Source organism: Numenius arquata, chromosome 8 (genome assembly GCF_964106895.1).
Source record: "Numenius arquata chromosome 8, bNumArq3.hap1.1, whole genome shotgun sequence".
Classification (NCBI taxonomy): Eukaryota; Metazoa; Chordata; class Aves; order Charadriiformes; family Scolopacidae; genus Numenius; species Numenius arquata.
This window is the reverse complement of record NC_133583.1, coordinates 49171012-49315190: the sequence shown is the minus strand read 5'-3', so window position 1 is coordinate 49315190 and position 144179 is coordinate 49171012. Positions and strand designations below refer to the sequence as shown.

Sequence of the window (144179 nt, the reverse complement as noted above, 5' to 3'; positions counted from 1 at the left end):
TTAGAAAACTTTCATACTATTTATACTTATTTTAGATGTTCTGCTGTGTGTTTTCTTGCTATATGCTACTTAGGTTTTGCTCCCATTTGGACAATGTGCTTCTGTGTACTTGCAAAATTGTGCCTGGGTTATTTTAAAAAATGAATAAATGTATACAATTTTCCAGTTGTCTGACATAATTTATACATGATTGTGTGCTAAACAGTTTTATTCTTGTTTATGTATATGCCACTATAATAATACCTGACAGTTCACTGTACTCAAAGAGACAAAGATCTCTTCTAGAAACACGAACCATGCCTAAAGTATTTCTTAATTGACTTTAAAGACATTTTAAGGCGTCTGTCCTAAACAAATCCAGTAATGCTGGGTAAACTCAGCCACAAAACCTACACTTATAAGAACTCATGTTTTTATTTCTGTGTTAAAGCACACGTGTGCACACATGCACATAGGAATCGAGATTTGTTGGAAATGTACATTGGATCATATCCATAAAAGGTACAACCTTCAAGCGCTCTCTTGGAGCACAGCACTCTCAGAAGTCAAGTCACTGAAGCCCCCGGGAGTGGACATTCAGCACATGCTTGAGAGAGCTGTGTAAGACTGAAGGGCTGTGGGAGAGATCACATCTCATGGGAAGGTGTGAACCTCTGCCTGCAGCTGCCATGTTGACAAGAATATAAGGAGGACCTACATAACTTCTCTTCCATCATGCAGTGGACCCCATGGTGCTAAGAGAGGAAAGAACTAGAACTCCTCTAACTAGCCTCTAATTTTCCTGTTTTATTGCCCAGCTAAGAATATGATTAAAAAGCAACATACTTCAATGTGTAAATTTTAACTAGTCTCTATGTGCTGAATTAAACACATATAGACTAACCAGGTTTCTGAAAAGACTGGAGATTCCAGGTGTGTTTCTTAGCACTGGCATATATAATGCAGCAACTGTTACCATCTAATTTTGGGCCAGAGTCTGGTACTCATGGCACAGAGATTTGTTTCCTTTACAAACTGGGATGTTTTGTCAGCCAGTGCAATGAGGGGAAGGAAAAAGAGAATTTCTGTGATAAGACTAAAACTAAGTAAAGAGAAGAAATGCCATTCACATGCTCAGCTTTGAGGGTCCTTCAAATTTGATATGCTGCCAAGGGGCTTGTTAATAATTTGTGTGTTATTTTTCAGACATACTCTCTGAATATACTGTAATGTTCCCTTCAGAACCATTATAGCGTAAGCTGTGAATGCATACTAATAGCGTGATGTAATATGGATTCATTTGATCTTTTTTCCATGCAGGACAGTTAGTTTTGTATATTACTCTTGAAGTACATTCATACTTAATAGTAGTGGCATGGGATTTGAATGCAAATTTATTTGGTTATTTGTCATAGAACCAGATACTCAGGTAAAGAAATAGTTTAATTATTGAATTACCCCCCCTAGACCTTTTCAAACCCGTATAGAATAGCCAGCCTATCCCCCTGAAGGTTTTGTTCCTGTGACTTTACATTTGGATCTTAATAGTTTGCACCAGATCACCCAGTAATCCTTGTCAACTAGTCTCAGTGATCTTTTCTTTTTATTACCCACTTCTCCCTTAATGACTGAGTCTTCTGCAAACCTTTGGGTTTTCTTCCAAATTGTTGATAAAAACGTTAACTAGAGTATGCCCAGGAAGCTATCCCAGCAGAATACCTATTCTGTGATCATTCCTCATTTAAACTCACATTTTGAAATGTCAGTTAACCAGTTTTTGATTCATTTAATGTGCGACATGTCAATTTTGTATTATCATGGTTTTTTAACTCAAATGTCATGAATACCACATCAAATGTCATATAGGATCAAAGTATATCAACAGTGTTGTGTTTTGCTTGTAGTCACAATTGGAAAAAAGCCAGCAAATGTGTTTGACAGTATCTATTTCCCATATTGCACTCAGATTGGCATTTACCATATTTCTCCTCTTTAATTAGTTAGTAATTGAGTCCCCTGTCAGCCATTCCATTACTTTGCTCCAGATCAATTTCAGACTGACAGGACTGTAATTATCTAGGTCATTAAGTTTATCCTTCTTAAATATTAACACAACATAAGTTTTCTTCCAGCTTTCTGGAACTTTCCCAATTGTTCCAAGACCTAGCAAAAAGCAGTTATAACAATAGAGATTCCTCTGTCAGCTCATTAACAGCTCTTGGATACAAATTATCTGAAGTTTCCTATGCAAATATTTCTTACTTCAGTAACTTCCGTTTAATGTTTTTCTTGGGGTTTTTTAGTTGCCTGGTAGTTCATCATCCTCATAGAACATCACCAATTGTCTGTCATTTCCTTAAATACCGAACACAAATACTTATTGAACACATCTTTCTTGTCTTCATTACTCTTAACAAATCTTCTGCTTCAATTTGATAAAGAACTGGTACCATTGTCAGGATTCCTAACATATTTGAAAAATATTGTCTTTAATTCTCTGCCCATAAATTTCTCCTTACAACTTGGCTACACTTATTGGAGGAATTATTTACGTAATCCCTTACTTCTACTCTATATTCAGTGTTATCAACGTTCTTTCTTCGTTTCATTGATTTACAATTACTTAGAGGCTTTCATTAACCCTTTGAGCTAGATATTTTTTTAAACACATAGAGCTTGCTTTCCTAATTTTGCAGCTATTAAATAAAATATTTGTATTTTCCAATTATTGATCACTTCTCTCTCCTAGCTGATTCTCCTTTACAATAATTTTCAGTTTGGCAAAAAGACTGCAGCATCCAAATTACTATTTGAGCTTCATTCTCTTTATGCCCATAAAGAGCAATCAAGCTATCATCATAGCCACTAATATTTAGTTCTCTTATCAAGTCCTCTGATCTCTTTTCATTATTTGTGAGAAGGTATCTCTCATAAAATTCTCATTTTTGGAGAGTTTCCCTTTTTGGTTTAAGAAATGTTCATATATAACGTTCAAAAATTCTGCAGAGGTTTTAGTTCCAGCATCATGAAACTTTAAGCATATGTCAGGCAGACTGAAATCTCAGATGATAGTGCAGCTTTTTTGCTCCTACACATTAGAGAAGGTGCAAAGGCATCCAGTCATCCTGCTCTCTTCTATGATTTCGTGATTTGCAGACAGCAGCTACTATCACATCTAGTGTTTTATCTGTTAGAGTATTGATCCATTGCATTCAAGATCATTTGCTTCTGAGTTGCCAGTGTTCTGAAAAGAGACTGTCTTTTTACAATAGACTTCCGCTCTTCTTCCCCTTCTCTCTACTTGATCTTTCCAAAATAGGTTATAACCGTTGATTTTAACGTTCCAATTATGCAGTTCTTCCCATCTAGTGTCAGTAACACCAGCTATACTGAATTTATAAATAGTTAATTCTGATTCCTTTTTTACCCAGACTCTTTAGTATTGGTTTATAGAAAATCTACTACTTTTACATCCTTGATTAATTTTGTTTTCCCATCTTGATTTCATGTTGTATGAGGACTCATTTGGGTTTTTGTTTGGTTGGGTTTGGTGGTGTTTTTTTCATCAATTCTCCTTTTGGCATTCATTTTCAGCCTTTTGCTTAGCAGGCTGTCTGCCTGCCTTTCTACTGAACAGGAGACCACCCAAATTGTGCCATCCTTTCACTTGCATCAAAAGACAGATGCTCCATCTTCAGAATCTTTTTTCCTGTCTTCCTTCATTTCCCAGCCATCCTAGAGGATCATGCAGGCATTCTACTCCTTCAGCAACATTCTGGGCTCCCTGAACTTGTCTAAGACAAAACTAAGATTTTCTTTGAAAATCACTTCTGCCTCTGGAGGATTCTGAAATTGGGGTAGGGGTGAGTGGGAAATAGGGGGAAGCCATCTGCTTTCACATGAAAATAGGCTGTTCTAATACATCTTCCAGGGTCCTTCCTTTTATCATTGCACAGAGAAAACAGAGTTCCATAGGTAGCCTAATCCCTGGGCTAGCAGCTCCCGTCTCCCCTCTGGATTGGCAGAATTCAGGAACTACAAAGTCTAAGTTGTGAGACATTATGTAAAGTGGGCAGAGGAATTGTCAAAAAATGAAACGGATTAAGAACTGGCTTGTTTTGTCAGAAAACTGATCAAAAACTGTATCTTTCTGTGGGAGATTTAAATGACAACCAACTAGCATTCTTCAGTGGAAAAAGCAAAACACTCTACCAGAGAATTTCTGATTAACTCTTCTCCTGTCCAGGGGAGAGCTATCTAAATTAATTGTCTTTGACAGGTGAGGTCTGTCCTTGTCTTGGCACAGGAGATAAGGTACTGGTTACGACACATCTGGGTAGACTTGCACAGCTTTTTAATTACAACAAAAGCACTTATCGCAAATGTCTTGTAAACTGAGTGTCAACAGTGTTTGGATTGCAGCTGCCTGGCCATGGGGTTTGATGACTTACCTGTTTAATAGATAGGATGAAATGTTATCCTGCATTCTGTGACCAGCTTTGCCTTCACTATTCTTATAGTGCCTACAGTGCATCAAGCACTATTGCTCAGGCTTTGAAATAAGGCTAATCAAATCCATTTGGTCTCACGTTGCCTTTTTTTTTGTCAGCACATTGGAAAAGATGTTCAGTTCATTGTTCTGATACACAACAAGTTGTATTGCTTCATCATCTTAGTGACTTGATTGATGAAAGACACTTGATGTTTGGTGATGTCAACTAGCAAAAAGTCTGATTGCTTCCTTGTCCTATGTGTTAGTTCTGCAGAACTAGGAAAAGAGCTATGCAAATGTGATCCCTGAAGATACCGTATAGAAACTGAAAATCCTCCAGCATCTAACTTTGCGGGGTATGTCCACATGGCACAGTAAAAGCCCATGCCATGCAGAGATACTCTTGCTGGCTCTGAATGAACAGAACATGTCTGCACACAAATGACATACCATTTGTTACATTTGTGCAAGGAAAAACAGGAAAAAATTTTGAAAGAGCACAGCCTTACAGCTCTTCTTAAATATCTGGTTTCTATGGCTTGTGCTGTGAACAACAGGTTGAGTTACTTGGAATTCTGAATAAATTTTGGTATTGTGTTGATTAATTCACACACACACACACAAAGTGACATGGTAAAAACCTCATACACTAAAACATCGTAGATCAAGTCACCGCCATGTACTTTTTTTTCTGAAAATATAGTGGGAGACTGAAGACTTTATACTTGCACAACCAGCTGAAAGCTGTATGCAGTAAGCAAACTTGAGATGATCAAGTGATTGTGGAGGGAACTACTACGAACACCATAATGATTTTATTTTTTGTTATTTCTTCATGCTATCTTGAAAAAGTCAGTTCTTTTCATCAGTACCTCAAAGATTCCTCCCAAAAAATGTAGGAAGCAGACTGACAAAGAGTTTCTGAAAGCAGTTTCAATTACATGAAAGGAAACAGTGGGAATTTAAGAAAAGGCAGTGAAAAGAGTGAATATTTAAGCTAAGGACATTGAGCCATAAAATCCCAGCGCTTTATGTGCTGTACTTCTCATTCGCATCAATGGGAGCACCTGCTTAAAGCTTAGTACAGGACTTGGGGTTTGTGCTTTGTATCCACAAATGGCTATAAAGCACAGGAAAAAAAAAGGCAAGTCTTTTTCTTGTGCCGAAGCCTTTGTTTTATCTTTCGTGATACTTGAAATGGCAACCAGCCTTACTGACAGTTCAAGTAAATGTCAGAATGCACTTTTTTTTCAGAAAAAGGAGGGCCAGGGAGTCAAACTACATCATTTTTCAAGGGCAGCTTTGCGATCCTTGGGAATTTTAAAATGTAGAAAGTACCATATTAATTTGAGTGCATCAGTAGTGAATGGGATAATTTAATAGCACCTTCCGCTCTCAAGTATTTCTTCCCTTGAATAGATTATGAGACAGTAAGGACTGAGGATACAAGCCTTGAATCATGAAAGCGTTTGTACACGCTGAAGAGGTATTACAATGAATTATAAGCACTGGTAATAGTTTAGGATCCAAAGGGCTGGCGACCTTTGGTTTTAAAAACATGCTTTAAATGTTATCATTCTACAGCAGCGTTTTCTCAACTCTTTATCTTCTAAATGCTTTTGGACACACAGACCATGGGATTAATTATATACTGCAAGCAACAATTCATGAATATTTAACACACTCATTTATACTTAATGAATAAATTTGCATTTTGACAGTGTTATTTAATGTGGTTTAAAGAAATACTGCTCATTACCTTTCAATTTTGTAGATTAGGAGAATGTAATTGGAATGATAAGGTAGGAGAAAGGCTGCGGTTGTTCGCACGGTTTGTTTCCCCACGTTTTTGACTGAAACAGCTCTGTTTGCTTTGTTTGGGGAAAGTTTCTGTCTGTCTGTTACTTCATCCTGGTCTGAGAGGCAAAGCTCAAACACCGGGCCCACATTCCCGCCCAAAGGCTGAGGTGTGAGGCAACCGCCTCAGCTCGGCCGGGCCAGCCAGCTAGCTTTGGGGCGGGACATTCCCCTCCTGACAGAGAGCTGGGCTTTCATTGGAAAAGAGGAGCGTCACTCTCCAAGAAAGGCAACGGATTGGCTGTCCGTCAGCTGCCTCTCATTGGCGGGAGCAGTTGGGAAGGGGGACACAGGTCGCTCAGGGGAGAGCAGGCAAGATGGAGGCAGTGGTGGCCGAGGTGCGCAAGAGCTCTGCCCCAGCTCAGGCAGCTGATGTGGGCTGAGTGGTGCCCAGGAGCTGCTATAATTGCGTTTATGGCCCACGGGGCAGCAGAGTTTGTTCTAGAGAGTTTTAGACAGCTGCATCCACCCCAGAGCTCCATGTCGACTGGCCGCAGGCCACCCAGTTCCCCTGGGAGAGCTTTTCTGGCCCGGGCACAGCTGGGAAGGATGGTGCCAGGGACATGGAACCCTTGTAAAACTTGTTTTTCAAACCTGTGTGCCAGAGCTCAGTGCTCAACATGTACCAGCAGCAGGAGCTCAAGGATTCCAGGTGGGTGCTGTCCAGGCCTGCCAGTGCCCACCAGTGGCCACCATTGCACACCACTGAGCTCTTGAAGACATCATACTTCACGCGATTTTGTGATTTTTCCTAAAGACCTGGTTCATACGTGAATACTGTTTGAAAATTTAAAAAAAAAATGTAGTTCATCTTGCAAAAAACCTCAGAACTGATCTGTGTACTTTTCAGCGGTTTGAAAGTGAGAAAGAGGTAAAAAAACCTCTTGGTATTCTTGTTTTTAAGTCCATCTCATGATTTGCAGAAAGGGGAAGCAGTGGGGAAGAGGAACAGTTCAGGGTTTTTTTCCTTTCAGCAGTACTGATATGAAAACTGTCCCGTTTAAATTTCTACAATGGTTTTTTTTCCCCTGTTGATTTTAATAGGACTAAGTACTCAACCTTTGTACTTGGGTGTCTTTGCTTTGTCTTTTAAGCATATATTTAAGCACCTCAAATGTTTCCTTAGGGCTAGAGATACTTCACAGATTTCATAGATAATACAAATGAAAAAGTCTAAAATAATCAGAAGTAAAAAGAAAATTGCCCAGGAATTGATGGTCTCAGATATTTCTGTACCTTGTCAGCAATGCGCACAACAAAATATCCTACAGGTTTCCTGTATTTAATACCAAGGGTTGATTTTATAAAACAGTTTTTAAAATTGCTTACAATTTGCTTCTTTAATGAAGTATATGCATTGTTTCCATTTGTCATTCTGAAGAGCCATATGGTGGCAGATACTAATCCACAATATGTTGCCATAGTACTCTCTGATCACCCTTGAAAACAACATAATTATCCAAATGGAGACTTGACCTTTCATTCAGTTTTAATGGACTGTTTTCTGAGCACATTTCTAATCAAAAAGAATTGCATGAAATGTTATTGTCAAAGTTGGCTGCATATATCTTGTCTGGGAAGGGCCAAAATCAGGCTATGCACCAACTGTCTGTTCAGCACCCAGAGTAATGATGTCTTGATTCTCACAGTGGGGCTCTGGAAATAACTCTGATGTTAACCAAAACAAAGATTTGAAATGTAAAAGCTGCGTTGATATCCTTCTCTTCTGGGCAATGATGCATAAGCAAAGCTGGCCTATCTTTGACATTCTCCTCATCCTGTGGGAATATTCTCCCACAATATTAATAGGGGTGGATGTACCAGACAAATCTTGGATCTGTGTTTTGGTATTCCTCTCCCTTAAATTTTGTAAGGCTTGAAATCTTAGGTACTGTTTCAACTGCAACTAAAAGGCCTGTGATTTTCACTCACATTTCAAAACCATGTGGGCCCCAGTGATGTTACATCATTGTACATCTCCATATCAAGAACTGTTTCAGTCTGTCAGTGACTTGATGTATTTCTGCTTTCAATATACCAAAAGAATCTAAGCTCCTGGTGGAATGAATGTGACAAATCTAGGTGGATTTCCTGCATGCAGTCTCCCTTTTACTTCATATAAAACTCAAAAGATTTGTCAGGGACAAAAGAAGGTGTGTGCAGGCACCAAGGTCAGGTGTTTCCCAGAGAAGGCATGCAACCATTTTGTGTGTCTGCAGTTAGTGCTGATGGGCTGTGTCCCAGGCTTGGACATGCAGATGCTGCAAAGGACAGCTGCAAAAGCTGCCCGTTCCTCCTAATTGGGAAGAGGTTCTTTAGTGCTTCGGAAGAGAGTTAGAGAGGTTTTAGCCCTGGTTACAGATTTTTGTTCCTGTTTTGGTCACAAAAATGGTCGATAATGTTGATAATGTGTAAACCAAAAAAACTAACATTCATTCTTCTAGGTAAATTTTTTGGCACATTTATTACCCTTTTGATCTGATATTTGATAATCTCCCTGTTTTTTCCCCTCAAAACACTTTTTTCTGTCTGGAATGCAGATCTGGGCTTAGCATACTGCCTTAACTGTTCTATGGGTAGCAGTAAATCCTAAACTTTCTGAGAATGGCAGGATTGAGACCTTAGTATATTTCCCAAGATATTTGTTGCTGAAAACATGAGTTGCTTGCCTCCACTTTGATAAGGCATGAAAGCAATAGAAGTCCTATCTTTAAAACTTTTCCCACAGGGAAATCTTGAATTTGTGAATATGGTGACTGATTATATGCATCACAAAACAAAAATGCATAATTGAGCAGCAGCAACTGTCTGAAAATAATCTACTATTTCAAACAGTTGAAGGCCTCAGTGTGACAAGTCACCAAGTATTTAAACTTTCTTCTTCTGACCAGTGTACATAATAACTAGATAAAAGTTATTAGCTATGAAGACATGAGAGAAACAGTTTAATTCCTCCTATGCTACACCTTTGAGTGTGCCTAGAGTCATGTTTCATAGCAGCATTACCAGTATGGGCACTACAGGCACTGGAATAGATGGCATCAGGCCCCAGTATGAATTGCTGAATATACTTTTTTTTCCCCCAATGTTAAAGGTATAAAACTTCTGGAAACAAAAAAGATGTTTCAGGGTAGATTAAGCTTGTCTTCATACTTTGGTGATCCAAATCTACTTGCATAATTTAACTCAATAATATTTTGCCTGAAAATGCATGTGAACTGGGAGATGAACAAGCAAGAAGTCTATAACTTTTCCTGAATTTTATTCCAGATTTATCCATTCTTATTGAACAAGTTTGCAAATTGTGTTCAGATACTTGAGAAATTAATACGTGTTTGCTTTGGATTTTCTAAAGCAGTAGTACCAACATCCAAGTTACACAAAGATTAGTATATTCATAACTTGTAATGTATAAAAAATAGTTACCATCAAACTTGTTGGCTATGGGAATCAAGCCTGGGGGCAATATTTGATTGAACTCAGAGTCAGCTGTTTTCTTCTGTGGGCAAAGCAAGGAAACTTTTCTGAGACACAGAAGTCGCTCTCATTTGTATCTTGTGCCAAGGATCTTTAAGCCCCATGGAAATCTTCCTCTCTAGAGCATTCTTCCTTCCGCTACTGTATTTCCTCCTAACAAGATATTGCTCTCATGCTATTAATGTTAATGAGAGTACTAAAATCTCTTAATACGAAAATGTTTGAATTAATAAGGGCATTGCCATTGCTGTCCAGGATCAGCCTGATTCCATATGCAGAGATTTCTATGGACAGTTTTACAAATGCCTTTATTAGGCCTGGGCAAGGGTCCTCTGGAATCCCGACGCTTTCAGGGAATGGCACAAATACTGTAGTCAGGCTGTTTAGAAAGATAACACAGTAAAAATTTTACCAGTAAATTTTGTATATTATCTGAACCTAAAAATGTTGACACCTGAACAGAGCAAGTGCTGATACACTCATTTATAATGAATTAACTAGACTTGCCTGGGCTTTTGAAGGTTATGTGACTGCGTTTATTGATCTCATCTCACTGATATCAATAAAAGCTGAAGTTTCTTGTTACCCCATAAGGCCATTCAGGCCATTGTCTTCCAGATTCATTTGAAGCTGTTGACTTTGATCTAGAAAGCTAGATAATCTGAGTAAATCCTTAGAAGAAACTCTGTCTGGTATGGTGTCTGTACTTAATTGCCAGTGAAGGGACATAAGCCATAGCCCTATTACTAGTTCTGGGAGTAATGAAGTCTGGTTAGCAATGGGTTTGTCCTTAATAGTCTGCATTTCTCCATTGATTTAGCTCCAGATTCCCCCATGTCCCTTAAAAATCCTCATACTCTGTGACATCTCTATGTCCTCTTGTTTTTTTCTACATTACCCTTATCCCTTTCATGTGTCCTCAGATGCACTTTCTACTGCAGTAACTTCTGAAGTTAAGGTGGCTTCAGAGCTCCTGCCCATATTCTCTACCAACCTGCACGCTGCCTGGTGATCAAAAGAAAACATACTTTGGCTGGTTTAAAGTTACATGTGAACTTCTAGTCCAGTTAATAATTGTGTCCTGACTCACCTGTTTGCTGCTTCATCCCAGCGTCTGGGCAAACTGAACAACAGAGAGGAAATTGAAACTGCTCCTGCCTTTCCTTCATTCAAAGTGCTAGTAGGGGCTGTCTCCTATTAGCTGGCTGCTGAGCTTCATGAAATTCATGCCTATATTTGAGACCTTTGTTTTTCTGTGAAATTAATTTTAAATTATCCAGTGAAATCCAAAGTTACTAGGTGCAGACAGACAGACTTGCAAACAAGCGGAGTGTCTGTGATCACATAAGCTTCGATTGCTTTGGGACATTAGGGTTAAACAAAAATAAGTGGGAAGACGGAGGCAGGTGTCCATTCCTCTGGAGATCTTTGTTAACTTTCAGGACCAGTTGCGATGCGGATTGTTTGTTTCCCCTTTGACCACAGAGATAGGTGGGCTGAGAGGAGGCAGCAAGAGAATTTTGGGGAAACTGTTGGAGGATTGTATAACATTTTGCTTTAGATGTCTTGCTGCTATTTGATCATATGGCAACTGTTAGTCATTTATTTTTAAGAGATTATCTAGGTGCCTGGAGAGCTGGAGATGCCTAATTTTTGAAGTATTAGTACTAAAACAATAAATCAGAGGTAAGAATAGAAGTAAGGCGCGCAGGGAGATGGTGTGTAATAGAAAACTGTGGGAAGAGAACAGAGGTCTGGACTGCCGGCTGATCTGGAGGACAGGAAAGAAAAGAGCAGCCTGACCTTTCTGTGCTGCCCTTATAAGAGGTCAAGGGAGTGAAACAATAATGGCAGCCTTCAGTCTCGAAAAGGGCAGCAGGAAGAGAAGGGCAGCAGCAGAACTCAGCTACTGCTGTATATTCAATTAACATTTGCTGCCCACAATCCCATAATTTTTCACTGAGTGGGAGCCAGGATAAAAGCCATCCTATTTAGTGTCCATTTCACAAAGTGAAATCTAATTAGTAAAATGTTTAAAAGTTAATGAAGAATACACGATGTCAGAAAATATGTTCTAATGAAGTGCAGTCCCCTCATATGAGCACTTGTGCTGTCATAAACTCATATTACGTAAGTAATATCTCAGTGTCGATGCTAATAAAATACCGTAAGTAAGGGGCCAGGAGGAGCACCATGCAAAATGTCTAGCCATCTCTTTAGAGGTTCAACTTTAATGTTAATGAAGACTCCCTGTAGACACATGCATGAAAGGATCTTATTAATTTCTGGGGTTTGTCTGCCATTCATATCTGTTACTGCAGAACGTCAGACAATAAACCTGTGAAGATGTTTTATCCAGGCACGCAGGATGTAAGCACTGTTTTACTTTTGGACTGTTGCTTTAACATAGATGCAGTCAGCTTGATATACTTTCCTAAGAAATTCCCAGAAAAAAGAAACTCTGAGAATTGTCTGATGAGCTCCAGATATCACTGGAGTTCCTGAGGGGTCCAGCTGACAGAGCATTTATTTGGCAGTTAAATACTTGATGCTTGAATACAGAAGTTGGAGTATTACATTTTGTGTGCTATAATATCTCCAGATGAAAATCTCTGATATGAGACTAAAATTCAATATTACATAATATAGTATTTTACCTCTACACAGTGAAATTTCAGCACATTCATCTCTAGAGGAGTTTCCAGGGAATATTATGCATCTGTGGGAGATGCATCAGGAAGGAAACGGGTATTGAAAGTCTTTGAGTTTGCACATGGAGACTGAATCAAAAATTATCAAGCCAAGAGGCTGACACAGGGTTCATTGGTTGCATTTTCGAGCTTTTAAACTTATAAGATTTTTTTAAATTAAAAAAAAAAAAGTTTCTTGAATATAAAAAAGAAAAAAATCTTTGAATCAGACAAAGGCAAACCTGTTAAAAAAAAAAAGTATTGGGTGCAATCGCACTGCAGAGAACAAGGCCAGATTGTGTGTGGGAGTACATCAGCATTGCTCCATTGAAGCCAAACGGAGGATCTGGCCCTGAATATTGAGTCCTACAGGGATCTTAGGTAATTTCTTCTTGAGGCTCTGTACTGCTGGTCGATTGCACCTTAATAGAATCTAAATATTATCATTTCAAATGTGTACTCTTTTTACAACAAATATTCATGAAAATTAATTTCAAGCTCTTGTTATGTCAAGATCTAAATACAAGTAATATCCAATTAGGACACAAGAGAAGAATAGTGCAAAGCTTTTTCTCATTATAGAGTTATCAGAAACGCTCTAAAAAACTCCAGTAGGAGAGACATTCTCTGCTATTTTGATCTATGAGTAATTATATAAAATAGAAGGTTTTTTAGATGGAGCTGCATAATGATAGTTGTGTGACTTGAAGAGAAAGGAACGTAAGGTTGTAGTTGGAAAAATGTTATTTCTCTTGAAGAAAAAAATGTGAAAAAGATCAACCTCCACAAAGGAGCTATACATGATTAGAAGAAAATATATAAAAGTGATCCCTAAAGAGTGGAAAGTAGTAGTGGAAAGAGTCTCTTCTAAGAGATGGCTGAAAGGTAGGAAAAAATCAGCTACGAGGCTTCTCTAGAAGAGTTATTTATAGCATAGAAAAATGAATATACTAGAGACTGGCTGTGTAGTATGTATTCAGGCTCAGATAAATATTCACATTTAACAGCCTTTCCAAGAGTAGGTCCTGTTAAGGTTTTAACACTAACCTGGTGTTCACCTGTATCCACTATCACTGTTATCTTATTTCATACTCCATGAACTAGGTTGTGGGTTTTTTTAAATTGGCAGCTGTGGTTAGAGTGAAAATCCTGGTGGATGAATTAAGAATACTTCATACTTCAAATACAGTTGAGTGGATTTGTGAATAGGAGAAAATCTTATTACTGATTTTGATTTAAATTTCACAATGTTTTACACTAAGTAGTGCATCAGAATCAGGCCATTTGCTGTGAGGTGGAGCCCAGGAAGGGTTCAGTGAGAATACTACATTAGGGTGTTTACATTCCCACCGGTCCTTCACTCCAGTGCAAGTTCCTGTATCTTAGTGAGCATTTCCATAGCAGTATTTTGCCAAAACAACTAGCAGTGGTATTGGACCAGCAGCAAGCAGGGGGATAGGGGGTGTTGTGGAAACTTAAACCAGCACTGAATTACCCCGTATTGCTCTCAGCTGAGTTAAATAGGAGCAGAATTAAGTCATTCGGTCTTGTATTGCTGTAGATGCTCCTTCATATTTGAACACCTAGGGATTTTTAATCTGTCTTTACATGCCTAAGTGCAGTAATGCTAGATCTGTGATATTAGATGGAAAACCATTTTGAAAGCTTTCAGAAATCATTAAACAGTTAAAAGATGAGAGACCCTTTTTTGGGGGAGTAGGATCTGGAGAAGTATGCTGTGTGTGAGTAATGCAATTGTCTGTGCCCCCTGCCTAGGGTTACACTGGATTTGATAAGAAATAACATTTCAGAACCCCTTTTTAGTTTTAAAGATTATGTCAGGGTTTTTTTTTTTTGAGGTTGGGGTGGTTTGGGGTTTTTCTGAGTCCTCATGATACAGTTTACAAAGATTGATAGAATACTACTTATAAACATTTGATGTTTACAGCATTTCTTCTGCTGTACCAAGAAACTCAGTGGAGTTCATGTGGTCTTTTCCCCTTGGCTGGTCAAGTATTTTGAACGGTTTTATCATTTGGGCGCAATATGAAGTTAGGAAAGGAGAAACTGGCTGAATGTGGCCCCTTTTAATTATTGAAACCAGCTCCCTCCTGCAAATCAAGTTAGTATCTTTTGTTATTACGTTTGTTGTTAATATATTATTAACACTTTTTCCTGTGGCTTGTTCATGGACTTTTTAACATTTGAGTGGTGTGAATGGGTGCCCAAATCACATGGTATTGTCCCTGTTCCTTGAGTGGATGCCCATAATGCTTTTAATCAGAAAGTGAGCCTTGGTAGGGGCTGATAGGGGGTTTCTTGCCTTAAAAAAGGAGACACAGCTGTATAAAGGGGAAGGGCAGCTGGAGATACACCGGCAAAAGCTACAAACAGAAGAGCTTTTAGGGGAGCACAATATTCTGTTTGTATCCCTGAATATTAGATACGAAATAGCAAACACTGCCTACCTACCCTCATTGTGAGCTATATAGTAGTTGTACTTATATTTATCTTGAATTGCTCTCTCTTCAGACCCCCTCCAACCTCCTCTTAGCCCTGTGTCTTACAGAAAATGTCATAGGTGGATATATAAGCTTTTCTGACATAATATGTATTTGTGTGTGAACAAGACTACATTTGTATGTACATAGAAATGCTCATCATAAGAGAAAAGCAAAAAGCCATTTTACCTTATCCTCTGTCTCTGAGGCAGGATAAGCACACTAGGAACAGCCATGACAAGTATATTTCTAAAATCTTTTAACAATGGGCAATTCATTCATAAGGGCAGATTCTCATTTGGTGTAAACTATGTACTTCATTCATTAATCTTGCTATGCTGATTTTCACTGAGAATCATCTCTATAATTTTCAGAGTATCATCCTATATGTTTCTTGCCCAGAGTGCTGTCTCTCAGGACGGTCAGATATGATGACAATGGATATGGTATAAATAGACAGAGACAGATCTCTGCAGGGATCATTTCAAAAGAGCCAGATGGCAACCCCCACATTTATTTTTTTTCCCAGCTTCACAAATATGCTTTGCAGTAGGGCTGTGCCTTTTCATTCCAAATAAACTCAAACAAAAACCCATATATCTTTTCTGCGTCCATTTCGATTCCTCCGAGAGACATCTGTGGGCCCAATTACACAAAGTCCAAGCATCATTTTTACAGACTTACCATCCAGGAAATGCAATGACATAAACAGATTGCTTATAATTGTGGGTTTTTAATTGGCTTCCTGAAACATTAAAATAAGCCAGTGAGAAGCAGAGTTACTGATACTAGGCCCCACGCATACCACTGCTTTGCATGAATAGGCCTCTGATTAATTCTGAGATCCCTTAAAACACATCTTAGTCACCCTAAAAATGTAAACAAGATTTCTGTATTCAAATTAACATCCACATCACTCATTTAGTAGTACTTTGCCTCCTACTTTCCTCTTTATATGCTTTCAACTTCTTTGCCAATTTTTCTATTCTATCTTGGTGGCACTCATAAGTTCATACCTTCTCCTTGATGCTTCTTGTGCACAGGAAACAGTAGCTTATAAATAAATAAATAAAGTCAGTTTCTTTTCCCTTACTATGTCTATCAACTGAAAACACTTCTGTTTTCACCTCTAGTGGAGGTAACACTATGCTATTCAGAATATGTGTACTTTTGGCACTAAGGAACATCAGTTGAGTCAAGAGACTCATTAACTGAGATATAACCACCCTCTATAAAATTCTTGATTCTGGATGTCTAAACTTCATACCAGACACAGGACCATACATGTGCCTTTTCTGCTTTTGCCAAGTTTTTATTAATTATCATTAAGAAACACAGTACAGTTAGATCAAACATTTTTAAGATAAGTCTTTACTGGTTTGTTTATAATTTTTTACATAATAAGAATTGCAATTTATGGTGCTATAATGCAGCAGGGAGGAACTTCCTGATCCCAGATTCCCACTGAAGCACAGCTCCTGGTTAGTTCAGAAGATGGAGGAGATAGATAAACCCAGATGCCTTTCACTTGCCCTGCCCTGAGGGTTATTTACATTGACACTAAGGTGGGGCTACACAGCTATTTTTCAGAATGGAGTTTAAGGGTTACTCTCACCCCGTCTCGGCTGTGGAAGCTGCCTCTCCCCTATCCGTAAAGTATTTTGAAAGCTGTAATCCCATTTGGGATGTTTGTTTCTCCCTCCTGCTTGCTGTGAGTTCATTTCCCCTTTAATGAGGAGCCATGCAGGCAGCCAGAGATGCTAAATGCAGGAAGATGATGGAGAAATCTACATTTTGCCAAGAAGGCTTAACACTGGCAGGTTCAGTCTCAGACCCTCCCTTCCTTAGGCTCAGATTGAACACAGCTAAAGGGGGACAACCTGAGCTGGGTAGCAAATACAGGCCTTAGAGTTATCTTTGAGTTAACTCTGTCAGGTGATCACAACTATCTAATCTTTCAATGTGTGATACTGGCCTGAATGTGGTATGCAGTACCATACAAAACAAAGGAAAATCCTCCCTTCCCACCCCCCAACTGTTGTCTGAGTGAGGTGGCAAGTGATTTGGGTATTTTTTGGTGCATTTTTATTTCTGCTTGGGGAACGGTGAGGGCCATTTTTGATCCAAGTCTGTCTTATATTTGGGAACAGTAAAATAAAGGAAGCAATAAACCTCTGTAAATACGATTTTCTGGAGTACAGTGGCAACAGTACTGATTAGTGATAAGTGCGCTATTGTTCCTCAATATCTCTATGAAGTGGAGGCACAAGCATTTTACTCCCTGGTGATCACTCACTTGAGGATAACTTGTGCTAGGAATTTATGCGCAGCTGTATACTGCCCTATTTCCTGGTATTTCTGGTAAATCAAACTGGCACCTTCAGCATGTTTGCCTTTGTACTTCGAATGGATTGTCATTTCAGAGATGACAAATCCTTTATACAAATTTGAAGAATAACAAACTCTGTGTGGCTTTTATATTCAAATTTGTTTACAGAATGATATTTGCAAATAACTATTTAAGTCACCCTCTTTTTTTTTTTTAATCTTATGATGCAGTCAGTAGTTTGTTCTGTGCTTGGAGGTATATTTCTTTCATTATGTTCATTATTCATGATGGTTCTGTAGTTATTCCTATGCTATGGGAATCTGCTGCATTCATTAAATATCTTTTCATAAAATTGATGGACTATGGCTGGCACAAGTTTATCTATAACATTTTCAAAGAGAATATATCATGTACCCAGCTTGTAAGATAAGCTTATGAGTTTTACAAAGTATGCAGATTTATTATGCATTTCCTGTTTGCATTGCTCTGTCACCTCCATTACGGGAGGGAGCACATGCCTCCAAACCAAGCCTAGATGCCTAAAGGCTCTTGAAGCTAGTACTTGATTCTGTTATACTTCTGAACAAGATGCTGACATGCAGCAAGCTCTCTTTAGGATTTCATCTCCTGTGTGACCTCGCTCATAGTTTTGGAAAAATACAAAATTTTCATTTCTTGTAGTCATTGCATTCTAACCTAATTTCTTCTGCTAGTTCTTACACGGGAAACCTCTTAGTTTCCTGTACCAAATGTTTGTGATGCAGTTGGTGTTACATACCCATATATCCATGGAGAAACTGTTTATGGTTGAAAGGTACATAAACACTACAACATACAGAAAAAATACAAATGATTTTGATAATCCTAGGGTTTCAGTTTTACATACACATATAGTGAAATATTGTTGTTGCTATGATGGTCTAAGAATATGGATAAGGCAAGGTTTTCAAGAAAAAGTCATATACTTTATTACAACAGCTATTATAATTGTTGAGAGGAAAAAAACCTCTCACCTTGCACACCCAAAGCTGGTCTGTTTGTCCTTACTATAGTTGCTTGTATAGTAAAAGATATCCCCTCTCCCTAATGTGTCAAATTTACACTTTTTCATAAAAGCTGACTTTCCTTTTGTGTTCAGCAAGTTAAAATTTTCTCATAGCCACCAGCTTTTTTTTTGTGGAAAGTTTGACTGTTGTTATAGTGGACAACACAACTAAAACATGGTGGCTTCTGCACTCATCACTGTAAAAAAGTAAATCACAGATGGTGGGAAGTGCTGTGATCATCTGATTACATTAATGCGGTAATACATTAGCTTAATGTAGTGAAGGTCAGGAAGTTTACATCTCAGTGGCACAAAACTGAAATCTGCAAAATGTAATATAAACCAGCAACTAGTATCATAATTGATTGTCATTAAGAAATTAATTTAGCCAAAGAGAACTATTTCAAAGCAGTAGTGAAGATCAGAAAACTATAGATCTGTATGCAATTTTATAACCACCTTGTCTCAAGGTATGTTTTATTTGTCAAGTGCTGCTCTTCCTGGAGACACAGTTACAATAGCTTTTACTTATGCGTGTTGGTCACAGAAGTCTATCCATGAAGAAATCAGAAATAAAGCATTAGAGCAAACGACTGAACACTGATGGTTAGTAATTTGGTGTTTTGTATGAATACTTATTCCATTCAGCTTATTTTGTAGGTCAGGCTAATATTTCCTAGATGAATGTATGCATAAATTAAGGAAATGGTGGCAAAAGAATGCTACTTAGGTTGGCAGGTATGGTACTGGAGATTTATAACCACTACGGGAGTGTGGGTTTTCTGTCTGTTTGCCTAAAGCCTATTGCTGTTGTGATCATACTTATTTTCCAAGCCTGGAGGAATTACAGTGTCTAGAAATACGCTCTGGATTCTGTGAGCACACAAATTTACCTGACATTTCAGAAATGCTAGAATTTGTTAGGTGGTTCTTTGTTGGATATGAATTGGCTTTGCTAACTTGTTCACTAACAGATATAAGAACATAGAAAGCAAAGAACAGGGTTTAATTAATTTGCTTTGCACTGATCCGCTAATGCACTGGAAGACATGACAGAAGCAGAGAGCCTGGCAACCTCAGTACGTTCATGGGTTGGTACTGAGGCAATAATGACAAAAGCATGCTTGGAAAAACATTTCTTAATCCAAAGGACATTTTCTCTCAAAGAGCTTGGAGTACTGAAAATCTGAAAACAAGAAAATTCTCTTTAATAGGTCTTGCCTTCACCTTTGATTCTTATTCTGCTTAGCACCCTTGGTCCAAATAGATACCTCCTGCCTTTCTTCTTCAAACTAGTTCTGGTTACTAGTTGCAATAAAATGGCTTTCACCTTTCAGACAGCTCCTCAAGCTAAGCGTTCGGGTGGACAAACTGCAGCTTTCAGAGCAAACCACTAGAGAATTTTGTTTCTTTCCGGAGTGCATTCAAGGCTTTACTACTAGGAAACTGTACTTCAGTGAGAACGAGACATATACAGTCAAGATCCCACAATGATTCTCAAGGTTGTAGTGGGTTACGTGGTTTCTATCTCCTGGCACAGTACAGGTGGTTTAGTCCTAAATGGAGCTTGTAATGCAACAAGCCAATGACAAAACATTTGCCTTTAACTTTCAGTACAGAGCTATCATCTTTCAAAATGGACAAGTCAGAAATGCTGATCTCAGTGACAGAGTACTACTGAGGGTTTTTTGCAGTTAGCAATGCTTCTACTAAATTTCATTACTCTGCTTTAGTGACCCAGCAATCAAGAGAACTTTAATTCTGTCCACTGTAATCTGAAACGTGGTGTGGCTGTCAGCAAGCCTACGAGATTGCTTAGTTTACAACAGGTGGAGAATTTTACAATGTAAACACTGTGCAGTGATTTCCCGGGTTTTACAACTACATCATATGTGTATCCATGTCCAGTTATCTGCTGCTGTTAATTTCTGAACCAATCTTAAGATGAACTTCCATCTCATTGGTCTTGGCTTTTTTTGTTATTTTAGCAAGCGAAATAGCAGCATGTAAAAACTAGTGGTTAGAAACATTCCAGAAGTACAACATAGTTATGTAGTCTAACAGTTTCCAGAATATTTTGGAATAATATGTACCTGTTTTTCTTTCCTTTTCTTGCCTTTATTCCAAAGGATTCTGTATTACTGGATATTTAGTACAAGGGACATGGTTTAGTGGTGGTTTGGGCAGTGTTAGGTTAATGGTTGGACTTGATGATCTTAAAGGTCCCTTCCAACCTAGACAATTCTATGATTCTGTACATTACTTTTTCTGGTGTAATGCTGCTTGGAAAGATCTGCAAGCAGTATAAATTAGATGGGATTATGCAAACGTCATGCAGTATGACAGGGTTTGCTAGAATGGAAGAACACAGACAGTAGATCTCAAATTTATAACAAGGTGGTTTGTTTTCTTTTTTTTAATTAGGCCATTGGGCAGAATAAAAAGGGTGTGACTTTTTTTTTTCCTCGATGCAAATGTATCTCTCTGATCTTCCTTATTCTCTTATCTTTAGATGAGCTAGTTTTAATAGGAGCCCTTAGAGTGCTTTGTTATTTTCTGAGCCTGCAATATTTTCACATCTGTCATCCGAGAAATCGTCTTTCTTTTCTTATAACAGACTTTCTAACATAGCCAGAGCATTTATCTTCCTGGCCTGTTAAACTGCTTTTTCAGATCTATTCTGTTTGTCCAGTAACCGAAAGAACTCGGTCTGTCACATTTCCCAGTAACTCTCCTACAGACTGAAACACATCCTGCCTCAGAACACTCCACTCATAATCCAGTGTGCAGACATTACCACCTGCTTCCCTATTTCATCACTCACTGACAATTACATGACTCATGCATGCAAATTAGGGATGAACAATTCTCATGAAATTTAAGTTTACCCCAACTTTCTAAACATTTTCTGATATTTGCAGATGTACTTTAAGTTTGCGAGTCTTTGGGAGGCATGATTTGTTTTTTCTTTTAAACAACATCTTGATGCTAACTATGAAGATGCCAGTCCAGTTCTAAAGCACAGAATTCCAAAAGCTAAGCAAGTAATGTCCGTGTCTTAAAAATAATACAGCCTAGTTGCACTCTCAAGGTACATAGCAGTACATAAAGAGTTACCTTTTACTGTCTGCAAAAAACCGGACAATCATTAAAAATATGGGAGCTGATTATTCATATTTATTTCCCACGAGTAGTCAGACTTCAGGGGTTTACAGATTATTCCTGTTGGGAATTTGATGCCATAGTCTGGTGTCAGGGAATGTTTAACTTCTTATGGACCAGACCTGAGAGTGTCTGTCACACAGTCAGCACTGTTTGAGCTGGTTTTTCCCACTTATCTTACCGAGTAGTTAATGGCAAGAATGCTGTGGTTATTGCACTTAGACCACTTAAAGCATTTCTTCACTATGCACCATGGTCTTCACAGATACATCTTTGGATGCATTTTTAGCCATGTTGACAGATGTATCTTACATTGTAGAGTTTCTGTCTTACAACTTAGAAGCACCTACGCAGATGTACATAAAGCAGCGTAGATCCAAACCATCTCATCCCCTCAGTATCACAGCAGGGATTCTTAGCTTGGTCACAGGGCCACTTATTCAACACTATTCTGCTTCCAGATCCAGCTATATGGTGCTGCTACCAGCCTTGGATTGCCACTAATATGGAGACCTGTCCTGTATTTTGCTGCACAAAACTGAAATGTCCCAACACAGTAAGCAGAATTTCTGCAATTTTTTGTGAAAAGAAAATTTTTCTTTGAGAGGAACCTCTCAGGAAAACAGGGCAAATCCTTGGTTAGGACGCTGTAATACTCTGCTAATGTATTTTATTTAAAAGGTTACTGTAGAAAGAAGACACTTTTAGACAGTCTACCACATAATAAAACCATATTTGAAGCAGGCAGATGGAGCTAAATGAACCAGGAAGACCTACAGCTCATTTAAAAAGGTCTGATGTAGCATGAGAATAAAACAAAAAAAAAGAAAAAAAAAAAAATAAAAGGGAAGCTTTTTAGGATAATCATTATCCTGAGTGTCTGTCCCTAGTGTATTGATTATCTGAATGGCAGTTTTTAGAATTCAAGAAATCAGTTCTATCACCACATTCAAGAAGATTCAAAATTAACCAGTCTGGCTTTACCTTTCTGTGTAGTATCTATGTTTTTTTAATAGTGACTTCCTGTACTATTTGAAAGATTACCATGCTGCAAAAAGCGCACATATTGTAAGAACTTTCGGAAAGTATAAGAGCAAGGGCTTTCTCTCTGAAGGAGAATGAGCACAGGGGCACCCAGATGAATATGTACAGCTTGTAGAGAAAAAGCACAAACTCCTCTCAGCAATTTCAGAGGAACAAGGAAGTTAACAAGAAAGAGAAATTTGATATAAACAGACTGTCTTACTCATACAAATGCTGAATACCAGCAATTAAAACATTTAAAAGATGGCACTGCATCTTAATGCTTCTTCAAAGACAGTCTCTATTCTTCTCCAGTCTTGTGTAATAAGTTTCACCTCTGGGGAGCTGAGAAGTTTGAAGAGCAGTCTTCGAAATACTGCTGCTCCTTCTGCAATGAATCATTCCTTCCAGAGATAGTTAACTAATACCATCTATTTGCCATAAACCAAATGATAACCTAAACTTGATAATAGTAGCAATGCACTTTTCTGTAGCATCATTTCAAAGCAGAGAACCTGAAGATATGCTTATTTATTACTTGGCGAACAAATATATTCTCAGCAGATGACAACTGAGGATAACTTCCTGCCTTAATGGCAGTTTTTCATGGTATGGTTTTTCCAGTTTCCTTCGCACTCACCTTCTTGGATTTTTCTGTTTGTTACTAGTTTCTGATGCGTGCATTAACACTAATTAAACAAACTGTGCTTTTAAAGCTGCATTCTTAGTCATGCTTGTGTTGAATGTGTGAGAACACTACCTTTCCAGCCAGGGACACCACTGATACATTGCAGTCTAAAGAGAAGTCTAATAATTTAGACCCTAGTGAAATACTTGCACATCGAAACACGTAACTATAATTTGCATGCTGATGTAATACACTGCTAGTGTAGGTATGGTCTAAAACCTCTACAGCAGTGTCTTGGGCAAAGATGAGGGAAACGAGGAGGAAGTATATGTGGGAAGAGAACATCATTTATATATAATATCATGACATTTTGTCTGGCAGCCATGCTTAAGGAGTGATGGTATAAGTGTCACTAACTTCAGGGTATGCTTTAAAGTAAGAAGAGTGTCTTTTTCAGGGGAATTATTATACTGTATTTTCACACTATAGCACCCACAAGTCACATATTTTAAGAATTAATAAACAGTCTGCATTTCAGAAGTAATGGAGTTCTGACTCTGTACAAGTAATACAACATTATGTTTACCTTAGAACTCCTCAGTGGTCTTCTCTGCTTCTGTCTCTGTAACATGCTTCGCCGTAGCCTGTATGTTCCCCACTCCTAAGCTTCAAAAGCCTGTTTCTTCTAGACTGATAGGCCTCCTGCTCTCACAGTGATCCGGGGACTTATTTTCAGGAACTGACACTTTCTGAGGAAAGTATGCAGGGAATATGTATACTAATGAGTTAGTTCCATAGAGTAGCCAAAGTATGTAACAAAAAAGTACCACAGTGCAGGGTGAATATTTGATACACATTATGAATAGCTCATTTTCATTTCATGTTGCTCTTAAACAGAAGCCTTTTTAAGCCAGTAGGTCAAATTTCAACATCATCTCTTTCATTCTCAAAATTAATTCCCATGCCCGGAAACTGATAGCCATAGATCAAAGTCACTTTTCTGTACTCATGTTCATATACTGGCCTTGGGCCTAAAGGACCTGTTGAATAATTTAGAGCAAACAGGAACATTTTTATGTCCCCTTATACCAGTTTTCCAGCTGCTTTGAACAGCCACAGCTGCATAAAGCAGCCAAAGCCAGTCCCAGGACCTGAACCAAATACACACAGATTGCTAGTTGTGCTGTTTAAGCCAAGAATAAACCTATTTTTGTACATATTTATTTCTGTGGTGTAAGCAAGCTTAGAGCAAAGCCCTTGATGAGAATTTTGCTAGTGCATAACTTTTTGGTTGTTTTGATTCCTGGTCTTATGAAGCCATTCTTAAGGCACTGTGTTTTGTGTCTTCCAAGACTATCTCTCAATTAGTTGATCCTCTTTTCATTTCCTTTTAAGGGAAAGTCTTCGTTTCTTTCTAACCGTCTGCACCAAATGATAAGATATGGGCCCTGAGGCCCTTTCTTTAGTTGCACTCACTGCCATCCAAATTTAGATACATACTTAAGTTTTGAGCTCTTTCATGGGAACTTATGGCTGAGAGCTGCCATGTATTTAATCAATTCCTTATGAAACACTGAATGAAGTAGAAAGCTGATGAACACAGATTGATTATTAGTCAGGCTTGAGACGTATGTTTTAGGAACACTGCCATGATTTGGTGTGGAACGTTTAACTTTCCACAATGCTTAATGCAGAGTCACCAGTTAAATCATTGACCTGGGCAAGGTTGACACAGGCATCCTCTGAATTTCTGTCAGATTGCTAGTTATGTGGACAAGCAACACATCCTGTACCGTTTACTAACACTTGCATGGACTTTCTACTCTTAGTCGTTGACTCTAACTGAAATTTTAAAAATTATATACTGCTGTAATCAAATATTACACTCCCATAAAAGACAATTCTTGTCTTTATTCAACGGTCTTCCTTGTTTCGTCTGTACCACACTTTTCTTTTTTCCATTCACTTATACCCTCACTGGGATGCGTACAGCAGAAAATTAAGCAAATCAAATAAATTATATCTGAATCCCAATGTGGGAATTTTGTAAGCTGCCTAATGGGTCTGGCACCTACTCTGTCTTGATGGGAGACAACTAACATTTAACATTTCCATTCATGGAGAGTAGCTACTTAGACTGCTTAGAGGCTACCTTAAATTTTTGCATGCTATTTATTTTTCATTTATGTGTGTTCTTAAATGTCTTCCTCTGTCTGTTTGTTGGCTGATAAATCTAACTGTTATAGTCTTAGTGTAGACATCATTTATACCTAGAAAAGCATATCTGAAAATACATTACCTTTAAATAGCGGGATCCATCACATCTGAGCTCCCATGTCTGATAGCCAAAAAGCTCCATTTCATTTCATAAGAAAAATTGCTTCTGTCAAGGTAAACAGAATGCATTATCCCCCTTTAATAACCATTTTTAAGCATGCTTCTGTATTACTTTTTTCACAGCTGTATTGCAATAAGCCTTAGAGTAATTGCCAGTTCTTCTGTCTAATAGGTTCATTATTCTTTTGCTATAATTGCAGCCATTAAACGTCCAATTGTTAAATTTCCACTCCTACATTTACTTAGTGTTACATTTTATAATGGGGTATGTCATTACAGCACCCCAGTGGCTACAGCTGTTGTGCAAAGTCTTTCTAAAAGTCAATGAGATCTATTTGAGATATGTCTGTATTCTTGATTTTTCACAGATTCTCTTCACTGCACTGTGTGTCGTCTTTTTTTAGCTTTTTCAAAGATAGCTGCATTTATGTACCCTTTACTGAAAGTTTAAGAACCTGACCTATTCAAGAAGACATAAAGGTGTGACTTTAATATTCCTAAAGTACCATTTCTTCACTTTTAGGAAATGATTCATATATAACAAGGTGATGGAGCAAAGATTAACTAAGGGAAATTAACACTTATGGCTTAATAGCTTTTCAAGAGTGCTGATTTATCTTTTGTCATGTTAAATTTGTTGGGCTTTTTCTTTGTTGTAAAAGGAGCCTAGCTCCTAGTGTTAGCTACAGTCATGGTAATAAAAAGATCTATTTAATGCCCCTTGCTTCATTATTTGACATTTTTAGATAAGTCAATAGGCACGCTAAGGTTTACTTCTTATTTGTGTGAGAGGGACTTGTTGATTTGAAATGTTACATTTGGACCCAATATGTAAGCTTTATTAAAAATAAGTAAAAGTTTTTACAATTATCACTCTGTCTATAATCATTAGTTCTTTCTTTTTTCTTTTCCTCTTTCTTCCATAAGACACTCATGATCTATGTTGTTTGTGTGCGGTATCTGGTCTCAATAAGTCTTTATATATGACTGAAAAATGTATTTGAGACACCTGTGCTAACACTTGGATTAGTTTATATAGCTGACAAGCATGGAGGAAATGTTTTAGAAATTGTTGGTACCAACAATTGTCAGACCAAATCAATTTCCTGGGAAAGTTGGTACCCTATGCCCAATAACCCTGTTTGTGAGGTTATCCAGCCTCTTTTCAGGATATAACTTCATGTCACTTTAAAACTCTCATAGGCAGTATGTCATTTTTACTACTTAGATTTCACACTCCTCCATAAGGGGTTGATTAAAACTGCATTTGAAATGTATACCACATAAGGTTTTTTTATATACCACATTTTTATTCTTAACCTCATTATCAAGCTATAATTTTTTCCAGTAATTAACCTAAAATCGCAGGATTTCCTATCAGTATATGCAGTATTTCATATCTTCTACCTCATACATTATAACAAAAATAATATGGTATGGTGATAAAGTTATTTGATTTACAGAAGATAGAGATTTTTGTTTAAGTACTTTTAAAGAGAAACATTTTTCTCATCCAAGTTCCTTCCCATATTGTAGAACATATACTGAGGATAGAAAGAAAAGAGGTCACCAAAAAAAAAAAAAATTGGTTTTTTCCGTACAGAGGTAGACTTTCCACAGAGGAAGGCAAAGAAAAACCCTCATGATCCCTACTTCTGGATTGCAGTTCAAACCTACATCATTATCAAAGTAGAAAGTTGTTACCGCATCATGTCTGTGTACATGACATTTATCTGCTTGTTATAATCATGTTTTCCGTAGTGAAGTACTGGGTAATTAATTCTTTCACTGTCTGGCACTAGATTACAGTTATACTAGATATGCCAAGGTGTTGAAGATGCCATTCAGATGTTCTGTTCTCTTGTGGGGGAGTTCTTTTTGAGCAAAGTAGATGTAGAAAATTTCTACTGTAAATGTCAGTTTTGCAGCTACAGAACAGGCTTCGCTTTCCAGGATCCCTTGATTGTAAAAATCAAGGAGATACAAAAACAGAGAGAAAAAAATCCACCAGCTAGTAAACTGGAAGGTAAAAAATATTTTATAATGTGATTAGTATTAATGTAAGAAAATAGATAGCAGAAAATACTTATTAAATTAATTTTACCCTGTTTTCAGGTCTTTGGAACATTGGGTAGAAGAAAAATGTAACATACTCTTTATTCACAATCCAAGCTAAAACAGAGTTTCACAGACAGCAGATTATCAGATTGTGAATTTCAGATTATTCAACCAGATGTACGATTCACATATAAACCATAAGTCATTCTACAAGCCATATAACCTTCGTTGATAAATACAGCTTGTATTTCACACAGGCTAGAAATAATTCCCATTTACATTTTTCATTACATTAGTTACAAGTATCATTATCTTCTGTCTTATACCCACAAACTATGATGGCTGCAACAGCACTCTTGTGCAGAAATCATCTGTTTAGTAGTTTGATTGATTCTTTCAGTGATCTTTCAATGTTTGAACCAATGCCCATCAGCATTAACTGAGAAACTTGTATCTATGACTGGTTGGAGAATTATTTAGTTTCAAAGATACAGTGAAGGTATAAAATTGCTATATTTTATTTCACAGTATGAATTGCTAAAATAGGTTTTAGCATATTTTCCCCTTGATACAGGTAGCTGATATTAGTTAATGCTTAATGAGAAGCTTATTAAGGTGGAAGGATGTTGGGAACAAGGTAGCTGACAAAGTTGTTTGATAGGGGTAGATTGCAAGGAAGCATTTTGAGTTTGGAGCAATGAAAATTTGCCAAACAGAAAATTTGGGTAAAATACTAATTTGGAGACTCATATAAAAGGAAGATCCAGGAAATTGTGTCTGGAGAGATGAAGAACAGTAGTATCTGATTTAGCTGCACGACCAGCCAAAGCTGCTAAGCAAGATAGGCTGAAAATGCTACGTGGTCATACAAAGACCGTGGGTTACTCCATTGGGCTTTATCACAGCCAGTGGTGAGAAAAAGAAGACAGTGAAATGCATACAACATAATTTTTGAGCAGAAATCTGAACATTTCATATGCTGTTAAATTAAAGAGACAATGGTTTCAGAAGTGCTTTTACAAAATCTTTGTGAGTTATATTTACCATGTAAATTTTCTGTAAACTGGATGAGTAATCTTCCAGTGCAGATTTCTGGAAAAGGCTGATTAAATCACAAATGCTCCTGAAGGGTCATTACCAAGTCCAGTGGACAAGGAGTTCAGCTATGATTCTGGGTGTCTGGAGAGGTTTCTAGAAATAGTGGCTACATCAAAAGAGTGTATCTGGGAACTCTGAGAGCAATGCCTTCACTCTGCTTGGACTCCAGAGGTTGATGAAGTAACTAAATAAAGCCCATGAGAGTGTTTTAAGTTACATTAGTGACCAAAACCAGCTAAGAAAAAGGAGACATTTTTTCTCCTTTTTCTGAGCATAAGGTTTCATAAAATGGATACAGGTTAAATAACAGAAGGTACAGAAGGCCTTCATTGTTGTGTTCATTAATTGTGCAATATTAACTACAGTCACCTGATCAATGTCTTCGGATTTTTTTACAAATGTCGTCCATTCTGGAAAACCCAGCCTTTGAATATTGGCTTATCAAAAGCTGGAGCAAAGCAGAAGAAGAAACAAACTGAGAATATGATTCCTGATCGAGAAAGCTGGGTGCAGCCATATCTGACTCAAAGGTCAAAATCTGAGGCTTCTTTCCATAAATCTGCCCATGCTCTTTGGTCTTCTCCTGACACCTATAAGAAGTAGTAGATAGGCTTATGAGTTTGGGGAATTGGTTTGTAGCACAATCTGGAAAGTATGGCAAGGCTTTTGCACTGTTTTTTCACACATGAATTAATAAGTTCCTGTTGTTTAAGGCTCAAGTTGTACACCTCATAGGTCAAATTTCACTGGAAGAGCAGGGTCATTCACAAGCTAAATGTGAAGGCAAAATGCTACCTAAAGTGAGGGCCAGAGTGCTGTGTCTTTAGGGTTTGAGTCCCAGATGGGGATTTGGGGTATTACTATCTTTAAAATGTGTTAGAAAAGATGTCTAGGATAGGTAGGCTCTATTCTGGACAAGCTCTGTGAAAACATGAAGGCTTCTGTCTGCGGAAGAGTCTTCTCCTTGACTTTGTGGATGAGGTAAACAATGCATATTTTTCTACCAGCTAGTGCTGAAGTCAGTGATGAAAGGCAGAGATGAGACCACTTTCATATGGGCACATGAAGATACATACAGCAGTGTTCTGGGAACATGCTTCTATGACACTGATGGTTGCCCAACACCATTTTTAAGGCTTTAAGAGCCAAAGAACCCTGAAAAGGCTGTGTTTTAGCATGCTGCTGGGGAGCAGGAGAGGAATGCCTGTGTACATAGGCATTATGTTAGTTGAATGGTAAAGCTGTATAACAAGTTTACTTGTTAATAGAAATTAATACCGACCTCAGGGGCCGGTACTGGGACTGGTGCTGTTTAACATGTTTGTTGGTGACTTGGACAGTGGGATTGAGTGCACCCTCAGCAAGTTTGCCAATGACACCAAGCTGTGGTGCAGTTGAGATGACGGAGGGAAGGGATGCCATCCAGAGGGACCTGGACAGCCTTGAGAAGTGGGCTTGTGCGAACTTTATGAAGTTCAACAAGGCCAAGTGCAAGGCCAAGTGGGTCATGGCAATCCCAATCTCTGCCCCAAACACAGGTTGGGCAGAGAATGGTTTGAGAGCAGCCCTGAGGAGAAGGACTTGGGGGTATTGGTTGATGAGAAACTCAACATGAACTGGCAATGTGCTCTGGCAGCCCAGAAAGCCAACTGCATCCTGGGCCACATCAAAAGAAGCATGGCCAGCAGGTCGAGGGAGGTGATTCTCCACCTCTACTCTGCTTTGGTGAGACCCACCTGGAGTACTGTGTCCAGCTCTGGGGCCCTCAACTTTAGAAGGACATGGAGCTGTTGGAGCGAGTCCAGAGGAGGGCCACAAAGATGATCAGAGGGTGGAGCACCTCTCCTGTGAAGACAGGCTGAGGGAATTGTTCATCCTGGAGAAGAGAAGGCTCTGGGGAGACCTTATAGTAGCCTTGCAGTACCTGAAGGGGGCCTACAGGGAAGATGGGGAGGGACTCTTCATCAGGGAGTGTAGCAATAGGACAAGGGGTAACAGTTTTAAGCTGGAAGGTGGGGGATTTAGATTAGATATTAAGAAGAAATTTTTCACTATGAGGGTGGTGAGACACTGGAACAGGTTGCTCAGGGAAGTTGTGAATGCCCCATCCCTGGAAGTGTTCAAGACCAGGCTGGATGGAGCTTTGAGCAACCTGATCTAGTGGGAGGTGTCCTGCCCATCACAGGGGTGTTGGAACTCGAAGATCTTTAAGGTCCCTTCCAACTCCAACCATTCCATGATTCTAAGTTGTACTTGTGAATACAACTGAACTGAGTATCTGTGAAACTTAATATGACCTTTCTTCTTTTTCTTCTGCATGAATTCCATGAACTACATTCCAGCTGTAAAATCGTTAGTAATGGAGACAGAAAAGACAGAAGAAATTTAGATTAACTTTCAGTTCCCGAATTATGCCTTTTGTTCACATTGTATTCATTGCAAATGAGGCCAATCCTTGTGACTCCTAGACTGTTAGTTGAAAAAAAAATATCTCCTGCAACTTGGGAGTTGAATGACTCTGACATGGTATCATTGGTGTAGACTGTGTAACCCACAGTGCATCTGCTCATGTTTGTATTGAAGTCTTCTCAAAGTCAATATTAGAGCGACTTTTTCTGACTTTGACTGTGCTTTCACTCCTGCTATTGTATCCTTTTCTTTTCTCCCAACAGTACACCAACATATCAGCTTGAGCTTGAAATAATAATAACATTTTATATAGTTTATGACACAGCCTTAACCTTCTTTAATAGCAGTTTTATGTATTCAATATTCTGCTCCTCTAGTTGGCTTGCAGTCTTTCAGAAGCACTGGTCACTAAATAAAATAAAGTTCGTATTTATTGCTATGTGTCATCTAAAAGCAATCACTCAAACCCAGAATTATAAGATCTTCCACAGATGAAAATGTTTTCGTGATGGAAGTTGGCAAGGCCAATCTGTTATCATGAGACATGGAGAAGAAAGGCCAGTGTTCTTGACTGTTTGGTGAATGCACTTATTTTCTTTTTGCAATTTTCATTATGGCAAATTGTTTGACCTAGCAGAGAGGCATCTTCTCAAGGCTGGGATCATATTGTTTTGCTAGTATAATTCCATCACAGTCAACAATGGATATAAATGGAAAAATGAGGCAGAAAGGTACAACAGTATAAGATGGTATATTTTCAGATCAGTAATCAGTGTCTATTTAAAATAAAATAGAAATATATGAAATGAGGTGCTTTGACTCCATTTTATTAAGGTGAAGGGAAGTTTTATTACTAGTGTTATGATCAAATGAAGGAAAATAGGGGTAGTGAGAGCGATACACAGAGGAATAAAAGCAAGCAGCTAAAAATCTGTTATATTAACCTAACAGTTCTTGACATTCTGTAAAGTCATTGAGATGTGATTTTTCATCCAAAGCTAAAAAGTTTCTGTGATAGTATTAGTCAAATAACAAAAGCAAAATGAAAGTCCTGTATATTGTATATAACTCCATTGCAGGAGACACATATGTCTGATTTTTCTTTATCACAATGTAAAAAAAAATAAAAATGCAAATTTTCTAATCTAAATTCTAGTGAATAAATAGCAAAAATAGCAAAAATTACTTGCAGAATAGTAACTTCTACAAACAGAAGCAGTGCTTTTTCCATTACCTGCCAAATCACTACAGTGGCATTTAACTGAGTGTACATATTCTTACTTTCTTTTTAAAATGGATTTATTTCTCTTTTGTTAGATTTCTAATGTAATGAAAATATCATGCCTAGGGTCATTCTCTCCTGAGTTTGTATAAGTTAGGAAAGATTATTTTGCAGTATAAACTAGTATGTGAAGAATCATCAGCCCTTAATTTATACTTATGCAACCCAGTACTCACATGTGGTTACACTGGGCCAAATACTGAAGAAGGAAAACAGACACAGGTTGATCTTATGAACTTTTAAAGACATGAGCTGCTTGCTCACGTCTGTACTTCCACAGAAGTTAAATTGAATTATTATGCAAATAAGACTACATGTGTACATGCTGTCAGGCTCGAGTTAATAAATGGCCTTACTCCTCTGTTATTTTCATGAACTATACAAAAAAGATGCTTATGTAGACACTTCTTCAAAAATATAAATAAGGTTTTCTATGAGATGAGAAAAATAACACTATTTAATCTGGCTTTCTGTGAACCAAACTGCAAATACAGTGTTTCACTTTCTGAATTTATGAACTGTTTTAATTACATTATGAATTTATCTCCATAGAGATGTTGACATGCATTGAAACCATGTTTATTAGTCATTTGGATATGTACTGTTCTATTTTTTGGTGGGGCCTGATTCTAATTTACATGAAGTCTTGAACACCTGTTGCACAATGAAAAGGAGTCTTGAAAAATATTTAGTTAGCTGAGATTTGCCACCCATTTACAGCCCCATAACATGATCAAAAGCAGGTACAGTTACCTTAGTGCAAATTAGAATCAGACACGGTACTTTCACGTACCTTTATTTTAGATCCTGGCATTGCAGGTGTAAATGCATACACATGTTATAAGAAAGTGGACAATTAATAAACTTGTATTTTGTATGCCAGTGATCTCTGTGATAAATACCTACATATGTACACACACACATATGTACACACATACATACAGGATCGAGCCTTCTCCAAACATGAGCACCTTTCAGAATTTAATCAGCATAGATGCACAAGGGTTGTGATAATCCTCGGCAGCTTTGTCAGCTCACTTTTGCAATGTTCCTCAAGCATGTGACTCAAAACATGCTCACAAACAGCCTAGATAGAGTGCTTTGCCTCACGAGGCCTTTTTATCACCAATGGTTTGGCTTCTTGAGAGGTGCTGAGGGAAGGTGGACTGCTCTGGAAATGAATTGAGTCTTTATCTGGATGTGGAAGGAAAGTAAGGAGATATGATAAAAGGAGATCTCCCTTGCAATTTTTTAGGTCATGTTCAGACCTAATAGTAGTTCAGACTACTGTGAGCCAGCTCAGAGAAACTGGAGTAAATACTGTTGTACCCTTTTAATCAAATCCCTGGATTGATTTGTTTTGACTAGTCCTGCAGTTAGAGGTGGCTTAACATAGAATGGAAATTACTGCCTTGAAATGGTGAAGACTTAGGAAAATAAGGTGATTTTATTCAGTCACTGCTTGCCAAGATACTCCTTTAAAATATGAAATTTTTATTTTTATTTTACTTCTACTTTTTAGAACGAGGTGAAGGCTTTTTGGTTTGAGACTATGACAAATTCTACTGTTTCACAGTCTGTTTTTTAAAAAGTTATTTCTGACTGACTTATGAATTACAAATCAACTCAATCTTTTTTATTCTCTTTTTCGTGTTTGAGATATATTGATAGTGATGAGTCATATGAAAAAGAACTCGCATATGTAAGTGGTTACTGGAATTGTTAATGTATTCAGCAATGATTTGCCACAGCATCGGGTAAAAATGTATTTATGGAAAAGATTTGTAAGGTCTCTGAGTGGGAGCTCAGTTTGAATAGACATTAAAGAGTCTCTTGCCATGTTTATCCCATCTTTTCTTCCCAAGTTTCAGGAAGTCTGCTGTAACTAATTTGTAGAACACTTAAAATGGTTGTAAAAATTACAATTCAAATAAGGTTGGAGGGTTTTTTTTCCATTTTCTGAACACTCTGAATTTAACAGGCTGGCATTTGAGATTTACTAAAGAAACCCGTTTAAACTAGAAGAAGGAAATACCAGTTTACATTTTCACTTTGGTTTCTTCAACTCTATTGACTTCAATATTTAACCAATAGAAAGAAGATGATCCTAAAAACTTACATACCCATGATCTCATATCATTAGTTTTTTACTGATCAGACTACCTGAAGTCCAAATGTTGTGTGTTTCCTACATTTTCTTGCTTTAAGTCTGATGTAAGCAAATAACAAACTGCAGGCATTCAAATGGAGCCCTTAATTCAAAGACATTGCTTGCTTACCTGTTTAAACTATGTATTATCTAAGTACACTGCTTAAATGAAGTAATAGTGAGAACAGAACCGAGCTTACTGGGGTGTTTTTTCAGTGTTTATTAGGCTGTAAAGACTGTGAATATGCTTTCCCCAAATGCTAATGAGGATTCCTTGTCATGTGCAACAGGCATAATCCAGATGAGTGTGCTGTCCTCTAATTTCCCATCTGAAAGCAGTCACTGAAAGCAGTCAGGGTAGTGAACACTCAGCCTAGGCTAAAATCAATATAATCAATCAGTTATTGACAGCATTTATCACATATTTTAGGAGTAAATATAGTATTAAATGGAGTAGTTAAGTGTGGCTCCTCCATAACTTACAACTTGGACTTTCCCAGAAAGATATTTATTTAAAGAGTTAAAACTAAATTGAAATTACTGCGTACTTCTGACAATCCCAAATTCTAAACTTTCCAAAATTGGATTAAATTTTATTTTCTTTTTAGGCTTCAATAATGATATTATAGAAGCTATTTTAGTGTACTATTTTATCTTCATGTTTGTCTTTTGAATCACCTCGAATTCTTCAAAAACGCATAGAAACTATTTCACAATAATTCTGTTTTGAGTATATTGATAATTATGACAGTAAGCACTTGTAACTGTATAGCAATGGATGACAAAAGAATAGTCTGTGCTTTCTATTTCAGTTACCGTTGAGAAGAGATGAACTGTCATAGCTCTAAATGACAAAAGTCACGTCCACACTACTGAGATTCCAATTAGTCAACTTTGAACACGGTCCGTTTGCCAGATTTTAGGTAGCGAGCATTGCTGTTAGATGGAAGCAAGAGGCACTTCTCTACAGGGAAAGCTATTACTGGCATAACACATGGAAGTATTCGATTGTTCTCTACAAGTTATAGCTTTTGTTTCATCAGCAAGTATGGCAGAAAACCTGGCCAGGCTTCCTGCCTAACAATTGTAGCACAGCTTACTTTCATCTGATTTTGATAACTTCGTCAGAGACGGGTACCAGTCTCTGGATTTTGCCATTGCCAATTTAATATAATTCAATGAAATCTCTTAGATTAAAAGACTCTGGTAAGGTATGCCTTTTAAATTTTTCTTGATGCATTGTGTGACTACCCCAGGGCACAATACGTATATTAATAGTAATGTAAAAGGTAATACAGATCTGTCTGCCAAAATGCACAATTTCCATTCTTTATCTCTGTTTTTTTTCTGTTTGTTTTCTGTATCAACAGTGATAGTTGAAGTCCAAAAAGAGACGTGTACCTATTCTTTATTCATGTATAGGTTTTTCAGGAAAATATCCACCAGTAAGTTGTGTGAGCTTCTACAGAACTAAGATTGAAGCTGGTTATTTAAAAAAAATTCACAAATAGTTTTTTTAAAAAAATCAATAAATATATATGGACTGCAGTTCAGCAAAGTACTTAAACGTACACGTTTTCATAGTCTGATTTAGGCTTTTAAAAAATATTCAGACAGTATTTTTGAAACAATACATTGTGGTAAAAAGAATGAAAATACTAGAAATTGATTGCTTTCATAGCAAAAAGGATTAATTAAATAGGATTAATTAATTAATTAATTAAAAGGGTAGTACTTTTCTCTTGTTTAACCATTTTATATACATTCTCTGAGCCTCCATTTGTGTTCTGCATCGGTTACTAAAGTCATTGCTTCTATTACAAAAGGCCATATCTTGAAGGCAAGAAATACTTGCAAATCTTTTAATCTCAGAGAGAGTGGTCTGACAGACCACACCCTGTTACCCAGACTAAAATGACAGTAATACCAAATATTTGCATACTCATGTAGAATCCATTCTTTCTCTTCTGAAAATAACTGTGGCAGAAACTGGGCTCTGTTGTGTTTTTTCAGCTGTGGCCAATCTCTTTACTTTAGCACCTTGGGCTGCTTTGCTAGGGATCGTGTTAACGCTTGTAATCTTTTTAGATTGTAGGTCCTTGGGCCTCATCCCCTTATTTGTTTACGAAGCACCTGACGCTCTTAGGGTGCAATAATTAAAGACATAATGGGTACCAAAATACATGGCATGCACCAGTTGACCTCCACTTCATAAGGCAGGATCACTTATGGAGGTAAGAAAGGGATATAACGCATAAATTTAAAATTCCATTTCTCATTTATTTGGTAGGATGTTCTTTATTCCAAGTTGAAGCAGGTGAGCTTAGCTAGTATAAGTATGAGCTTGGTTCTCTTGCAGTGAAAGTACCGTTTGCAGCTTTTGTCTCAAATGAGTGGACTGTTTCACAAGCTAAATGTATAATTCTGTATGTAGAAATTTCAGCAGGCTTTAGTTCCACTGGTGCAGGATGCTTGTTAACAATATGAACTGTAGATCCAGATAAATAATATATTTTGAAAATAGGAAATCTCCTAAAGAAGAGTGGAATTCAGAGAAATTCTCAGTGAAGTCTAAAAAGCAGGCTCATTACTATGAATGCAGTTGTGGGAGTTGGGAATACAAACATTCAATTTGTCCTTTAACAGTAGCAAGCAATGATTATTCATTAAGTCTGAGGGACATCTTTAATAGCAGTTTTGCCTGACTTGACCATCTTTCACTGCCTGCTGGAAAGGTTTATTAAGAGATCCTATTTTTCAAACTCCATATTCTAAATTGAATCTGGAGTCTAGTTTCTGATATGGTTAAGAGAGATAGAAAGTTAGATGGAAGTTAAATAACGCTCTGTCATACAGTCAGAAAGTTCCTTAGGATGACATCCATTTCCTGGCTTTCGTCAAGTTTCTCAGTCATGTTCCGCTACTGCTGACAAAGGGGGGTTTCATTAATTCCTGGTAGACCTTGGCCATGGCGTTAGGAAGCTTCTCCTAGTATTCTGAGTATAGAATCATAGAATCGTCTAGGTTGGAAGGGACCTTTAAGATCATCTAGTCCAACCATAAGCATTATATTTGCTTTTTGCCTTCATTTTACGATTCAATATTATGATCTATTGTATAAGTCTGAAAAATTTCACTTCTTCCTTGTCAAATATTTGTAGATGTTATAATATTCCCTATAGTCACTCCTTAGCAAATCTTACTTAAGTTATTTTAATCCTTCTTCAAAAACATCCTCTCTAATCTACACATAATCTCTCGGGTTTTTTTCTGAATTATATTTAATAATGCAGACACCTTTCCAGTATTAGAGCGCCAAAAGCTATGTACAGAATTCTATGTGCATTCTCACCAAAGCTGCAAGGAGAAAGATGATCACCTCCTTGGGCTGTGATACAATGTTTCTACAACCCAGAGTCAGTTGCTGTTTTGGCTGCTTCAGCCCTCCACTGTAAACTTTAATTTGCCATACTTGGCTGTCTCTTTGGACCTACCAGTATGTCCTTTCTATAGAATTGCAGTGCTTCAAAGCATAACAAAGCATGACTTTGATTTTGGGAGGAAGAATTTAATTCTTACTATTTTTACTCTTATTTCTAACATTTAAGAGGTTTTTTTATTATTTTTCTGCCTTTGACTAGAATATAAAAGTGCCATATTTATTATAAATGATATGCTGATATATTAAATATATGAAATATGTATTTTTTACTTCCTTTAAATTGTCACTGTTGTAGATAAAGCGCACTAGCCTTCTGTTCATAGCAGTTTTTGCTTGAATCCTGTTGCTAAGACAGTGATTATATCCAAGATAATTTCAATACATTTTTAATAAGATTTTTTGAGAGGTGTTTTGCTTAGTCTGTTGGTACATCAAACTCTGAAGACATAGTAAGTGGAGTCCCACAAGGATCTTTCCTATGTCTGGTTGTATAAGCATTTCACTATTGATTGAGATTGTGAAACAGGGGGTAAAAAAATAAAGTAGAAGAGACCAAAAGGTTGGGAGGGTCTGCAAGGGGAATATTAGAACTGAAAATGGTGATGATAAATTGGAAAAACATTCTGATATCAGTGAAGTGGCATCCAATACAGACAGATCTCTAAGTGGAAACACCAACACACTGTGAAGTGATTAGCTGTGCAAAATCACTGCAGATAGTTATCTGGCCATAAACTGAATAGGAGTCACTGCACAAATGTGATACTGGATGAAAAAAACAAATGCCATTCCGAAGCGTGGAACAGGAGTGTGATCTAATTATGCCATGATTTTTAGTACTGCTGGGACTCTCCAGCACCACTGTACTCCATTTGCAACATCACACTTAAACTTGCGTAGGACAATTCTGTGAAAGTTGAGAGAATGCCAGCAAGAACAATGCAAGGTTTGGAAATGACTGGTTGATAGAACTGACTGCTAAAGAAGGCAGCTGAATGTAATAATCACCTGCGAGAAATGTTGTAATGAAGAAAACAGTGATAATGGAGTTTTTATTTCCCTGTGTCTACTTAGAATGAAAAGGAAGAAATGGGTCTGTTTGAAATACATAGTGTTGTTCTAATGTTAGGCAAACCTTTCGATTTATAGGATGAAAGGCTGGTAACAGGCCACCTCTGGAACTTTTGCAAGCTTTTCCCAGAGGATTTTGGGAAAAGGGAAGTAGGCTAACTATTTCTGATTCTGTCTCAGAGCAAGGATAACTTCTCTTAAGGCCTTGTCAAGCTCCATACCTTATATTTCCCTATGCACAGTGCTGTTTCTACCTCCCAGAATTAAAGCAGTACAAACCGTCAGAGAGGTCTGACTTGATGCAAACTCCTTCTTTTATGCCCCAGCCAGGCTTAGGGCCCCTCTTGCAAATGTCAGTGTAGCTTGTAGAAATACAAGAAGTCAAATTTCATTGGTAACAACAGTTCATTGAAACTTTTTTGGTTCAGCAAACTTTTCCTGAAGGTAGGGCTCTGGGGAAAACATGCTTGCCTCCACATGAGTCTGCCCTAGGAAAGGGTGGTAAAAGCTTTGAGCTCCTGAGTCAGCCATATGGAGATAACAATTTTCTTTGCTATTTAACTGTCCATACCAACTTTTCTTATTATTCTTTTTTTTACAGACAAAACTTAAAAAACAAAACCAAGAAACAAACACACAAACAAACAAAAAAACCACCTCAAAACCCCAAACCAACAGTGCAGGCAGCTGAGTCATTTTTTGAATCATTAGTAAGGTAATCCTCCTGATCATTTATTACCCAGTCTAACTTCTCATTAGTGTGGTTTTTCTTCTTGATGTCTTCAAATATTCTTTTATTCACTGTTTCTTCTTTAACTAAAATTACCTCAGTGCACATTCGGTTCCTCTTATCTTTGTCCAGGTCTGCTCATTTTTATATAATTCTCTCCATTTCCAGAACATTCTCACTGTCCTCCGTTCTTTGAGTAGGCATTTGGGAAGCTATACTGGCTGTTTGGCACTTTCCTTTCTTTATCAGCAGGATTATATTGTATTCTGATGCCTTTCAGGAGTCTGAGAGCTTCTGGCATTTTCATGTCAGAAAGCATCCTTGAACTTCAATATCTACTGCTCTGTAAATTCATTCTTTAGCATGCACCAAAGGACTAATGGGCCCTACCAGGGAGCATCCCTATTATTTAAAATCAGTTCATAGTATGAAAAATTGTAGTAATGAAAGTTAGATCCATGATGAAGATTCTTTGTCTAGAATCTTTACTTTTATGACTCATGAAATTGTCTTTTGTATAATTTAATTTTCAGATTCAGAGTTAAACTCCGTGAGGCCAGTTTTTTAATTATTTTTACCACCTTGCAAATACAAAGAAGCTATATCCAGGCCTCATATAGCCTTCAATATATATTCAGGAACCATAATGAAGCCCTAGAAAATATTACCTGTATATAGAGAAGGTCAGGAGAGAGATATTCCAAAACTACACTGCAGCTCATTTTAGCTGTCACTGTTTTGTTGACATGGGTAATAGGACTCAAGTTAAAGCAGTATGAAGAAATAGTCCACAGCCATCTACCAAACAGGAAAACTGTGAACCCCTCTTTGCATTTTTCACACTCTGTTTCTCAAATGAACAGTAATCACAGAACAAAATGGAAAACAAAGGCTGGTCATTAATGTGCACCAGTCATCCAGAAGCGTTGGGCCAGTTTGAAGTGTTTATTGTTACTGAGTGTATATTGTTATTATAGCAATGACTGGATCGCTCCATTAGTATTACAGATTTTACTGGAATTCTTCTGTGGCCACCTCTCAACAGTACTGGAGTGTCTCACAGCCACTAAATTTGTCTATCCACACACCATTCCCATGAAGCCACTGTTACTGTTTTCTAAATAGGAAAATTGAGTGCCAGGTAAACGTCATGTTTAAAGTCATAAAGGTTTCCAGCAAATCGCAAGGTCTATAGGAACCCTAATTGACAGTCATAAATCAATGACATCCAATACCTTATGTTACTTCAGATTATTAAGAGCTGAAATACATGAAGATGGAATTAAATTAAATAACCTTTAACAAAAAAAATTAATTGGATGTGGCCGCTGTGGGTCCTACTTCTGTCCCCACAAGAAGCAGCAAGTGGTTTCTACTGATAACTGTAATGAAACTAAGAAATGAAGGTTGACAAAACCAACAGATTCTGAATGTCGTCCTCAACTTTATTTTGAAACACCACCTTTTTAGCACCTGGAGTCCCTTTAATGAAACAATGTCAGCCAGTTCTGCAGAAAACAGGACACAGCAGTCGCAGCTAATAAAACCTGGAGTTTGCTGTGACTGTAGATATAGAAGTTCATGACTGAGTGGTTTAGAGAGTGAAGTTTTTACTTGACCTAGGGATCCATGAAAAGACAGGCATCAAGAAAGGTGAAGCAGTAAGATGCAGAAGTATATGTCATCAGGTACTGATGCAATCATGGGTAGATGCAGGCAAATGGAGCTCCTCAACTTCTAATTTAGAATACTTTAATAATAGAGCTTTTTACATACTTACCACGTTTGTGTTTACCATTATACCATTGTCTGAAAATTTAACACATGTATTTCTGGAAACTGGGATTTTACAGCTATGAACTACATTACATTCTTGGTTTACAAAAGCAAAGACAGACTGGTGAACAGGACGGATACTGCCTGTGCATTGTGTTATGGGAAGATCCAAGTGTGTTGGGTAAGGGAAGTAAGGACTGTAATACCCCATCATCCAATTTTAAACTAACTCTTGAGAAACGGTATTGATAACACAACCAGAAAGAACTATGTTGATGAAAACAGGAGATAGTGGGCAAAGGCTGACAAAGTCAGCTCATGAGCCATGACGTTCAGTGTTCAGAGAACAAAGCTGAGACTGGAAAATACAATACAGCAACAAAACAAAAAAACACGTTAAATAGTCATATGGAGTAAGGTGGACTTGCAATAATAAAAATTGCTGTGCATTTGTGACCTCTTATAAAGCACTTCTTTCTTCAGATTATCAGTTTAGCTGTATTGATAATTCTGTGTGTGGAAAGAAACGGAGAAACTGCTGTCTTTATTGTTGTGTCTTTTGAGTAGACTTAAATCAATCCTACTAAGCAGACAGTAAATATTGTAAGATCTGATTAGTGTGTAAACCGATAGCTTTATAACCCTAAAAACTTTTTGGATCCATCTCTATAGGTAGGAAGGATATTTTTTGACTTTGTCCTGGATTACAGTCTACAGTTACTAGACAATAACTGACAGCTTAGAAAATCAAACCAGCAAATTTGTGTACATACATACATGTGTCTATGCATGTATTTCAATCCACAAACTTAAGAAAATTCAAAAGCAACTTGGGCACCATGTTGATTGGCTCATACACAGATTTTATTCAAGCAAAATTCCTGTCTGGTTCAGAAAAATTGGGAAAGGATGGCAAAGTCCTGTCCTTAATCATCAGAATAGCTTACATTGCACTGTAACAATTTATGTCCCTGGCTGGTCCATATGTGAAACTCTCAGATATATATATAAAAATGCATCCTTTATTGTTCTGCCAGGATCTAAGCCCTGGGAAAACAAGGCTGGCAAAAAAGTAAAACTGAAAGTGATTTTCAAATGCTTTGTTTTAAAGTAATTTATCAATATTTAGGGGCTAAAAGTAGCTTCAGCATGTTACTGCAGATCTAGGTCTGCTGAAGACTTTTACTTTCACTTAGACTGAAGGCTTGACTCTAAGTACATCAGTCATCCTTTAGATTCAAACATGTCTGCTAAATTACAGAAAGTAAAATATGTGTATTTGTCCTTGCAGGATGAGGGCTTTGAACCATGGGTGAAACTTTGCAAATTGTTTTGTCACTGAATTGTTTTACAAGCATTTATGAAACACCTTCAAGTACCAAAATGAATTAATTTACAGCATATGTTAATTGTAGGAAACTTTGCTCTTTACACAGGGCTGTAAGACCTCAAAAACATCTTAAACCAACTGGGTAAACAGTGTAAAAATGATCCAAAAATATTGCAACTGCATGCCATTCTTCAGTCATTTTTAACCTCGTTATTATTGCTTATTTATAAATCCCTAGAAATAGGTGTTTCTAATAGATCTGCTGATAGATCCTGAACCAGAATGACACAAATGGCAGGCCGTAATTAAGCGAGGGGGTGGGGTGGGAAATGAATCTGATGTTCTGCCAAAGCTCATTAAAACAGGTTGTGCACTCCAGTGCACAGAATATCGCTCATGACTGGTAACAGAGGAGCGTACTACTAGCTTGATAGGGAGGGGAACATAAAATTATTTTTCTAAAAATTAAGGGAAATACTGGAGAAGAAAGGAGAAGGAAAAAGAAGTCTTTTCAACGACTGATATATTGCTGTTCCTGACCATATGTTGGTAAACCAAAATGCTGTTGTGCTTTACCATTTATTAGCAGGGCAAAGGTTTACTGCTCAGAGGTGCCAAGGCCAGAGTCAGTGTCTGTACTGCCTAACCTGACTGGCATTTATTTGGCAAGGTATGCAAATTTCTTGGCAGATCTGGTGGTTCCAGTTGCTAATCATGTACTATACATTCCTGTGCATTTATGTTTGACAGTATAAAAAGATGTGTGTGGTGCCTGGAGCTGCCATTTCTTATTAAAGCTGATGCAGTTTTAGAAAGCATTTGACTTTGGGATAACTTGTGCATTCTTACTCATCCTTGCTTTCTTATGGCTGGTTTTTGACCCAGAAGGATGGTCTTAATATGTAGCTAACACACATATTGCCTGCCACATCACCACTTGCTCCAGCAATGCCAAACGAAACACAAATTGCTTGGCAGCCTTGGCTTTGCTGCATTTACTTTGGCTAGACAGAATGGCCACCCTGCATGTGGAGGGGAAAAATATTGTTCAATGCAGTAACTTGCCCATGAAGCTTATTTTCCAAATGTTCTGTAGCTCACAGAAAGGTAAAAAACAGTGAAGGAGGGGTGTGTACAGCAAAATAGCTTTAGGTGCATTGGATACCCACTTAAAAAAAAAAAAAAAAAAAAAAAAAAAAAACAACAAACAGAAAGTAAATATTGTATAAAATACTAAGAAATGGTGAAAAACGACAGCAGATGTAAACTTGAAAGGAAGGGTCAGGGTAAGCTATTTAGTAAACAATTAACAAAATTAATGTAATGAAGCTTTCTGTTAAAAAGGCAGGAATATTTCCCTTCTGCTGAGACCCACATAAGAGGAAGCTTTGCAGAGTTTGAAGGTTACTTCAGTCGTAGCATGTCAGGGCAGGAAGCCAAATTTCATCACCTCTTCTGTGCAGGTCTTGAGGGAGAATGTAGATCTTTAAAGGTCTAACATTATCTATAAAATACTTCTTTGGCTTTCATAAACTTTGTCTTAGCCGGTATAAGGTAGTATTAGTCTGTAAATCCTGTACCAAGCAAAATTCATTCCCATTTATACAGGGCAGGTGACATAATTTTTACCCACTCAGGTACTAAATGCTTAGTTGAGCTGAAGAACTGAAGTCTCTTGAGTGTTAGTTCGGTTTTCCCTTAGTAAATGATATTTCCCATCAAACTAGGTTTGGGAATCCTTATTTGAATGCTGGTCCCATATCATAAGGACATATTATGCGCATATTACATGAAAAATATTGGCCCTGTTCATTAGTTATTGATCATAGACAATAAAACTCTCTGGATCCAGGTCTGATTTCAGCTGTAATCATATAAGTCTAGTGGAACAACAAAGCTGATAACTGTTTCTCAGTAGGAATTGGGGAATCCAGACTGAACACCTGCCAGGCACTCCTAATCCATACCATGAACAAATGACCACATACTAACAGCAGCGTAAGACTCTATACAGTGAGACGAGGAACTGACAGAAATGCTGATGAAAAAAAAGCCTTCTCTATTCTGGGCAAAGCAAAGAGCAGAATTCTCTCTAAAGGTTCAATTTGGTAGCTGCTCTGGAGTTGATAGCCTTATGTGGATTGACATTTGCTGAGAATCTGGGATACAGGTTCTCCTGTACTCAATAACTTGGGACTGGAGGTTACAAACAAAGACAACCATGGAAATCATGGATATTTGGAAATAAAAGTTTTCAGCATCTCTGTTTCTACTTCTGTGTTGTGTTCTCAGCAACAATCATATCTGCTTTTGATCTATGCCTATGGTTAGACAAGCCTTGCAAATGCGTGAAAGAGTTTTCATGACAAAAGCCAGGGAATGGCAGAGAAGGGTCCTGGGAAAGGTGAATTTTCAGGCTCTATGGCATGTATGCCTGGTGAAATGGAGCAATAAGCTGTGTTATCAGCAGCTCTGGACAAAAAAAGATTGTGGAGTTTCTATGATGTGCAACATCAAGAACAAGTTTAAGGGATCATACAAATTCACAACTTAGAATGACTGAAACCTACAATTGTTCCTAATACTAAACACACAAATTAATGGTATAGCCTGGGAATACATCCAGGCCTGTACAATATATTTGCATATATTTGCATTCTTTCTCCTGCACAGACAGAGTTTCTCTTTGTAAATGCATGAACAGGTGTTAAGATGGACCAATAAAGAGGTTACAGAACATTAGTTGCTGCTTTGAAGTGTTATCTTTAGGGAAAGTAAATTAAAACACAAAGAAAGCAAGTAGTAAGTCTGCTCCTGAGGCAACAGGTAAGACTCGCTTGGAGAAGTTTCAACACCAAGTGACCCAGCATTTTACTGCTGCTGAGGGAGGCAGAAAGAAAGGTACACAGCCAAAGGTTGGACTCTATCACAAGTGGCCATTCCTGAAGCCAGGGAGGTATTTAGAATGGATACCATTATCTTAACAGGTTCTTCTGAAGTGGGTAGTTCCGAGCTGTTACAGCCGTTCTTCACCAGAGGACTATTCTTTAACTAGCAGAATCTGCAGATGTCTAGCTAAACAGGTGCTATAGCTGTTTTGTACAGTGTATCTGGAAACTTTTGTCCATCTGGGTATTTGAGAGTTGCTTACCTGACTAAACTCCTAGGATGCTTGGTTGCATCTCTATCCCACCTGGGATTGCACTTGCAGCCTTGAAGTTTACATGGCAGGTGAGTGAAGTCTGGACAGAGGCAAGGAAATAAATCTTTCTCTCTGCTGAAGCCAGGAATAATTTTCCCATCAAATTCAATGGTACCAGGAAAAGATTTTATCGAGTGTATGTAACTCTGACTCTTTCCTTTGGATCACAGGGCTCTCTGGAGCTTAGTTGCATGGCACGACCCATTCAGAATTGAAGTGCTACTATTATAGGTGTCAGTTATTGTGATGAATTCCCGAGGTACATTCCAAGCTCTGGATTCCCTAGTTAGCTTTCAGTCCTGTTCAGTGATTTTTGTTCCAGTTCTGGGGTTTGACGTTTCATACTAATAAATGGTGTTTGCATTAATACCAGAGTGGGTAGGAGCTTTAGTGACCCTGGTATTTGATGAAGACCTCATCTACCTACATGAGTCCACTCAGTTAGTGGAAGACTTTGTGATGTGTTTATTTCTGAACAATAACACAAGCCAAACAGATACATCAGTAAAGTGTAAGAAAGAAAACGTATCAACAGGAGTCTGAACGGAAACCAAATACTGATGAGAATGAAACCTTATCTCAGGATGCAGGAGTTAGCATTCCCTGCTGCCAACAGCTTTCACAAACCAAAGAAGAGAGAGAAATGTTTTATAAAAATTATAAAGAAGTTGGGACACCCTCTTAGATAACTATCCACCTACATGTAGCTGTCACTGAAAAACCAAACAGCAGGAATAAAAACCAATAAATGCTATTCTTCAGTATGGCCAAGTGTCAGCCATGGGGCTCAGTGAAATGAACGTGCTCTGTCTTGGGTAAATACAGTATTAATTGCTTGGAGCTGCACTATCAAAGAAAACCAGCTGAACAACGGAACAACAAAACAAAGAAGCTCTGAGGCCTTCCACTGCCTACAGCAATATGCAGTTGAAGATGAATACTCCACTCATTTCCATTCTGAACTGAACTCCATTTTCAATGCCATCAATATCATCAGTGTCATTACTGCAACTGCAGCGTGAGCTTGATGCAGTAACTATTAATTAGACCATTTTGCCCTCCTTCAACAAGAGCCCTAGTGCTTCAGTTCCTAATGGAGTTTATCTTATTGTATTTTGATTTTGCTCAGAGCAGCCTTTCTGAATTCTAAGTTACTGTAAGGTAATTGAAAGTACAGCAAAGGTTATAGAATACCCTTCATACTTTACCAGCTCATCTGCTTCACAACATTACACATCGGCAGCATAAACAGCCAACTCAATAATGAAGAATGCTGACATAAAAAATAGCACCCTACAATCACACACTCTAAGTCTTTTAACTCGTCTCTTGGTGGTCAGCAAGGTGAACAAAATTGGGAATGTCAGATCAAAGCAAGAGAGCACAAACGACTTAGAACTCTTCATTTTCAGAGGCAAGAACTATTCATCCTTAAAACATCATTAGCTGTTCGATTTGTCTTACACCACGATGGTTGTCCTGTGTACCTCTTATACTTTTGGATTAGTCTAAATCTAGTAGTTTCTCAGCCTATAGGTATACATAGCGAGTTAGCTAACTTGCTGCTTTTAGTCTTTCCATTGATACATGAAACAGCAGTAAGTGAATTTGCATTGTAGGAGCGCAGGTTGCTGCATCATCACTCTGTGCAGGGAGCAATGCACATCTGCCTGTACTGACATTGCTGTGGCTCCTGCCTCCTTTAGTTACTGCGTAGAGGTGGGACAAGGAATACAGTTCTGTCTTTTCTTATCTAGCTCTCTCTTATCTGCTTCTTTGTGTTTTCACAGTCCCCATCGCAAACAGAGCTGAGCTGCTCTGCTTCAGCAAAATGAAAAAAGAAAAACTCAGGGTATCTTCTAAAAATCCAGCTCCTTCAGTCTGTTGCAGGAACTAGCCACAAAAAGGTTGCAAAGATTTCCTGATATTTCCACCAACGTTCGGATCCCTTTTCCTAATCTTTAGAGACGACACTTGATGTCTACTAATTCATGAAGATGTAAACTGATGTTTGCCTGTAATTTTGGGAGGGGACAATGGGTTTTATTGATCACTGCTATTGTAATCCTTGCTGCTATTGTGGGTGAGTTTCTGCTTCCTCACTCAAACAAATCATCCAAGTTTAAGAGCTAATCTATCAACCAAGGAAGTTTTAGTGTGTATACTCACATATGTATGCGTATATGTATTTACACACACATTACTGTGTATATTAGGATCAGCTATTCTATGAAATTTCTCTGTATCCTGCCTCTGCATTTGGGGTATATTTTGAAGGAAAGCACATTCTGGTCAAATTTCATTTCAGAAATTAGTGAGATATGTGGGTTTGGGTTGTTTTGGTGTTTTGGTTTTTTTTTTAATGGAAAATAAAGTTAGGTGGACCCTAAGTTTTTGAAACTCCAAAATACTATGCCTCATATTTGATTCTAGTTTCTGCTTTTCAGGTTTGTCATAACCAGTAAGCCAACATATAACTAGATTGCATGCATCTGATCCAGCAGCTTCTATGCAAACAAAACGCCCATTGACTCCTGCTGACTTAAGGGAAGCTTCTTATTGCTAGTGATGATGAGTTTGAGTTCCTACAAGTGTGAAGCTTTAGGTCCAAATGTGCCGAGAGGCTTAAAAATATCCATGAAAAGAACTACTGATAATCAGTGTTGCTGAAATGTCAGAGAACTCAAAAGTGTCATGATGCCGTTTCCTTATCACTGAAGTTATCCCTGAAATGGAAGAGAACTACAGGGGCTTTCGTAATCTTTTTATAACATCATTATGGCCTCATCCCTTTAGAACACTTGATACTCTTGGCTCCCAGGAGTGGGACACGAATGAAGTCAGCACATAGGATACTTGGCAGTATCACACACTTGCAGTCATGAAATCTTTGATTTTGAGGTTCAGTGCAAGTTTTGCCTGGTTGATTTGTGAAGATTTAGCCCTATATGTCTCTTTGGTTCAGACTCATAGCTATGTAAAACTCCATCATTGTTTTAGTAAAGCTGTGTAAAAATTTGCTGGAAACTCTGTCTCCCTTGATTCTTAGTGTCTGCAGGATATTCCTTATGATAAATATTAATAATTTGCAAGGATATGGATGAATGCATTTTTATAATTATCAAAAAACAGACATAGTGGTTTAGCGTTTAAAATTAATTATAGTAAGGAAACTAGGATTCCATAAGGGAATTACATTAACTCATCAGAGTGAGTTCATTTTGCCTTTCAATTTACCTTTGTTAAACTTTATTTACTGATTTTGTATTTAACTTCTAAGCACTTAGTGAGATCTCAATTTTGTAACTAGAGGCTTTATTGCTAAATGTTTGAATCGATGTGTATTTAATTTACATCACCATGTATTTAAGCCTGCTACAAGTCCATAAATACAAATAACTTAAGAGGAGAATAAGAGTAGCGAATTTTCAAAAAGTTCCTACACTTGCAACATTCTTTCTGGTGTGAGAATGAAAAATTAGTATTTCAGGATTTTAGATTTGTTTTCCCTCTGTAGGTACCTTAGTTTACCATGTTACTGAAAGGCAAGGGTTGCCAAGAACAAGTGGCAGTTAGACATTGCTGATTTCAGGGCCAACTAAATGTCCCATCCCCATCTCTGGTTCTCCTGTATCCTGTCCATACGGGTCGCATTCCACCCAGGAAATGTATTTCCTTGGCTGTGCAGTGATATCTGCCATCTTTTTCATAGGGGAATAATGATCTGATTGAACTTAATTGCAGATGCCTGTGATAAATTGGAACCAGCTGTTCAGTTAGTTTCATCAGGTACCTCTCAACATTTCACCTATACATCACTGATTTCTCTGTTGCCATAGGGACTAATTCTAGCTTCACACCAGTCTCAATGGTACAGATTTGGGGAGGTTACAGGTTACAGCTCTAAGTGAGCTGGCAGTGGAAGGATTTTTGCCAACACCTTGTCTGCAAGAAGCTCCAAGCTCATCTGGTACATAAGAGAACAGTAACAGAAACTAGGGATGGGAAAGACTCAAGTAAGGGTTGATGTGTACCAGAGAGCACCAGTGTAGGAGGATGTTCTCTCAGCATTATAATGTGAACATAATGGAGGAAAGCAGTACAAGAAAAGTCTGAAATATCATAGAAGAGGGTTCTGACATTTACCATGGGGGAAGCAGGAAGCCAGGAAACAGAGGAAGACCTTGTACCACAGTTGCTCACATGATGCCTGGTTTAAATGAAGATATTTTCTTTCTGTTTGTAGAGGCAAAGGTTTATTCATTCTGACAAAATCCATTGCCTCCTGGCAAAAACACCAGGAGGCCTGCATGGATGAACAAGGAGCTCCTGGACAATCCCAAACAGAAAAAGGAAGCCTACAGAGGGTGGAAGCAAGGACAGGACAGATAGTCTGGGAGGAATACAGAGAAATTGTCCAAGCAGCCAGGGATCAGGTTAGGAAAGCTAGGGCAGGGGGTTGGAACTAGATGATCTTTAAGGTCCATTGCAACCTAAACCATTCTGTGATTCTATGATTCTAATACTGCTGGCTTACTTCTGTTTCACTGTTTCAGGACACTGAGGAAAAGCAATAAAGAAATCATATAGCCTCTTGAGAATTCATAAGGATTTTCCCTTTTTCTTCATGATGATATGCTTTACTGCAAGGGGAGGAGACATTTCTTCCTTGCATCACTCCTGTGATCACAGCATGGGAGAACAGTCCATAATGCTTCTAAAGAATTCTTTCTTCAGAAAATCATGTGAAAATCCAAGCCTGGAGTAAAGCATGTTTTCATTTGAAGCCCCACTGTACCCCAAGCCCCACTGTGAAGGTCCTCAGACTTGCAAGTTTTCAGTTTAATGAGTAGCGAGAGACTGGCAGTGGTTCCACAGCTATCATCACTTCAGCTCCAAAATCTTTGGCTGAATCCTAATCCACTGCATATCTGGGAAGTTGTTTAGGAACTGTAGCTCCCTGCAGAATCTGTTTTAGTGTCTCCAAAGGGTTATTAATATGTAACAAAATGGGACACCATTTTAAAGGCAGTTCTGCAAATACAAGCTCTCAGCTCTAATGCATTCTATTTCAGAGTCTCCACCCAATTTCCTTAGTCTTTTAAAGATTGGTTTGCTTCCATTAGCAAAAATAGCACTGGAAGTGGACACCCTTGACTAGTCTCCCTCGAAAGTCAAAATTGAGATAGTATTGTGACATTAGTATGTATCCTTGCTCAGAACAGTGTAACTGATGCAATACATTTACAGCAAATTTTAAAATTTCCATCATAGTAAAGAGAAACTGCCATTCAATCCAGTGAAATGCTTTCTCAGCGTCAAAAGATGCTATTACCACAGGACTGGCATCATTTTTCATCTTAAAGAGGATATTAAATAAGCACAGCAAATTCTTGCAGGTGAGCCTACTGTACTAAACATAAAATAAAACCACACATTGTTCAGGATGAATTATTTTAATGCTTATACTTTGAGTCAATTGGCCAATAACTTTGCCAATTTGTTAATACCTGCATTTAGGAATAAAATGGATCTATGTAACCCATATTCCTATATCTTTCAGTCTGTTTCAATGTTGCCACAATCAGCACCCTGCAGTCTGCGAAGTATCTGCTGGTCAGCACCTGGTTTGCATAATCTAGTGTTACAGACACCAAAAACAGCCAACATCAGCTTGCAAAAAAAAAAAAAAAGATGTTCCCTTTTTGAAATGGGAAGGCTAACATTGTCTAATGATTACAAGATTTATGAGCAATTCAATAGCAATAGACTAGAAAAGTGAAAGGTCAGCCCACGTGTACACAAAGACTAAGCAGCTTTGGGTGATGTGAAAGATAAAATGAAGATCCAGCTTAGATCCAGAGCTGTATTTTCAAGACTGCACAGCATGCTGAGAAGTAACATTCTTACACAGAAATATTTAGGTTTGGGTTTAGGAATATACTTTAACCACCCAGATTTAAATACATAATCTCCCTCCTCTTAGATTGTGAGCTCCAAGCAGGGTGAGGCAGAGATGTTTTTTCCCTTTACATCACTTCTTCATTAAGATTTAGAAATTAAGAAATTATATTTCCCTTATATTTGGTATGGTCAGAGAGCAGCCACTGCATGCCGTGCTTTCTCTGTGTACATCTTCTACTTCCTTTGCTAAATCCTAATTAGCTGGCTCGAAATGTCAGCAGCCCAGGGCAGCCTTTAGGCGCCAAAGCTTTCTTTTCTGTTTGTGTGAGTGAAACTGTGTAAATCAGACTTACTACTTTTCTTAGTATCTCTTTTGACTTCTTGACTGCCTGTGATGATGTCTAAGACCTTGTTTATCCCTGACATACCCCTCAAAGTGCTTCCCAACCTGCACTGTATCCATATTTGCCGCATATACTCTTTCTGCTCCACTCTAATGCTTTCCTCTTTCTCTCTTACCTTCACATGTAAAGCTGCAAATAGCTCTTTCTTCTTCATGTTAGTTAATAATATCCAGACTGTAAAACTAAAATTTACAGTGCTGCATTTCTAATTAATCAAAAAGACATGCTGTAATAATATAGCTACAGATAGGTAGCTGTGCTAGCAATCACCCAGTGCTCTGTTGAAAAGTGACTTGCCAAGCAGACCCATCATCAGCCAGTTACATCATGGAGCTCTGCATGGATTGGATAAGTACATGGTGGACCAGGTGGTAGGAAAGAGAGTAGCCAGGGAGGACCCAGTCCAGCGACTCAATGACTGGACAAGGGATAGTGCAATAAAAAAAAAGGGAAGGGGAAGGGCAAGGCAAGGGGCTTGAAACTTTTTTAACTACAAACTGAGATGGGAGATGTTGCTGTCACAACAATCCTCAAGTGATGCTGAGAAATAAGAACTCTTGGTTTTGAGAAGTCAAGAAGGTTCAGATTGCCAAAAGAGGCTTCCAATTTACAGTGCCCAACTTTAAGCTTTGTGGTATCCAAGGTACTAAATATTCATAGCTATAAGGTGGCAGCTGGAGTTGAGTGAGCAGCATTCCTTACCTTCACTACAAAACTATCTTCTGTAATACAGATGAAGCCACATGGATTTTGTAAGGACTAGTTAGTGTGTAAACAATGCTTGAAGGTGAATAGTGCATAGGATGAAATTTTTTTAGGATCATAAAAAAATTGACAAAGTCAGTAGTTTCTTCGATTAAAATGATAGAGCCATGTACACAAATAAGACTGGCAGATAATTCCTTCTCTCCTGATTTAGGAAGAAAGTCCAACACACATGCTCAACAGCAGGATATCAAACTATATATGAATATATCTCCATAATCAGTGACTGAACAAACATTGAGCAACTATTATATTATTTTATGGTAATGCATCACACCCATTGTTTTCAGTTCTCTGGTAAGCTCTTGTTCTTCTTTCCTATTTGCAAGTTCTTGAACCATAACACATGGTGCTTCAACCTAGCAGACTGCTAGTGAGTCGGAGCTGATGTGCAGATGGACCTGCGCTCCTCTGCACGGGCTCCAAGCTGGGCGATGTGAGCCAGCTTTATCCCAGAAGGCTTTAGTCACAGTAATGTAGTTCTGTGCCTGAGTTAATGTGCCAGTATAGACACGCTTTCAGATTCCAAGCCCCACATTTTCCAGATTGATATTGCATAGAAGCAGAGAAGCTCTCATTTATCAATGGACAGAAACTGAACCCGCCAAAATGGAGTAACCATTGTTGGAGAGTGATTCGGGATTGTGACAGAGATGAAGCAGTAGGAGACTGAGCAGAGGAAACTGATACAATGAGCAAGAACAGCTTGTGTCACGTTACCACCTGTTCCTTTGACATCTGAATTTATGGTCTAAACCATAAATGGCCTAAGGCCTCATTTATTTGAACTCAGGACAGAAACAGTACATGCCCTACAGAGCTTAGCTTCACATTTCAAGTACTGATTACAAGAAAAACTGAACAAACCTTACAGAATTCAAGGGCTTTTGGTAACAAATAAAATTAGATACTTACCAGACAAATAAAAACTGTTGTAGAGAAAGAGGGCATCAAAATAATCCCTTCTAAACTGAAATAAAGCATAAACAAAAAGGAAAAATGAAGCAATTAGATAAATATGCATGTTTGATTAGAATGCTTTGGTCTCTGGAGAAATTCAGAAAAACAAGAGGCCAAATGAAATTCCCACCAAGGAAACCATCAGAAGGCAGTAAAAGTACTGCAGCAAAACTCGAGTCACTATGTTCCTGGCACTGTAGTTTATGGGAAACAATAGATATATAATCATCACCTTGAATAAAATATTTGCTGTGATTGGGAAAAGTACAGAATTTTTTAAAGCTCTGTCACTTGAATCAAAAGCATAAGGCAGGTGGTGGTGACAAAGGCTAGGGAATGTGATAACAAGTATTAATAGCAGTTCAAAGAAAGGAGGGTACAGCTGCTGCAGGAAATGTTGTATCCAGCTCTGCAGCTGAGCTGAACTTGGTCCTCTGCCCTGAAGTGTAAGAAAGAAAAATGAGTGTATATAGCCATGGATTTACTCTAATCCATGATTTGAGGATGCCAGTAGACACCCAAGACATCTATCCTGTATGAAACAGAGAAGACTTGTTTTCTGTATTTGTTTAAGAGTGACAAATATCAATAATATGGCAGAAATGTTTAAACAAGGACACAGCACATTGCAAAGGAAGACAATCCATCTGTTTTAGCATCTGGTTTGAAGCATTCAGTTAGGTATCTATTGCAGTGAAGAAACTCTCCCACTGTTTCAGGCTAGTTCCTACAATGCTTATTCATCCTCACTAGAACAGTTGCCTAGGGTGGTTTGCAGTACCAGATTTGGACATAGGAAATTATTTTAGAGCTATTCTGTACTCTCTTGTAGGTCCAGATTCCATTTCATTTGCAATTAACTAAGAAAACTACATAAAGAGATGACTATCACCATACCTTTGAAATGACTGCACCCTGGGCCCATGATCTCTGATATCTCCTAGTAGAAGTCTATCCCCATTTGAATCTGCAAATGGCTAGAACAAACACTACCTTTAACAGGCAGCTCACTGGAATGCAGAGACCCTCCTTCAATTCCTGTCGACTTTCCTGGGAAACGAGAGTACTCAGGACCTCTCAGCAGTAAGCTCAGATCACCAAGACTTCATTTAGATAACTGTATCTGGATAAATTGAAGAAATTTGTACATAACAAAGGCAGCCGCTACATAATTTCAGAAGCACACTGGACACAAGTACGAGATTGCTGAGCTAGGACAGGAGTCACTTGGCAGCTATTCTCACGCTGTACATTAACTGATTTATTGCTCTGAATTTGCATATATGCTTATATAGTGATATACAATGTGGATAGTAAAGATGGTTTCTATACACCTGTACATAAGAACAGTAGCTATTACCAAAATAAGATATATATGGCCACTGAAGGACTTTACTTGATTCTTTGCCTTTTCAGTTTGATGGTAATGGATCCCCTTGTTGCCATAGTTGTTGTTCAGCCTGTCATCATAAGTGATGTTTGTGTTTGTGTTAGTAATAGCAGGAGAGTTTTCTATCGACTCTCTAATAACACATAAAGAACTGCAAACTAATCCATAATGAGCACTTATTCTTCTTTGCTTCCTTTTTTGCTCTAATGCTTCATGTCTGATGTTTGCTTGGTAATTTTTTTTAAAGTTTAGCAATTCTGTTCCATTTAACACTTTGACTTCCTGTTGGTGTAGTTTTTCTCTGCAAAGGAACAGACATACGTATGCTGAGCCATTCGGGATCCTGTTGAGATTTCTTATATTACAGCAAAGGTACTGCCAGAATATTCAAACATACCAAATCTCTTACCAAATTGTAGTGAATATGTACTCGGTTCCTTTAGTCCATATGTTAAAACTGTGCTCTGTTTATAGAGATTATGTATGTCTTCCTTCTTTTGTTTTGGTGGTGACAGTAAAACAAAAGGCTGTGAAGAGCAGTTTCTGGTCATGCCTGTTGGCTTCCACAAGCAGTACTGGGTACACTCCATCTGCAGCCTCCTGTGCTAATTTCTTAACCTTCAAAGTTTCTGACCTCAGACATGGAATTTTGAGTATGCTGTATAATTCCAGGTATTTGAGTATGCTGTATAATTGTTTAGCTTTCCTCCCCCAAAAACTGATTAGAATGAAGTAGTGTTTCACATGTGGTCTTAAAGCAGATGAGTCCATTCAGTTGAGCTAGACAGATTGCTTCTGAAACATCCAATACCTTTATTTATGCTTCCTAGATTGGGGAGAAAACTAAGAAATAGAAAAGAGAAAACCAGCAGATTCAGCACATCTTATCTCACTATTTTCCCCTTTCTATTTTCATTTGCACTTCTATTTCCATGCAATATTTCATTTTTTTATGCATCTATCACTGCTTGCTTCTGTCAGAAGTTCAAAGGCAGCCTGATTTCATAAAGGAGAGACAGTATTGACTGATCTATAATATTGTTTCTACCTGTTTTGACCAATCCTCAATGCATATTTCCAGTTTTGAAAAGCATTTCATGAATCACTGGGCAGTTTGAAAAATCTATAGTGTAAGCTCGTTACTTTGCTGGCTGCTGAATGTTTTCCATTGGTTGTGTTTGTGATGCAAAAATGCAGCCCTTTCTCTAAGGAAAAAGAGGTTAAAATTTCATAGATACATAAATAATAAAACAACATGTGGAGATGATCTGTGTGATGTATTTCATTTCCTATATACCTTTGATGGCCCCTCTGTCCATTAATCCACACAAACTTTCATCATATTGCAACCTCCTTAGCACCTTTAGTCTCATTTTTCTAGCTAGTCAGTCAAAAAATGCTTACTTCTCCCCCCTGAAATGTGCACTCCCAGCCATCCTCCCAAATGTCACTGGCTAGAGGCCCAGGACAAGCAATATTCTGTTCTGCGCTAGTGATCATGGTTTAAGCTCATACCTCATGAGGCTGCAGAACTAGAAGTGGGAGCTTTATACTTGCTAGTGAGCTCCTTGCCCCAGCAAGCAAAGAGGGATAAAAGATGTATAGGAGATAATTTCAGTGGGTGGATTTTACTCTTGAGGAGACAGATCCAAGGCTTCACGGACCACAGAACGTAATGGAGATGACAAAACGATGCAACTTTAACAGGAGTCACTTTTAGATTAAATTTAAACAAATATTTTCTCATGCTTAGCCACCTATAGAATCTTAGTAACTCAAATTCTTCATTTCAAAGGAATAAGGATATCAAAGTGGTCCTGATACAATTAACCTCCCCCCTCCAATCTTATTGTAAGCTCCTCTATCACCAATATTTTTCTGAAAAACATCTTCATACGCATGGCGTGATGGGAATGTATGTAAGTGCTTTCAGGACACTTGCAGAGTAACCTGCAGAACTCACCTAGAGTTTTAACTACTTATATCACACCAGATCCCTTTTGTTTTCACTCCTTCATGAAGGGTAATAGATAAACAAAAACTTCATTTTCTTACTCTTTTTGAAACTGGACACAGATCTAAATCAGTTCTCTAGAATATTTCTTTTTTTTTTTTTTTTTTTTTTTTTTCAGCCAAGGAGCCACACTGCCATCAAAGAGTCACAAAATAATTAAACATTTAAGACTGTCTGGGCTTTCATTCTGAGGAGGTGACAGGGCTGAAGAGTAGCTGCAGCTGACAGTTTGGAGGCATTCTGTGTATTGACTGCAGGCACGAACCTACCTCTGGTTATGGTGGAAAGGAGAGAGAGACAGCAAGGTCCTAGAGCAGGGTTTGCTGGTGTCACACAGGCAGTAGCCAGTGCGCTTGGGGAAAACATCCCGGCAAACCACATCTGGGTCATCAGCAGAAATACTAGCCATTGCCCTCATCCTCACTTGCACTGAGTATTTTGGCTACCAGCTGCTGAGATGCACTGGCATAGATGAAGAGTAAGAGGCTCCTCCACTCAAATACTCATTCCAGGCCAAGCATAATGTGGAAAGTATGTTTATAATTGTTCATTATATTAAGGTGTAGATTATGCTATGTTGTCCTATATGAACTTAATGAGACCATAGTTTGAAAGGGTGTTTTATGTCCATACAAGGAAATCTCTGAAAGACAAGCAGGGTTAAAATGCATTGTAAAATGATAGTTATTTCATTTATCCAGACAGCTCGGGGAAAGTTTCTGTTTGAGCAGTTTTATTTGGGAATCAGTGAAAGAGCTCTGTTGCTCCAAGTCCATTGTCAGTTTTGAGAAGTTTGTCTCTTTCTGCATTGCTACTTCTTACATGGGTCTCTCACTCTATGTGGATTTTTGTCATTTGCATCTTAGGTCCTCCTGAAGCTGCCACAAGCAGATTTTTATTTCATGTGACTGTTTTGTCAGCCTGTAGCTACCGGAAAGGTGAAAGTGAGAAGAGTAAATTGGAAGAGGGGACAACTCAGTCCCTTCCATGCAGATGAAAAGCTCTCCTCAGTCAGACTTTGTTGAAAAACCTAACTGTGGCTCTCCCACCTTTTTTTTCCTGGGCTAGGGAAAGCATCTGTTTATGTTTTAATCTGTTTTTACCCCTAGCTCTAAGGAGGAATAGAAATGCACGGACGGTTCAGTATCCCTTGCATATTGAAAATAAATTAGTTGAAGCAGGAAGTCAGATGAACTTTCAGATGTTCTCTGTATTGTTTCCAAGTTGCTTAAATGCTTATGAGTTCAGCCTATGCTTTGCAAGTCTAACTACTGGGTATACGGATGCATATCTGCAAGTATGTAGATTCCAATAGTCTTTAAAACCAAATCTCCAGATAGCTAGAACTATTAATTCATAGGAATTTAAAATTAAATTAAATAGCTGGGCTGTTTTCCAGATGATTTCTGAAGTTCCCATGCTTACTCATAAAAACCTCCGTAGGATTTACATTACACTACTGTATTTGTTTCCGTGAGCATTTGACTGCCAAGAATACTGTCTATGACCATCATGGCAATCTAATTAAATATTTGACAAGCAGAAAGCTGGACATTATTCAAGTCAAGCTCAGCATTAGATTAGAAAATTTAATTTGTCTCCTTTATCAGTAGATTTTTAAATCAGCCTATTCTACCAAACCCCGTAAGTTTAATGAATTTGGTCAGACATACTGTGTAACAGGTGTTTAACATACAGCCATGAGCCTAAATCATAAAAATGATGCTTCAGTTTGGCATGGCAAAATATATTAGAAAGGCTTAGAAAGGTCAGTCACCAGCAACCTGCTTGCTGATAGTTGAGAAACAGCACTGTAAAATGCATGAGCTGCCTTTTGTAGTCTCTTGCAGGAAGCCTTGGAGAGCCACAGATAATTCGCTTTCAATGATTCATCAAGTTGGCCCTTTGTTTCACTAATTTGAGTGTCAAGTGCAACTACATAATAAAGAATTACCAAGACCTGATAAGATTCTTCTTATATTGCTCCGTTTGTCTTAACAACTGGTACTATTGAAACCAAACCCACAAACTGAATAAATAGCAAGCATGCTTGCAATATGGCATTCTTCTTTGAAATGATAAAGCATGTTTACTGTGCTATCTGCTGATGTACCATATATTCTTGTTTCTTTTTACTTTCTTAAAAGGCACTAAATGCAGCACGATATGCCAATGCTAGAGATGGCATTTGTCTCACTCTTAGTCCTCCTATGAATTAGTAAAGATAAAAAATGGATTTCAATGACAATTCCAGCCTTGAGAAAGCTACTATTGTGACCATGGTTGAGTTAGCCTGCTGATCGTTTTCTCCTTAATGCATCTTTAATGTTACATAGCTATAGGTTAGATGTGAAGTCATATATTAGAACTATTATTTCCATGAGTAATTTCACGAGAAATATCTTCATGATTAGGAGACAGATTTTTTTTTTAAATGCTATGCTGTCAGTTTAATAACTTCGTAAGAAATCAGCCTTCAAATGGCTTGTTTTGAAGGGGCACATTTATAAACGTGGAAATCCCAGAGCGAGAAATCTATGTAATTTGAGGTCTGTTAATAAAGTTTTCACGACTGAACTGCACACCGTTAAAAAAAAAAAAAAAAAAAGAAAGAAAGAAAAAAGAAAAAAAAAGAGAAGAAATAAACTTTAGAAGGCTGCTTATGAAAGGAGAGTGGGAAAATGTTCGTCTTCAGAAATCAGAAAGATGGCATAGGGAGCAAGTGTGTGAGATTTACTTTAAAAAGTGAAGAAAGCTTCTGTCAGAAGGTTTTGAAAGCGGTTTTTAGGGCTTTGGGAAGGAAGGGTGGTGTTAGCGCCGCACAAGGAGTTGAGGGTGTCGATTTTTTTCCTAACGTGAATTTAAAGTATTGCCTGGACGGTGCCAGCGCCAGGAAACCCAGCCAGCGGTGGAAGAATGACGAATTTTCCGCTAGGCAAAAATACAAATAATGTGATGTGAGGGTCGTGCCCCGGTGCTACAGGCAGGACAGAAGCCTGGGCCGAGGGAGGGAGCCCCTGCCCGCCCGCCCGGTGCGCGCCGCCGGTCGGAGAGGCGCCGCCCGCCCGGTGCCGCCGGGGGCGCGGTGGCCGCCGCGGCGATCCCCGCCGCTCTCCGCGTCCCCCCCGCGCCGCCGGAGGAGCGCGACCGAGGGGGAGGCAGAAGTTAACTTCCACCTGCCCTGAAGCCGCCGCTGCGCCGGCAGGAGGAGGCGGAGGCGGAGGCGGAGGCAGGCGGGGCAGCCGAGGACCCGGCTCTGGCAGGCTCCGAGGGTCCGGCCGGGTGTAATTCCCCCCTGATCCCCGCCACGGCGGCGCTTCCCTGGCCGAGCCATGTCTGCGGCTTCCCCGCCATGCCGAGCCTAGCGGGGAGCGGGAGGACTGGAGGCCGGGAGGCGCACAAAATGAAGACCCTGATGGTAAGTGCATTGTTGGCACTGCTCATCCCGGCTCCGGCGGCGGGGAGGAGCGGAGCGGAGCGGAGCGTGGCTGCCCCGGGCGCCCTGCACACGCTCCAGCCTTCCCCGGGCTGCATCCCGGCGGCTCTTCGGGATCGCGGGGACGCGAACAAAACCCCGGCGGCGGCGGCCAAGAACTTTCCGCCTGCTTTCTTTTATTCGTGTTGCTCGTGGCTTGGGGGTTTTGTGTGTGTGCGTGCGCTTTAAGGAGCGTATAGAAAGCCGATCTGCTTTAAAGGACGAGGCTGGAGGTAGCTGCGCGAGGTGGGGGAGCGCTACAATCCCCAACAGTCGTTAAAATACACGAACGAGATGCCCGAACGGGGACGGCTGTATGGGGATGAGAGGCGCGGGGGAACCGGGCAGGCAGAGGGGAGGAGAAGAGGCAAGGGAGCAGGGCTGGGGGAGAGGGAGCGAGGGCGGCGAGAGGCCAGGAGAAGGAAGGAGGGGGTTCCCCAATTCTCTCCTCGCACTTTTGCCGGGTCTCCGGCGACGCGAAACTTGCGGGCGCTGCCGCCAGCGCTCCGGTGGGGAGCGGTGCGCCCCGCAGAGCCCCGCGGCGGGGGGAGCCCGCTGCCCCGCAGCGCTGAGCCGCCTCTCTCTCTGCCCCCCGCAGCGCCACGGGCTGGCCGTCTGCTTGGCGCTCACCACCATGTGCACCAGCTTGTTGCTCATGTACGGCGGCATCGGCGGCGGCGGCGGGGGCCACCCGGAGCCGCGGCGGCGGCAGCAGCAGCAGCAGGTGGTGGCGGAGCCCAGCCGCCCGCCGGGACGCGGCCAGCAGCGCCCGGCGCTCCCCGTCGGGGCCGGCCTCCTAGAGGGCTACATCAGCGTCCTGGAGCACAAGGTGAGTCCTCGGGCCGCGGGGCCGCCCCTCTCACCCGGCCTTGCCTGTCCCCTCCTCCCGAGGGGGCACCCGACCCTGTACCTGCCAAGGTCTCCTTCCTGCCCTCCGTGCGGCGGCGGGTCCATCCCCGGCGGGATGGGGTGCCCCGGTGCCTCGATGTCCGGGCTGGCTTCGCTGGCCTGGTGCCTGGCCCTGCGAGCGTGGATTAACGGGACCTGGTGTCCAGCCCGAGGTTAGGCCTTTGTGGAGTGTTGGTTTTCTTTCCGCTTGCCCGGTGGGAGATGGAGGGTGAAGTGTTTTGTTTCTGATGTTGGATGCTAGAGGTACCCTACAAATGTTTATGACGATATTAAGAAGGGTTAAAGAAGGAAGTTTAGTTACTGGAAGGGAAAGTCAATAGGTATGTGTTTATTCTTAGCTCATTTTGTATTGGGAAACTGAAGTGAAACATCTCCTGCACAAACCACCTTTTCACCCTCCTCCTAGGAAGCAGAAGTTCTCAACCGTAGTCTCCATTCAAGAAATTGGGGACACCTCTTTAATGGTGAACAAAATGATGTCCCTCCCCTTGACACGGGAATTACCAGGCTGGATTGTCAGGCTGTAATACCCATTTACCAGAGACAGTCAGACTAAGCTTTGATATCTCACAGGACAGACGTAATGACATAAAGTGAGCAAGGTGGCACATCCACGCTGAAGAGATACTCGAGCTTCAGTGATTTTCTCAGAAGGCAGATTGCTCTGCTTCTTGTGCAGCGTTCAGTTTGTTGCTTTTACCTGGAAACTCCAAGGACCCCTCTCTGCCAAAACCCCAGATAAAGTTTAGTACACACGCTTCTTGCAGTAAAAATTTACTTTAAAAAATAAGCAATGGAAGTGAGGATTCTTAACTTTCTCATGTTTTCACATCCAGACTGACATCCATCTGAAAGATAGGTTGTCAAACAAGTTACTGAGCTCAGTTTAGAGGTACTGTGTGAAGATTAGTGACTTTGATATACAGAGACTTTTATTGTTCCTTCTGGCTTCAGTTTCTATGCAAGAGTTATCTGTAGGGCTCTTAACACAGAAAAGTAGCTCATGATGGTCCCTTGTAGGCTTTATTTGCTTTCTTATGTGGTTCTTCTGGAAATTCTCAGCTGTAATGTCTGTATAGAAAAAGCCAGTTTGGCCATGGGGCTCCCTACTGTGTGAAGCTTTCTCTTGTAATACTTTTTTTTTCTTGAACTTGACTGTGGTGATGAGGTATAGATATATATGCACATGATTTTTGTAAGCAGTAATAAATGAGAAGGTATCTACAGGTTTTTGGGGTGTATATATGAGTAGTCTTCTGACACTGGTAACCTCTTACATTGATTTCTCCTGACTCCCAAACACCCTTCATTAAGAGAATGTACTTAAAATCACTATCTTGTGTTTTCCAGGGTAATTTTAATGTTTCCCTGTGTTTTGGAGAAAGCCAATCCTCTGGCTTTTTAATATATTGTAATATAGCCCAAAACCCACAAATACTCCATTTCTGAATTTCATTTTGCGTAGCTCATGCCTCACAGTAATAATCTGCTGAAGCTTTAATAACTTTTCCACATAACTTCTGGGGGTCAAAAAGAAGATTGTGCAGTCCCTGCTGTGTTCCCAGCTTGCTTTGTCTTATTTTAATGCACATGAGATCATGCAGAGAGCTGTGCCACTGTGGTATACAGAGCAGTGAGGCCACTGTATTACCATAAGGAGATGATTGGGGAGAGAAGGGCTCAGATTTGACTCTTAATAGTATATTTGTTTTAGTATTTTAACAGACCCATGTATTTAACATGGTTTTACAATCTCAGAATACATAGGTTTCCTGCAGAAAAAAAAAAAAAGGTGAATGCAAAACATCGCAGGCATTAATGGTTTGGAAAAAGAAGGATGCAGGATCGGTGATGATGAGAATAGGGAGAGAGACTGCAGGGACTGAGAAATGGTAAAAAATTTTCAGAGAACATTGTTTTTGGGTGGGACACTGGAGACTGCAGAGAAGACAGCTTGAATAGCAAGCATCATAAAATTCCAGCTCAAAGTGAGAGAAAATGAAGGAATCAGGGAGGTTTAAGGAATATTGAGAGAGCTGCAAGAAGAGAGCAAGATAAAATTCTATAGCTGTGAGAAGGACATGTTATTTGAAGAGACATGGAGGTCTGGAAGGAGATGAAAAGTACCTGTTGTATGAGGACAGCAGGCTTGGAAAGGTAAGGGGGGAATGACTTCAGCAGTGGTACATGTTATTTTGGTGGCACAGAGGTGACGTGTGAAATGATAATGGATGGTAGATTTTTCATGATACAGCTTCCTTAATTTCCCTTACAGAATCTTGGGATTATGTGTCAGGTTGAATGACCTGAAGCTGAATGACCATTAAACAGAATTCACCCATGATACGTGTTCGTGTGTGACTGACAGGAGTAGACTAAATGTCTAGATCATTCACATCTAGGAGCTGAAACAGGTTCTCAACTTTAGAAAGACTTTGTTTCTGGATCCCATAGCTTGCTTTAATAGGAAAACCTAGTTTCATGTTGTGGTTTTAAAATCATTGGTACTTTACTAAGTACCTTGATTTTCTGGCAAATAGTCTCCATACACGATCACCCAGCACTACTAAATAAACTCTACTGCTAGTAGTGATAGACATTTGTGACACTTGATATTTCACAATGTGGACAATTGTTAAATTTGTGCCTGAATAAATTCCTGAAGAGAAATGTCTATACTACCATATGTCTATACTCATAATTTAATTATGGATTAATAATAACTTTAGTACTTATCATATAGCGTTTACATATTATGTGCATGCTTCCTCTCATTAAATGCATCAAAATATGTGTGCTGGGTGATCGTGTATGGAGACTATTTGCCAGAAAATCAAGGTACTTAGTAAAGTACCAATGATTTTAAAATATAGCTTGCAATATTGTAATTACCAATTATCTCCTTCCTTTTATTTTATATTCAGTAAGAATTGTAGTTCCTCATCCGTCCTGTGAAGATAAGCAGACAGTCTCTGAGAATACAGCTAAAATAAGTGATACTCTTTTTACTGGATTGAAGAGCCTTTTTGCGGGAGTCTGTCACTTGCTCAGATTTGTGACATTTTGTTTCTTAGTGCTTTTTTCCCCTGAATCGAGTGGCACAGCTCAGAACCCACCTTCTTAGCTTTAGCGGCCTGTTGTAGTTTAGCAGTGCAAACTTTGTTGTTGCAATGAACTCTTAATACAAGTAAATTCTGAAATGCAGTGGATTCAGAGATCGGTTCTTGGCATTTTGCCTCTGCACGTCCCAGACCAACAATAGTTGACAGTCATTATTGATGGATGTTTGAAATGAACGAATGATGTCTTTTTTGTTCCTAATAGCCAGATGTTTATATCCTGAAACCTCTCACATTTGGAATGGAAAACGTGGTTTGCTGATGGTTGCTATCGAGAGGTCAAGGACTGAAACGAAGTGGAGAAGTAGCAGCAGCCCTTCTACTTCGAGGAGCTGGAGCTATTGCTTCTACAGAGGCACATTGGCAGAGTCCAGCACTGCTTAGCTATTGCATCTGTTCTGTAATTAGAAAGGACAAGAGCCCCGGGCTGTCAAACTAACATCTTTCACGAATTCTTTGAGTGTAATCCCAAAATTAAAGAGGCTTTGTCACTGGCATCGAGGGAAGCAGAATTATGCTTTTCCGTGGGGAGGCATGGGGATAAGAATTTCTGTTGATTTATCATAGAGCTAGCAAAAAATTACAATGCTAATATTTTTAAAGCAATTACTGCATACAAATAAGAGACTGTTAATGAAAGTAGGAAACCTAGCACTATTCCAGAACTTGCAAGAAATAAATAATTAACTATTATATTACTATTCTGAAATGAATGCGAGAACATGTCTCTGGATAGTTAAAAAGCTTTTTACCCAGTATTGACTCAACAGTTGGAACTACGAATAAAATATGAATTTGTCACGTATTTAATTGAATAATATTTCAAGCCATCAAGGATTCTGTTTCTTAGAAAATAAAAAATACCCGTATCACAATCAATCATGCAGACAAAACGTATGATTTGTTAGAACTGCATTTAAATACCTTAAGAGAGCACTGAGAACAACATGATAATTTAAGTGATCTCAATGATTTCTTAATTTATGATAATGTAAGTTATTATATGCAAAGAAATCTTTGTGATCCCTTTAAATTAATGCAGATCAGAGAATAGTGTAGTTAATGAAGTATTTGAGGAAGAGTCATTCTGCAAATAGTGCTATAGCTCCTTAATCTCTGAGACACAATAGGTTGTTCTGAGATGAAACTATTTTTTCTAGGATAGTAAACTTTGTGCACTTAAAATAGGAGGGACTCTCACCATGTTTTATATTCTTTTTAATGAGTATTAGATAGAAAGAGTTTGGAAGTTGAATTTTTACCTAAATAGTTAAACCATTGACATTCTTGGGTTGAAGAGTTTGTGGGAGGTCACTAAACCAACCTTCATAACTAACTTACGTGGAGATGGAAAGGAATTACATTATTTTGAGTTTTTTATTGTTTTTCAAATGAATTTTCACAGAATCGTAGTGTATCTTACAACAAAACAGCTTGCCTTGCCTGAGGTGGGATCGAGTCCACTGAGTTGAAGTAAACCATATACAATGATTTCAGTACATGTTCCTATTTTCCTCTGAAATTCTTACCTACAAAGGAAGGAGCACAGGCTTTATTATGCAATTAAGTATTTGATGGAGCTTTTATTATGTGAGAGATCCACAAGGGGGAGACTTTATTCTAGAATAACCTTGTTGGGGGACACTTCGCCTGTCAGAGATCTAGGCGAGCTGTGAGTCCAAAAAGCTCCTTGTTCAGTGTTTCTTGGCTTTTTTTTTTGTATTTTGAGGTAGTGTAGTTACCTTTTACTCTGATAAGCTGTAGGTTCATTAACACCCTCACACAGCTGACAGGGTGAAAAAAGGAATTAGGAGCATGCCAGTCAGACAATGTAATTCAATGTCCACATGCACAGCGCAGAGACAGTTTTACCAGATTTACCCAACATTTGAATTATGACTATCTTGTGCTTTATAATTTCTTGCTTTTGAGGTACGGTAGTAGCGGGCTTTTTCAGTCTAACAAATGACAATACTGGTTTCATTAATTTTGATGACCCTTGTCTGAAATTTTTAGCAGCTTCTGTGTGAGCTAAATGGTAAATAGCTGGCGCACAATACATAGCGCACAACAATAATAGGAAATGATGGTACTTTTTCCTGTTTTCCAGGTTGGCACCTCTGCAAAGAACCAGTAGTCCTAGCCTGGCACTGTTCCTACTTAGAATATCTTGAAATATTCTCAAATGTTTACATATAGGTATCAGTTAGCTGTGCAGTTTATGCATTTATTACATGAAAAAGGCCATATTCTGTAGTTGGGCAGTTCTTTCATAGAATTCTGACTCCAGTGTGCTTGAGAGAGACACAAATGTTAGCTATCAGTAATAGTTATCAGTAATAAAAGCAAGTAATATTTTACAGTTATCACTAATTCTTTCAAAAATAAGTGCTCTTAAAGATGAAGTCTAACCAGTAGAGGTAGTGACTTCAGGCTGAGGTCAGGACCTGTTGCTTAGAAGAATTGTGTAGAAGAAGTACAGGTACTATTAAATATCTAGATGTCCCTGAAAATTGAAAGATGTTTGGTATGCATCTAGTAGACGGTGATGTTACATTCATTCATGTAACGTGATACATAAAAATCTACCCAACCACAAACTAGTTGTGTTCTGACTATTTCCTGGTTATTGAGAAGATAAAGGATAGTAAATCGTTGTCATTATATGGAAAACAGAGAAAGTATTGTAGTTTATACCAGGTGAAGATCTTGCCCCATGTAATTTGTGACATTTTGTGATGTAGCTTTATTCTTTCATAAAAACTGAAGGAAAAAGATTATTTCAGACACTGTATCACAAAATCTTGATTGATTCCAGTACAAACATATTTGGTAGGTAGATGGTCAAGTCAAGAGCATTAATGCAGAATTGTGCTTTAATTTTCTCACATTTTAAAAAAGTTCCATCTTTCAGCAATATCTGATACCATGAAATTGGTCATAATATGTTATGTTGTTTTTACAACTGACTAAGACAAAGTTCTTTTTTTCTGTTTTTTTCTTCATAGAAGAAAAATTGCAGAAGCATAAAATGTTTTTATTTATTTTGCACTTCTGTTTTTTGATTGATTCTGAATTACAGCCTTTATCCTGAATCGTGAGAAGTGAAGAATGACTATATATCCTCTTTCCTGTTTTATGAATATCCTATGCATCATATTTTAATAAGTGGGTGCTGTCTGTTTCCCTTGTCTGCTTCCCTATCTTCTTTTGCACACATGCAAAATTCTTCATTCGATGGATATGCAAAATACTTCCAGGCAGGGAATTGGTGACACTTTGTCTGCCAGTGAGATTTGTGTCTCTCTGTCTCTCATGCAAAACCCCTTAATTTTTTTTTGTTTAATTTTCATTTTCAGCATTAGTTTCAATGACCACATTTATATTTCTAGTATGTGCTGAAGTATATTATATTTGATAACCATTTGAAGTTACCATATTGTGCACTTTTTGCACACAGTCTTTCACTGTGAGCATTTTAGGCTATTTTCATCTTCCTGTGAAGACAAAGTGTTCTTTTGAAGGGTTTTAATCCTTAGTGGAAGCAAGTCTGAACTAAATGAGATTTTCAATGACAGGAAATGTAATTTTTTTTCCACAGCTGATGGGTATCTCTCAATAGAGTTCCTTAAGTTCTCCCTTTCTGCTTGTCCTGGGGCATAAGTGGATATTGAGTGACATCCTAACTATGTGATGTCCTCAGAACAATAGACTGCAGGCACTTGCCTTTTCTCTGTGACCTTCCTTATTAGTTTAACCTGTATTGCTCAGTAATGCTCCGTATGCACATCCTTGATGCTGAGGTGGCATTGATACGAAGAACTCAGTGTATTAATTGAACTTCTAATTAGGGCAATTATGATCAAATCAGCAGTCGTTTGGTGCTGATATAAGCAGATGTGACAGCACAAAAGCTGCTTTGAAGGTGAGATGAAGCGTCATGATGTTTCACCTCACTGTTTCACCTCCTTCCTAAGCAATCATCTCCATTAGTCATCACTCTTTTGCTCTAACAGTTAAAGCTCCAAGTGTTAAGACCAGGTTAATTACTGAAGTTTGCTGTCAGCTGGAAAAGCAAATATTTTCAGTTCAGAAACTGCTATTAATTGTTCTCCATTGTAATTCTGAAAATACCCAAATACAGTTGCGGCTACGAGTCACATAGGAAGCGAGGGCACAAGTCAAAGCTGAAGCCTTCAGAGCGTCTGTTTGCAACGAAGTGCAAAATACAAATGGGGAAGTGGAGCTGTGAGGTGCCCCTTGATGGTGTTATATGGAAGACAGAGCTGGGCGCTGAGAAACACGTACACATTCCTATAGGGAATATATCACATTTGAACTGAGGTTAGGCAAATCTGGTAATACTGTTAGTGCCTGGAATGTATTCAGAGAGACATACAATTTAAGAGAAGCACAATGTGTATATTTACTGCAGTAACAAATACTAGATTCTTACCGGAACCTTGTAAGAAAACTTCACAATAAGATTGGGTTATTTTAAAATACAGAGGGGGCAAGCCTATATTTTTAATAGATTACTAGAGTATTTTTTCACAGTGACAGTCAACTAGTGCAAAATGTTAATTGTCCGAGAAAAGGGAAGAGTAATGGTTCATATGGTATACAGGCAGCATAGATCAGGATTTTTTGGATTTGGATTTAATAATCTGGACTGTTTTAAGTAACATAGAACAAGAATATATAAATGTGTACTTAGTCATCAAATACAACACATTAAGAATTCATTGCAGCTGTAGAAAAATTTCCATTACAGAATGGATGGCTTAGGAAGAAATAACCTGGAAAAAAGGAGGAGAATGTTTCTCAGTAAACAGTCAATACATTTGGAATATGTGTTTTTCTTTAGCAAATATTATATTTTGATTTTAGTATGTTATTAGCCTCCTCAGGTATTGACATGATGTTAATATTGCAGAAACAAAATATTCTGTAAATTTTGTACTGTTGGACAGTATTAAATTAGAATATATCTTGCCCTCAGCTATAGCAGGTCATAAAAGTAGATGTAATAACACTCAGCAGAGCATCAGTCTAGAGTTATCTCTAAGGAAAAGAAAAATTCAACAGTGCAAGGTTGTGCAAATATACATCTGTATCAAGCTTTGTGCACAGGAAAGTTAAAGGAATATTGTTATGCTTAAGAAATGGCTCCCTGAGAAATGGGCTTCTAGAGACTGCATTCTTCACCATGTACTTGCTACTTACCAGTATGCCTGCATGAGATTAAAACCTTCTGTCCCAGTTTGAGACACCACGCCGTATTTTGTAGATAGTGACGTGAGTTACATTCAGGCTCATTACCTTCTAAACTTTCTCGCCTGCATTGCATTCTCTATGGATAGAGATTTTTGTTCCGTTTCAATGGAGTTCACCCTTGTGACTTGTAGAAACATAAGCATCTGAGGAAGTACCTAATAGAGGCAACCGAGAGGAAGGTAGCACGTGGCTACGGGCTGATAAAGTGTGATGTGGAGATCCCAAAGCCAGTGGAGGCTGGGTCAGTAAGTCCACGTAGCGTAGTTGGAGACAAGCTTGTTAGCTTGAATTTGAAAGCAGGATAGTCACACTGTATCTGAACAAGTAAAACCTGACCTTTGGCAGGTACATTTCTTCTGTAGCTGGGCTGGCTCTGCACTGTGCTTTCTGTGGCATTCAGGGTCAGGACGGGCTGGAGCTACACGTGCCACCTGGGGAATGGCGGTACAGACATGCCCCAGACGTTTCCAGATGATTCTCAAGTGCGGTGCCAGGTATTGAAACTGCACTTGAAATACTATCTGTTCTTTAACTTCAGCCAACCAAACTATATACACCTTGTATTTGTAGAGATTGAATGTCTGGCTACAGCAAAGATATGTTTAAAAAAACACTATGATTTCCAAGACTTGTCCATAGTCCTTATGAGAAAGCTTTTGGCCAAATGCATGGAAGCAGTACTCTCCCAGCCTTATCCTCAGTCTTTATGCAGAGCTCAGAGGCTCACAGGGAGTATGTGCTGTTGTACAACCTGTGCTGTCCCTTCCCTGCTCCGCTGTAGCTTTGAGTATGGCATCATTGGGTCAGTCCTTCAGACACTTGGCCAACTTTCATCCTTGGAGATTAGAATAATGACAAATGTGCTCTTAAATTTTGTTGCTGTCCATTTTATTCCTAATGCTACTGTAAAAGGGTTAGTTTTACACATCTCAGCATATTGGTTGTCTCTAAAACAGGAACGTAAAACCTCAAAATACAGCTAGTGGTCTGACTGCAGCTGCCAAAGTGATGCAGAGTTAAAACTGCCTGTCCTTCCTCAGCTCATCTGCCTGTGTCTGCACAACTGCAGGCGAACTCCTCTTTCTTAAAAACAAAACATAACAAAACACTTTGTGTTCTATTTAGATAATTTCTTTCTTAAAACTTATGTTCCATAAAATGCTTGTTACTGGTATTTTTGATAACTATCCAAAATACATTTTACAAATTAAAAACCTATGGCAAAGTCACCGCTACCGCCGTTTGTTCATCTATTTATGTACTCTCTTTGTAACAGTGCTCTGGGTTTCTTTCTGTTTTTAATAGTGATTCATGAGCCTTACAAAGACTGAGACAGTTTGTTATAATATTGCTCACATTATCCACAAGAACTACCTCGGATGTGAATGGGACTATACATAATAACCAGCACTTCAGTAAGGGTTTCCCCCTCTTGCCAAGCGCCAGCTGACATGATGTCTAAGCATATGTCTGTATGGGATGTTGCCAGCAGACGAGAGCATGCTCTGCCCTCCCTTTGAGCTGGTTGGAGATGCACCGGCTCTGCTCTGGCAGCCGAGGAGCTGCAGTTAGCATCTTGCTAAGCCAGAACTAATAAGCTTGACTGAGAGGCAGGGTTTATTATCTCGGGCTCAGCAGCATATTTAGCGTGGTTACGTAGCTCACACCATAGAGCTTCTCTGCGTCCTACAATCTTGATGTACAGGCAGAGCTCGCTTGTGGTTGGTTGTACGGAGCATGGTCAGCATTGGCTTGCATCTCCCTGCAGAAATCTGCTAATCCATATCCTAATGGTTTCCTAACCCTGCTCCAGAGGAGCGTTTTCAGTCCTCTGCCACACCACAAAGAATTTCCTACCTAATACAGTTGGAGAATATAAGTACAACCTACAGATTTATTGTACAATTGCACCCTTCTCAGTGTTCAGTCAGAAGTCTTACTCACATACCTCACAGTACTTGTTACTTAAATTTTGGTCATTAGATTGCCACGTGTTCAGTACACTTAAAAAAAAGACTGTTTTTCAGCATTTCTCTTTTGTACAGCAGCCTAATATAGATGATGATGTGGATCAGGCTTTCAAAGTTTGAAATGAGACCATAAATTAAGTTCACAGAGCACACTTTAGTCATCTACGTCACCATTTATGACAAAATCTGCTGTTTTCAGTGGCCGCGTACTTATCAAAGAAAAGATTTTAATTGCTTTGCTTTAGAAAATCATGTTTGAGAATGAAGCTAAGAGATTTTTTGCTTGTAACATGGCTATTTCTATATACGTAGATTATTTCATTTGTAATGTTTGTGTTTTCATTTGTGTTTTCTGGTATTCCTACCATGTATATTTCCTTGGAAATGTTGATAACTGTATCTTAATTTTGTCAATGAAGAATTTTTGCTAAAAGGATATTTACTAACATACTAACTATTCACTAACATACAACTGCTGAGCCTTAATGTTACTCTTTCCCTATGTAATTATCATATTAATAGATTTAATTTTGATTCATCTTTCAATTTTTATGAATAGCCAGAAGCTCAATTTTTTTTACAAGTAGAATCAAAACTAGAGCTAAATTCTTCACTTTCGCTGTATCTGCTTTATGTCTCAGTAGCAGTGCAAAGAAGCAGTGAACCTAGTTACAGATACGCTGAATATTCTTTCTCAGGAGTAGTGTTGGTGTATCCCTGATGGTTTAAGGGCATAAATGAGGTACTTTGTGCAGCTGGTAGATGTGGAGGAGGGATATCAGGGCCAGGAGGGTATCTCTGGTATTAATGTGTCTGGTTTCTTCCAGCACGGTGATCCCTTTTGATCTGCAGCAATTTGTGCAATACAGAACAGCTTTCAGGGTATCTTTAATTATGCCTGTGGACATTTTGGCCTGGAAAGTGAAATGAGGCTTTAGAATCACCTTTCACTCCCAGCTGTGCTGATTTGAAACTTGGCACAGCTTGTTACCCACCTGTAAGTGTAGGGATCATGCTTCTGCTCTCATGAAAGACACCGACTGTGCAGCACCCTGGGCTTCAGTAGAAGGTGCTGCTGGCTCTCAGCCTTTCCCTCAGAGCTCTCACTGCTGTCAGGATGGAATAGCAACATTTCCTATACATATAACCTGCAATAGCACATATATATTTGATCAAATCTGGATTGGAGACAATTCACAGGACCTGAAAACCTGTCTTCGAGGTTTCATGTTGATATGGAATACAGTGAAACGGCTGCATTAGGAGCTCCTTAGAAATAGAGTTTATGCTAAAACCAGACAGCCATTATCCTTGTATCAGTGCTCTCAGACACATATAGTATAAATTGATTGATGATAAGATGCATCAGCTTTATTAAAGTTTCTCAGAAATGATTTTTTATAATTATGCCACTTCCTAGGGGTATTTTTCAGTGTGTTATGAAGATGACATCCTATTTGTAGTGCATAATGTGAAAAGAATCGTTTTAACATGACAACTAGTGTCCTAACATTTGAACTTTCAGATATGATGGTTAATTTTCATGGTCTGTAGCAAATAAAAAAAGAAGATTAATTCCACTTGAAGGTGTAAGAGGTGGTCTCAGCCATGACATACTAAGTTCAAGGACCAACAGTTATTTAAGTTCTCAAGACTTTTTAAAATTGAGTGTGTTGCTCACAAGAAGTGCATGAAACCCTTGTGACTAAGATCAGAGGTAAAACCAGCTATAACAGCAGCACGTAAGCCAGTTTAGCTGAAATTGTAGTCCCGTTGCCTCTTGATTGTGGATGATGAGGTTGCATCTGCTTGTCTTTCTTTTTTATTGGAATTGCTTTTTTGTGTACCAGTCTGTGCAAAGCACCAAGACTTTGAAATTCAGAATAGAAGTAATCTTTAAAAGAAGTAGTAAGTTTTCTAGTTCTGTTTTGTTTCCCTTGGAAAACAAATAGATCTGTCAATATTTTTTTGTTTGTTTCATATCCCATACTTTACATCAGGAAAACTACTGAAAATTACATTACACTGTGTTTATTAAAGTTGTGCTCCTATGAGTAATACACATAAGACATCTTATACTGCCTTAAGGATTAAGTTAAGCTCCTTTGTCAAGCCTGTTGGTATGGCAGGACTGTTAATCTTTAGCTGTCAGAGTCTGGTTAGATCCTTCTTTAGACTGAGGCCATGTCTAAGTGCAAAGAAATTAAAAGGAATCAACTCTCCTAGTATTTATGCCTCCATATTTTTGCACAGAGCAATCAATAAAAATAGAAGCTGTTTTAGACATACATATTTCTATAAGAAGATTGCATTTCAGGCTCTTATTTAGCAGCATCGTAATTTACTTTATGTTTATGCTTGTGAAATACGAAGACAAAGTTGACAGAAAGTGTTCAAAATATTAAATTCCAGAAAATAAGATGTGCAGCGGGTGACAGCTCATTGAAAGGAGGGCAGGGGAAATTTTGTGAACCTACATTTCCTAATTAAAATTCCATAGAGTTGTCTACAGTATGTTCATGTTTTATTACATCAGTAATTACTCTTACATTTTCCTTTCAAATTACAACATTAAGTCACAAAAGAAGAAATGTGCTATAGTTGCAGTATATTTAGATAGGGCTTGAGACTTGAAACAGAACTGTATGAAAGGAATGGTGAAGCTGGGAGGCCAAGTTAAATTAATTGTGAAAGATTAAAGCTAATACTTTAGCCCCAACAGGGTATTAAACTGGTAGTAAGAAGCCGGAGTATATTGTGCTATAGTTAACAAAGGTTTACATTTAATTGTGGATGTCTGTACCGTTTAATTAATGTTGTCCTAGCTAAAACCAAAAACTTCTGAAGGGGATTTTTTACATAATTATCTGATAATAGCCACCAACATTTGTGCAAATATTCATTCAAAGTGGTAACATAATAATCCAATGAAGCGATACAGGTTGTATGTTGAAACAGTAGGTAAAATATACTACAGAGAAGCTTTTGAGTGTGGTAGATGCCTAAATTGTACTTTTCTAATCAGGCTATATTTTTTGAAATAATAGGAAAAGAAACCCTCAATAAGTAACAATTTTCTTTTGCATTCTCCTTCAAATATAGTTTCAACTGGGCTGTTTTTATATTTTACACACATATAACCATCCCATTTTCTGAAACAAGAGGTTCTTTCCCTCAAGTCATTAAATAATAATACTTTGTACTTACATATCACCTTGCTTCTGAGGATCTCCAAGTGCTGTAGCAGCATTAAACGGAGACTCCTGCCTTACAGTACAGGAGTATTAATTCCTTATGACATAGGGGGATAGTGAAACAAAAAAGTTCAAACCATAATTTTGACCTTCAGTGTCCAGCAAGGAATTTCATGTAGGAGTTTGAAAAGTGCTGAAGTGTTAAAAACCGAGGGGACTAAACCTCAGAATAGTTGCACTGGCAATCACTTGAGGTACCTGACTGTCATGCATGGCTTGGAAGTGAAATTTCAGACCTTGTTCTATATAACACTGAAGTTATATGGAATGGATTGGGACAGTTATGAATCTGAAATGGATTCTGGACTTGGGATACCTATTCTGTGTAGAGCTGCCCAACAGAAAAACGAGTGCACTTTCAGTCCAGCCCTCATGCTCTGACAGGATCATGGTGGAGGATGGTATAGCCCAGATAAAACATAACAAAAGAGAATGCAACTTGTGGTCTTGAGTTGGGGATCTTGTACAGAAATGGTGTGTAAAGCATTTGAGTTCCTGTTCCAGAAGCTGTTAAAGCACATATTTTGAGAAGCACATCAACTGGGGATTACAGCATTACTGTGTAACTTTCCAAAGAGCTTTCTAATCTGTTTTACTGAACTGTGTAACTCCCCCCAGCTTCATCCCATGTGGCAATGTTAGATGTCCTGCAAGGCTGCCAGATTTAGCCCCTGTCAGATCATAGTCAGACACACAGAAAGAGCAGTCCTTAAGCGCAGATTTAGATGATGGCTGAACAAGGCTTTTGAAGACCACACTTCTGGTTTTGGCTTTCAGATTCTGTCACAGTGTCACTGACTACGTCTGAGACACTGAGATCTCACTCTAAATTAGTACAAAGGCTCTTAAATAAATGACCTGCTTTTCGGAGCACAGTGAACCACATGTACTTTGCACCAGTTCTGGTGACTTAGGGCAGGTTAACTCTTTAAGAGTGGTATTTGATGTGCACAGCAGGGCTGCACAGTATTTTGGGCTCTAATAAACTTTAATGGGGCATGCAAATACAGGCACTGAACAACGTTAAATAGGCACCCTCGGGTCCTTAGGGAAACAGTGTATTCATGATACTAGCGCCAACTACTTATACAAAGTTCATTAATTTATTATGCCTTAAAAATATTTTATATATATTTTATATTGTATTATATTGTGCATTTTGTATATATTACATGTTAAAAATATATTCTGTTTAAAAATCAAATACGCAAATTTAATTGATGTGAGAAGAATCATGATAAAACATCTCAGATTTCTCTTTGCATACTCAAGTAATCCCATCATATTTTAGTGTAAAGAAAAATAAAATCCTTGCCTGACTGCAGAAGATGACCAATAAATAGGATGATTTAAAACATATTTGAATATAAATGCTGTGCTTGTATAAAGTACCTTACTGATAGTTTTGGAGTATGAAATCTGTGGCAAACCTGAGAAACAAGAACAGTTTGGGAAGAGTTGGAAAAATCTTGCTGTGTATGACCTGGAAAGGTCATCTTTAAGAGTAAAGGTAGAAATAGTCTTTAGACTGCCAGCTCTTTAGATTAACCCCTCTCCATGAATGCTGATCCAGACTTTCCTTGGACTTTGAGTTGTGGTAGAATCACTTGTGGTGTGGCTGAATTTGATCTAGTAGATGAAAACAGTAGGTCTCCTGAAATTCTGTAGAGTGTAAGGGCATCCACTGTATGCTTAGTGTTTAGATAGCCCTAGGGAGTTTTTTGCCTAAAATTTGCGGTATAAAGAGCAAGTACAAAAATTATAAATACAAGAATACAGATACAAAAAGATTCGATAATTTTCTGTATGGCAGCAGTGAGATATGGGCAACTAGGTACAGAAATACAGGATTTATGGAGTATCATCTTTGAAAAAAATAAAAGTCTTCAAGGTTAACATTAGCGGCTGAAGCCTAAATGATCTCAGTTTTCTTTGCTTTCTATGGATTAGGAGTAAATATTTTTCTCTTCCCTTTCAAATGGTAAAAATAAAGATAAGACAACTCTGTTCTCATTTAAATTAGGAAAGTTAGGGAAGAGAACAGCAAGTAGTGAATCCGGTTATCATGGATAATAAAACCGCAATAAGAGCTGCACTGCACAGCTTTCAGAGTGAAGGTGTACAAACCAGACCATTCTGATTAGGCACTGAAATACACATACTCCTGCCGCAACGTTGTAGCTTAAGCGAGATACAGGACCCACAAATGGTGAACCCTGACAAATAATCCATCAAGTGGTTTTGAGACTCTGTCAGGGAAGACAGCCTCAAACAACTTTATTATAATCCATCGCTTCTTGTTGTGTATCTCCTAACGGTCTTGTATTGGCAGACATTCTTTGAACTTTCCCTCTCTTTGTATTTCTTGGGAGAACAAAAGCCTAGCGTTGGGTGACTAAGGCCATTCCCACATGCTGCTTTGCAGAGCTAGGAAGAGGCACACAAGGTCAGGAGACGCTGCGAATGAAATATCGTTATTCAAAGAGCCCAATCTTGCTTCTGCTGAAACTCTGTAGAATTCTCCCCTGGAAATCAGCGGAAGCAGGATTAGTACCCAGGTCTGCAGCCCAATCAATTGTTATTAGCAGAGGCTACCAGCGCTGCGGGCGCAGGCCTGCCAGACCTTCAGCATCAGCTGCTGATCACCGAATAGAGCACCGCTCTTACGTTGGCGCGTAGACTATTTCCTGGTTCTGCTTTGAAGTGTTGAAATCCATAGATCAATAAAATTTGAAGACAGAAAGGGCAGGCAGCACGCAGGGTCAGGCCCTCTCTGTCAGATTCATACAGATTAGGGAAAAGAGTGGGAGGCTGCAGTCTAGGGCTAATAATTGTTAGGTCCCAAATGCTTCCTACGCTGAAATGTTTCTAAAAATCTTTGTATATTGGTCTCATTGTTAAAGGAGCATGAGAACTGCAGAGGATACCGCAGAAGAACCATAGTGTTAATACAGAATTGGGATCAGGGAAATAATTATATTTTTTTAAAACATTGTTTAGGATTCTCTGTGTTAAAGGGTGACAGTGCTGGAAAGCGATGCGCTTGTTTTTCTATCGACAGGTCTAGGTTTTAATAAAGTGGAGACTTTGGCAGTGCTTATTGTCACATTATCCTGATAGTGTCTGTGCAATGACCATTTGTAAGGAATTCCCATTTGAGGGTTGATGTTTCAGTGGTCATCCTCAGATCTGAGGAAATCTGTATGGTTTTATGAACGGTGCCAGGTTTATTCTATTGAGGGTCACTGAATCTCTGTCTTTTTATTCTTGAAACTGGCACTGAGCTCAAGTCCCAGTGGTGCCCTGAAAGGCCAGAACATCCTTTCATAAACCACTGACCTTTCTTCTTGATTATCTTTGTGAACTGGTGCTGTCTTTCAGTTAATGGAACTTTGTAATCAGGGAGCTAAGAGGGATAAAATAGAAGTGACAGTTTTTGCTGCTGGTTAGATGTTAATGTGAGTCCTGAATGCTTTTCAAATATGTTATTTTAAATCTGAGGAAATGGAGAAGAGCACTTGCATGTATTAAAAAGGCTAGGAAAACAAACAAAAAAACCATTTGTCTGATGAGACTGAAGAATGTGTCACGCAACTTGAACCTGGAGATACAGGCACAGAAACCCTTTATGAATGCAAAAACACAAAGCGGTATTTTACTTTTGTATGCTTTTTTGAGAGGTTTACTATATTAAATATAAATCCTGTTTGTAAATATTACAACACTGCAACTGACTTCTCGTTTAGTCCTTTAGTTGAAATGGAAAGAGAAATTCAAACAGTAAAATGTTTCTGGAACTAGACTGTGCCACTCTTGGCCCCTGGTGAGAGTTAGAGCATCTCCATGCTCTTTCTACATTTATTCTCTCCTTTTGGTATTATCCTTTTTGTTACGGTAACAGAATAGCTTAATTATGTACCATTTGCTGCAGTGTATACTAATGGCTAAGGGAAAGGTTGGTATGAAGCCTTTCTTGGACACCTCACAATGTCTGCCCACTTGAACGCATAATATTTTTAAAATATGAAAAGAAATAATGTAAAATAGAAGCAGGCTAGCTAGTCTCAGTTTGAAATATTTGGATATGGAAAGCCCAGCATTTCAAGATGAATCTGTCAGTGTCTGGATGTTCTCCAGGTTTCAGAGAGGGTGCCCCCTTCCCAAGAAAATTAAGGCTTCACATCCTGGGATGCTGCAGTCTTTCCATCAGTAAGGCATATGGTTGATGACTTTGTAGAAGGCATTAACAGTATATTTTAAGTGAGGGCTGAAATAGTGATGCTGAAAGCTCCATGTCTCCTAGCCTTTGCTTTAGCTCCACTTTTAAATGCTCAACTCTCACTCATAGGGAGGCTGTTGAGAAACAGTGAAGGTACAGAACAAATGCTCTCAGCACCTGCATCTCACCCACAGATTCAAGAACCCCAAGGAGCACATCTTCCTGTGTTAAGCAAATTATTTAAACGTTTTTCTAAACACTGCGGACGTATTCTCAGGGTGATGTTTTCTGCAGGACACACCTCCCATGAAATGGTGTTTACCTAATGCTTTGTATTGAAAGCAGCATTTAAAGAAGGCAAATTATAATTTGGCTTTAGTGCGTGATGTTTGGCAGTTCGTTTCCTTTCTTAATACAGAAATGAAAATAGTATGACAGTGTGTGAGAAATTGTTTATTCAAGGCCGTACAAGAAGTAGACTGCTATGAACAGACCTTGCTGTTGTTCCTGGCGATGGACTAATTGGCTCAGAAGACAGTGCAAACAGGACACAGTTAGAGAATAAGGTGTGTATTTATGTTAACATTATTCCTTTAAGCCTTCTTGCAGAGCAGGCTGTGAGGTGCCAGGTGCTTTCAAGCACTGTGCAAGGAGACAGTCCCATTCTATTGATTGTGCTTTTAACATGATATACCCAGCACTTGCATAGCTCTTCCTAAAGTGCTCCGAGTCCTCAGGGTAAAGAATGGATCAGTGTTATGATTCTCATTTTAAAGATGAAAGATGAAATTCAAAGTGATAATTTCAGTATAAACTAGGCAGCCTATGGCTTCGAAGTGATCCACAGGGCTGCTGCTTAGACTGAAAGGCAGCTTGCATAGTTTGCTCGGGGCTTCTCTATTTCTTGGCCAGTGGCTGACCAGGAGGATCCTGACAGTGATCCAGAGGTACAGCCTGGTGAGCTACAATGAGACTTACTCAGTTCCCATCTGTACCCACACTTACTGGACCTGCTGCATGTCTGCTGTGGTTGTTTGGTGAAAGGTGGCAAATTCTTACTTGTTTAAGGGGGCTGACTTGCAGCTGTGAAATGGGGTAGAGAGTGAAGTTAGGTGTTTTCACTTTTGTGTTAAGCATTTGTCCTACAGAGTTATGTAACTCAAGTGTTAGGTGCTGAATCCAGGTGAAACATCCTCATACTTGGAAATCTATACAGAGCATCATAACCAAGTGTCTGTATTTTGCATGCAATTGTAATGCTCTTTTTCTTGTGCTAATTTTTATTCTACCCTGTGTGGCATAGCTAATTGCAAAAGTAGCAGGCATTTTTGCTGCCTTTGACATTTAATCCAGTGGTGTGTATGAAATCACCACCATCAGTTTTGAAGATATGGGGGCAGGGGACACCAAATCCAGTGTTTTTTCAATGATAAACCTTTTGAAAAGATTCTTCTAGCTTTTGAAATGACTCTGTTGTGCCAGTTCAGATTTGCGTTTCAGAATGGTTCATCTTCTTATTTGCAGAAAAAGCGAGGATATGGATGGAAAATGTGGTGTTGGGATACAGGATGGGAAGCAGATGGGATATGTAATTCACGTGTAGTGAATTTGTGATGCATGGTGGATTTGGTTTAAAAAAAGAAAAAATTTGTTCTTTGAAGCACAATGATGCCAATATAAATCAGGTTTTTGGTTATATCGTAGCTGTGTTTACCTCAAATTATTTTGAGATGCCAGTGCTAAAGAGAACAAATGTTTCACTATGTTCCACAAGTCAGAGAAATTAGCTCCTTGGTCTTCTTTCAGTAAAGATTAAATCCTCTATTGGAAGAACAGTAGTCTCAAACATGCCAATTGTACTTCATGTATCATCTCAGCGTGACTTTTTAAAAAAAGTTTTTTCCTGTGTGTTATTTCCTCATCTCATTGCATCTCAGCACAGTCTGTTGCTGTGCATTCAAATGAAATATACCATTAAGATATATAATACTGAAAGCCTCTGCTCTAAAGTCCAGTGAGACACATTTTCCTGTTTACTGGTAGATAGTGATAATGTAAGTCTCTAATCTCATTAGTTCGGAAGAACGACCTCATAGCACTTGGGTGCTTTAAAAAAGCAAGAAGTAGAAGAGACATGATTAAGTTTGTAGAAATTGGAAGGAAAATGTTTCTTTTGAGGTAACAATATACTTACGCTAGTTCAGTATTAATGTTCTGGAAGACAATGGAAAAGTCTGATTTTGAAGTTAATTTGCCTGTGTCCTGCATGAGAAAACGTAGTGTTTTGCATCAGTATGTTTGTGATAGAACTACAAAATGGCATGTTGATATTTTTTACTATTTTTAATTTGCCATTCTGCCAATATGCTTTGTGCTGTTTATCTTCCCACCCTCAGTGAGAGGAGTTGGCAACTCCATTTTTGTTTTTAGCTGCAGAGTTTATGATTATTCTCAGGTGAGCCTGTTGCTACTCTTGGCAACTACCAAAGCTATCAGCTCTTCACTGACATGTTGAGTAAGTAGCATTATTGTTCTATGCAAGCATTTAAATTTGACTGATGAGTTCATCTATATGTTTTTTGCAAAAGTCTGTTAAATCCATTTATTTGATATTCTGATATAATTGCCTGTGCTTGTGTTAATGCTGTTTTCCAGAAGATTAAGCATATGCAATGGAATCTAAATTCCAGTTTTTGAAAGAAAAGTGCTGATGATTTCAGTGTTTGATTTAGATAGAAAATTAAACTTGATAGGGGACATACAGGAAGCAAGTGGTAAGAAAATAAATGTCAGATCAACTCTTCATGTATTTGTTATTCACCTGAGCAATTTTACTGTCTGGTTTGTAGGTTCATCCTGTGCTTCTGGATGTCACAGTTCTCTTATTCCTTTGTGCTACTCTTAAATGTAAATGTCATCTTAAATTTGTTTTCTCAGCCTGTTTTGTTGAAAACATGGAAAAAGGCTAAAAGGTCAATCATATTTATCTTAATCCAAATTATTTTCAGTAATTGTATTTTCACTCCTCATTGATTCTAATGGGACATAATGTACTATATGTGCCCTAAAATCAAAATAAAATACAAAGTACTATTTATAGAATTATGAATTAAAAAAAAGAGAGAAATACCCATTATTATTCATGTAATGCTGTATGTGTTCTATCAGCTGCGCAGTGTAATTTATCAGATATGGTACATTGAATCCCATTGAAATCAATGAGAAATGGATATGTGACTGTTCACCATGCTCATTTAATGTAATGTTTTGGTTATTTAGAGCTGCTAAGGGTTTATTACCAAAAGTGTATGTTTGTGTGTACTGCAGTTACTCTTAAAACTTACCAGGTAAATTAGCACTCAGAACGGAATAATTTTCTGTAGCAGCATTTTTGATAGGTATATCATGTGTTATAATCATATGTCGTGTCGTGTCTTGCCTTTCCTTCTCTTCCTGTCGCTCGTTTTGTCCTGTCAATTATATATATATATATATCTCATACAGATCCATTTAGAGAGTGGTGGTGATGATGAGGGGGTTGTACATGTGTATTAACGTAAGTTTGATTACTCAGTTTGAGTCTTGCTGTGGAGAACTCTGTTCTGTAGGTAGTGAAGCAACAATCCTTAGAGGTCCATGGTAGCCAGTGTGAAGACTTACTATATATATATGTAAGAGATTTATGGTAGAAGATGAGCCATATTAAGAAACGGGAGGAATGACAATCAGTAATCCTAGGATTATAGTACCATCACCTTGAATTTAAATAGTTATTGACTGTACAGTCCTCTCCAGAAGGACAGATGCTTATTTAACATTTCTATCAGGCTATAAAGAACTATATCATTGCTTGGAGGGTTACAGTCTTAAACCTGCTCTTGAGCCTTGCCCTTTTGCAAAGCTTTATCTTGTCACTCTCTGAAAGTTGACCTATAGGTACATTAGTTATTCACCTCTTTTGATAGGAATGCCTATGGCACCATATTCTGGCCCCTTGCTTCACCCGTCAGATGGTTCTTTAAAATTGGTGCTTTTCCAAACTATCTACTCAAGCACATCCTTCAGTAGCAGTTGTGTCTTCTGGAATGTTAATGACTAGTTCTTCCATAGGGTTATCTTGGTTTTCATCGGGAATGTCAGGTAGCCCAATGTGGCAAACACAACATTAGGCATTCCGGGAATGTAGACAGCACTGTCATCTTGTACTTGGTTAGAATTTATTAAATGAAAATGTCTCGTGATGGATTCTGATGTCCTGGAGCCGATACCAAATTCATCAGTGACTTCTATGGTGCATCTTAAGGGGTAGCAATAACTACCGAAATATATTCTGTGATAGTTTTCTATTCTTTTTGTTATTGACAAAAAAAAATTAGTTCATTCTTTACTTTGGGACAGGCAGTCTCTTTTCTCAAGGAAGCTAGGAGGTACGTTTCTTTTTGCTTTGTTTCCTAAGAACTTCCAGTTATGTAGAATTGAAAGCCACAGTCCTGTTGACATGTATGCATAAGTTCAGATGTTGAGCATTCTAATAGTTGTATCAGTATTTTATTTAGCAATGTGCGTGACAGACGTCAGAGCTTGTACTGCAGACCTGCAGGTTTAAAACCAAAGGGTGCTGTAGTAGGAGCTAAAGCATATGGTTGCTCTAGCTTGAGCTGTAACAGACTGATATCTATGGTAGTATGTATTTTCACTGGAGAGCTATATGGGGATGTACATATTATATGTGATCATATATTACATTACTGTAATTTGCACACTGAAAACTATTTTGTTTCCTGGCATATGAGAAAACTTGAAATATGAAGGAACTTGTGTCATGAATCTTAACGCTTTAGCGTAAGGATTCTTGAATTAGAAACTTGACTTGTTCATATACCATCTACTCACAGCTTTTAAGTGAATTGATTAAATGCAAAATGCATTACCTGTCTCCCGTCCTATACATTCATTAGTATAACCTCTGGCTTTTTGAAACCAGAAAATATTTGAGGTTTTGTAGTTTTCTTTCCTTTCGGAATAAAACTCTATGATTTTTTTTTTTTTTTTTTTTTTTTTTTTGCCTCTCAAGATTGCAGTTTAAGTTCTCAGCTGGTCTGAACACAGCCTGGTATCGTTCAGTCTTTTGAACACTTCTGCAATATTGGTCAAATGATTCCTACTGTCTGCATGTGGCTGGAACTAACACCGTTCCCGCCCTTTCCTCCAGAAGTAAGGTCTTTCGCTTTGGGTGTAAGGAAAGTCCTTTTCAGTGTTCTTATGTATTCTCTGCAAGATTTCGTTGTTGTTATGCAAGTGTGTCTCTGAAGAGGTGGTGTGCCCTTGTACTGACTTAGTTCTTAATATTTTAACTCTCCATACAGAAGTGTGATACAGGGCCTGTTTTTATGCACAGATTTGAGGAATAGAATACAACCCAAGCACTCTTTAATCAACAAGGGTAGTTTCATTACCTCTAATAGCTCTTTTACCCACTGATGTTTTCGTATTGTAGAAGATCGGGATGGAAATTTTCCTCCCTGTAGCTGCAGGTTGAAGGTTAGTGCAGAAAGTCAGAAGTGTTTTGAAAGTGCAGCAGGTCAGTCCCTTAAGAAGACCTCTGTGCTTATCATCATGCCAGGGACTGTTGTGCTTGCAATTCTCTGTGGAGTCGTCCTCTGTGGGGTTACTGTGACCCAGCCCCCCTTTCTCAGGCACTTTCTCTCCCGGAAGCACCTCACACTATTTTGGGGTTGGCTGGTAGGTGGAGTGTGCTTTTGATCACCTTCCTTTCTTACCAGGTTTTGATGTCGGGAAGAAAGTTGATGAGTGTTATTTTTTTCTGATCCTCTCAGCATACCAATTACAATTGTGAGATGTGTTTGAAGGACCATGGGCTGCATTCCCACTTACTGAAGAAATTTTCTTTATAAATTGTCCCATGTCATTATTCATTATATTTTCTAGTACTCTTTGAGACACTTGAATTTTGCCTACTCCATAAGTGCAGTTTTGTTCTTTCATATTACAGTGTAATGCTCTTTATGAAATTTCACATCTTCTTGCCTTTAGCCCTTTCTTCTTCTTTGCTTTCTACTTTCTGCTTGCTTGGTTAATCTTGTTTCATGTTTTGTTTTACTTCTGCCTTTCAGTTTTCCCAGACTTCAGTTGTAACTTTGCGCTGAGTACATCTTGGAGACTTATGGTACTAATCAGGGCTTATGATGCTTGTTTTGCCTATTACATATAATAAGAATCAGAATCAGAATCAGAATCAGAATCAGAATCGTAGTGGTTGGAAGGGACCTCAGAGATCATCGAGTCCAACCAACAGTAAAAAAAAAAAAAAAAAAAAAAAAACACACCACAAACAAAACCACCACCCACCACCTGAACACACAACAACAACAACCAAACCAAAAACCATCACCCACCCACACAGCACCCCACCACAAACCAGTAATCTTGGACACTAGAGCATGCCCTGAAGAACCATGTCTACACGTTTCTTAAATACCTCCAGGGATGGTGACTCCACCACCTCCCTGGGCAGCCCATTCCAATGCCTGATAACCCTTTCAGTAAAGAAATGTTTCCTAATATCCAACCTGAACTTCCCCTGGCGCAACTTGAAGCCATTACCCCTTGTCCTATCATCTGTGACTTGGGAGAAGAGACCGACCCCCGTCTCTCTACAGCCTCCTTTCAGGTACTTGTACAGAACAATAAGGTCTCCCCTCAGTCTCCTCTTCCCCAGACTGAACAACCCCAGCTCCCTCAGCCTCTCCTCGTAAGACTTGTGCTCCAGACCCCTCACCAGCTTCGTTGCCCTTCTCTGGACCCGCTCCAGCACCTCAATGTCCCTCTTGTGGTAGGGGGCCCAAAACTGGACACAGTACTCGAGGTGGGGTCTCACCAGTGCAGAGTACAGGGGGACAATCACCTCTCGGTCCCTACTTGCCACACTGTTCTTGATACAGGCCAGGATGCTGTTGGCCTTCTTAGCCACCTGGGCACACTGCCGGCTCATGTTCAGCCGACAGTCGACCAACACCCCCAGGTCCTTTTCTGCCAGGCAGCTCTCCAGCCACTCTGCCCCCAGCCTATAGCGCTGCCTGGGGTTGTTGTGACCGAAGTGCAGGACCTGGCACTTGGCCAAGGAATTAAGGATCAATACCTCAGCTTGATTCCACCTCAGACATCCATGTCCTTAAACAGGAATTAGGGTTGAGCCCCCTAACTCCCGCTAATGCTAGACATCATGTCCATAGTCAACTACTGCAGACAGCTTGCCTGTTCAGAAATGTGGGGATTTGGAGGACCGTAGCTCCTCCACAACCACTGTCAAATTTCCCAGTACTCAGAGCTCAAAAAAGTCATGCCCCTTTGGAGTAAATCCAGTCAGGCATCCAGCCTGGAGCTGTGCAGAATTTCTCAGTCATATTTAATTACACAGGTCTATCTTTAAATTGGTTTCTGCAGTTGCATTTCTTTTGTCATAGGAAGCCTTAATCCTAAAAAAGGCGGTTTGAATTTGAGCATTGAACAAATTCATGGTTAATTACCTCCCCAAACTACACTGTAATAAAAGTGAAGTTAAATTTGATGCTAAGCACCCAAATCTTTATATTAGTTGCTAAATAAAAGCTATCCTTTACGGTCAGTTATTTTCAGATGCAAATATTCTTTGTTATTATGTATCAGGTCTTTTTATTGATAGCTTGTTTGTTTGAATACAGTTGTGGGTATGTTCTGACAGCTGTGAACATTCGTTTTTCCTATGTAAGTGATTGCATGGAAAATAAAACTTGCTTTCTAAAAACCTAATGATATTGAGTGTCAGGAATATTGCAGTATATAACAAATGTTACTTTAGCTATTTATTTGATAAATTAATAGCCTGCACCTTTGGATTTTTTAATGGGCATTCATAAATAACCTATGGGAGAGAGGTAATCCTTCTGAGCATTGCTGTATGCTGTCCTAAAATGAGGCTGTGGTTTGGTGGCTGTGGTTTGTGGAGGAATTAATGATATTGAGTATACAAAATTACTTTAATATGCAGTATATTTCCCTGTGTTTTGAAGATCAAAGAAAGCATAAACATGGAAACAAATAGGGTCTATTTACTTATTTCGCTCTAAGATAAAAAGGAATCCCAAGTGAAATTAAATTTATTTTAATTACTGATTTAATATCAAATAATTTGCATGGTAAGAGTGTTTCTTCAGTTGTTTTTAAGTGAATTGAATGGATCTGAAAGTGTTGCATATAGTTCATATCCTTTATGTGTTTACCAGTGAGCCACATTGTAATAGTAATGAGAGGGTGATTTTCTTTCGCCATTCTCCCATACTATATAAAGGGACCAGCCTTAAAGAAAACATACTTTGATATCAGTATATCTGTCTTATTGCTTAGGGAGAACCTACCAGAAAATGAAAGAATTTGTGAAAAATATATTGGTTTTTTTCATTTTAGATATTTCAAAAACAGATTTTTATATTTTATATGAAAATGCTTTGGTATCTGGAAAACAGCCTATTTTTTAAAAACTATTGCATTTAAAAAATGAAAAATTGCATTTTAGTAAAACCAAGTAAACCTAATACCAAGGGAAAAGTGCTTTTCAGGAAGCTTAGGGGTTTTTTTTGAAAAAACAAAAAATTAACAATTTTCTAAACAGAAGTGTTCTGAAAGGTTTTCTGTGAAGAGAATCAGTGTTCAAATTGTGACCAGCATCACTATTTTGCTTCTCTTCTAAAGGAATCAGTAATGTTTATGATTGGATATTAATTTGAGAGGTAAAGATGTGCCATTAAAAACTTGTATTTATCATGCCGAACCATTCGTTGCCTTTCACAGTGCTGTGATAAGGTTGTAAGTTTGACCAATAAATATATAACTGAAATATTTAACTACATCTGTAAATTTTTCAGGCCAGGACTTGTCTAGCTCCCTCCAAGCAGTTCTCCTTCCCCCTCAGTTAGCGCCTTCGCTGTACAACTTCAGGTTCTTAAAGAAAACAAAACCCCAAAACTTCCTTTGTAGTCTGTAATGTTCTGTTATGAGCAAACATCGAGTGCAGTAATTCAAGTTCCAAGTTCAACATCAGTGCTGTGTGTTATAGCATGTCAGGGGTTCAGTGAATAATCAGGGCAAGTTGCATTTCTCGGTAACTAACGAATTTGATGTTTTCAACTGTACCATACATTTCAAACTTAATAAATGTTTAATGATGGCAGCATTTAATTATGTGTTCAAATTCCAAAGATTGTGTTTATCATGAATTATTTACTAGGATGAAGATTTTATTCAAGTTTTTTGTTCAGTATAGAAGATTTTAGGAGAGGGGACTTCAGAATCAGTTTTAATGCCTATTTAATGCCTAACTCATATTGGCTTTCTATTGCTTCACAGGCCCTTGGGGAGGCATAATGTTTAGTCAAATAATGCATGTTACTGTATTCTAGAAGCATCACTGCATTGGCTATCTGAATCCTTAGGGATATCTCATGTATGGGATAGATAGAGCAGCGTGTGAGCACTAACTCAGAGGATGCTGAGAAACTATTCAATAGCTTTGCTACTGAGGCCCCCTCTTCTCAGCCACTGTTCTAAGTCTTACTCCAGAAATGTTGGCACGCTTTGGAGAATCTTTATCTAGTGATAGTGAAAGATACTGGTGTATGGTAGCACCCAGCCAAACCGGTTCCAGAGCACAATAGGTGAGATGCAGGGAGTTGTCATCCGACTCAGCTTCATCTCCGCCTTGCCTTGTCTATGCAGGGATAACTTGGGGGGAGCTGCAAAAACGGCTCAGCCCGGGGTTGTCTCAAGATTGCATCACAATAAGAACCAAAACCGAATGGAGCCTTAACTCCCTTAACAAATAAAATGCCCTGAGTCCCATCCCAGCACTATTCCCATGACTTTGAGTGCTAGACATCACAAAATTGGCAACAGAGACTTAGCCATCACACCACCAGAGGTAAATATCCCAGATAGCGTAATCCACTCAGGCATAATCCTGCACCCCCACAGAATCAGGAAATATAAGCCACAAGGTTTGAGGAGAAAAACGGGGAATCTTCCAACAATACAGCTGGCCTGTAGGAGATTCGTCCCCCCCTTGTCCAGGACGCTGTACAGGGTAACTTCCCAGGGGTTGAGCGACCTTACCTGAGAGAGATGGTAAGTGATAAAGAAACATACGTGTGGTATAAGGCATGCTATTAAGATCGTGATTTGTGCACTCTTTTAAGGTATTAATATCTAGCGCGCTTGTGGCTTGTGGTGTTACTTTTCAGGATCACTTGTAGGTTGCAATAGTGTATTCCGCAAATGGCTTTTAAATTGCAATAGTGTAATCACCATTGTACACATAGAACTCTCAATAGCGACATATTGGACCTGTGAGTGAAGTCCAAATAAATTGTTAATTTGAACCTCTCAGTGAAGTCCTTTTTCCTGTTTTGTCACAACTGGCAGGAGGAATAGACCATAATTACAGCTATATTTCAGCGAGGTACTTACCCATGTGAGTTTGTCTGTTACTTCACTGAGAATAATTAAACATTTAAGCACATGCTTAACTATCGTGCTAGTGAAGGCTCTAGTAATCAGCGCAGGACTCCTGCTTATCCTACTCTGATTCCAGAAGAGCATTGGCTTCCCCTGGTGCATGTAAATGTCGTCAGAGGGTTCAGGAAGTCATGGCCTCTCATGAAGTGATCTGCTGTCTTTAGGAATATGTGGCTACTTAAATCTGCACGTGGGTAGCTTTTGGGGAGTTACTATGGATGTGATGTAATCCATGAAAGTGGTGTAAGTGCTTTTATGTCCAGAACTGAAGCTCTTGGCATAAAAAGGGCACCTTCTCTCCCACTTGCAGTTTAACGTTATACCTTAATGATAGGAAAATGCATGGATTTTTGTGCATCTATGGCTAGAGTCTGTTTGAGAAAGATCAGAATAAAGGACAGTATCTGTTGGTTCTACCAGGGAGATGGGTTGTTACTCTGTGTAAATCAGCATACACTCCATGAATCCTACAAAGTACAGATTATGGAGTGGGGTTTTTTTAAGGATGGTTAAATTCTACTTATTACATTTGGCTGCATGGGTCAAGCTGTGCTGAACTGCCCTTTCTCAGATGCAGGAGTTTGCTGGGAGCAGGGCGCACGATTTTACATTGCTTTGGCCAGAGAACTAGAAAGAAATGAGCGCTGAGGTGTTGCTGGTGAGTAGTGTCCCTGGGGGATTGCAGTAGAGAACCCTTTCTGTTACTGTGTATTTATTTTAAGGCACAGGTAGGGAATCAAGCCTAAATGTGCCAGGAACTCCACAACCATGTAATAAATAGCTCAATTCCCAGACCTAAAGAATTTGAGGACTGAGTAAGATGAAAGACAATAGGTAAGGCAAGAAGTTGCAAGGTAAAGCATAAAGTCACAGTCAGGTGACTGTCACGGTACACTTGCATCTAACTATGAGAAGTTTTTGTAAGTGCTAGAAGTGTTATAGATACTGTTCATCTCATATTGGTAAAGTTAATACAGTAATTTAAATAAATAATGTAGCTGTATCAAACACCAGAAAAAAGTCAAGAAGAAAGTTGACGCATCACTCAATAAAATGAGTAACCGAATTACATATGAATTTCTGTGCTTCTTATACGTGCTGCTGCAGTGGAAGGCTCCTGCAGTCCTGCAAAATGTTTTGAAGGCTCTAAACTCCTGCGATGCAAAGTGATCTGTCTGTTAGTAGAAATGAGGTCCTCAATACAAGTGTGAGGATATATGCTTCTGTGTGTCCCCTCCTGGTTAGGCTGAATGTGTATGGTAGATAAAACAGAACAAAATGGTTTACAGTGTTTAAAAATATACTAGATGAGATTAAGATTATTAACTACTTACTAGGCTGCAGGGGAAGCTTGAAATATTTCTTTAGAGCACTGATACCAAAGCAACATACTGATGCATGTGAAACATCCACTGTGGGGATTACCTCATATATCAGGTACATTGTTCAATTAATGTCTGTGTGCCTGTTGCTTTCTCAGATCAACCATCTTGTGTCCTTGTATTGGTTCTGATCCATTAAGAATACAAAAGGCCACATTTTTCATATTACTCCAACGTGTGTAGAAGCATCACTGCAGACACACAGTGAAAGCAGGGTATTTTGGAGTATGCAGTTAAGTAGTGGCATCCGAATATTAAAGAATTTTGGCATGATACAGTTAATTTTTGAAGTATGTTCTGAAGGAGAAAGCTTAATATTTAGTAGAATATATCTTGAAAGAAAGATTCTGCCTCATTTCAGTTTGCTGTTGTGACACTGTGCTCATCAGCTGTGTAACACTGTAAGGTACTTCAGCGCCTGTCAGACTTGTAATCTGATGAGCTATACTTGGAATAAACCTGAGTTGATGGAACAATCAGTGAGCCTTTGGCACTCTCAGAACTGATTAGTGAAAATCTAGCCTGTCTTTGCTCATGTGACGCATAACACTGCGCTGTGTATACTAAGGCTGAATCATGGAGATTTTCCACCGTGACTGACCATTACTTAATGCTAATAGCTGCTAAGGGCACGATCGCCTCATTTAGAGAGATCGCATATCCTTTCAAACATGGTAGAATTGTGATTATGTAGATACTTCAGTATTTGTTGACAGGTAACTACCTATTGTGGGGTTTCTTATTGATATTCCAGACAACTCCGGTCATTTTTCCATAGATATCAGTAGTGCAGTGACTGCTAAATGCACAGGAATGATTCAAATTTATGCATGTTAATTTTCAGACTTTCCGTCTAGGCTCTGTAAAATTAACCGGTCATCCACTGAGATAAAACTGAATTTCAAGGTACTGCTTGACAATCTCTGTTGACAGCTCATGTGACACACCTCCACAAAAAGCAGGGACTACTTACTACAAAGCTGATGTATAACATGTACAATACCCTATTTGGAATATATATTGCGCCTGTGATAAATGCACTTAACATGGTTCAGGGAAACAAGTATGCACTTTTGTATTTGAGAAGGATTTGTAGAAACCAATTGATGTGATTACTCTCATGTATCAGATTATGGGATTGGTGCTGAAGGCTGTGGATTTACTTGAAAGTACAGTCAAGGTTTGTGACCTTCTGCAAGCAAGCAAGAATACTACAAAATAAACTGATATATATGGTTATGTAGTGGTATAGTGAGTGATTTGAACCAAAATCTGTCTAGTAATAATTCAGTGAAATTCAGGAATGTCTCTGGCACTCTGCATTAGCATCAAGTAATTATCTCCAGCTAAGATAAAATGAGGGTCAAGACTGACTCTGGCTATTAGAGCTGGAGTGTTGCTTGCTTTATTGAACATGTTAATTTAAAGCTGCATTAGGAAGAGATGAAAAAAAAAAAGATTATCTGAAGTGAATTTCATAGTGACTTTTTTGAAGGACTGGTCACAAGTTGTTTTTAGAAGTTAAAAGAGGGCTGTTTGCAATTAGCTGTATGTCGGTTGGATGGACGCAAGCTGCCCTACATTGATACTAGTTGACTACTTCTGGTGTTAAATTTGGTATCTCACATTTAAGGCTCTTAAATGGGAAGATCTCATCTCTTATTATGAAATAATGACAGCAGGTTTATAATTTGGCATTTTGTAAAACTCATCAGAATGATACATATGGGAGAAAGATGATAGCCTGGTGTCTTATCCTGACATTGTAAATGATGTCACTCGGTTAGTGCAACTTGGTCAAGCCATGCTGTCACAGAATCATTGTACCTAGGACTGATGGGCAATGCCATCTAAATGTTTTGCCTGGTATCCATAAATATTAAAAATACTATAAATACTGTTTGGCCTATCTATCTTTTCTCTGATGCCTAATTTCAGATAATTAGATCTGAAACTGACGCTGTGGACTGGATATTGCAGCGCAAATGGATGCTGGGACCTTCTTCCCAACCTTTCCTGTATGACAAGACCCTTTTCTTGCACAGCTGTTGTGTTCTCCTCAAAACCTACAGATACTTTTTGCATCAGCTGTGTAGCAGTTCTGCTTTTGCTTTGGAGAAGGATGTGACCAGGTCTACCCACCACTCCTGCGGGCCCAGGAGTCCCGCTTCAGCCCAGCCTGAGGCCATCAGTCCCAGTGACACCGACACCAACACTGTGTTGGTGCCTTCAGCCAGCCTCCAGCTCTGCCCCAGCCCTGCTGAGCCGGGCTAAGCCCTCAGACTGACATCCTGGCCTGGCCTCAGCACATCCCCAACCCCACAGAGGTGCCCGATGCCCAGGGCTGGTGTCCTACTCCCTGGCTGGGATAGGGAGGCTCTGCCCTGCCAGCTCCCTGGGTAGCCCCCACTGCTCTGGAACCCCAGGGAGCTGCTGGACCTTACTGGCACACAGATGCCACGATAGTATGATAGGATCGGCACCTAGTGGTTTTACTATAATTCAGTATTTCGTGGATTTAGAACCTTGATCTTACAGTGATACCAGCATATTAGCCATTTTGGCAGGAAGGGATCAGGCTGCTCAGAACAATATTAGTGTTTGAAACAGATTGAAACTTCAAAATTTTTATATGAGATTATTTTCTTCAGTGAGGAGGGTGCTGCAAACCTCAGCTGATGGGTTGTGTGACTAAGCCAATTTCTTTCCTCTGTGAATACGTTAACTGTGATGATAATACCCTGAGAAATCCAGAGGGCTAGTTCTTCAAAAGTAGTCTGATGAAAATTCTCATTCATTTCAAACAGATTTAAGTGCCTATGTGTTTTAAAGATCTAGGCCAAAATCTTTTAAAATCCACAATATTAAATAGAAATAATGGAAATTAATATCTTTTGACTGTGACTCAGTCTTAGGTGAACATTCACCAGTGTGAATTGGTGAATTGGTTAGCTGTTCAATACTACAATAGTTCTCACCTAACTCTTTAAATTAGTATTTGTTTGGCAGTTTGTTATAGTTAATCAATTTTTCATAATGGCCCCTGTAAAACCAAATACAAAAATATATTCTTGGTTGTTTATATTCCTTCTAGCACAAGAGGAATGCTTTAGTGAATGAATTTGCATCAGAATAATTCATAAAGCAGAGTTTGTTTCAGGGCTATTCATTTCCTCCCAAGCCCTCTCACAAAGTAGTCCTCGTAGAATTAGCGATATTGTGATCTTTTTGTGAATTACTTGTACAATTGCCCCAGGAGGGCAATTTGATCCTGGACAGTGGTTTAGCAGATTGTGGGTGCAAGTTAGGATTGCGGGAGGCATTGCCTAAGAGTGCAGCTGGAGATAGCAGTGCTCGGTGCTGCGGACAGCACAAAGGTTAACAGAAGTTTCCACGCTCTGTAAAATTGTTGTAGAAATCCAAGCAGAGTAAGACACGATGTATGTTCGTCCTGGCCCATCACAGACTCTTCGGAGGCAAACTGTTTCAGCGAGGAGGAAAAAAACTACATGTATGTTGGTGACACAGCAAAATGTTTCGAATATAGAATCATAGAATGGTTGGAATTGGAAGGGACCTTAAAGATCATTGAGTTCCAACCCTCCTGCCATGAGCAGGGACACCTCCCACTAGAGCAGGTTGCTCAAAGCCCCATCCTGCCTGGCCTTAAACACTTCCAGGGATGGGGCATCCACAACTTCCCTGGGCAACCTGTTCCAGTGTCTCACCACCTTCACAGTAAAGAATTTGTTCCTAATACCTAACCTAAATCTCCCTCTTTCAGTTAATAACTGTCACCCCTCGTCCTATTGTTACACTCCCTGATAAAGAGTCCCTCCCCATCTCTCCTGTAGGCCCCCTTCAGGTACTGGAAGGCTGTTGTAAGGTCTCCCCGCAGACTTCTGCAGGCTGAACAACCCCAACGCTCTCAGCCTGTCTTCATAGGAGAGGTGCTCCAGCCCTCTGATCATTTTTGTGGCCCTCTGCTGGACCCATTCCAACAGGTTTGTGTCCTTCCTGTGTTGAGGGCTCCAAAGCTGGACACAGTACTCCAGGTGGGGTCTCACGAGAGCAGAGTAATGGGGTGAGAGGAGAGTAGAGGGGTACATACAAATATGTTGGTGTCTGGAATATATCTGGCCACAGTAGGAGAAGAATCATGAATTACTCATTACGCTCATGAATTACTTTGGTATTTCAGGGGAACATTTCTGGATGGCAGGTAGGATGGTTCTGTCAGCGTGAGACATCTCAAATTTACTAGTAGATATTCCTGTCTGAGCACCTGTCCTGCAGAGGTTTGTTGCTTTGCTTCTCAGACAGCTTTACATTGTAAACATTGTGGTTCTTATCAGCCCTGTCAGGAAGCAGGCAGTCTGCTGCTCTGTCTATACATTAAATTGTATTCTGAAAATGGAAATATTTGGAACACAAATGGAATAAATATTCCAAGCAGCATGGTAATACAAAGCAGCAAAAATAATAAAAATGCAGGGCTCAGACTTGCAAAGTGATAACTCCATTGAAAACACCTTATAACTGTGGGTCTATTTCCGTCTTCTATAATTACACAATGGAGAGAACTATTAGTGGAAGGTTTGTATGTGCAAACCCTGAGGAGGGCATCAATGACAAGCAAAGTTTCCTTTGTGTTGATAATGGTATGCCTTTGATGTACAAACAAAAGAGAACTGCTTTTTTTTATGCCTTTTTTTTTTTTTAATCAGGAACCCTGTTTTCCCCATTTCTGTTCAAATGTGCCCTCTTTTGTTGGGCCTGGTCTACGTGCAGTTTTTATTCTATTATGTTCACATCCCTAATGGAAATAGTTGTCTTCTGCCATGGGCATAGATGTATAGTGTCGAGATGCGTTATCCCAGAAATGCCTTTTATTCTTGTCTTCCAAGAGTAGCTTATCATGGAACAAACACCTTTATACCTCTAAGTCTGCATCCACATTAAGACAATCGAACTGCTTTATTTCTACTTTTATAATTAAAATCATATGACTTCTGCATGTGCACTGTATTTCAGGGAACGCGGTGGTTTTGAAATACTTTTGAAGATATCCATCTTATTCCTAGCAAGTTTGCATATAAACCTACCTCTCGCTACCAGTAGTCTATTACATGTATCTTGGTCCCTGATGGTGCATTGTATCCTCAAGTCATTTAGCCCTGTCTCTGTTCATAATGATACCACTGACCCCTCTGAGGCAATTCCTTGAAAGGAGATAACAGTTTTTCCCCTGCCCTTGACCAGTAGGCTGACTGTTGTCTTCAGCTCTCCTGAGGACACTGTTCTGTTTCCCTCAGGAATATGAAAAAGTAATTTCCCCAGATAACAGCCAAAAACTCAATTAAGCTTAGATTAAAGAAAAGGAGGATTTATTGGCATTTTATGGAATTGAGAAAAAAGGAAAACAAAAGATAGGAGATATTAAATTGCCTGAAGTGGAGACAACAGACTGTCCAGTTGCTAGCATTACTCTTCAGTTTACAGAAAAATTGGTGGATTTTTAGCTGGTTTTAACCGTGTAACAGTAAAACACTGGCTCTCCCACAGCCCAAAGCCATGTCTGTCTTTTTCTGTCACAGCTGGAAAGACTGTGACATGCTGTCTTTGAAACACTGTGTGTGGCTGGAAAACCCCTTCAGTGACTCGGTCTCTGAATTTGATGTGAAGGTGACAGTAGTTACAAAACATGTTTATTTTCCCAGTGGGACGCTAAAATACATGCAAATTGGGCCAAGTATACAAGATTTTAATTTCCGTTTTCCTAGTACATTGTATTTTAGTACATGATTTTTTAACACCTTTCATATAATGTATTTCACATCTCATTGTGATCTTCCAGAGGATCCATTGTCTTCTCATCACCTATTTAAATGGGACACTAGGTACTTCCTAGCTTGAAACACAAGGAAACAAATTATTTGCATATCTTTAATTAACCCTCTCTTTGTGTAGATTAAGATTGCCTTTAGTAACTGTCAGGTTTCTTGGCCAGTTGAATAAACAGCTTCTTGCATGCATTTCAATTACTGCACTTTTGTATTGCTAATGAGACTGAGCAACAGTTTCTTGGAAGCAATCTTAATTTAGCGATTTCATTCACATTTTTATACAAGTGCAGTGTTCCAGCTATGTAATTAATGGTGCCATCTCAGCTTTAGAGGTGGATAGAGAATTAAAAATCAGCATGACAAATACATCAAGTATAATTCAAATTGTGAAGCCATGTTATAACTTATCTTAAATTATTTTCATACCGCAGAGTCCCAAACTGCTTTACTGAGTATATGCAGAATATACATATTATAGACCATTCTGTCCTCAGAAGGCAGCAGCCAAGCGGATAGTGTCTGACTTGGGAAGGTTTAGTCACGGCCGGAAGATGATTCTTGTGGATAAGACGTGCCGTCTTCATTACTGGGAGGAGGCAGGACTTCAGGGCTTTTGTGGCCTCATTAGGAGGGTTTCCTCATGGGGAACTGAGTGAGCCTTGCAAGGTGAAGGGTTGAGCTCACCAGTCTTATTAATATAGCCAAATTCCTACCCAAACCAATGTTTATGTGTACAATTGCATATTTGGAAGTTTCAGCAGCATTCAGAACACGCGAAGCTGTGCTCTGACGGGCAGCTGCAAAAGCAGTGGGATAAACTGTATTAGAATGATTTGTAAATGAACCTTAGGTCTTTTGTAGTTAGGCAGAGGAAACTTGATTATAAGGAATTCTCACTATACTATTAAAACTAGCGTTCAGCTTTTTGGCCAGATTACTTCAAAGAGGACTTTAGAGCTATTGCACCAGGAAAGCAACCAGAGATATTCCAGGGTCAAATGGTGAAACAGCATCAGGGAAGGTTAGAGGGGTGCATTTGCAAGTCAAGAAGACATTGAAGGGGATCTAATTATAGGCTTAATTGCTGTAGGTAATGACAATTCGAGCTACTATATTTAACATAGCCTGGATAGTATAACTGAGGTCATCCAACAAACAAATCAACAAATCCAAAGCAGATTTTCAAGAAACGTTTAGAAAGAAATGGGAAGTCTTAGACCTGCTGAAGCCGAGGGGACTTTTATCAGTCGGTCAAGTTTTCCAGCAGAGCCCAGATTTCATCCTATGCCTAGGACTGTGGCTTTGTTTCAGAAAACATCTTCAATGTGATTATTCATAAATTTCTAGTAATGTATATGTGCTTAGCATTTTGCTGGAGCAGTGCCCATGATACGCTGTGGGTTTTAGAGGTGGAAGTCGAGCCAGGGTACGTACTATGATCCTATTACCAAATCCATCACTGGCTTGCGTGGTGACTTTGGCTGAGGCACATGCGAATGTTTATGATTATTTGCTCCTGAGTCTCTCCCCATCTAAGCTACCTATCTGTCTCCATAAAAAGCTTAAACATCTATGATGAATAGTGCTATATAAGTGCAGTAACTTGATGTTTTCAAGGAGGAGACAAACAAGGGCCAGTGAAAGAGTTGACTAGGTGGGTGAATGTTGCTGTATTCTCTTCACTCCTACTTGGCCATATTTGTAGTTTACAAAAGCGGAAACAATGTGGTATTAATTCATGGTCTATGAAACAAAGTCACATTTTTAGTCTTGCATTTCAATCAGTCTCATTTTTATGAACTTTGCAGTTGTGTTTCACTTGGGATGTATTTGGCTGCTTGACAAAGTGACTGGAGATTTATAATTCCTTATTAGTAACTCAGGGCTCTGAAGGGAATAACAGAGTACTTATTTACTTTTCTAGGTCAGACTCATGATGTAGGAGTTTAATGAACTTCTGCTAAACAGGAATTGAAGCAGAATTAAAATCTCAGACTGCATCTGTCCAATGAGACAATATTCATCTTATATTCTATAGGTTAGATATTTTTTCCTTGTGCAGGGCTGTTTAGGCTGCACTTTCTAAGTAATCAGTCGAGAATATGAGACTTTCATATAGAACCTGGTGTTAAGTCAGTGTACTGATGAGGTTTCGCCCTGAAATTACATTATGTCAGATAACTGTATTTATGTATCAGTGTTCAGGGCAGTAAGATCCCAGTTCGAATGTGCTGAAAAAGAGTTTGTGATTCGTGTTAGCAGCTAAACTTTTGCTGCGCTTTTGATGCCTCTCAGATATTGTTTGAATTAATAAGATGGGCACTTCTCTCTCAAGAACACATTCAAGTCTGTGTTCAGGAAAAACAGTGCAGTATCTCTGCTTCCCTGTAAATGTGAAGAGAATAGTGTTTCATATTCTCACAGGAGATACACATTGGGATTTACCTGAAATTACAAAATTAGTGATGGAGATAAAGATGCATGGAAGAAACACAAAAACATGTTACATAACCACAGCCATGCTTCTCTCTGGACTTGCATTGCAAGAAATAACATCTCCTCTATATTGAAAAGAGGAGTTTGTATTATATTCAGAAATGTCTGTGAATCAAATGTGTAAACCACAATAATATATTTGAAGATCCTAAGTATTTCAGTCGATACTGTTTGAGGTGTAACTGTGTATGCACATAAAATGCCAAATCTCCTTGGTTTATGCAGTATTTAGTAAATATATGGCCATTAACATGTATTTATGACAGTATACCATTATCTGGAAAAAAACACCAGAAATACAAACCAAGAGATAATAGAAAACAATGAGTGAGGGCTTATGCCTTAAATATCCTATCTTTGTGCTTATGCATGGCTCTGAAGAAACACCTTCCTTCACACTGTCCTAAATGCTGATCCTGAAATAAGTTCCTCTGCCCTTTTTTCAAAAATCAGAGATCGAGGTCACCTTTGCAAAAAAACATCTAATGCTTAGTTAAACAAGAAGGTCCTCTGCTTTGCCCTGAAGAGTAGCCTGGTGGTTAGAATGGTTATCGAGAATGCAGGGGGTAAAACCTTCATGTCTTCCTTGGTCAGAGGTGATTTACAATATCCTCTTTCTCTAAAGATACAATGTCTGAACTACAAACTAACTGTGGGTCAGAGTACTTTGTACTTGTTGGAGCTGTGCCTCTAGGCAAGCAGGAGTGTGAGTGGAGGGCTGGGAAGAGCTTGGTTCAACCCCTCCTCCTCTTTCTGCATATTATCCAATGACTCTTTTACATAGAACTCATGAAAGTCCTTGGAGCATCGATGAGCTTCTTTAGCCTTCAGGCAAGCATGTTGTACAGTCTCTGTGCACCATTTCTTCTTGTTTTTCACATTAGATTTTCTTTTTCTTTGGCTGATTTCTGCATTAAGTGATGGAAAGGAATATTGAACTTTGAATTCTTTTTCTGCCCTATTCCTCATCAACCAATTTGCCAACTGGCAGAGAGTGCAGAATCCTGATAACTCTCTATGGTAGAAGAAAGAGAAAGAACCTAGCTCGATATTTGGATTCCAGGTGCTAAGAGATACATGGGAGAAGAACAAAATGGCCTTTTTATTAAACAAATCTGATGTGGAAGAGAGGGAGGAGAGTCTTATATTTGCTTTTCTGGTTTTGACCAGAGAATACTTGGCTCAAGAGCAGTAAACTACCATTATTCTTGCTTGTAAAAAGCACTTAAGAGGCAGGACTGCAAATAGATGAAATTCTCATTTAATAATAAGCAAGGCTGTGCCCATGTGACAACTAAGCAGAGAAGCGAACGAAGGAAGGTTTCAAAGCATTACTGGTCAGTCAGATTTTGTAGTGTAGTTGTTTGTCTGCCAAAAAGAAAGGCTAAAGAAATTGGAATTTCTAGAGCTTTTTGGGGGGAATTCCTTATTGAAATGGCAGTGGGGGTTGTTGGCTTCTTCAGGACGTGGATTACGGGAATAACTTTGTCTGTGCTACTGTTGATGGTCAAGGGAGGAAATCAGATGCCAGACCTATACTAGGGAGCCCGGCAAGTGTTGAGAGATGAGAAAAGGTGTGATCACGGACTGGCACAGTTGTTTTGGAAGAGACTAATGTAGAAGCATTTGTACCCAAAAGTCTGGTAGAATTGGGCTTGATTGTGAGGGGGCAATGAAGCTTGCCTTGTACAAAGCACTTCTTTACCATATAGCTGTATCCCTGATAGGACTGCTTTTTTGGCGTAATATACTCGTTTTGCTACAATAGTAATGTGCTTCTAGAATAAAAATTATCTAAGGATGAGAAGGGCTGTATACAGAGGAATAGTATCTCTCTTTCTCCTTGGGAGGGGTCAGTAGAGGCAATAATGTAATAGTAACGTTCCTATCCTATTCATTGATATGATATCCACTAAGATACATGAACTGCCTTGAAAACTGGGTCAACTTAAATGCTGTCACAAATGCTCATCACCAAGCGTATATTGCTGCATACCTGTCACACTCAGCAGCTGGAACGAATTTCATGAAGAGACTGGGGTAAAAGGTGAAGCTCAGCAGGATTATTGGCTGTGAAGGGACCACACTTTTGCAGTTTGTCCACTATAAAACAAAGAAAATGGGGCAAAATTGTGCTTAATACTGATAAATACAAATAGTATTTGTCTTTTTGTTTTAAACTGGTATTTTTTGTTAGTCAAATTTATTTGCATAGATTTGGTAAATGCAATATATTCCCATGGTGGATTATTCTTGCTGCTTAAGAGACTGAATTTATTGACATATCTAGACATGGAAATTTACTGGGAATGAAACCCTTTAGGAGTTGAAAGTTCTTTAAATGGACTTAGTTTCAGTGTAATAATGGGATTGTTGGTGATAAATTACAATATTACATATTTTCTGCTAACCAAGGAAGAGCTTTTTAGAAGATGCTCACTCTTTTATGCCAAAATGAAGTTACGTGGATGATATCCATGGTGTCTTCTTATGGCGTATATTTGCTCCAGCAACTCTTGACGATCATAGTTTGCTGTAGCAAATTTAGGATTTGTGCCAGAGAACAGCAGCATCTCATCCTAGTTGAACTGCCCAGGAATGCTTGGGAAATAACAACATGTATGATGGAGGTGCCCCTGTGTTGCATGTCAGTAGGTAGCTTGCCAGGCTGGAGAGAGCCAGCATCAGGGCTCAAGCCTGTACTTTCCTCACTGTGTTAACACAAGCTGAAAGCATCCTCTGAGACAGCTCATAAGCTTTCCTGTGTGGGTAGAAGAGTGGTAGAGAGCAGCAGTTAAAGTTCAGGCTAGCTTCAGGCAGCTAGAGCCTGCCCTAGGAGTAAGTGATTCTCATCTGCATCTATATCCATTCAGTCTTTGGCTTTTCACTGACAATGCCTTCAGGATGCCAGAAGACAGTTGTAGCTTTGTGATGCAAATCAGTCCTGCCAAGTCTTGCTTATGAAGAAGGTGACTCATTCATTCGGGATCAATTTTTAAGGCAGCTTGTAACATCTCTCATTTGGCATGAAGGATTTTGCCAAGCGTTTCAATGAGACAGTTACAATCTCACTCAAAATTCCTGTAAAAAAATTTCCTTTTGTTAACATTGTCACTGTGAGAGTTGCATCTGAGTGCCAAGAACTGGACAGAGAGACTGAAAAGCAATAAATTAGCTCTCCTAGGGTGAGCAGAAATTTTGCCTGCAAGAACGAGTTGAAGAGTCACTGTTTTTTTCTTGGGAGGAAGGCAAGAGCAGAGAGGACAAGAGTGGTCCAAATGACCTTACTGGTTTTACCAGGATGTGTGGCAGATGACTCATGGCAGGTGACTCCTTAATGGCCTATTCTTCAGAAGGAGAAGTTGAGGGGAAGCAGCACAATACAGTTTTTTGCTAAAGTGTGATAAGTAAAGCAAACAGAAGCTCCAGTGCATCTGTTTGAGAGGGAGGGAGTAGGAATAGACTCACTGAAGCCTGTGTGGCATGTCCTGGAGAACAGGGATGGAGACAGCAGTAGGGTGGCCAAGCAGAGAGGAGTTGCTGTGTGTGATGCTGAAGGCATGTTGCCCTGCAGAAGCTTTGTGTGTACAGGAAATTCTCAGGTTTTGCTGCAGAACTGATTCTGGGGAGGAGGATATATTAAACTGAGGCAGAGGAAATGCTGGGCTTAGTCAGTTGGAGGCAGAGCACCTGAAGCACTGTTCTCCACACCCCTGGTGGGAATCCTGACCCAGAGTTAAAGAGGAGAATGTGATGCAACACTTCCTAGTTAGGACAACTCAAAACTTCTGGGTAGAGAGTAGATGGCAGATGAAGCATCAATATCTCAGGTGTGATAACTACAGAAGTCTGAAGTGAGCATATATGACCATTCTTCACACATTCCCTAGATATCATCGCTCTGGACAATCCAAGTCAATCAGTCAGAAATTGTCTCCAACCATATTGGTTTAAAAATCATAGGCTATAAATACTAGTTTTAGAGTCTATTTTTTCCTTTGCTCTTGAAGTTTCATTGTTACACTTTCCAGTTTCTCAGCCACTCTGAGAAACTTGTTCTCTTTAGTCCCATCACTCCAGGAGCTGGAGATTTAAGGAAAACATGCACTATTATGAAATATATAATAAAATGGTAACGATTGGCAGTATGGTAATAAGAGTAAACAGATCATCAATCTAAGACTACTACATGCAGTAATTCATCCTTCTCTGTTGGTGATGCCTGAGGCAAGAAAAGCCTTACGTAGTCGCTAGAAGGAAGGTTGTCTACTAAGGTCCAAAAATGCTGTTAATTTGCAGGTTCAAGTCATAAGCAACCATCACTGTATTCCCAAGCAACAAAAAACACCTCCACCAGAATGTAGAACCTGAACTTGTAAATCTGTTGAAGTTACCAAAATACGCTTTCTTAAAGTAACAGTGTTTTTAACAAGTGATGAATACATAAAGAAAACACATTTTATAAACTGTCCATAGGCTGCAGTTTGTCCATACGAAGTCTTTGGTAACTCTATGCTGATAGCAAATAAAAAAGAAATAGAAAAAAGATTGGAATCTATAGCATGCTCAGCTGGTTTCTCTAACATCCTAAAATTCATATTCACACCCCCAATTTTCGATGCGCTCTCTTCATCCTTCAAAATAAATTTCAGGGATGTTTCAAATGCGTTCTTAATTTACCATATATGCTTCATTTATGTTGTATCACTGCAATGGAATATATGTGGCATAGAAATTTTAGCCTAGAAAATAAAGGTACACGGGGAGTGAGAAACCATAAAAGAAAGGAAAAAACATTGAAAAAATAGCGAGTGGAGAAGCTTGGTGCAAAGGAAGCACCAGCTTGGGTTTGAGAGAGAACTCAGTGATTCCAGTCTGCCTTTGAAAGCTCGTTGAAGTGTGTTAGACAGTTGGAAACAGAGTTGTAAAGGGGAAATTTACTGGATAAAGGGGAACTTCCTGTGATGCTATATGGCTAATTTTCACAGAGAATGTTTAATTCTTTCAGGTATTGCAAGACTGCATTTATCGGTTTAGTAAATAGAAATTGCTGCTTGTGAAAATCCATTTAGTAAATGTTATTTTGGAGGGTGTTGGCATCTTACACAGTAGTGAGGCTTCTTTATCCACTCTTTACCTGACCTGCTAAACACCTGCAAGTTTTCCTTCATTCAATAAGCTTTAGCTGCATAAAACCCCCTACCAATTCTTAATAAAATAATCAGATAAGAAGAGGCATGGTATTAAGATGAATGGTAAATACGTGGAAAATTATTCAAGATAGAAACGTTCTGCCTGCAATTCTATTAATTTTATCAATGCATATATAGTGCACAATTATGGTATATAAGAATTCAGTACACCCGTGTGCAGAAGACTGCATGGTATCTACCAAATCTTTACACTGTAAATAATTTACATTTATTGCCAAGCAGAATCAGAATTTTCCAATCTCAGAGGAAAATAAAGTCTTGTCAGCCCATCACGTTGTCATTATTACTCAATGCCTAGTAACCATTTCCACAAATGTAGAAGTCTAGACATCCTACCTCTTCTTGGATGAGAAGTTGATTGATTCCTGGAGCCAATTTGCTCAAGATGCAACTGTCTTTCTCGAACTTGATGTAGCATTTGCTCTGGGTAAGAAGAACAAAGAGAATACTAACACTTGTTTGTGCTTTGGGCTAATCTGGAAAGGGTAGAATATTTTATTATATATTTTATATACCCCCTGCTACTAGTTTTGCTAGCAGGGAGAAAGGAGGCATTTTTCTACTGTGATACTCACAGTGCTTAATTACTACTTACCAGAGCTAAGCCCTGTAGAAAACCACAGATAAGGTTTTTTGTTCTTGAAAAGAAGAGTGAGGCTGACCAACTACTAAGACCCAAATTGCCATGGGTAACACAGGAAGGATGCAGTTATTTCTCATGAAGATGGTGTGTCAATGTTTTGATTGTTTGTGTGCTTGAATTGGTCATTCCAGTCTTGTACTCAAGAGGGACAGACACATTGTAAAATATGGTGAGATAATTTTGGATAACTAGTCTTCGCATAGGATTAAAAGGCATCATTCAGAACATACAAGAGAAAGCTGTTTCAATGTGAAAAATGCATAGAACCAGATTGCTTCATACTATATTTATCTGCAAATAGTAAATGTATATGTAATTCACATTTCCATAGTAAGAGTTTGCAGACTGCACAGAGCTGGCAAAGCCTATACTTCATAGGCAAATATTCTTGAAGCAATTCAGGGTGGCGATCAGTCCAACTTGTGTCACTTCCCTAATTTGAAAATCCCGTTCATAGAGAGGTGCACAAGGCGGCTGGTTTGACATAAAAAGGTATGCCTTGAACTTGAATATATAGTTTGTCTGTGATACAAGTGCTGCCTCTGTAATGCAGATTTCTTCTCTTAAGAAACATTCACTTCAAAGTGTTATGCAAACCGCTGCACTACGGCAGCAGCCATAGACATACACTGCAGCATGTCCCAGCTATTGCACACACCTGTCGAGTGCAGGGATTGAAAAGACAATCAGCCAGCAAGCGCTGGGATCACACTGGCACGGTATTTTCTGCCAATTCAAAAATCAAGACCTAGGGTAGGGTTGGTGTAATGTCCAAAGCAAGCCTTGTGTGGATACAAAGCTATGGCATTATGCTTTTAACCTGCTCTCAGCCCAGAAGGAAAGATGAATCTGTTTTCTTTGGATTATCTGAGGTGCCACTACCTGGCAAACCAGAAATGTCTTCCATTTATGCACACTAAAGTGAGCACTAAGCAGGGCATGTCTTTATTAGCTCTGGGAAAGAGCTTCCTATTCTTGTGTTAGCAAAGTCTAGGATTTATTACAGCATAGTGTGGGAAGAAATTAGTCATCCATGATGTGGAGTAGGATATTTTCTCTTTCACGTAGTTTCTTCATTTTTGTCTTCCAAGCCACTAGCACTTTCCTGCATTTTAGGTGATGCATTTGCATTTTCAGTTTGTACATTTCCCTTTCTGGTTTTGCTCTTCATTAGCATATAAGAGGGGAATAGATACTAGAGTTAAGGGGAAAGGTGGTGAGGTGAGCACACTCAAAGCTGCAGCAGAATGGTTTGGGGAGAAGCGATGTCTTTAGATACTGCTATGGCATCTGTTTACTTGGGAACTACATCCATGCGGCTGAACTAAACATAGAAATGCCAAGGTACTTAGAAGGGCCCAATTTACAAGTCATGTGTCATTTTTGCACTGAATAACTGATTTGTATTTGCAGTTAACACCATTTGTGTCTGAGATGATAGAAAAGTAAATGTAGTGTCCCTGTTTGCTAGCAGTTCAGACTCGGGACTGCAATGAAGTATAATGTCGGGCAGTGCCTCCTCTAGTCTAATTTATGGCTTTGGAACAGCTTGTTACACACCCAGTGTGGGACTGGGTGATGGGAGGAAAGAAACCCCCATCTTTTCATGTGTCCTAACAGCAGATTGCCTGGTCTGCAGAGCTCTGCTGCATCAAAAGTAGATTAAATCTTTATTTAAGAATCACAGGATGGTGATAGTGCTCTTAAACAGTAGCTGCTATTAAAATGTCAGCATTGCTGTCAGTCACCACCAAGTACCTGAGTTAGCGCTGTTTCCCTTGATATTGAGAATAGAAAATAGGTTTCTTCTTAAAGCGAACTATTGTAAATGAGGAGCACAGATTTAATCCTTTCTGATATGGCTTATTATCCATCTGTAAGATTTAAAATGTAGGTTGTATTACTTCAGGGGTTGCACTGACCTCTAGATTTCATGCTTCTGGATTTTACTACTTCTTATGTACCATTATGTTTTTATTCCATATTTTGGCAATATCAAGGCTTAGTCATATATGTGAAAAAAGTGTAAAGTTACAGATAATGTAGTAATTGTCCATTTTATGAAAACTTTAGGGCTTTGTCTTGTGAGCATTGTGCAAAATGGCAGATATTGATATTTTAACTAATTATTCAATCAAGGATTTGGCAGGTCAGTCAATGGGAATGATGTACAATGGACTAGAATTGATCACACTTCATTACCCATCAATTGGCAGAGCAAATGGTAGCTCAGATGATAAGTTAGGATCATTGCCAGTCATTTTTGGGCTCATGCCTTCTGTTTTTACTTTCTTTTTTTTTCTTCCAAGCGAGAACCCCCAGACTACTTGATGAAAGTGAATGTCCTCTGATGTTGGTGAATAAAGCAGTACGGAGTTTTTGTAGCCTCTGAGGGATATGAGACTATTTCTGGCTCCATAATTGATGCTGCTGCATAGTCCTATAATCACCTAACCTTATTGAATTGTCCCCATGTGAGGATTTGATTTCAAATTTAGTAATCATTATACATCATTTATTTTCACATAGATTACAGGTTCATCTGTAAAGTGACAGAATTTCACCCCAGAGCTCTTTGGATGTTCAGCTCTTCACTTTTACTCTTTTTGGATATGCTTGTGACACTTCCAACTTTGGTGATTTACTAGCAATTAGTAGGCTTCCATGACAGATTTATTGTAGCCTTCCGAAGAATGATGAATCAGGTATGTAGCTACGAAGCAGTGGTTTCCTAGGACTTTTATTTAATACAGGAACACAGAGTTAGCTCCTGTGAAGAGCTTTGGTATCCAAAGCAGGGCTTAACCCAATTAAAGCTCCACTTCTAAACCTAAATGTAAAATTGCAGTTTAAAAAAATCTTTGCTTAGCTGCTGCCTAACCCTGAAAGCACATAAACCAACTCGCTGTTTCCTCATTTGAATTTCAAGCGAACTGGATGCCTACGCTTCTTTTTCTGCATCTGCCAGTATCTTTGCCTGATTCCTGTATAAGGCTGCTCAGGAGCTAGAAATTACAATTTTGTTCTCCCAAATGCCCTGCCTGGTTCAGCAGACACCCCCCCCACATTCATACACCCAGCCATGCCCCCAGAAACGTAGCTGGAAGGGATGGTGCCATCTACCCACAGGAGCTGTTTCTTCATATCACCGTTGGCGAGAGGGTGGTTCATACTTCGTGTAAGGTGTTTGCATGCATTCCAGTTTCTGCCATTGTGCTATTTTGTTCCTGCCAAAAAAGGTAACTTACTGTTTATCTTTTGGGATAGGGATTGATTCCTTTGGAAATGGTGAATATTCAAAAATAATCTAGTTGTGACAGGACAAAATGTTTTTGCATTAACGAGCTTTCTTTTGGAAATTTATTGATCTGTTCTTTTTATTTGCTTTCGCAGATGTCTGTTGCTCAATACTGATTGAAAAAATATCTCATTTCTGATGTGAAACCATCCACATGCTAAACAAATAGACATTGAACCAAAATAAACTATTTTAATAACTTATTTTTTTAATTAAATGCAAATGTAGCATCCATTGCAGTCTGTTAAAGCAAACAAAACCCCTAACACGTTTAGCATGTTAAAAAGAAGATTTTTGCTGTGTTCACAATGTTATACAATAATTAAAAAGGAAACGAGCTAAGCCTTTAGAACCTGTCCCCTTCCGTAGAATGTAATTAATTTCTGTTTAATTATAATAATAGGTCTGTAGTGTGATTATTATTTTTGAGGGGTAGAAAACCTGCACTGTTGCTGGGTTTTTTGTCTTTTGGGAAGCAGAACTCATGAAGGGAAAGATTTGAACCACACTCCAGCTGTAATTAAACGCTGACACGTCAGTGGAGTTTGGCCGCTTGTTCCTTCAGATGTGGATTTCCAGGTCGGAGGCTCCTCCCGGCTGCGCTGTGCAAACCGGAGCGGCAGTTTCTCCTGGCAGGATTCGCTGTTTTCTCCTCGGATGCGCAGGTCTGGGGAGGAGGCAGGGCTGACACAGTGCACACACTGCCGTGCGCAAGGTGAAATTCCCACTTGGTGGACGCGCTGGTCTTTAGGGTGGCAGGGTGCCAGCTGTCCTCAAGGGCTCTCCCTTGAGAGCGGTGTGGACACTTGTGGTCTCACTGTGCCTGCAGCCGGGCAGGCGGAGTCGGGATTATGCTCTCATGCCACCTCCTGGCAGATTGTCACCGTGTTTGCCCCTCCGTGCTGCCTCTGTCCCTTTTGCCCTGCCCTGTCCTCTGCAGATGTATTTGTCACAGCATGCCAACCCTATGAGACCAGCGTGAAAGCCAGTGGGGCTGCAGGTGGCCTCGTGTGGGCACGGTGAGGGTTCAGAGAGGATGGCACAGGTACAGGGACATTGCGCAAAGCCCTGCTGGGGATGCTGTGGGGTCAGTTGTTCCTCCTGCGCAGGGTGCGTGCAGTAAGGTGGACATCCCTGCTGGGCTCTGAGGGTGTGCCAAGAGTGTGGAACATCAGGCAGCTCCCAAGAACCACCTGATGGATGTGGGCAGCTGGTACCACCTCGCCTGCGAGGCAGTGGGGTTTTAACTGACCCATTCTGCTGCAGGGTGAAGTGGCCCCTGAAGGTGACCCAAGGGCCATGGAGTCAAGACAGCGTGAACCACCTCATCACATCTTTGTTCAGTGGAGTGAAGTTACACCTGATGAGTAGCTGGTTGCCTTTTTTTTAATTCTTTGCTGAAAGATTCCAACACAAAAAAACTGTCGACACTTCAGTGTTTCTCCTCTAGAGGAAGAAAATACCCTGCCGTCTCTCCTGAGAGTTGAAATTGTGGCTCTAGAGAGGTCTAGGTTTGTCCAAAATGTTTTTTAGGTGGGTAGCCTTTATTTGAGACAGTAAAGCTGGAAATATGACCTACATGCCCAATGCAGAAAAACGACATTAGGATATGCCTGTTTCTCTGAAGAAACTGTTTGACGGAAGTTCATTCACATGAAACAAGAATCATGGGCTGCAGCCAGGCATGGTATAGAGACCTGAAAAGCAAGCCCTGCTTACAGAATTTAAAATTTCTTGCTGACAGGTATCAGTTAGATGTCAAGGCATTCAGTAAGAGTGATTTGAAACAATGATACAGAGATACTTTGAAAGACCACTGCAGCCTAGCACTTCTTGGTCATGCCATGTTCTCCTTTTCATTCTTCCATGACCACCACCGCCACCATCACCCGTCTTATTGTAGTATTTTGGGCTGAATTTTGCATACGTTCAGTGTCACTGAAGAAAGCAGTGCCATTCACCTATCTTCTTTTCTTTTTTTTCTTCCTTGTTTTACTTCTCTTTGCCTCCTGTTCCCATTGTGAAATGGATCCGAGGAGTGATCCAGTGAAATACACTCCCTCCCCCCACCAGGAAGAAGTGAGCAGGAATTGTTTAATGTCACTACCAGGTAAAACGCACTTCAAATGACACACATCACATCCAAGGAGTACAATTTAAGACTAGTAATGTAAAATAAAAAGCAGATAAAGTGTATAAAGCACCCACAAATCCCCTGGGACTCTGGTACTCTGCATTTCAGCTCTTTGCAGGAAGGTTTCATCTCTGCTGCTGCTCACTAAAAGATGATTCCTCTTTCCCTGATTTCTGTGATATTTGTTCTTAAACCTACCTCTTGCATCCTCTCTGTGGCACACCCTTCTGCACTTCAAATTCATTGCCCAAATGTGTTGGGTAACTGTGGATTTAAGTTATATCATTTCCCCAGTTACAGATAAGCTACATCCTTAAGCAAGGAATATTACTGACAAGTGTTAGCCGAGTGCCTGGGAATCATACTTCACTCAAATCAGTTGACAGTAAAACACAAACAAAAGCATTTATGTGCCACAGCCACAAGAGATGGCACAGTTATACATGTCTGTGAAAAACATAGATATGGAAATAGACTTACCTCTACTTCTAGCAAGGTCAACGCCACTCTCTCCCTGTAATTAGCTGACTGGCTATCAGCTCTTTCCTGGCTCAGTTTTTCAAGGACTCCCTCTTCTCATTTGCCCTGCAGCTGAGGGTACCTTCCTCCAAGAGAGACCTTCCTTTCTCTCCAGCCAGCCTTTTTCTCTAGTTCCTCCAGAGATTCCAGTTAGCCTTATCCTTTTCACATGAACTTATTTACCCCTTACGTATTCTGAAGATGGTTTCGACATTCTGCTATAAATTGAAGCGCATCACTTCAGAGAAGCAATGCCACCTTGGCAGACAGAGTGCCATCTCTTGTACTTAATTGTCTAATTAACTCTTGGTGGTAAGTGCATTTCAGTGCTAAATGTTTCCATCCACCAAGTGTTTTAATTTCATATTAACGTGCATACTGACAAATAGACTCAATACAAACACCCTGATCGCATAAATACATTTGGTTTATTTTTGTCTCCTGATCAAGACTGTGATAATAGGAAATAATTGGAGAGAGATGTTTGGAATGCTTGAGACCTTTAAAAAAAACAAACCCAAAGAGCTGACCCCTGAATTCAAAGGATTATTTTTCAAATCTAGTTGTAGTCCAAACACAGTTAAAATTATATGGATACATAGTTGCAGATACAGATTGTTAAACATCTGTCCTCCAGATGTTTTCAGCTGGTTTTAGTCCAAAACTGAATATACAAGTATTTTAGGCCAAAACACACTCTTTTTCTTCTATACATATGTGCATGGGAGAAATTCCCAGTGGCTTTCTGCATCCTGTAGCTATTGAATGAAATGGATGTTTTGGCTGGTTTTGCTGCCAGTACCGGTTTCCACCATCTGTCTTTAGTGCCAGTATGCCAGTGGTTATACCTTGGGATCCTGCTGCAGAGGTGGTGCAACTTTGCGTATTGTTGAACCTGATATATCTTAAGAAAAACACTTTAAATGCAGATGCAGTATCTTCTGGCAAAAGAAATTATTTTAAATCTGCTTTCATTCCCCAATTTCTGATGTGCTGTTAACTCAGAGGGACAGAAGTTAGAGCATATAGACCAGTCTGGGTTAATACAAAATAAACTGATGAAGATTATGTGGAGCCAGCCACATGAAAATCAGAAGGCCTTAGACAACAGCATGAGGCTGAACATTTTTGAAACAAAGACCTTTCAACAAAATTTTTGACCAAAGACCTTTCAAAGGAATGAAGAGCTGTATTTTTTTTTTTCAGTCTGCTTCAGCAAGATAAAGAAATACAAGACAAAATATATTTTAAGGAAAATTCTCTATGGGGTCATTAGGTCTTTCTAATCAGACATTTGGTCTTAAATTTCATCTGGACTGTTCTAGGGACGGCGTGTGCAGTTGTCATGTCAAAACTGGGTGCCATTGGGAAGGCTTCCTGTGTCCTTGCTGTTGTTGTCACACTATTGCCATGGAGTGGTAATTGTCATAGTGAGAGTTTAAATGCATTTGGATGAGCCAACTACTGTCACAGAAAGCAACAAGTGCTTGAATTTGAAAACTTAGGCACAGACTTTAAGGATTTATGATGCTTACCTGTGAAGCTGGGTTAGATTAAAAAAATGACCCTGTAAAACTTGAAGCTCGAACAAAATCTTGCTCAGCTGTGACAGGTGCAGAGAGAGCAGCTGAGGGCATATTCCCATGGAGCATTTAAACTGGGAAGAATTGCCAAAACATACCAAAGCAGACGAGAGATGTTGTGAAAACTTTCTGAAGCAAAAATCCAGACTGTCCAATACCTTTTCTATAGACCATTGACATAATTCCTGTTTTTCTGACACATCAGTGGTAACAATTTGCATAGTTAAGACACAAGTTAAGACTTGTGGCTTTATTGCATTTTAGTGCAAGTACTTTAGCTGCAGAACAAAAGTAAAGCAGTTTGATGTGATATGGATGTCTATTTGCACTCCTTTTAAGATAAACATTAGGCAATAACCATTTCTTTAGAGCCTGTATATTGTTCATATGATTCTCTCTCTTGTATAGCAGCTCATGTTCATCAACATGATACATTCCTGCCTGATTTTCCAGTTCTGTCTTTCATCGAGGATATTCTTTTCTTTCTCTGATTGCTTTTTCTTCTTAGACCATTACTCTAGTTGATAGCTTCAGGTTATCATTGTATCCTATCTCCCTCTCCAATAAGCCTATGATTGATACTAATCTTCCTCGTGGGACACATTTATAGGATGCAGGATGGAAACTACTCTCTAAATCTTAGCTTTATATGTGCTGACAATTTGCAAGGTTGCACCTTATATTCACTTCAGGTGGCTTAGGGGAAAACATCAGCACCTGGTAATCATGCTTCCAAATAAGAAGAGAAATGCACTCCATATACTAAAAGTTATCTTGTTGTTCAGTGCTGCTTCTGCTTTTATTTTATGTAACTAGAAAGGGCTCGGTTTCTATAGGTGGTCAATGTCCTGTAACCAAACTCATGCCTTTTCTTTCCAGTGAGGGAAGCCATATTTTAATTAATCTAATGGAAGCTTTGACTAGCAGGCAGTCCCCTGAAAAAGAGTTAATGTGCCGGAAAACACTTCACACAAGCAGACGACTCTTCATTGACTAATGTGCTTAACAGTACTTTTTCTAAGAAAATTATTCCAGAGAAAGCTTTATGGAGTGCATTTGTTTTTCTATTTTTCTTTTCATAATATAGCCTCATGTTTGAAATTGAAGTACGTATGTCTAAGGACCTTTTGAAAATAGAATTATTATATTTTTACTACAGGATTTGCAGATGCCCATCAGTGTAATATCATGGAAAACAGAAATATTCCCTTCCTTGGAGGAATAAAACCTAGGGTGCTGTAATCCCTAGTGTCATGAATGCATTTGCTGAAGTTTGGCTATTTCACAGTTTCTACTTATCAAATATCTGAAGGCAGAGTCCAGTTATATAATTAACTTCGAAGAATCAATGGGAAATGAAGATGCTAATGTTTCCACAACATTTGCATATTCAAGCTGCACAGCCCAAGAAACAAAGAGAAGTAATAAGAAATTCATTTGCTTTATCTTTTATCTTTTTAAACAGACATGCATTTATCTTTATGGACAGACTTGCCAGACCTTTTTTGAATTGCAAAGTTTTGCTGCAAATGCTTGTTATTTGGATTTGCATAAAGATTAACGATGTTGTCCAAATGGTATCTCCTAACCCTTTCTGTTTACTTGTATGATATCTGTCACTGGGATGCAGTTTTCAAGGCAATCAGTGCTTTTAGTTCAGTGAATAATGCAGTTTGTTTTCATGGCAGATTCTCTAGTGTTCCAAAAGTCTAGTTCAACAAAAATTATAAATGCATTTGCTCAGAGATTTTTTTTTTTCCTCTCTCTAATAGCTCTCTGTACCTGCTAGCGGTAGGGTTACAGAATGACAATTTATGAAACTTGGGGGGAAAATCTGAGCTGGCATGCATGGTGTGGAAATTAAGCTCCACTCCCTATCTGAACATACGTGTGAAAATGTCATGGTCAAACCAAAATCATCTCTTAGATAGAACTTGGCACCACAAAATCAAAACTCCCAGAGACTTTTTCACCCTTTTCAGGGTGTGTACCACAGCAAGTTGAAGTTGGTTGAAGTTCAAAACTCTCTTCGTGCTTTAAGTGTTCCAGTCTGTTTTCTTGGTCCAGCTTTTGATACACAGGCATGTTACCTAAAATATCCCAATATGCATCTGAATAATTTTTACTGTTCAGAGAAAACTACTTTGAGAGCGTCATTGTATAGTGTGTCGGGTAGATGGGACTTGAAAAACACTAAAGCAAACTCTTTGTGCTTGTATGTTTTTTCATTTTTAGTTCTTTTCATATTATTATGAAAGCAGTGTTCCAACACCAATATATTACAAAGCAAATGTTATCAGGGAACTTGCATTATTTTCACGGGATCATGGCTCCCAGAGTACTTGCATTGTGGAAATCACTTCTGAAGAGCACAGAAGTGTACTTCACTAATGAGACAGTTTGAGCCCCACAGCCTGCTGCACTGACTTACAGAACAGAATATACTTCACAAGTGTGAAGCTTCAGGGTTTCTAGTCTACTTTAAGGTGATTTTTGGGAATTTCTCAAAGAAAAGCAGATTTGGCCTTAAAATCGTCAGTCCGCTAGGAAAAATATTAAGGAAGGAGGCACACTGTTAGAAACACACGTAGCTTGCTCATGAGGGGCAGACGTAATGGCAAGAGAAGCTTTGTACCTGGAGCAATAGTGAGTGACGGGAGCTGACGAGAGCTGGAGCAGCTGTTGTGTGATGCACCAGCAATGGGCTGGGGATGCCCACTGGGGCTCCCAGAGGGGTTGGGGTGCCCGCTGTGACAGGAGGATTGTCCTCCAGGCCTCTGGGAGCGGAGAACTGGGAAGGAGCAGCCAGCCTAGTGGGGCAGTGGGCCCAAGCCAGCAGCTTGTGAGAAACCTCAGAGCTGCTCGAGGCTACAAAAAAGTAAAAAGTTAGAACTGAAGCTGCCAGGACGAAATACCGTATTCCTGGCAATGCATTAATTACTCAGTGTTGTTGCTGGTGGCTGATGACCCAGCAATCAAGAACAAGCCGTAAGTAATAAATCACATTGAACGTGGGGTGAACACAGGGTTCATTAACATCACACATGATATGCTGATTAAGTTCTGTGCACAAGGCAAGGAACATAAAAGCAAATACTGAGGTAACACACAGTGTCACATGCTACCTGTTTTGCTTCGGCCAGGCACAATGGGCACAAGGACGTGAAACTCCTACCAATGACATTATCTGCTTTATGACAAAAAGAGAAAGCTAGACAGCTCTGGAATAAGCTCACTTTCTCCTGAACCAGTAAGACTGTCTCCTCTAGTTTTTATGTGTGCTTTTTTAGCCATTAATGTAGCCCTATACTGAATTAATTCAACTGACAATGGAAACAGTTTTGCTTTCCTGTACATCAGTCTTCTTATTTCTACCACTGCTTTTACTTTAGTGGTGAGTTTGGGAGCTCTTGCAGAGGAGATTGTTGGTTCAGTAATACAGTTTAGGTAGTTAATACAGAGTGAAGAAGCCCTATAGCTTTTCATTCCAGATGAGGCAGAAGACAAGCGTGCTGGCGCTGGCTAACAAAATGCTGTAGAGGTGTTGGCAGTGGAAGAGAAAAACATAGCTGTCAAGTGCCTTATTGATATTTCGCACTTTCAGTCTCAAATGCTTAGTTAAAGGTCATTCATCCAAAAGGAATTTGGATATTCTTTAACCTTTCTCTGTCTCTCTTGCTCTCTCCCAATACACTTTGAAGTAATCTGTAGTATTTGCAGATGTATCTATGAGGAATGCTGGTGTTGATGAACTGACAGGTGGTCTTTTCCTGATGAACTCAGTAATGAGCTGTTCTTTGCTCCAGAAGATTTTTATTTTTATTTTGGTTGGCCAGGTCATCATTGCCGAGATAAAATACTCGTGTTTTTTATTTATAGAAGGGAAACCTTTATACTACTGATAACAGAGTGATCTGAACTCAGGGGTCTTGAAAGTAGGTCATTAAGTACTCAGTATAGGAAAAAGTGTGTTTTCCAGCATTCCTGATTTTACTGGAGGGAATTATCTTGTTTTCTAATCTTGGCTTTAAAATCAAAAGACCAAAAAAATTGATCATTTGGTTTCATCACAAAGAAAATAATTATATCTAAAAGTAACATATTTTGAATCAGAAATAACATTTTTCCATTGATTTTTTTTTTTTTGAGCAATAAAGTGTCTGAAAATAACATTTTTCTATCATTGGACAACATAGATTTTAAAGTCAATAATAGAGCAGATTGCTTCAAATTGGAAAATACTGAAACAACTGTGGCATTGTTTTTTGTTTCTGTTTGTCTGTTAGTTGATACTAAACAAATCAGAAGTATATGATACAGCAACAGCAATTACTGGGCTAGGATCTATGTAACTGAACGTTGCCAGGAGCCAGTCTGGCCCATGGTACTTACAGCAGTACAAGGCTGCACCCATTTGTTACGGCCACCGAGGTGCCGTTACAGGGTTTACCAGAACCTGGCAAGGTTCACCTGCTCCATTCATTCCCTTGGGAGAGCCCATCTATCCCTGAAAAGCACCAGTTGATTTTTCCATCTTATGGCATTCTAGCACTGTGAGCTTGCTGTCTTGTAACCTCTTTTCTCTTTCTCCCCATACGTATTTTTAGATGACTGGAACTGAGAGGTAATTTGGGCAGTTTGTTTGGCTGATCCTTGGCTCTTTCACGGCCTCAGTGCCCGGAGTATTGATATGACTGACTTGTCTTGTAGAGGTAGCCACGTGCCCTGCTGTGTTGTGCAAGGTGCTGTACATGTAGTTCAAGAATACATGAAACTGTGGCTGCTTATTGACAACGGGTACCACTAAATGTCAGTGGCTTTTACAGGCATATCATCTTACATTTCCAGGTAATTAATACAGATGCCATAAAACTCACCTACCTCTCACCCTCTCCCCTTTCTGGGCATTTTGAAGCAAGGCTCAAAAAAGTAAAGGTTGCATCGCCTACCTAAAATATAACTCATATGTCATGGGTTTGCTTTTTTTTTGGTTTGCCTTTTTTTTTTTTTTAACAAGTATCACTGTAATAATTACCGTAACAGAGAGCTTTCTGTGGAGTTAATGTTCTTCTGGCTTAATGGCCCCTGGTTATTCTCAGGCCATCAACTTTTCCCAGCTGGTCATCAATCCCCAAGAACTGCCTTGTGCCTCCATTATTATTGCTTAAGTAGATGACATTTCTGGTGCAACCGCTGCCTCCCAATGAGATGATATTACAGCCAATGGCTTTTTTTCCCCCTTGCTTTCAATATTGTCAAAGCATTATAAACAGCTGGTAGGAGAATGTTGTGGCTGTTGGCTGTGAATTCCTCTGACAATTTTCAGGTGCGAGTTTTGTAGATTCGACTGAAAGGATCTGAGTGAGGTGAGTGAAAATGAGTTGCCTGGAGCAGCTACACGGGCTCAGCCCCCATGCATCATTCAGGAAGTAGCTGGGCAATACCTGAATGATTCAGTCTAAAGACTTTTTCCCAGAAGGAACAGTTTTAAAACAAGATCTGGGACCGATGTTTTGGAGGGATGTTAATGTTTATCATCTAGCAAATGTTGACATCCCCTCCCTTACCCCCCCCACCTCCTCCCCCAAGTTTTCACAGCTCCACTGATGGTCGCTCTTGTTTCCTAACAATTGATGGCTTCTCTGGCAGACTTTGAAAAGAAACAAGGAAGTTGTAGCTCAGTAGGCCAGAAACCAGCAGAGATTGTTTAGGTGAAAATGTCTTGCTATGTGGATATTCAAACCCATGTGAGTTAACATTGGTGCTGACTACATTTCCTTTAACCTCATTAGCACTTCATCTTGCTTTCCCAAGCATGATGGTGGAGCAGCTAGTTCACCTTAGAGTCTTTTGCTAGGTAATTCATCAAACTGGCAGATGAAAGCTTAAAGGAAAATGCATGTAAATACTGCATTAGGAACCTTGGCTCCAAAGGCATGAACATTTCTACCCATATCGTTAGCTCTGGCTTACAATCCATATATATGTGAAAGAAAAGGGACTTTGTTGTTTGGGGAGGATGGAGATACAAAGCTTACTGGTTGTATCATTACACAAATTTTACAGTTTAGTTATTTTGTCTTTAATTTAAAAGCACTTCATTATTCATGAGCTATTCTCATAGAAAAAAAGCTCAGACACTGCAACTACTTACTATCTTCAAAATTAAAAACAAGTTACTTAAGTAAAACACCCCCTTCAAATGCTAGGGGCCAAAACATTTCCAAACAGGGGCTTGAGATTATCTCAAATCTAGGTTATGCCTTTTCAGTTTTAGAGTTTTAAGCTGTGCCTCACAGCACGCTGATCTAGTCATTTGATTCCTATGTACACGTGGGTGATACTAAGTGTAATTATATGTCATCGTAACTTCTCATTGCTAGTGAGCCCACCAAGTGTACACCTGGAGACACGCTCGCTATGTTTGTAACGGCATGAACAAGGAGCTGCCATGGAGAGCCACCGGGTTTGATCTTGAGGTGCCAAGGCCCTCATTGTCAAAGATGGGTTCAGGTTGCTAGTGCTCTTCAGAGCCAACGAATCCTATCACCTCCTTGGTACACTACAGGGACAGGGCAGTGCCACGGTGCAGGAGGTGACTGCCCTCAGCGTGCGCTGTATCTGATTTGGAGCCTCTGGAATTAAAGCATCCTGTTACTCACCAGGAAGGTGCTGGAATGCCATTCTTTATGGTTAACCATGAAAATAAAATTCTGATAGACAACCTTAGGGAAGAAGATCAGTAGATCAAAATGAGCATGAACAAAAATGGCCTTCCAAGGAACTTCAGATCAGTGAGCAACCAGTTCGGTTTGTTTGCCTTTTCTTTTGCAAGGAAATGATAAGATATGCACTCTCGATGTTCTGTAATTCGATGATACTGGCTGTAAATGTTGCAAGATACTGTTTCATGGAGGTCCACCGAGGCACACCTTCTAACAGTCTTTACCTCTCAGTTTATTGTATTCTTGATAGAAGTTAGCACTTTGGGGATACCGTTAGCCCTTTGCCCTTTCTTAGTTCTAGTGCTGAGTGGCAGATACACTTACATACTGCGCTTACCGATATCTGTGTTGGTGGCTTACTTCAGTAATATGATTTATAATGCATTTTCATTTTCATGAAAGCTTGTTTTACTCTCCCCATTCCATTAGGTCAGACACTCATTGAACAAGCTCCTCCTGTCCCATTTCACTGTGTAACTTTTAAACATGACCCAACAAGCTAGAAAAAGTTCAGTGCACTAACTCACTGCCATGTAAAATAGACACAGACACTAATGACCAGCTCTGACTGTTGAACCACAGAGGAGGTACAAGAGCATGGCAGTGGCTGTGGCACCAACTTGGAGATGGCGTGAAAGGATTGGACCAAGGCTGTAACTCTCTTCCCTTGGCAAAACGTCCTGACCCCAAGGCTGAAAAGCTTTTCACACCTGTGCTTATGAGGACTTACAATTGATTATTTCCTGCAAAAAACTAGAAGAGGAAGAATAAAAAAATACTCCAATTATAGCTCATTTATGGCAAGTGGAAGAAGTACAATCCTGTGCAGCTGGGAACAGTATAGAAGCTGTTGTGATTACTGTATATGATGCAGCAGTGGAGAGGAGGATGTAAACAGTGGACGTAAGGCCACAGAGGAACTTAAAGGGCTGTGCACCTATACCTCATTTTCCCCACCTACAAAATGTACAGATAATGTGTCCCCAATTATTTGGGAACACTGCTGGGTGAGATTTATGTAAAGTCCTCTTTGAGATTTTTGCTGTAAAATATGCGATGTACATGTAAAATATAGTTATCATGTAGTGAATGGGAAGATGTTTACAGCTAATTTTGAAGTATGTATGTCTTTGCAGCCTTTAAAAATGCACTGCAAGAGTTGTGCATTGGTAACCAGCTCTGGACATCTTCTGGGAAGTAAACAAGGTGACAGAATCGACGAGACAGAGTGCGTAATACGAATGAATGATGCACCTACTCGAGGTTATGGAAAAGATGTTGGAAACAAAACGAGCCTTCGAGTCATTGCACACTCCAGTATTCAGAGGATTTTGCGAAATCGCAATGAACTCTTAAATATGAGCCACGGTGCTGTGTTTATCTTCTGGGGTCCTAGCAGCTACATGAGGAGAGATGGTAAAGGCTTGGTGTATAATAACCTGCAGCTGATGAATCAGATATTGCCTCAATTAAAAGCATATATGATTTCTCGCCACAAGATGCTTCAGTTTGATGACCTTTTTAAACGGGAAACTGGGAAAGACAGGTGAGAACTTATGTGGATACATTTGGGGGATGTCATACAGTAGTAAAATAATGTAGTTTATATATACCAATTTCAGATCTGCTCACAGGGACCATCATGCCCATTAAATCCTCTGCCTCCTGAGTTGTAATATGGTATGACATGCCAAATAACATCACTTGTAACATAAGTAAAAAATACGCATCAAAATAATTTGTACGGAGCATTGCCTCATCAACTTAGAATACCAGAATCTGGATGTACTGTTTATACAGCCAAGGAGGCAGGAGCTGTTTAAATCTCACTTTAGGGTAATATACGTGAAAGTTTTTTTACCGATTCTGAAAAATCAGAATGGATAGGTTATGTTTTCTTATAGAGGAAATGCCACCATTCAGTGAATTATAATAGCTGTTTATTGAATTTAAGTATTCTTGGAACATTGCAGCTGTAAAGCTTCTTGTAAAGCAAATAAACATTAGTCATACATTAGGTGCTTCAAAACAGTTCATCTTGTATTTCCAACTGGGAAAAGGAAAGTTATTATGATAGTTACATCTTCATGAGACTGTTTATGACTTGTAGGCTGATCTTCAAATCAAATTTTTAATAAGTGACCCACTGCAGGACTTGAGCATTTTCACATATAATGTTTGAAGATGGGCATTTAAACCAATGACTTCCTAGCAAGAAATACATTTCTTTTTAATGAGCTATTTTTTGCTTATTAAATATGCTGCTGTAAAAATGGAGCAGGGTCCCCACGTAGGTACAAATGAAGAGGTAGGTTTATTGTGGAGTAACTTGTGGTGAGATTTTCTAGCTTCACAAGTACTATACGTGCACAGCAAGGCTTGGAGCTGGGCTCGATCCTCTTGTGAACAGGGAGGACTCAGGAGCACAATTTTGCTTTCTGGGCTGCACAACAAAGGCAGAACCAGTGTTAGAGGAAACTGTTGTGTCCTCTGAGCTGATGGCCACTGTATGTTTGCTTTGCATTTGCTGCCTTTGTCATACCCCGCATGGGTTGCTTGCAGAGCTCTGTTCAGTTATAGTGGATCAAACTACCTATTTAAGTTCTTGATTGACTCACACTAACATAGAGCACACAGTAACTTGGTTGGTTTCTTACTATTAAAGGTCTTTTTCTGAGTCTCTGCCAGAACGAGAAGGAAGGGTACCAGGGGGAGGTACCCACCCCCCACCAGCTCTGATGTGTTACTGTCTTTTCCAGGTTTGTTCTCCCAGAGTAGAGCAAAGTGAGAAGGTGAATTAAGCATTTGAACCCTTCAAGATGATTGCAAAGTAAATAGTGTATGCCCAGCATTTACAAAGGCATGAAAGCTAACAAAGCTGTAGTTGCACTGTACCATGGGCCATCACCAGCCCTAGGGGTCAGACCCTGCACATGAGGAATGCACGCTGCCACCTCCTTTCCTGGATTATTCTTTCAGTGTAAGACCACCCGCAGTCCCCTGTTTTGAGGAACAGCTCACCTCCTCTGCTTCAGTCTGGCCAGTTCTGCCGTGGGGAGCCAGGGTCCCGTTCCTCTCCTGACGCTTGCTGTGCAGTCTCAGGCAAGCTGCTCTTTCTGGTTCAGCATCACCCGTCCAGAGCAGGAGGCCTTACAGCTGCGCATGCGATGGAAGCATTTCTTTTTCTGCACAGGCACCGGGCTCAGTCTTGGCTCCTGAAATATTCTCAAGGCGTCTGAGACATTAATGATATTATAAGAAGTTTATAGTGGACTCAGTCACGGGCACCCTGCACTCCCGGTGTGAATCAAGGGCAGCTGGATGCTTGCAAAATTCAGCCTCGTGAACAGGTCCTGTTGCTTTTAAGAAATTGCAGGCTCTGCTGTGTGTGAACCGCTCCTTTAGAGGGCACATACAGCATATTTGAAGGACTAAGAAGATTAAAAACGGGAGATGAAAATAAATGAATAGGCAGCACAGAAAAAGAGAGGGAAGATGAAAAGAAACACGGGTAGGAAGGAATTTGTAAGGGAAGAAAAATTATGTAGCTGTGGGGGCAGGAGCAGAACATTGTAGAGCCCAGAATGTTGCTGTTCCCTGGGAGGTTTCTGCTGAGCTCTTGACATTAGTGCCTGCAAAAAACAAAGGAAGGAGAGAGAAGCCTGATTGCAAGGTTGCAATAATCAAACCATTCATTTCTGTCTTGAAAGCGATGAGAAAAAAGGTAATTCGATGTATTGTGCTGTTTGGAAAAAAAAAGCTGATTTTGAAATGAAGGGAAACCTTCAGAAAACATTGCCCGTTAAATAGTATGGTGAGTGACAAAGGCTGCAGAGCTACGTACTTGGTATTATAAAGTAACTGTACTTGAAAATAACTTTATAATTGAATAAGGGTACATTAAGAAAATATGATTCAGAACCAATATTATAGTAATTAGATAAAGGAAGCATAAATGAAATAACTGCAGGAAGAGTATTTCCATAGAGATTATAAATGAGATTTTGGTGAAGCAGAAAGGCCTTTAATTGTAATTTAGTGCACACTACAGAATTATCAGCACTGTGTGTTAGTTCATCGTATAAAAGAATATCTGATAATTTCCCCTAATAAGCACATGACAGTTCTTCATATTCTTTCATTACAGCTGATTAGGTATAAAAACAGTATTCTTTTGTTGGACTCTTGTTCAGATCTTTTATGAAAAGGCAAGACACTGTAACCCTGTTTCTATATTGCTGTCCTATGGACGTGGTATTTAAAGAGTGCATGTGAGCAAAAAGAAAACTAACCCAGCAGCCAGCCTGGCTGGGTTCCTGACCTGTGCAAATCCCGGCCACTTCAGTCATGGTCTGCATACAACCGCTCCCTCCGTTTTGGAACGTAAGGTCTTAGGCACCTAAAACAGTGGCCTTGTACAAGCTCCAAAGTCGTCTCAGCCTGAACATGTTCCTCAAGTACCTACCAATTCATAGGCTCAGAAACTCTCAAGTGGCAGGAAAGCAAAATTTTTAGGCTTTTCCCTAACTTTGCCTTTCCTAATAATTTTGAGCCAAAAATTATTATTTACTGTTTTGTATTGTTGCAGTGACCGAAGGCCCCCACTGAGCTTGTGACCCAGCTATGACATTGTGACCACCCCCCCAAGCTTAAGCACAAATTCAGAAAATAAATAATGCCCCATAATTGGAACTAATGAGATGCTTAAATCATGTTATTCTCCAAATGCTAGCTTAGCCTGAAAGTCTATATGTCAGGAGCAGTAAAAACGTACGTTTCAGGAGTTCACACATTACCAGGTGACCCACAAAGGACAGGACAAATTAGCTGGGCTCCCCGGCATCCTTCAGGCATTTTTGGTTAAAGAATGTTTAGAAGTGCCTTTTAAACAGCCAGCATTGATACTACCACTTTTATTTTTCCTTTGCAGTAGTCTAATTCATTGAGGAAATGGGAAACCTTGGCACAATCTGACAGTGCTCAAAACATCTCCGTCCTACTGCCCTGTAGGTGACCTATTTGGAACCAGCTTGTTCAGCATCAGCTTGGGAAGCTGGAGGGTGGGCTCTTGCCTGCTGAATTCCATAGCAGTGGTTGCTGGCTCCTTCAGTGGCTGCTGTGGCTTCAGGTCCCTGCTCCCAGGGCTGTCGTTCATTCCATTGTCACTGGGTAAAACTGCAAAAGATGGCCTTGGAACTGGGCTCAGGACCTGGGATTCCCAGGTGACTGCTCTGATGAGAACCTCATGGTCTCTGCTGTGCTTTTTTTTGGGGAGGTGTCACAAAATTTTGCAGGTGTCAGGCAGATGTAGGGGTGGTGGAATGGGGTTAATGTAGGTCCCACATTAGTACAATCTGACACCGCACACAAGCCATCCAAGAGCCTGCACATGCTTCAGCTTTAGTAAGAGGTAAAGGAGAGCCAGTCACTGTGATGGGCTGTCATCAAGAATCTGAGGCCTTTTGGGGACACAGATGACACAAGCTTGAACTTCTTCCTGTGGGACTTTTCTAGCTGAGTGAGGAGCCATTAGGGAGACTTGCTCTCTCCTTCTTTAACAGTATTTGAAAGGAAACCTTTGAGTGAACTTGTTTTCTCTGGAGCAAATATGTGCCTCTAAGAGAGGTGCCTGACTTGGTCCTGTACAGCTCCCCAAAATATGCCTTTTAAGACGTGCTCCTCACTGGCATTTCCTTGACCCTCCCATCCCAAGACTTTCCCCAGGCACAGGGACAGTGCAGGACTTTAGCACAGGGCTGGGACTGTCAGTGCATGTGCCAGGCAACCCGTAACCATTGTGGTACCCGGGTCTTACACACTGAACGGCAATGACAAGCAAATGCTAGAAAGAGGAAACGTTACTGTTGCCGTTTTGCAGATAAGAACCTGTGATACAGCAAAATTTAAGCACAGCTTGTAAATCTCCTACATCCATGAGCAGTTACATGGAGATAGCTCCTATTTTGCATAAACAATGCTGGGACCAGTTGTGCTGGGCTCCCTGGCAGCACTGTCTTCATGTTCACAGGTCCCACCAGGTGGGGACAGGACTTTGGGCAGGCAGAGGGGTAGCACCTGGGATGAAGGTTTCCCAGGCTGGCTAAGGGACAGGCGGAGTTGCCAGCAGTCACAGCGAGTGGCTGGGAGCCTCCAGAAACCAAATCATGGAAAGGGTTCGGAGGAAAGATAGTTAGACCAAGCGCTTGAGGCCAGAGCTTGCTCCAGCAGACAGGTTCCTCTGTGTGCTGCGGGAGGCAGCATTTTAAGCAGCCCTCTTCATCCCCTGTGACATGTCTTCCTGAGCACTTAGTGTGTAAGCTCCATTAGGCGATTATAGATGTGTATAGATTACTAGCAGAAGAATATAAATATAGGACATGAAGTTTCAGTCACTTAAGGTAAACTTACCAAAAGGTCAGCTAAATATTAACATTGCAGTGCCCAAAATTAATTACAGCAAGGGCAGTTTCTGCATAGATTAGTCCACTGACAGAAGACACTAGCAAAATCATTAAAAGATGAATGAGCAAAGTAGTCTTGGTTGCCCAATTTTCATAACCTTTCAGAAGAATAAAAAAAAAATGCCCAGAGATTGCTGCAGGTATCTCAAGAATTATTTGTCAGCCTAGAAACTTAATTATGTTTTTGCTTTCAGGAAGATATCCAACACTTGGCTTAGCACGGGCTGGTTCACAATGACTATCGCGTTAGAGCTCTGTGACAGGATAAATGTTTATGGCATGGTGCCACCGGATTTCTGCAGGTAGGATTTATTTTGGAACCATTATTAGCCAACAAGGTTGAACGTTACAGATAAATATCTGAATCTTTTAATTTTTTTTCTCTGTAACATGTCTTCAGTCCTCTTAAAGCAATTAATTAACATGTCCCAAGATCTGATTCTGAAAACAACAAACAGCATTTAATTATGTTATATAAAATATTTAAAAATTTTGTTTGTAGTGTGGGAGAATTAATCCATCTTGTTGGTTTCTTTTAGTCTCTGAATATTTATCAGCCAAAAGTAATGCAATAATTGGCATGAAATTAATCTGGAAAAAAAAAGTACTGGAAAATGTTACTTTTAATTTGTTATTAAAGTTCCCCCCAGTTAATAGAGGACCAGAGTTCTCACAGTGACTAGTTTCTAAATTGAACTTGGTACACAACTCAAATTAAGGTTTTATGTCTGCCACATGAATCCCAATCTTCCAGTACACTAGCTTCCTAAAAAACTCCCCCAGAACTTGGACCTGCAGAGTAGATGATCAGTCCTGTAATCACCCATTTTGGTCACGCAGAGTGTGGGCCACAAGTGGTAGAAGCAGCACATGAATTCTGTCAGCGCAGGCTATGGGTGTTATAAAGTAAGAGCACGTGTACGTTTTACAGCTGCGTGGTGCCTCCAGCCGTATTCAGGGCCGAGGCCCGAGGTGCTGGTTAAGGTTCCCTGCTATGGATGAGTGAGAGAGGGAAACAGTCTACAGGACTTCTGGTACTGGGCCCAAATCACGTGAGCCACGCGATGCAAAGCACTGATCCGGTACAAATTCGCACAAATTTGTTTTCACTGAATTTTTAGAGTTGGAAGGGACCATAAAGATCATCTAGTCCAACTCCCCTGCCAAAGCAGGATTGCCCAGAGCATGTCAGAGCATGTTACTCAGGACTGCATCCAGGCGTGTCTTAAAAATGTCCAAAGAAGGGGACTCCACAACCTCCCTGGGCAGCCTGTTCCAGGGCTCTGTCACCCTCACCGTGAAGAAGTTTTTTCTCATATTTGAGTGGAACCTCCTATGTTCCAACTTGTGCCCGTTGCCCCTCGTCCTCTTACTGGCAACCACTGAAAAGAGTCTGGCTCCCTCCTCCTTCAACCCACCCTTCAGATACTTATTTTTGCTTTTACATCAGCAATTGTTACGCTGACTTAAGTATCGCCTCTTTGTCCATTTCCAGCCGAGCACTCTGGCCCTTCAGAAACACGTGGTGTGTGCCCACACCTCGCCCTGACACCACACGCACTGTTTGGTGACCCAGTGACACCCAGAGCTGGCACTGACACTCTGGAACGATGGCATCAGTGTAGTGTCTCATCACCTGCTCATGAATCCCTTTCACCAAGCAGTACTTGCTTGAATTTTCTGTTGCAAATTTTAAAGATCTCAGTGAAGTCTGGGTCATTGACTAATTCAAGATGCCTTTCGGGGGGGCAAGGGGAGCAAGGCTGCAGTGACAGGTCAGCCCATCTATCAAAGAACGGGACTGCTCTGACTTTCTTCTGAGCACTGAAAAAGATCATTCGGGGATCTTCATTTGTCCTGGGCACATAGTAGAAATCCCTGAAGAAATTACAATGTAAAATGTCAACAGAAATTCCACTTTGTAAGAATTTCTACAAATTATAACAAAACACTGATGATAAATGCTGTGATGTACTGCCAGGTTTCATCATGAATTCTCCAAGGAAACTAAACTAGATCAGATACTCCAGACAACATAAATACCTTCCACAGCACAGCGTTTCAGCTCCCCTGTCATTTCAGTTGGCCAAGACACGCTTCTTCAGTTTCTCTTAAGTGGCTGGTCTGCCTTATTCCAGAAGTGGCTGTATTCTGTTGGCACATGGAAATGATTCTTAAATAAACTGATGATCTAAAAATGCAGAAGACAGCAATTCACTGTAAAGCAATGCTCAATCCTTACTTTTCAGGCAGAGTCAGATTAGTTTAGATACATATACTTAATTTAAAATAACCAACTAACTGTTTTTAAGAGAAGCTAAAATTGTCATTGAGAACATGTGAAAGGCTTTCATAGAATTGGTACATTGAAATTAAAGGGATATGATATTAAATTATAACACAAGAAAGACTGTAATCAGTCTTACCATTGATAGATACAATAATGCTCACAGCCTGCATTTAAAAAAAAAAAAAAAAAATCTTAACAAAAAGGTACACTTACCAGGTCATAAAAAGGGAAAAGGTCATTTCTTAATCAAGAGAATATAGATTGGTCCAGGCCGGAAGGGACCTCCAAAGGTCATCTAGTCCGACCTCCCCGCAGTCAGCGGGGACACCCCCAACTAGACCAGGTTGCCCAGGGCCTCGTCGAGCTTCACCTTGAATATCTCAAGGGAAGGGGCCTCAACCACCTCCCTGGGCAACCTGTTCCAGTGCTCCACCACCCTCATGGTAAAGAACTTTTTCCTCATATCCAATCTAAATCTCCCCTTCTCCAACTTAAAACCATTGCCCCTCATCCTGTCACTGCCGGCCTTTGTAAACAGACCCTCCCCAGCCTTCCTGTAGGCCCCCCTCAGGTACTGGAAGGCCACTATGAGGTCTCCCCGGAGCCTCCTTTTCTCCAAGCTAAACAACCCCAGCTCCCTCAGTCTGTCCTCATAGCAGAGGTGCTCCAGCCCCCTGATCATTTTGGTGGCCCTCCTCTGGACCTGCTCCATCAGGTCCATGTCCTTTCTATATTGAGGGCTCCAGACCTGCACACAGTACTCCAGGTGAGGTCTCACCAGAGCAGAGTAAAGTGGCAGAATCACCTCTCTGGATCTGCTGGCAACACTTCTTTTGATGCAGCCCAGGATGCGATTGGCCTTCTGGGCTGCGAGAGCACATTGCCTGCTCATGTCCAGCTTCTCGTCCATCAGCACCCCCAAGTCCCTTTCCTCAGGGCTGCTTTCTAATACCTCATCCCCCAGTCTGTATTTATACTGAGGATTGTTTCTTCCCAGGTGCAGAATCCTGCACTTGCTTTTGTTGAACCTCATGAGGTTCAACTGGGCCCATCTCTCCAGCCTGTCCAGGTCCCTCTGAATGACATCCCATCCCTCTGGTGTATCGACAACACCACACAGCTTGGTGTCATCTGCAGACTTGCTGATGGTGCTCTCAATCCCTCTATGTCTTTGATAAAAATGTTAAACAGTAGGTCCCAGCACGGACCCTTGAGGGACACCACTTGTCACTGCTCTCCATCTGGACTTAAAGCCATTGAGTACCACCCTCTGGGTGCGAATATAAAGTGTCCTTACTTCAGGTTTACTCTCCTGATGCTGAAGGGGAAAACTGTAGTTGCTGTGCCTGGAAGAAGCTATCCATGAAGATCTATGAAAGGAACCTCTTGCCATAAATACAGCTAACCTTCTCCAGCCGCTCATTAAGAAGTTAAACATTGTTTCCTTTCAAAGAAATAAGACAACAAAAATTGAATAGCAGAAATACAGAAATGTTCTGTATTTTTAAGCCATATTTCCTGGTTTTCAGTCAGACAAAATACAAACCTACCATTTAAAAAAGAAAAACCAAAAAAAAAACCACCCTGCCTCTCGTGTGTGTGTGTGTGAGATGGTATAGGTACTTTAGTTGCTGTGCAACTAAAAAATCATTAAGATTTAAAAAAAAAATCCCACCACACTATTTCTATTCAGAGTTAGTATCACCAAATTTACAACTTCAGCAGATACCCATTATTTTTTAAGTATTAATTTGTGGAGTAAGTAATGAGTGTGGGTGATCACTGTCATGGAACTAAATTAGTATCACATCTGTAACGTGAAGGACATCTCAAAGGTATCATGAATATCATACTGTTGATTCTGCTGCAAATTATTAGCTTAAGATCATTAACCAAATTGCTTCCCACCCTTGCAGGAAAAATAGTCTGGTGGAGGAGTCTGGAGTACAGACTAAAACACTATTAATTGCAACAACATGTTTTAGATTCATTTCTATTTACTTTCACTGGACATTGACTTTTATAGCTGAACTGGAATTGGTGACCTGATTATTATAAATTTCTAGGACTTTGCAGCAAAGCTGTATGTAATATCGAATCCCTTTGCTACAGATTTATGCTGTGCTAAGGGTTAATGGCTTTGCTACTGCTCTCGTGCTGTTAAATACATCTGACTTGCACATTTGAGAGTAAGATGAAAGCCTGTGCTTCCATGCACATTGCCAAGATTCTGGGGAGTGCGTGCACCTCTCACTCTTTTCTCACCAGAAAGACAAGCCATCTTGCTGTATTTTTGCCAGTGCCCAGGAATCCAATCCCACCCTTTGCTGGAGCAAACCAGCACCCCAGATGGGAAGCGTTTCCCTCCCTGTGCTCCCTTTGGCAGCCTGCCGTATGCCCAGGGCTCACTCCTGAACTGGGACGTTGAGGATTTTCCTCTTGCCTCCCTACAATCAGCAGCCAGATTGCGGTGCGGAGACAGCACCACCATTCCTGAAGGTGCTGCAATGCTGCTGCTTTTCTTTGTGGCTTCTCAGCAGCATCGGTGGGAAGGACACAGACAAGCCTTAACACAGTTTGTGGTAACTCCAACCCCTGTCCATGGGAGTATGGGCAGTGATGAGAGGCTGGTTCCTTGCAGGTACCTCTGGGTACTCACACACACAAGGAAAACTCGGGGTGTTACGTGAGAAGAGCTCTCTTTAGCCCCCCATCCTCTTCATGGGCCTTCTGGAACTCACAGAAACTTAAAGCTTAATTCTGAGCCTTATTTTAACTAACATGAATAATTTTTGCTCCAATTATGGACCCAGATCATTTTCCTCTAAGAATCCTCATTTGACTGCCAGGCCATTTCCCATCTGTGATAATTTGCCTGCAAGTTGGCATTTGAAATCCTTTAATCTATTCCTTTGGGTACAGCTTTTAAATCTAGTGTTTTCTTACCTCCCTCTCTACACTTTCGCTTGCTTTAAATCAAGTGCAAAGAAGCAGTTGTTGCTACTTACCTTTCCTGGGACTCACGAGGTGCTCGATGGAAGAAGGGATGCTCACAGGATTGTAAACTTTATGGGAGACAGTCATGCCCTTTGGTCCATATGCCTGGATCCCATCTCATTACCTTAATAACAAAATGCATAAATGGTTTGGAAAACTGGGCTGGTATGGAGGTGAAGGAAATGGGATCCTGGGAACAGAAGGCAAGAAATTATCCAGAAATCTTCATAGTCCTGGCACAACACCTAGCCTATCACTCAACATGTTAATGAAACTTTACTCACCCTTCAAAAATAATGAATTATTTTACAAAGCGTGTGAGTACTTATAGTTTTAGTGGGTTGATTTATAACAGTTCTTCATTTGTAAAGGAAGAGGTTGACCAGAAAGTGATATGGGATGGCCTTGTTTTTCTGCCTTGTTTCTTTTGAGGCAATGACTGTTTGCTGTATTTTCAACTTTCGCTGTGGGTGGATACCATCTGTGGGAAAATGTGCACTGAAGTGGCAAACAGTAGCTGAGTGACACTGGGTACAAGCACTTACATGGTTGCTGTGCTGGCAGGCTATTAGGCAGGAAGTACAGTATATTTTACAGAGGAACTTTCCTAGATTCCTCCCAGCTGTGATATTAATATGCATGCAAAGTCTGACAAAATACTGATTAATGTCCAGTATCAGTCAGTGATAAAACAGCATCTGTTTTAATGTTAATAAATGAGGTGGCAAGCAATTTCCGTATAGAAATTACTCATGCGTTTCATTTGCTGGTGACACAAGCTAATTGCAGAGTTAGAAGATAACACAGTACAGTTAATTTGGATTATGGTGTAGTTACTCAAGCCAGAGTTCAAATCCAACCCTTACTAGCGTGCCATTTAGGGGAATCCAGAACTCCCATGAAAGGAGAAAGACTTCAGACAAAATGTCCTAAATACCCAACTACCTGTCAGAGTTCCTAAATCCAAAATAGAGCATTTGGAATTTAGCCTCAAAGCCTTAGTCAGCTGCAGAGTAGTTTTGGAGAGGTCTAAAACCACCAGCATTTTCATCTTTGCATTGAATTCACCACCAGTTCAGCCAGTAGGCATGCACACGAGCCCTGACAGCACTCATCAGGGGATGCCAGAACCCAACAGGGTGCCTGGACTGGTGTCAGGGGTGTTTCTGGACTGTTTCTGATGGGACATTGCACAAAACAGAGTGACCAGTTACAGCCTGGAGCTAAGGGCATCCACTTAGGATGGCTCAAAGTGTCAGCTTCAGAGCCTTTAATGTAACGTGGAATCCCTGCCTTCAAAAGGGAAACCCATTGCTAAAATATCCACTGGTAACATACTGATAATGTAAGAGATAAAGTGCTTACTGGGAGGTGCAAGCTTCAAAATGGTGCTTCAAAGAGGTAAGAGTGTAACCCTAGGTAAATACTAAGTTAGCAGAGCAAGGGAGAAGAAAGAAGACCACAATCAAGCCTTCTTCCTCTGTGTCGGATCCACCTGCTCCCTGTACCTGTATACTTTGGGATTTGTGTGGAGGAAAAAAAATGACCAGCATTCCTGTAGATCCTCTGTGAGAAACCCGATTCCAGTTACCACTATTATCCATTGCTAATTTCAGTGTACAGCAAAGGAATAGGAAGAGGCATGCAGCAGTTAATTTCCTGGGATTTGCCCTTCCAGTTCATGTTCTGCAAACCCAACTCAGGCCTTCCTTATAAAAACAAGGGGTGGGATGGGGCAGCAGAGGAGGATCCCAACCAAACCCACCCGGAGGCGTTGGGGCCAGCAGCCACGCAGGCTCACTTTGCAGTACTGAGCAATTAACTTAGTTCCACTGTGACTGCATTTGGCCCAAGTCTGTTGGAGACACGATTTCAACTTTCCTAATCCTGCCTTTAAAGCAGTAAATACCCACCAAGCAATAGAGGTTCACCCTTGAGAACACAAGAGTAAAGTCCAGGTTCAGTGCAGAAAGGAAGAGCCGTCTAAATGGGAGGCAGAGGCCTATTTGTTTAGTAGTTCTTAAGAAAAAATAAATCACTTTAAAATGTATCCTGTCAGATTTACAGTACCCACACAAATGATTCATTTAAGAGATTACAACAAGAGGTCCAATGTCTCAAAAAACTATGTGAAAAATTAATTGAAGATTGAGATCTAATAGTTGTAGCTAAAAAAAAAAAAGCATTAAATTTCTATATGAAGGGTATTTTTTACATTACAAATATGTTTTCTGTAGGTGAGGTATTGAAGTATTTCTTTTCACTCACTTATGTATTCCAATGAGAATACATACAGTAAATTTAGAATCCATCTTATTCTAGAAACGTAATTTTATTGTTATTCTGGTCTTGTAAGATTGATCACCGTGTTGTGTTACCAGGAAGCTAGATTGATTGAATTAAAACGTTAATCTAAGGTACAAATGGAAAGCAGCAGCAATATTATACATTACCACTGCATATACAATATGGATAATGGTAAAATAAGAAAAATTAGAGAATTGCGTAGGTGACAGAATTACACAGTAAAAATAATGACCAGGACAAAATACTGACAGATTGTGGATGCATTCATTTGAAAGTGAGCTTAAATATTACCTCTTCAAAATGAAAATAATCAACTCTATATTAGAGCTGACAGCCCCGAATCTGCATGAGATTTCTTGTTCTGTACGAGGGTCCTGTTCAGCTCAGGCTTTAACACAGAGCAGTTCCCAGGCTTCACTAAATAGTAATAGTTGGAATAACTTTTCTGCCACTACAGAATAGTTTGTTGGCAGCAACTGTGAAGATTGGTAGGATTGGGTTATTCTGTTTGGGACAGGTATCTCCCTTTGCATGCATGACAGAGACGGTTGTATGAGTTCTTGTCAGCCCAAAATGCCTGTGCCCAAAGTAAAAACATAATGGGTGCAGTTTGATGTAGAGAATAAAACAAAAGGAGAATTAATCACTCTGGCTTATTAGAATACAAATGTGCCTTTTACAGAATGTAACATCAAAACATTGAGGTTAGAACTGCTAAAATGAACTTTATCCTAAATATCTAATTGGTCTTTGGCGTATCCTGTGTGTCACCACATGAGTATTGCATCTGCTGCTGGTTAATGGCGATGGGCTTACAAGGTCAGAAGGATACTATTTGTGAATGGTTTTAATTTTTAGCTTAGATACATGAAAGTTGCCACTGTAAAATCAAAAAGAACTCATTTATGCATCAGATGTTTGATTATAAACCCAGCAACAGCACTGTACCACTGACCTGGCAAGCAGATAGGCTCATTGAAGTTGTGAACCTCGTGCACCATGCTGGGAATGTTCAGCCGAGCTGATGTGACACAGATAACCACCTCCCTGTTAACTTCCCCTTCCCTTTCTTCCCCCAGTTCAGTAAATACCTCTGCAAGGCTTTTTATAAATCACAATCTAGATATAAATCTCTTAAGCAGTTTGCTTCAAATTTCAGAGTAGTAACACAGCCCTGGAGCGCTCTCTCTTGTTTTTGAGCTACTGCTGTCCTCTGTTTAACTGGGAGGAGGGGATTAAAGGAGAGCAACAGAAAGAGCAAAGAAAACACCCTTGCCCCATTCTGATGTATTAAATATGCAAGAAAAATACAGCTACCTAGAAATTTGATTTAACTGCGAGAAAAAGTGAATTTGAGCCCATCAGCTTATTAAAGATAGCATCTTTTCAATCAGTAAAAAAGAACATCTTGGGCTTCCATCTATTTTCTTTCTTCCACAGGGATCCTAATCATCTTTCAGTACCTTATCATTATTACGAACCTTTGGGACCTGATGAATGCACAATGTACATTTCCCACGAGCGGGGACGAAAGGGCAGTCATCATCGCTTCATCACAGAGAAACGAGTGTTTGAGAACTGGGCACGGACATTCAATATTCACTTTTTCCAGCCAGACTGGAAACCAGAACCACTCACTGTAAACCACCCTGAGGTTAAACCGGTGGTCTGAGGGACAAGTGCGCAAGGCCGCAATCAGTCACCCACTGCGTCAGCCTTTGGGGTGTTGGACCTTCTGGGAAAGCAGGGCGGCCTAGAGGAGAAGGGTAAAACAGGATTTTGCAGCCAATAACTGCAACAACAGTCAGGAAGTTACGATGAAGGAGCAGAGCGTATCAAGAGTACTTTCTGTCAGACTGTGTATTAATCCAGTATATAGCCTTTTTGGCCATCTGACTTCCTGTATGTGTATGTGATTTGTGAAAAACAACTTGAGTATCATTAACGGATGGTTAATTCATTATGGTTTTTTAAAGTACAATGCCACTGAATTTTCATAGTGAAAACTTATGCTATTTATTTAATGGAGGTTTTTTATGCAACCTAGGCCAGTATTTTTCTAATTCACAGTTATGTGGTTGTCTATCTTTCAAATCCAAAATTAATATTGCTGATGGTTTGGAAGGCCTAGCTTTTTATTTATAAAATTTGTTTGAAAGATATGATTCTATATAGCATGTAATTAATATTTGATCTGGAAATGTTGCATTTCTTTTAAAAATCTTGGGCTCTGTTCCAGCCTAAAGCCTTTAACAGCAAGAATGGTCCCATGTGCAGATCTAGCTAACTTTACATTCTGACATCTCATGTTAATATGAAAACAGTAGTGAAAATTCTGTTTGATATTAATGTGCATTTGCTGCTGTTCTATCAAGCTGCTGTTTTTTAATTAGGGGTGGGAGGAAGGAGGGCAAAGTTTATCCAAAAAAATCACTATCTCTAGCAGCATGCTTTTCAGCAAAGAGACCAGGCTGAGGCTGGGTGGGCTTGTGTTCTCTTTTGCCTCTTGTAGTCCTGCAAGACACTGGGGGAGATGCCCTCCTGAGGCACCAGATTACAAACCAGGCAACAACAGCTTGAAACAACATGACCAAATTTCTGAAATCAAGAAGTTACCCTACCAGGTACTACACCACCAGCCATACTGGCCAAAACGATTACCGCACTGCACCTGCAAAAATCTCTGCCTTCCACTGTTCCAAGATCATCGCTGATCTCTGAGATCCTGGATCACACTGAAGCTGGGATTTAAAAAGAGTTGCACGTATGTAGAATTGTCCCCTTGAAGAGAGCAAAGTTACACTTGGCAGTTTTTCTGTGAAGGACACGTGCAGGGCGAGTCCCTGCAAACCAGGGGGATGGACAATGCGAGCGCTGTAAATGGAACCTCACAGTGTGAATTACTGGGTTACATTTGGCTTGTGAATAAAGAAGATTTCAGTTACGGTATTATTTTTCCTTTTGCCTCACAGATATTAAATCTCTTGATTTCTTTGAAGTAATCAGTAGGAGTAATTATTGCATGGAACATTATACCTCAGGTGATGAAAGGTGTCTCTCATTAGGCAAATACTAAAGCTAGAACAAAGATACTACCTTAAAACATCTAAATCCGAGAAGCGGAACCTCAGAGGCAATACATAGAACTGGGACCAATCTCACTATCATTTAAACCCACCTATGACCCATGCCTTCCTCTTTCCAAACCTGGATAGCAATAGCTGCAGCTGCCCTGCAGATGCCCCGATTCTCTGGGGACAAAGTGAACTGCCCTGTCAGGGGCAAAGCAGCGTTACCCCTGTAACGCCGCCTGGACCCCAACAGCAGGCCTCCAAGGGACACGCTCCTTGCTGCAGCCCTCCCCACTATCAAAGAGAAGAAACTATAAGCTATTTTGCCTTAAAAGTTTTCTTTTGGTGTTCTTCTGGCACACACCACTCAGCACAGAAACGGAATGCAAAGTTCTGCTATTACCAAGTGCTTGTAACCTGTCTCTTGTCAGCTGGTGTTTAACTCTCCCCCTTTCACGGACTGTTTTATTCCTTCCACTTGATTTCACAACATTCTACAAAAAACAGAATGGATTTTGAACTAATGGTAATTTGAACATCCCTTTCAGCATGTGTACTGGGGCATGTATCCAGCATATATTGCTCAAATTGATGAACTCTGTCAAATTGATTTGCAGGTCACTTCTAATGTGACTGCAAAAGATGGTACAGCTCACAGTAAGTCCTCTGATCCCACCATCCTTTTGTTATTTTACTACCGATATCATAATAAAAAAATCTTGTCATTCTAAAATAGAACTCTTCGTTTTTCCGCTAATCGAGGGCTGCCGGATGCGTACGCTAAACGTTTAGTTATGTTATTGTTAAAACCAGATCATTTTAAAATAGATTGCACTGATCTACTTATAGTATTCAGCAGAAGCGTGGGGAGTTGTCAGACTGCGTTGTGCTCCACATGCTTGTTTCCTGTCTGCCAGACTGGTCAATACCAAGTAGATCAGATGAAGCGTTAAGAATGTGAAGAAGATACGTGGGATAAATTGACATCAAGTCTCCTGAAGCTAAGGATTGTAATTATTCCTTCTTCAGCTCCTGTTAATAATAACACTGTGTTCTTGCTACCCGTATACACATCCCATCTTTTAAGAAGAGCAAACCCAAAACTCACTTTAGTCTCATCAACTTCTTGTGGAGTTTCAGCAAGTTCACCCATCTAATTACAAAAAATAAGAAGGAATATTTTCTAAGAGCAAGTCACACCTGTATATATAAAATTCACTGCAAAAGGAATTTAATGAAGCCAAGGAGACTGCAAGTTTTAAATAAGATTGATCACACAGATTTATATGGAATATAAATCCAGTGCAAAAAGCACAAATTAAAGGAGTGCAAAAGAAATGTAAATAATTTTTAACGTGATGCAATTTTAATTTACATATTACCAGCGTATTTTTCCATAAAAGCACAATTTTTGAACTACACCATATCCTGCTACATTTCAGCCTGACGTAAGGTTTTATAGCCCAGTTATAAAACAAACAGATTTACGATAGAAAATGCTGTCAGAGCAGAGATAAGTGGCACAAACCAGGCACCGCTGCCATTCTCTGGTTTATGCTGTCACCTTACACTCTTCGCTATAATTTCATCGATTCATGATCTTCAGCACACATCATTTCACTTATTAAAAACTGTTGCAAAACAGTGTTTACGGACATCAGCAGTTTTAAGATCTATGTTACTTTTTTTCTGAGCTCCTTGCATACCTTAACGCTTTTATGCTTGGCTTCATCAGAGTAGTTATCTTTCATCTCGAAGAACCACAGCTCTTATGTGGCGTATGCAACTGGAATTGAGAATGACAAAGAAAATACCTCTGCAAGCAAGAACAGAAAAATACAACTATTGCTTTCTGCTATTTTGGCATAGTGGTTGGAAGGTGCCCAGCTAGCGGCATCACTATACGAAGCCAAACCACAACACGCTTGGAGAAAACCTTCCATGCAAAGTGGTAAAGCACCTGAGAAAGACAAGTGAATACTGTTTCTTCCTGGGTAAGGAAGCTGAGGAAAGGGGAGGTTAAGAGACTTCCTAAGACCAAGTCACAGCCTTAGCACTGCATTGTAGAAGAGATTCGGGTCTGCTGACGGCTACCCCTGGCTCTGGCCAGTAGCACACACAATGGCAATTTCATGTATTACATATATGAACAGATGAACAGGAATGGAAATTGATAAAATTCTGCTGGAGGTGCTTACCTGGGTCTTGCCCTGCAGTATTTCTCAGGCAAACTTCATATGAAACTATGTGATTTTTACCCAAAATAGCTCTAAAGAGGCAAGGACAGAGTAATCTAAAAATAGCTGGAAAAGCACTGGGGGGTGGGGTGAGAGGGATTTGAAGAGTAAGGAATAAAGCATGGTTTGTGCTATCTGGCTTTGTTCCCCTTCAATGTGAAGATCAAGGTCAGGCTGGAGCCGACAGAGTGGAAAGTTGTGGCTCAACAGCAATGTCTGTGCTGCTGGAGTTTCTTTCCAATATTTTACAAATCTATCACACGTACCACAAAAACTCTTCGAAAAATTCTGATAATTGTCTCTGACTAGTGAAAGTTAATTGTTTTGTTTGATGCGAGAAGATGCAGTTTCTAGTTCAACTAAGAACATAGCTTAGGGATTAAAAAATATAAACAAACAGTTAACCAGTGAAAGAGTACTTGTAAGACAATAAAATGTAGTGCAAAAGAGCAGAAAGTACAGAAACCTTACAGGTGTCAATACTTCACCTTTCCTGGTGCATCAGTTAATACTGATCACTTTGAGTTTCCAGCTGCCTTCTGCAAAAGCACACCTCACATATCACAACTATAAGATTATATAAGGAGAAATGAGAAAAAGAAAAAAATTTAAGGACAATCTCCTTTAAAAAAACCTAGAAAATATGAAAGCGCAAGAGTCTAAGGTGGTGAAAAATTTCTCTGTACAGAAGCAGAAAAGTATAAAACTCAAAGGATATTTTATAAAACGGCTGTAAAATGGCTCTGTGTACGCTAAATATAATTAAAACCACTAGACTGTTAAATGTTTTCTACACTGAAAATTACAACAAATCATGACATGTCAAATGATACCCTTGACCACCGTGAGGATGGAGTTTCAGCGTCACAGTGGAAACAAAGATGGTGACTTTTATCACAGCTGTAGAACTGTAGAACAGGCTCCACAGGCAAATGCAGTGGTGCGGAAACGGGTCGTGAACCAGCATCTCTCTCCCTTCTGTGGCACCATCCCAGGGGTGCCAGCAAGAGAGCACACAGCTCTCACAGGACACTGGCACTGCCAGCAGAAAAGGGAGACGTGTCTTCGTGTTGTCTGTTGCTGAACACCAGACCCAGCCAGAGAAACTACTCAGCAGATGATCAACATACAGCGTCCTTGTTCACTATGAAGTGCTTTGACCAGGAGTTGTCAGAAAGACAGAAAAGATGGGAAACTACAGACAACAACCCCGGCAACCCAGACAAATGGATGGAAAACTGTAACAAAGAACAGAATTAGCAGTCATAAAGAAGATGCATTGGCTAAGATGTAACGCAGCTTTTGTACGAAAAGTCATGCCTTGCAAATCTATGGAGAGTTCTTCAAAGTCCTCTGAAGCAAGTGGACAAGAAGATCCAGGGGATGAATCCACAACTAGTTTTGCAAGGTGTCTCTTAAAAGATTTCCAAAGAAACTACAGGATAAAATTATGGAACCCAGCCAAACACAGAAATAAGGCTAAGAGGATACACCATCAGCTTAAGGTTACAAGCAGAATTCCACAGGAAAACATTTCAATACATTTTCTCTGCTTTTCTGTACTTAACATCTACTACAGGTCACTCCTAGACACAGGATAGACTGTCTAAATAAGTAGATTTTAAAAAAATGGGAAAAAAAAATTGTATCCAATGAACATCAACTTGCACACTAAAGCCCAGTTCCAGCCTTGTCATACTCACTATGTGCGAGGCAGCCACAAGGTCTAACAACAGTAACCACATTCTTATTTTATCGAAAGCAACCAAATCATCCAGCTCAGATGGAGAGCAAGACTGGACCCTTTTTAATAGTCAAGGAGAGTCATCTTAATAATTTGGTTTCTCGGAACAGGTTTATCTCCTTCAGGAGATGCCCAGTGATATTTAAATCTGTCAGCTTCTTTACAGAACCCAGACAACTGTTAAGATAACATCAGTAGCTTTTGGGACACTAGATACTTCCTGAAGTACAGGGAAGATAAAGGCAATAACGCATATTTAGTGAGGTATAAGGTTTTAGGACTTTGCTGACTTCACTTTGGCTACCAGATCAGTTAGAGCCTGTTAGTTCATACACAAACGTACAGCATGATGTGAGTCTGCCAATAGCAAAATGAAGGAAATTCTGAAGGGAACCATTACGTGTGGATGAGTTTAAGGCAAGAGCTTAGGTTAGGTTTATGTTTTAACAAAAATGGCAAAAGTAGTAAACAGATTTATAACGTATGAGGATATGCTTCCCCCACTGCATCCTTGCTGTAACCAAGCTGCACACAAGGCCAAAACTGAAAGAGGTTATTGGCATTCAGTGGGACTGTTCATTTGTGTTGGACAAAATTGGAACATTTCCCAGTGCAGCATTATATTTTTATTTTCTTTAATATGGCTACATATCTGTAGACAAGCATTAGATGAAACACTAAAAAGCTATTTCTGGTCAGTCTATTGCAAGTGACACTGGAGGGAAGGAGCAGCTCTACAGAAATGAGCAGCAAGAGCAAGTGCAGAAAACCTACACACACACACACACACGCACACACGCAAAAAACCCCAAAGATGGGGACTACTGCAGAGAAGGGTACATAAAAGAACTGCACAAATACAAACATACATTGCAATGACATACTGATGACCCTACTTGCCATTCCACTTGCATTAAAAGACCAAGGGGACCCTAAAATCATGACAATTTGAGCCATAATATCTTGAGCTACAAATTTAACCTGGACAGGAAAACCAGTAAGGAAAAAGTAACTTAACAAAAACCAAACAGCAGTATCTTCATTGGTAAACACCAAAGCATTTGACGAAGTAAGTACCATTATATAGGAACTGGACATAAAGGACAGAGCCTAAACTTAAAATGCCTACTACATGCAAACGCTGGGCAGCGGGCCTAGCCAAGCATTTAATATATGACAGCATTATAAGTCGTATAAATAACTTCGACATAGGGACTAGCATGACACGCCACCAATCTCCCAAGCAAACCACAGCCCAGTTGCGTGGTCCCTACAGAGCTGTCTCACCAAAGCCATGTAGTGGTCAGCAGTGTGGAAAAAGTCACTTCAGAAGAAATAGCATCTCTGCCAGAGCTTTGCCAGGATTGCTGTTACGCTATCAAACAGTCTGGTTCTGGTAGTTTTGGACAAGGCTTTAGTGTTCTTTGTGCATATATATTAAATGAAAAAAAGAAAGAAAAAAGGTTAATCTAAATCTAAAATTTGCATGGGGAAGAAGACACTGCACAATCAACCATCAATAGATTTACATCTTCATAAACTTTGAAACCTTAAACACTATCAATTTAATCACTAAATCAGGCAGAAATCCTCATTAAGGGAGAGAAAGTAACTCATTTTAAAGAACTTGCAAGTGAAATTACTGCAATGAAATGATTTCAGAGTATGTTATGCAGCATATACAAGTTTTCATCATAAAACACCAACGCTTTCAAGATGCATTTCCCTACAGCATATTATTTTTAAAAGTTCATGGAAAGAGGGAAAGCAGAAATAATAGTAGAGCGCACACAGTAGAGGATATTATCTTCCTTGAGAAACAAATTTCTCTACTGTGTTTTGGTTTGGTTTTAAATTTGCCTTTCACTGCTTAAAAAATGGAAAAACTATTATGCTCGTTACAGTATGGAACTGTTGAAGTGATGGTTGAGAAGACACTTTCATTATATACACTGCTATTTTCTGTAGTTCATAACTTTATGGATAGATTAGTCGCTTGGGTGAAATATTTTATGCATGTCCTCAGTCCAAAGGTAAGTTAGTCAGGAAGCATGATGAGATCCTACCAGGTCACACACAGCAGGAGGATCTGTACGCAGGGATCCTGAGTTTTCTGATACCCCAGTCTTTGTCCCCAGACTGTACCATATACAGAGGCTGTCATCTCTCCAAATGATGCAGATTCAGTGAAATACACTATTCCCATCTTGTGAATTGCTTTCCACTTACCTACTTTTATCAAGTCCAAATAATCCTGAACTTGTAGAAGCTTCTCAGTTCACAACACAATGAAGTACTGGATCAAATCTAACTATTTACCAGCAACTGGCAGCATCTCATTTCCCCATCTATACTGAAGGGGTAATTATCATGGGTTTTGGAAGTCTTCAGACCAGAAACATCTTTTTGTTCTTTCCCTCTAAGTATCCATCAGAAAGGAGAAAGAAGCAGCTCTCAAGCTTCAAAAAAAACCCTCAAATGACATGCTGCTGGTATCAGGATTGCCAGGGCTGCAGACTTCGCCTGTCTCAGTGGGCCAGTTAGTCCTTCAACTCTCTCATACACGCTGAGGAATAAGTACACCACTTCTCTGTCCTCTTCACTTTGCAAATCCTCTCCACCCATGATAAATTCACAGCTGAATCTGGTCTTCGCTCCTTCTTAAATCACTGATTTCATACTATGTGCGACTCAGCCCTGCTTTAGCACACGATGATGCCCATCTGAAGGCACATTAGACCACGAGATCCATTCACTTCCAGTACATTTCGTGGAGGTGGTACCGGAGAATGGAAATCCCTGACTGCTGAAACAAGAGATGGAAACAGGCTTAGTTTGCAGACACCCAGGAGTTAGAACCAGACCACATTTGCTTTTCTGTAATCAGTAATGGAGACCAGCTTTTAGCAGGAAAAAACAACTGACAAAAAGTCCACTCTC

At 39.6% G+C, this 144179-nt stretch overlaps 1 protein-coding gene across 1 annotated transcript; it reads left to right on the top strand.

The window, feature by feature from the left end:
* The first annotated feature begins 60856 nt into the window (after nt 1–60856).
* ST6GALNAC5 (ST6 N-acetylgalactosaminide alpha-2,6-sialyltransferase 5) lies at nt 60857–135859 on the top strand. The gene is made up of 5 exons (XM_074152280.1): nt 60857–60922; nt 61578–61808; nt 121269–121678; nt 126788–126895; nt 135628–135859. Exons 1-5 carry the CDS (start codon nt 60857–60859, stop codon nt 135857–135859), a joined length of 1047 nt encoding a protein of 348 aa, XP_074008381.1.
* The last annotated feature ends 8320 nt before the right edge of the window (nt 135860–144179 follow it).

What these genes read in the sequence shown, in the direction of transcription:
- ST6GALNAC5 (XM_074152280.1), top strand. Translation starts at nt 60,857, where the DNA reads ATGCCGAGCCTAGCGGGGAGCGGGAGGACTGGAGGCCGGGAGGCGCAC. An exon ending in TCAGCGTCCTGGAGCACAAG is followed by an intron (nt 61,809 to 121,268) that starts GTGAGTCCTCGG and finishes ATGTCTTTGCAG; the next exon opens with CCTTTAAAAATGCACTGCAA. An exon ending in GTGCCACCGGATTTCTGCAG is followed by an intron (nt 126,896 to 135,627) that starts GTAGGATTTATT and finishes TTTCTTCCACAG; the next exon opens with GGATCCTAATCATCTTTCAG.